This window comes from Dromaius novaehollandiae, chromosome 16 (genome assembly GCF_036370855.1).
Source record: "Dromaius novaehollandiae isolate bDroNov1 chromosome 16, bDroNov1.hap1, whole genome shotgun sequence".
Lineage (NCBI taxonomy): Eukaryota > Metazoa > Chordata > Aves > Casuariiformes > Dromaiidae > Dromaius > Dromaius novaehollandiae.
The window spans coordinates 14,798,651-14,918,580 of NC_088113.1; the positions used below are offsets into that span (position 1 = coordinate 14,798,651).

The following is a 119,930-nucleotide window of genomic DNA, read 5'->3' on the forward strand; positions in this document are numbered from 1 at the left end:
TGATTCCTAATTTGGTCTTCTGATTGTTGTAGAGGACAAAGGGTTAATAAGCTTTACAGATGAATCTGGAAACGAAGAGCTGAATCACTTCCTTAGAGAAGACAAATGCTGTTTGTTGGACTGGGGAGTTTTCTGGCACTCAGCTTCATTCACTGTTCGCTACCATATGAAGCCCTTATCCACATGAGTGGGGAGAGGATATGAACTAGCAGGAGTGCCTTGTTAGCCCTGCCTTTTCTGTGGCAAGAGCTTAGCACTGAGAGCTCTAGGTAATTCTGAAAGAACTTCTGCAATCTTTCCCATTATTTAGGAAATGGCCTAGCGAATATGTCAGGTGCCTCCTTCAAGAGAGACAGCGGTTACCAACTAGCAGAACATCAGTCTCAGAAAACAACACATATAATGGAAAATAAAAATCCTGGGAAAAGAATTTTTCCAGACTCAGTAAGGACCTCAGGGAAGAGGCAACTAATCAGAGCAATTGTTAGCAAAAGCAAGCTCAAGTCTGCTAGCTCAACCCATTTATTGGGCTTCTGGATGCAAAGCTGAACTGATTTGCATTGATTTGCAATAGCTTAAAGTTCTCAGGTAATTCCCCAAGTTCCCTCAGGAGTTCAGTCCTATGACTTAGATTAGCTTGTCCCGTTCCCTTCATTCTCCGAATTTCTGATAATTCTGCTCTCATGAGGAATAGCACCGTATTGCTTGAACCTCGGTGGCAGGCTTCTCAACATGGGACAGCTACACACACTTTAAATGCTTCTGAATGAAATACATCGGAATGATAGCGATAAGTGGAGCTAAATGAGAACAAACTGATCAGCTTAATCAAAATAATAATTTAACCACATTACAATCCAGACAGAAATAACACCCAATATGTGATGCAGTATATAATTAGGCCTGCTTTCAAATAATATTGATGTTTCTAACAGTCCAGTTAACATAACTGCTTAGTCATCGATGTATGCAAATTTAATGGTTCTATTCTTTTTAATGAATTTTGAAATGAAATGACAAAATATGTTAAAATTAATAATATGCAAGCTAAAACATACAGTGTCAACTGCACTTTTATCAGCCTAAATCAGAGCAAATATATTGGAGTCAATTACACAGACTCATGCATGAGCAGTCAGCCCTGCACATCTTGAGAGGAAATCTTCAGGACTCCTGCATAACTTAGGAAAAATGGATGCAGTTTGGCTCTCAGTTGCACTGAGTGTAGTCTGAACTATCTGTTAACAGTGCCAGATTCCTGCGGACTCCTGTATATGGCCAGGATTTCACATCAGATACCTGTTCCTGGCCTGGTTTCATTGTCTTCAGTGAGGATGGCATTAGATCTACAGAATATGATGTTTACAAAGTGTCCTCTAAAAAGTAGTAAAAAATATCCCGCATATTTTTAAAGAGCAAGGGAGAACACAGCATAAAAAATTTCATCAGACCTGATATGAATTTACCATATATATAAAATAAATTTCACAATCTATTCATCACATAAGAATCATCAGAATGGGAAAAAACTACAAATAATTAAGCCAATGCACATAACAGATTCTGAATCAAGCAATTTTGCTGGACTCAGCCTAGAATTGAAATGATCTTGTCTGTGTATGACCAGAGGTTACTGCTTTCATAATTCAAATGGAAAAACACATTCATCAAAAACATGTCTATTAGCTTCATAACAGCAAGCACTCTGTGAATCCAAAGGAGTTTCTTAGGAATAAGTAATACTGAAGGTTTACCTAGAAACTAGATAGCTGACAATTTTCAGAGACAATTACTTAATTTGCTAGCAAACATTCCTTCCTTTGATGCTTTGGAAGGAGAGGCTTGGTTATACTCACTAATTTCTATGACAGCAGCACTATATACGTAGGTATTTTTAAATTTCTGGTAACTTGTCTTAACAAAATTTTAGAGAATCTATTAACTCTTTCATATAGCACTCCATTGTAAACAGATTGCTAACATAATACACTATTATTTCACATACATATTTTTATTCAGCCCAAAAGCATTTAAACAAAGCTTTAAGAGTACTGGCACTGACAGACAATACACTGCATTGTGCATCACCATGGTAATGCTTTAGAAAATAGCTTTGATTTGGGGTCAGAAAGATCAAACATTATAATAGATTGAAAGCACCAAATTCATCTTGATACAGCCTAAAACTACCATGCTCTAACTAACATGTTCTTGAGATTTGTGCAGAAGGCAGTATTTAGACAAAAAGCATGCTGATACATGCTAAAAGGATTCAGGCCTTCAACAGACAGGATACATTCATGAAGCCTGCAAGCAGGGTAAAGGTCCAGTTTCCCAGAGCTTGGTTTTTGAAGTTTGAGCCAACCTATATCAAAAGGCAGGATTATACTTAAAAAAAAAAAAAAAAAAAAAAAACCTTCTGGAATATCTGTTGCTTTATGTATCACTTAAACTATCCAGGTGAAATGCTGTAAGTGGTTACAGTAAAATCTACCCTACACTTTAGTAAACTGAGATAACTGAGGTCAAGTATTTCTCTGGGGTCAAACAGAACAGAACTCCAACTCATAAACCCGTTCCCTCACTCTGGAGTGCACTGCCCGGAGCCCTGAGAATCCGGCGTACTGCAAAGGGATCGCTTCAGAGATGCTCTATCCCCAGAGCCACCCCAGCGCTCTTGCAGCTTGATGCACTAGCTTCACGCTGTGTTTTACCTAGTAAGCCCTGAACCTGGGCTAGGAGAGCTAGACTACTTAGCACTTGGGCAGTGTGTGTCCTGCCAGCTCAGGAGAGCCAGATGCTGAGGATCCTGAGTTTGCCTGTGGAGGGTTAACATAATTAGAGGTACCTCAAGTCTGCTTTCTCCTGCCAACGTTGATATGTCTTCACTCTGTCATCTACAATTCCACACTCCTACATGCAGACTAGCTTTGGAGTAGGATCTTTTGTTAAGGCTGCTCTGCTCAAAACTTAATTTCAACAACAAAGCCAAATCTTCATCCTTTAATTTCAGTAAGCCTCCAGCCTCCACCTGGTTTATCAGAGAGCATGGTAAAGATTTTGAAGGAGGTTCCTTTGGTGGGTGCAATCTATACCCATGATTCAAACTGCAAGAGTGAATAGTGTACTGTCACCTGACTGGGGGATTAGGCAGCTTAGTTTGAGAAGAGCTCATGAACTGCACTTTCATTTACTGTAATTCTGAGCTGAATTATTATTTTGCCAGAGTTTTCTTATGCTACTGTTTCTAGTCTTGTTAACTGGAACTAGAGGCTGGGTGATTCACTGTCTCTACTACACCTTTGTCTGCTTCTCCATCTACAGAAGAGAGTTAATGACTTTACCTAGCTTTGAAAAGTACTTTCAAAATTAGAGATGGGAAAGGCTACTAAGTGTTGGTTATAAGCAATGCTATTATGGGAGGTGGTTGTGAAATGGTGCTTGCTTTGGACATGAAAGCCATCTTCCTCCCTTAGAAGATAACACATTGTATTTGAAACTGTTGTAGGTCAGCTCAGTTTCCTAAGAAAAATAGGCATATGTTTAAATTCATAATAAAACAAAGGATTTCTTAATCTGGAACAGTCTTGTTTTACAGTTTTCCTAGTATTTCCCTTCCTTTCATTGAGACTGGTGAATTTCTCCACCTGCTGAAACAGAACAGAGTAGTGACCATTTCTAGCTACGGCACAAGAGAGCTGGGCTTTCTCTATCTGAGGTTCAAGATTTGCCAGAGAATAATTACACCATTATCATCACAAGTTGCTTACAAAAGTTGTTTACAGGCTACCTGGCAGCTTAACTGAGGGAAATACAATGTGGAAGACTAGTGTAACTTGCAGACCACTTACATTAAGGTATTAACTTATTCTTGCTGTCAAATTAGCTATGCAATTATATGACAATACATCATGTCATCAGAAGACTGCAGAGTTATTTGTATGGCTGAAATAAAAGGATGCTCAATGTCCTGTGCATATACAGAATGCAGCAACTAATTCAAACATTTACCATCTGTATTTTCATTCTCTTTGCCCACTCTTGTCACCTCTTTGCTCAGTTCTCTTCTCTGGATAGCCCCGGCCTTTGTGAAGAGTCCTAGGGTGGCCTGGGCAGAGTCTGGACATGATCTCTGGTCCATCCGGTAAACTCTCCCAAGCAGACTCCTGTCTGGATGCTTCTGCAGTTCAGCCTTCCTAACTGCCAAGTTCACACAGAGCTCCGCCAAGCCTTCAGCTGCACTGCTAGCTTAAGCCCTAGAAAGGCACACCAGCAAGAAAGTAGGTGGTGGTTAGATGAGAAGTTTGGTGTGTTGTTTTTTCTTTTTTAAATCACAGATATTTTCCAAAGAGGAAAGTAGAAAAAACCTGCTGATGGGGTCAGGTGGGTGGAAGAAGTCTAGAGGTTATCCCTTTCCTCCTTCCTCCTCATCACGTAGTGTGACTTCCCCTCTTGAAACAAAGGAACAATCATCACTTCAAGTTCAGTGAGATTCCTTCCCACCGTCTCTCCATGGTTGTGGACTTGCCTCTCTTCATAGGAATGGTCCCTCTTTAAATAGTTCTTCTGATTCTTCTCTGCAACATCCATCCAGAGCACCGAACTTCTATGTCCCCCAGCATCAAGAGGCTGTTGCTCTGTGCAGACAGGCTGGTAATCAAGGACTCCATGGCATAAATTCCTCTCTAGTCAGTCAGGCAACGGACTGTGAAGCACTCTTCCAGAGCTGGCAACCTGCTGAGGTCAGTTTGTTTTGTCATCACAGGGTATGAAAGTATAGGCAGCACATACAATGAAAAATGGTAGGAATAATGGTACAAAAAATGGATGTGGGGGAGGCAGGGAGTCATCATCTGGCAGTTATATCCCACTCCTGAGTTCTTTTGTGGCTGCTTAAAGAAAAAGCAGGAAATACATGAAGTGAGAAAAATCCTCTCCTTATGTTAATTTGATACTGGGATAACCATAATTAAAAAGAGCTCCTACAGGTTTTCATTGATGCAATAAGAAAATTAACCCAGCAGACAAAGAAACAACTGATCCACAAGCAACGGAAAGGAGAATTCATGAATAATATTCAGCCTGAGATTGAGAGTGTTTCAGATCCAGAATATGTAAAAGATAGACATGAAGTTAGTGGAAAAAAGTACCACATTAAAATCATCACTAGTTCTTCCAAAAGCATATTCTCATCAATACATAACTTTTTAAATACAAAAATAACAAGATAGTGAGCACTAACTTCAGCAACAAGATAGTAAGAACTAACCTCAGCAATGTGTAAAACTACAAAATAGAAGTAGTTTTAAGAGCACTTTCCAGACAAAATTCTTATACAGATATATCAAGTGAGACATCAAACTTCTCATTCACTAATGTCAGCTCTGTAAGAGGAAGAGATGATTTATTTATTAACATTCTGCAAGACTGTGGCATCTTCATGGAAAACTTAGGACTTAATATGAGTTTTTCAATAAAGAGAGTTGCAAGATCAGACAGTTAACTTGTTTTTTTTCCTCAAGATATTTTAGGTGTGCAGAATATCAATACATAAACCACTTCTTCACTTTACTGATTCCATTATAAACGAGTGGCTGTATCTGATTTCTGACAGGATGGGAAAGTTGACAAATCCATTAAATAAAACAGCCTTATCTAAAGCCAAAAGGGAAAGCAAGAAAAAACTTATAGTAAGAAATCCTTGAAAATAAATGTCAGGGTCCCAGGCCCCTTAAAGCCTATTTATTTCCAATTAAAGCTGTTGCACTGGTCCACAGATTTTGCTACCTGCTCTCAGCACTCAAGCTGCTAGCTCTCTCTACTTCATGTTTTACTTAATTTTACATTCCAATAGATTTTACAAAATTTAAGTTCTAACATCACACACCAGATGATGCTCTATGCCATTTTATTCAGGATACAACTGATGAAACAGAAACAACATTTAAAATCAACAGATGTCAAGCCACATAAGCTAAGTATCTTTCCATTTTAAACATGTCAAAACAAATACAAGAAATGTTCATTCCACAATTGCGGGGTAGGGAGGGAAAATATAAGAAAAATCAGGCTAAAAAGAGCAGTCAGATTTATCAGTCTCAGCCTGCTGCTTTCCACCCCATTGACAAAAAAGCTGGAAACCCCATTTCAATGTATGGTAAGCCAGATTTCCTGCTGCTTTGCTTACAAAGGGCAGCCCAAAGCAGCCAGATTTCACCAAGAAATTTGGCACAGCATTTCCTTAGGATAAATTCTACACAAACCTACCTGTCACATTAACAAGACAAGGCATTACAGAAACTGCAGTAGTTGAAGGGTGCTCCAAAATGTCCACACAATCCCTACTGTGATGATGTATTCTTAGGATTACCTACAGTAGATTCGTTTTTCTAAATCAACTTTTACAAATCACTTCAAAGTAGTGTGAGACACATGTATTCCCCAAAGGCAAAATTTTAGCAGAATTCAATCTATATTAGAGTAGCCAAAATACTACTATTTAACAATGTGTCCGAACAATTCAAAATATTCAGTGTCATTTGTTTCTCGGAAACTGAAGCAATACTGTTCTCCATCTTTATGTGGAAAAAAGGTCAAAAGTTTTCAATTAACTTAAAATATTTTGTTCATTTCTAAGTGAATTCTCTCTGTTCTGGGAGATTTTTTTTGTTTTCAAATGACTGTATTTAAATTTAGCTGAAGGCAGATTATCTGATAATGGATGACTCGCCTTAAGTCCTTCCTTAGCAACTACATCTCCTATCCAGAAGTTTGCATTGAACTCTAAGCAAGTATTAAAGGACACAGACATTTTTCTACTGCACCCACTGGGCTTAGCAGTAACAAGAGAGTGTGCATACCAGGCCAGGACCTCAACAGATATATGTTCATAAAATGCAGTGTGAAAGTGGCAGCTGTCTTCCATACTGGGATAACTCAAAAGCCTGACAGTACAGTCAGACTTCTAAGGCTCAAGCATTATTAGAGGAGGCCTAATTAGTCTTTAATGAAAGTTCAGGATCTCCATATTGAACTAATTCTCTGAAGCTAGCTAGCAAGAAGCTATGCCACCTTCCCATGTTAAAGCAGCAGGTTGAAAGTAACCCAGAATCATAAAACAGCCTAGAGTACACATTACAAAGCCAACTTGATTTTTTAAATAATAATAATATTTTATATGAATGAAGAAGCAACCAAGTTCAAAATATTTTACAACAGTGCACAAGTATTGTTTCCTTTTTACAGACGGAGTCCCAAATGCTGCTATAAGAGAACAAATTTTCTGCTTGTCCACATAATTCTTTTTATTTAAATGCTTTAAGAAATGTGCAAGAAGACACCAAATTCCTCTCAGGTACAATGAAATAGCTGCCTGAGAGCACACAGTAACTTTATACTACAGTTTCTGAAAGATAGTGAAGAATTCTGAATCCTTTTGAACTCAGAAGGGGATAAATCTGTTAATCAGACTTTTTCCCACAGTCACACACACACACACAAAAGTATTCATTAGAGACTATTCATTTAATTTTGTTTTCAAGTTGCCAGGTTTCACACTGAAGCATCTTAACCTTTGAGCATGGAAATCTGCAACTATCAGGTCCTTTCATATCAAGGCAGATTTGTGGATGGTAATGTTACAAATTCTGTAATATTTATTATATGTAAAACCACACTTCATGTTTAGAAGATTAGAAAAATTTTGGCATGTTCCGTGATCTTCAGCAAATTCCTGGAAAGCAGAATGTTTTCCCTGCAAGACATTCTTATATCTTTAATATACAAATGCTCCAACTACAGAAGAAAAATATAAAACTGGTAGCTGGTAGTCTACAGCAGGAAATAACAAGATGGTTGTTTTTTAGTTATTATTAAGCATTTTCTTAATTACAAAGGCTTCTTCCTTCATTTGGAGCATTTTTAACTAGAGAAATACAAGCATGAAATGTAAGTCCTAATTTGTGAGCACATACATTTGCTGCCTCAGAAATGCAATTCAGATGTTGATAACAAGTTAAACATCATGTAGGTTCTTGAGGAAATTATTCCAATTTTCATCTTTAGTCAATTCCATTTAGAAGATTTCCTGAAGTGATTTTTAAGCTTCTTTTTAGCTCCAGCAGCTGATGCAAGAGTACCTATTGTGAAATCTAGATGGAAACCATTTTTCTAGCTAGCATTTTACATCATTTAAAAAAATCTATTGCAGAGCATGAATATACTGCATAGAATTTCATTTTGATACGTACTGTCCACTGAAGTACCTCCTGTGGTCCTCTAAATAAAGATATGAAAAGTCCCAAGGTTTTTTAAGCATCTCTTGCAGGACATGCTCAGCTTGCCACAAGGTCAGGCCCTAATTGCCCTGTCTGGCAGCCTATACCGAGGAAATGTTAGCATGTGCTTTAAGCATCACAATTTTATATCTTTCCATAATAAAAGGAAAAGTTTCTGAAATGCGTGATTTTTCACTGGCCCGCTTCCAGCCTGATGGTGCTCAGTACAGCACAGTGCAAATGAGCAGGCATCAGACACTACACCCGTGGCTGGGCACGGGGAAGATGGTGCAGCCAAAGCTGCACCTGCAAAGAGGTGACCAAAGAAATGCATCCCCTAAATGTGAGGACCCTATTCCATGAGAAATAGCTGTAAAAGAATAGAATATCATAAACTCCAGACTATTTCCTTCCAATCTCACATGTGTAAAGTTGCTTGTAGGTGGCTCAAAAAATTTATTACCTAAACTATTGATTTAGGTTCTAACAGCTCCTAAAAATTAATGCCTGCCAATGACATGTGAGAAAGTCTATTCAGCTATCACAGCTGGATGGCACTGTCACTAGTAGCAAAAGACAGCTGACCTGGGTTGTAATTAATGTTCCTAGTTCCTGTTAGTTTCATCATATCCCTAGTCATGATATTCCAGCACTGGAGTGACCGTGGCTTAATTTAAAATGATATTGACAGGGCATTTTCCAGATCTTGTTGAATTCACCATTTATATTCTCTGTTAGTAACTATTCCCTGGCAGCCTGTAATTAGATTCTGTTTCTTGAATTGATTCTGCCCCCCGATCTCATCCTCTTCTTTCCCTTCTTTGCACTTCACAGTTACTCCTTGTAAATGCAGAGCTACTCAGAAGGACTGCACTGACTGTTTTGACTCGTTTTGTTCACCATCAGATTACTTGCTAGTTTATTAATGTAGGATATTTGTAAATGCTGAATGCCTGATTTGTTAGTCTAAGGATACACCCTCTCCTCAACTGCAAAAAAAGACCAAAGGGTTTATCTTTTCTTTTCCTCCTAAATTCCTGACTTTATTCTGATACAAAAAAAAGGAGGAAAGAATCTGTTTGAGAGATTCAGCTTCAAAATGATGGAGAGGACAGTGGGCCTCAGAATACCTTTGTTTCTGAGAAAAGATCAGAAACTCATGGCCATCCTGTAGAGGCCAAAGACAAAGAGAACCCAGCCACAGAGAATACGAGAGTGTTTTTCAGAGAAGCTGCCTGATACAGAGACCCTTTCTCTTCTTAAGTTCCCCAGATGACTTGAAGAGAGTCTGTGCTACGTAGTGTCCCTTTCTCTCTGCCCTCAGAACTCATCCTAGTAATCAAAGAAAGGGCTGCTGATAATGTTGCCACTCTAGAGATCAAGCCCTTCTGAGAGCTTATGTAACTCGCAATATGTAAAAATTGCATCTGGGAAATATCAGTCATCGGTGAGATAATCACTGAGAAGCACAGAGCAGGGCTGTGCATTTTAGCCCAGCTGCCAGCAGAAAAGGAAAATAAAATTATCAGCTCGATCTGAAATGAAAATAAATACGATTCCTTTGTTATTATCAAAAATTCAGGCCAAATGCAGTGGGCTCTGACTCCTGCTCTGCCGTGTGCTAGGTGCAGAAATCCAGGCCTACAGTGCTTACCTAGAACCTGCTTATTAAAGACCTGCATGCATTTTGCAAGACTTATATAAGGAAAAAAGAAGAAATAGAGAAACTTGTTTGCCACTCTTGCTCACAAGGCTCCACGTCCTAACCTAGCTGTTTCTGGACAGGAGGGCCTCAACACCATTATTGACTCCACACTCCTGAGGGCCTATGCAGATCCAGCAAAACTGATCTTTGCTCATCTTAGTGTCTGCCAGCTCCTTGCTACTGGTTGATCCCTTCTTCTTCCGCCTGTACCATTGTATGCTGTGGAAATGTCTTTCCCCTGAGCATACTTACTTGGTTGCTCTAGAAAATCCCACCTAAGACACTCTGTTCTCAAAAAACGATGGCATAACATCACAAGCCACGTTAAACAAACAGAATCTGCCGTAGCCAAGCTATGTCATAGCCAAACTATTTCCCTATATCATTTGTAAGCTTGATTTCTAATGTCCTTCCATTTTCTATAAAACAAAACCAAAAAGACTCCATCCACACACAACATACCCAAGAAATATAATAATACACCATTCTAAATGTCACTAAAACAATCAGCAGAAGAGAGTGACTAACGATGAACTATAAACTCTGATGAATTCTCTAAAAGACTTTCAGATTTGGTAGGGAATATTAAAGAGTAGACCAATATAGGCTGCTCCTTCTTTTCCCCATTAGGATATCCCAAAATGTTGCTTCCTTAACATCCTATTCAGGTGATAAAAATGAGAGCTGTGTTTTTGACTTCATTGGGAGTAAGAGTGAGTTGATGGCAATATTTTTGTAAAGCTCCTTTTGACTTCTATACATATTTTGCAGAAAGGGCTTATACAAACTTTTGGTTAATAACTGAACAAAAAATGAAATGTGTTAATGCAATCAGGTACATTTGAAGCTATTTTAACTTCAACATGAAGGTGAAAGATGAAAAAATTGAATCAAATATAATAAATTCTGTCCTTTTAAGGAATTCTAGTGTTTCTTAGTAAAAGGACAATAATACCCACAACTGCATTTAGAAATTTTAGGAGGAGAAGCAGCAATACTTCAGGATGAAAGGGCTTCAGTTCCCTCTGAACTAAGCCTGAGATTTTTCTGTTCATTCAAAGTTAAATGCTAATATTAATTATTGGCTTAGGAAAAACTGATGTGTTCACCAGTACAGTTCATCTGTACATTAAGTGAAGACAGAACAGAGTTACAAATGTTCATATAACTTCTCTCTGCAAAGTGTTTGCCTATCGTAAGTACTTAAAAGTATTTCATCCCTAAGAAAAGCAGAATTAAATACATCTATGCATCATCATGTCAGAATGTGAACTGCTTCACACTAGCTTTTAACATCAATTATTTTGGCATAAAAATCTACAAAAGATGTGTTTATTTTTCTTTGATTCTCTAAATAGCTTTTAATGCTATTCCCATGGAAACTGTGCTTACAACCACATGCATAATGTTTGTGGGTTCAAGCATTATCCAGCGACTTTTTCAAACCCCAAAGGCTGCATCTAAAAGCTGAATTCACATGACCATTACCAGCAATTGATAAACACTAATGTTGTTTACTTGCTTCATGAGTTAGTACAGAATAGAAATGCTTAACCTAGTGAAGTTTATAGAAAACAATATATATTGTTAGATCTTTTAAAATAACATCTCTTTTTCTGGAAATCCAAGCAGGAAGCAGCCTGTGTTTTAGCAAGTCACTGTTTTGTCATTGGCAAAATCTCTGATGCAGTGCTACAGTACTGCAAGAAAGCAGTAGAACTAATAGCCTCATGTTTGAAAACAACTGAAGATCCCACGCTAACATGCCAAAACCCTGGAGAATATCCCTTTGTGGAGCAAATATGCCCCAGATAGCACATTTACAATTTCATAATTAGAAGCAGAAGTTTGACAGCCTTGTTGAAAAAAGGCTCTGCCAGTTCAAGCAGATGCAATTGATTCAGAACAGTGGTAAGGAGTCTAGGACCCCAAAAGACAAAAAAAAGCAGCCCGAAAGGAGAAATGCAGCATGCAATATAGATGGGATCCTGAATCCCGTTGCACAACTTTCTTTTTCAAAACAAAAGCAGTTCAGGGCCCTGATATTCAACCATGGCTAAAGATTCTGAGTGTTGAACTTAGGACATTTTTAGTAACAGGTCCATGTCTGTGCCATCAGCTTCGAAGTTTTCAGTCTCTCAGTGAGCAAGATCATTCTTTTGAGACAATTTATGCTGAATAAGCCAACTATGGAACTAGCATCACCTCCTGTGTCTTCCATTGTAAAAAAAAGTATAGGTTACATTATGTTAAAGAGAGAAGCACATATAGCCCAGCAGGAAGTCAGGATATGAGGTGCACTGTTTGCTAGAAAGTATGTTGTTCTCTATGGGAAGGAGAGTGTTGGGAGGACACTTACTGAAAGTTGGCACTGCGTACGCTTTCAAAGGGCCACATTTTGCCCACTTTTTCCTCAGTACAATTCTTTTGCCTGCAGTGCTGTCAGAGACAGCTGAAGGCTTTCCAATAATGCAGGCAAAATTGGATTTTGTAACCCCAAAGATGAGAACAAAATATCTTACTTTTAGGGCAGCAAAATTCAATTTGCTTTGGCAGCAGAGCAACTTCCATCCTCTCAGCAGCTCCCTAAATGGTATCTCAAAGGGTCAATGGGATTTCAGGAGGGAGGAAATGAATGTGGGAGTCCCAATGATCCTGCAGGATTTTTAGAAGGCTGTGAGTAGGGAGAAAGGGTAATGAATCTCTCTGCTCTCTTAGCTGCCCCCATTCCTTGCTAAGGAGTACATATACCCATACTTCCATCCAGAAAATCTGCAGGCTAATTTTTAACAAAGGTTGCAACAGAGCCAGTTATCCTTGGAGGTACTGAAAGGGTACTTTTATTCCAGATTCTGGTCTTCTGCAATGGAGCTGATCTGCCTCTGACGACTCTTGTACCAGGCCAATATTTGTAAAGTTTGGTTATCTGTGGTGTATGCTGTATTCATGAAAATATGATACTTCACATATGTGAGTGCAAAACAACTACAAACAAAGCAGGTAGCAGTGTAGAATGCTGATTGTTCACTACTATTAGCAAAACCCTCAGATTTTGAAGGGTTCAATACCTTAACTCCTGAGCTCCAGATAGAAATAAAATGGACTACCAATTTATTATTCATCTTAATTATTTTGAAAGCATTTCCATAAGGCAAGTGACCAGTCAGTATGTTGGGGATGATGCACCATGGAACCACTCAGGGTTTCCATAGGACTGAATCTGCTGTTATGGCAGACTGGCACAGATTATGGCGCAGATTTATGCCAGTTTTATATTATTGCAACACCATTAACGTCACTTAACTGCATCTAGATAGGAGAGTGTTATCAGGGCAAGTTTCTTTAGGAGCTTTTGGAATCAGGATGTTTTTTAAAACACATCCAGGCTGCTAGAATAAGATGATCTGTTCATAGACAGCTTTTCTTATTTTTTTCTGTTTGTTTCATCTTTTCTTCGAACACTTAATGACCTTTGTACAAAATCCAAGATCCTTATTGTTTTATATTTTGGTCAGTTCTCCTTTCTGATTCCCCGTTTAAAGTCAAATTGCTAGACCTCCTTGTTCTTCTCTCCCATTTAACAGACTAACTCTGGGTTTTGGACAGCATAATTGACTTCAGTTCAGTGAGCTCAGGAGAGGTGCACTCAGTAAAAAACAGGTAAACTTGCTAAATCCATGAATAACAAGTGATTTCTCATGTATTATCTCATAGGACAACAGATAATGAAGAAAGTGGGAAATAGGGCAGCAGAATGGCTTTCCTCCCTCTTTCCCTCACGCCGAGGATGTCTTCTGAGCCCTCCTTCCTCCAAACTTGCTACTGTAGCAGATTTTTTATAGTGGTTCTTGAAAGTGGATTTTGGCAACTGGCAACTGAAGGACAGGGAAAGAACCTTCTTTAGCAGCAAAAAACTTTCAACAAGTTAGTTGGTATCTGTCCATATTGCCAGCAGATATGATCATATTTGGCAGCTGTTCCAAGTTTTATTAGAAGCCAGGTAACCACATTAGCACGGCATCAGGCCTGAAATAATACAGCTTTTTCTCAGCAGACCTCATTAGCTCAGGCTTAGTCCAGCAAAGAACAGTTACATTACCTCTGGTTATCTCAGAGCCTACGCAGGTTGCGCTCTTATCAGTAGAATGCGCCATCGGCCTTCTCGATAAAAACAACCTCACTCCATTTTCTGTACCCCACACAAAATGTGGCACAGGCAGCCTTTTTACTAATGAGAACTAGGGAGCGATGCATGAGGACTGGTTGGGGGCTCAGTTATGTTTCGCTAATAGAGGTCCTCAATGGCCTCACAGCACCTACTCCCTCTTTGTTCCAGGGGAGCTGGCTGCCTAACTACTATTGAAATAAATACTTTGCAATAGCAAGTTTTCAGATGTGGTTTAAATTGAACAATGAATCATAAAGGCATTGCACAAGACAGCTCCTAAAACTAGCTCAGCTGTGAAAAGTCAGCAGTGCCATCCATTGACTAAACTTTGTAAAGCATGTGCTTGACAGGGGAGAAATCGTCAGACCACAAGCAACGTTCCTCCATTCTGCCTTCTTACTATGGCAGATAATTAATCTAAGAAAGCCTTTATATGTTGGGCTCTAACCCCAAACAAGTTCCTACAGCACCTGCTCTCAAGCAATAGCTGCCAGCCACATTACAAGATTTCAGTCACACAGGCAGAGTATCTGCGTTCACACTTGTTGACTCATGATGGATGGGTGTTTGTGCCAGCTAACTGGTGTCACAAGAAGAGCAGGACAAGTAGCAGGGTGATCACATGCTTGGAGCCACAGAACAGGCTCTTTTCTTTTCTGACATCATATAATTGGCAGCACCATAAGACATGATCAGAACCAGACACAGTAACATGGCTCTAGTAATACAGCTACCAGCAGGGCAATCACATGCCCTGGGCCAAAGAAGAGGCTCCTTATTTTACAAGATCTTACAGCTGACAGCCCTATACAGAATGATTCTATTAATAGTGGTCCCACTATACCAAGCCACATTCGTAAACATGACATAAATCTTTTATAAGTGATATGTTACATGCTTCAAAAAAAATATTCCATGTTGTTAGGGATTGTTAAAAAGCCCAGCAGGCCAAAAAGGTGCTCATAACTGCGGTTTATAATAATCTATAATGCTCTCTAGCCATGGGCTCATCTCCTAAGCTACCCATATCTATTAAATGCATGCATCAATGCACCTATGTTTATATTAATTCTTATTTAGGATTTGATCTTTAAATGCAGTTACAAGTTTGGGTGTATCTCAAATTCTGGCTGAAAAAAAAAAAGAGCGCAAGAAGATGCCAGATGAAGGCACACTCTCTTCTTCCTTATGGTCTCAGGAAATGTATTGATGCAATTCTGCTGAAGCGAGAGTGGATGAGATACAGATACAAACACAGAGGTCCACCCTTCCACCAAAGGCTCTGATATTGTACTACTCCTTAGTGCCGGTTCTGCAGAGCAGGCAGGAGTTAGAGACCTTGCCTTCTTTAACCATTCCTTTGAGGCAGCTCATGGGAGGTTCTTTCCTTATGGCCAGCCATATCAGAACCTCTTTAGCAAACTAAAGGTGTATATTCAAAAGCTACAAGGTACACTCACTTGCAGAGTACAGACTGGTTGCGTCACTCACTTTGAAAGGATGTGTCTCAGGCAGCAGTATCACCTACTGAAATTGTGGGAACAGTTTCCAGTAACCTCATAGAGACAGGGGCTAACAACTGCATTTAGCAAGTCACATAAGCCTTTTCTGAGTACATTGCAGATTGAATATTGCATTGCAGTGAGTTGTTTGGCCAGAATCCCACTATGCTATTACACAGTGAGAGGCAGAAAAGAGGAAATCTGGCCTTGACTGTTACTTGATTCGTCTACATAAGCTGACAATTTGCTTTATAGCAATATTGGTAAGGAGCAAAGGGCAGGAAATCTGCACTTGAGAATCTGAGTCACAGGCTGCAACAAAAGGATGTTATCAACCATTTACATAGCTTTTAAGCCTGATGGAGAAGAGGATTTTTGTATTTATGAAAATAATTTGAAATTGCTGGACACTTATAAAAACAAACACAAAACATGTCTCTTGCCTAATTTTTCCTAAATTCTCATGAAGTTAAGTTATGATCAGTAGAGTGGTGAGTCAAACCCAAAAAGGAAGCTAGAGGAGTCTGTGCAGATTTGAGTGTCCAGAGAACCACCAGATTCAGCAGAGGTGTAAAACAGAGCTTCAGGAGGCCTGAAATAGATAATGTAGCCATTCTGCCTCCAAATTTGGCCTTGTGCTTTTTGATTTCACAATATACTATTTATATCATTCTAATAGCAACAGACATTCAAAACCTCCACTAAACAGTATCACTTCGTATCCCTTTCTGTGAATATCCCTATTCGTCAACACAAGACACTGCACTTTTGCTGGGCTGGCTGACTTCATTTGCTTTAAAAGTTTGATAACTATTTTCCAGAGCTATGATTCACTATAGATGCCTCTCTTCAGAGGAGTGGGTTGAGCTGAATGATAAATCAAATAGCCTGCTGAAATCTTATCCAAATGCCAAACTACAGCCACATGAATGAATTGTTTGCATTTCACTACAAACATCCAGCTGTGAGTAGAAGATGGTACCTTCTTCACAGATGTCAGGAGCAGAAACTTCGCTGAAAACCACAAAAGGTGACTGGAAGCAAATGTAAAAGCCTGTTTCCCAAACCATGAATGGTATATGATAACAGGTCTCAGGGAACTAGCACTAGATGTAGCAACTATTGTTGCTTCAGATGTAACCCAGGTTAACATCTACTGAAGGGTGAGACCAGCAGGTGACTTCTATAAAATAAGTTTTGTGTGTCTTTAGTAACAGCATTATTACACAGAGAAGGGGCAAAAAGGCCAAGAGCTGTTAGGACGTGAAGACTGAGTTACTCTCCATGTTGCGGTGAAACACATTAGTTGGGTGCCAGGGAGCTGGTTGTGCTGCCACTCCCTGTACTCTGTTCTGGGAACAAACAACCTGCTTCCATTGCTGGGGCTATCAATCCCACACCCAGCAGGAACCACTGAATGTGATTTTCACTCATACACATCCAAATGACTATACATCACACCATCCAAATGAAAAAGCATCTCATCAGAAGATTACTGGACAGGACTCTTGTGGAGAGTAGAATTAACGCTGCTGACCTATCGTATCAACTAAAGTACAAATATCTTGAAAGGACTACACTTCCTCCGTAGGGGACCTCACTGCTCAACTGCAACAGTCTCTGCTCACCCACCTGCATGACAAGGAGGGCATATGAAATCATCAACGGGTCACATAAATATATACAATTTCAATACTTACACCTCTATTTTCATCTTATGTTAAACCTGTTTTTCCCCAACAAGATGGGGGGGTCATTGGGCAAGGAAGAAGCTCTCCTTAGAAGGTGAAATTCATCTTTGTGCAGAGGCTGCCACAAAAGTCATCCCTTACATCCTCAGAATAGCTTTTAGAGGGATTTAGGTTGAAGTCATAAGCCACAGCTCCTCTAGCATGGATAATCAGTGGTCTGCCCTGTAGGGCCTCATATATTTCTAGGATTCAGAAATGAAACAGGACCCCACAGCCCCATTCTTCAAGGATTTGTAGGTGACTAAAGTAAACCATTCCCTAGTCGCACTTACAATTTACTATCATCACTTAGGAATATGTGATAAAGCACAAACCAGATAGATACACGTGCTTTACATATATTTACTTTACTTTCCTCATCACTGACGTAAGCCTTCTTTGAGCTTGGGTCAGAGTTGTTTAAAAAATTAAGATTTTCCCTTCCAGCACACAGCTCTTGCTTTCTTTTCTTTCTTTCTTTTTCTTTTTCTTTCTCTTTCTCTCTCTCCCTTCCTTTCCTTTCTTTCTCTTTTTTCTTCTTCTTTCTCACTCTTTCCTGTTCATCCAAGTTCATTCCTGTTCAGCCAGTTCTACAGATAAATCTCCCCATTTGCTACAAAAGCATGCCAATGTCTTCCCCTACTTCCTCATTTTTCTCCGACATACCCTCTATTCTGGGTACCAAAGTCTTGCAAGGTACTATATTAACATCTAAGTTCTTTGTTTTCCTGTCTGGAAATCTATCTCACTCCAAATCCCTTTCTCATAGACAAACATACCTGTACTGGCTTCCTTTGGCTTAAGGTATCCTAGTGTTCTCCCATTTGAATACAGAATATCAGCTTTTAAGGATTTTGCACTGTTTTTGTTTTAGAAGGAAGATGAGCCATCCCTGAAAATTAACCATATGCACTGAGGAATTCATGACACAGAAATTTCCTACCAAATACATTTATAAACTGTACACAGCTTCCTCGAATAATACTCATGCACTGTCATACACTGAACAGATATAAATTCTAATTTCAAAGAGCTAATAAAAGCTTTACTGATATTTAAATTTCTGTTCTTCCTATCAGCTACCCATATTATCTCATCTTCATAACCTCAGTAGCTTTGGAACATAATGTGAAAAAGCCAATGTATTAAAGAACTGGGTCACTTAAAACTACTTCACATGCCATGCCCTTAGTTTATTATAATATAAAAATATATATATCTTAGCTTCTTTTCTGAATGAGATTCATGATCAGGTCCCAACTTTTCTCATTATATTTATGGTACAGAGCATTTTTACATTTGTAATAATATTAAATGATACAGCTTCCATCATGCATAAGCAATTGCCTCTCACTCATACACAGAAACTAACTCTCAGTTGCCCATTGGAGGGCATTATATTTTGGAACTATCACAGTCACAATCTCTGATAATTTGTAGATGAGAAGATTTGTCAAATGTGTAATGAATTTGCTCTTGTGCAATGTATAAAACTTAAAAAACTTCTAAGATTTCTTCATCCTCAAAACATCACTATAGTCTGACTGAGACATTATTAAAACTAAGCTGTTACTGGATTACTAATTATGTTCATTGTTATAAATGAACTTAACTTCTGAACGAGCTTATTGCAGTCTCCTAAGAGCATGAACAGCATTACTTAGCTGCATTGTTGGCAGACAACAGATTGATTTGAAAAGGAACATGGATTTCTAGTTATAGCAATTGCAAATCATAGAATAGTTCTGTCATTGCTCCTACAGCACTTTAATGGCAACAAAGATTTTGACTTTAAAAAGTTAAATTATGTGAGGAAAAGTGTTATGTAAGTGTTTTAACACAGATATCTTGCTTAGATATCCCTATGTTACTTCATGATAAATTTTCTGATAAAAGCATGACAATTATGAGAATAGTCATTATGGAGAAAGCCTTGCCAGTGAAATCCAAATGCATTTTCCGGTGACATTGTATTTGGCAATCTCTTAATTCCTGCCTTTACTCCTACTGATGATAAACAATAATGATGTAATAGTAACAGGAATAACACAAAACCAGAGCAACACTCTCCGGCTGCTGGAAAATTACAAAAGGAAAATTACAGTAAAGCTACATAGCAACGATCTGAGAGAACAAGCAGTTGTGCAGACAGAAGATGAGTGCAGTAGATCAAATGTATAGTAAATCTACAAAGTCAGTTTTAAAATAATGGATTCCTATGCCAGCTTGATTTGAGGTTCACATCTTGGCACACTGTGGGCTTGTTCAGAACTACCAAACAGAATTTGGAGATCTATAAATATTTTAGCACATAGGAATTTTGTAGCAACTATTTCTTTCAGTTTATCTTACATTTAGTATAAATCAAACATTTGGATATATATGTACTTATAGAAAAACAAATGGTAGAGAAAGAAGCACATTTAAATAATAATGTACCTGCTTGAAAAACTGACAGATTATGAAGGCTGATATTCTAATTATCAAAGAGCAGTAAAACAATCTGAATTAATTTTAAAAAGTGAAAATTACTGTGGTCAGTCCTGATCTTCACCAAAGCCAATAGTGGTAACCTTTATTTACATGAAAGATAAACATGCTGTATGAGTGTAACAGGGAAATCCAGTAACCAAAAAGCGGATTTCTTCACATTCAATTGTTATTGCACCCACTGTGATGGATATAATGTCAAGTGCTCTCACAGTGTCTATCAGGTTAGCAGGTAGTAAATACAAGTCCAAGGCAACCTAATGAAGGTGGCCCTTCTTTAGAACAAAGGCACTGAGAAGGCTGAAGAGGTCCTGTTCTCCCACTGGCCCCACAAATTTCAGGTGAGTTGTGGGACTCACTAGCCTTCCCTTGAGCTTTTTATCTGCCAAGCTGCCTTTCAATTGCACCATCAGGATTACCTGCACTTCCAGGTTTACAGGTTAGATCCTAGGTGTCCTGGTGAATGCCCAAAGATTTCAGGCAGGTGATAATAACTTGGTGGAACCTGCAAATAGGAGATGGCTACAAGCCTTACTATTGCAGGTGAAAAGAGGTGAATATAGTGACACGCAAGGAGTAAATGGTTGATGTACATATTACAGAGGGACCTTCACATCCAGCATGAGGCAAATGTGTGTCTGTGGGGAAGCATATTTTGGGCTGTCTTTGAAAGCTGTATCTCCTCCCCTTTGTCTTAGTCAGTTACAGTGAGCAGGATGGAGCTAATGTCTCTTTTTCTCTGCACTTTTATGCCTCATTAACTAACCTATTGCTCCTTTCTCCACTTGCCCAGGATTTCTAGATGGCCAGCATCTCTGTGCTCTCTATGATGCAACTCTATGGGTTGCTCTAATGGGTCTGCAAGACCACCACAGGGAAGTGAGCACTGTACATGTGCAGATCACCTCTACATCACACACATGGCCAACGCACGTCCAGAATGCACCAGACCTACTGCACCTGCATTTTGTTGCATCTGCCCACGTATTTCTTTCAGGGAAATCTCAGACAGAAACATGACTCCCAGCACCTCCTTCATATCAAATGCTTGCAGCTATGATTCCAACTGATACTCTGCAGGGCTGCTAGAATTGATATGGCTTTAAAGAAACAGAAAGTTATCAAACCAAAAGCCCAGTTGTGATCTACACCAGCAGAACTCAACTGACATCTCCTTTACTGAGTGAGACCACAATTAGCCCATGGGATTTTTTTTATAATTCAGACCAAAACTGTAATGTGCTATGATTAGGGCATTGCCATGTTAATATCATTGTCTACTCAGATGGTAAGTGCTACTGTATAAATAAGCACAGAAAACACATTAGCAAATTGCTTGGGAACAATATAGAAGAATGTAACAAATATGTGAAATTGTGTTCTGGGAAACTGCTCCTCAAAAAAGCATTTGGAGAGACACTAGATTTATGAGGCAAGAATTAAAAAAAGCATAAAACCCTAGAAATCGGAGCAATGTTCTCCCCGAACAGACTCTTATTTCAATGCATGCAAAGCTGTTACGCGCTTCCTGCAAGGCACTCCTCGACACAAACCCGCCTGCTCTGCGGGGCACCCTACTTAACAAGAAGGCTGGTTCAGCATTGACTCACTCGGCGCTGTCCGTGCACGTGCTCCCGGCGGCGAGCTCTTCCGCAGCGGAAACCTCCCATTTGTCAGACACAGTTCTCCTACTGAACCGAGCTCTGCGCGCTTACTTCACTGTAAGACCAACAGCGCGCTTGACAAGGAAAGGCCTAGTAATTAGGAAAAGAGAGGTATTGCACAGCCGGAGCTTAACATTTACACGCGTTACGTATTCCGGCACAGCAATGCCGTCACCCGGCATCTGCCCTCCTCCGCGGCGAGCGGCCTTGTCCGCGGGGGCAGGCAGCCCCCACTCCGGAAAGCCGCGGTTACGGAGAGCCGAGGCGTCGTGCGGAGGAGCCGCCAACCTGCGGCCACCAAACCGTGACCGGCGGCATCAGCCCCAACGGCCGAAACCCCAGGGGAGGCCTGGAGACGGCGGCTGTTACCCGCTGATCCTGAAAACCACCCTGCGTGGACAGGTCCTGCCCTTCAGTCTGAGCTCCCCGGCACGAACAGCTGCCGGGACGCAGCGCTTCCATGGGGCTTTTTACGCCCTGGTTCCACGCGGTGACTTTGGCACACGATACCCAACCGCCCTCACGGCGGCAGCGCCCCCTCACGGCGGCAGCGCCCCCTCCTTAAAGGGCCAGCGCCCCGCAGCGCCGCCCTCCACGCTGTCCCTTTAAGGAGGCGGGCGCCGCTGCCAGGCCTGGGCGGGGCCGGCGCTCGGCTGGTCGGGTCTGCCCGCCCGCCCGCCCCGCAGAGCCGCGTCGTTGCTATGCTGCGGCTGCTGCGCGCGGGCCCCCCGCGCCTGGCGGCCCTCGCCGCCCTGCCGCTGCCCTGCGGGGGCGCCGCCCGGCCGCGCCTCGGCCCAACGCCGCCGCCCCTCCTACCGCCGCGGCGCGCGGCCGGCAGCGCCGCCAAGGTAGGTGAGCGGGGTGCGGGGTCCTGCCCCGGGTCCCCGGCCCGAGCCGCCGCCGCCCGGCAGCGCTGTGGACGTTGAGGCGCCCGGCCCTGCGGCGGGGGGGGCCTCGCGTTTCGGCTGGGGCGGAGAAGCGCAGGCCCGGCGCGGCGCCGCGCTCCTCGCACTGCCCGGGCCCGCGGGCCGCGCTGTCGCGGCGCTGCCCCGTCGCAGGCGGAGGCCGCGGTTACTGCCCCGCGCTTGTGCGCGGAGGCCGGTGCGAGCTGCGCCGGTGCCGCCTCGCCTGCGGGGCTTCCGAACCTTAATTCCCGGGATAACTTTTAGAGCCCCACTGCACAGCATAAAAATTGCTGCTTTAGGTTTGTTTTCATTCCTTAGTTCTTCCTAACGCTGAAATTTTTCAGAATGGTAGGAATAAAACTGGCTCCCCAGAAGAAATATTATAGCAGAGTTATACTGAAAACAGCGTGGCTTGCTTTATTACTCTCCCTACATTGTTCATGGCATGACCCTACTGAACAGGCAATACCTACTGCAGTGGTGCATGTTTAACGTCTCGCTCCAATATCCCTTCAGGTGTTGCCCGGCATGTGAGCCGGAGAGCACGAGTGGATTAAAAGCTCTTTGGGTGATGCGAACGAGCTGTAACGGCTCCATCCTGCAAGCTGCCTCTGAGGCTCGGGTATGGCTGCAGAGCGCCTGCAGCTCTCTGAAGAAGCTCCTCGTATTTGGCTCCTTGAATATTTGTAATGACTTTTCATCCAAAGATGATCACAATCTATTAAACTTTAAAGTACCATTCAAACCTCACTTGATTTGTGAGAAAATCATACTGTTGAATAAACAAACATTCTTGACTAAGCATGTGGAAACCATGCTGGCTGAATTGTTAGGACAGCTTTTTGCAGAAGTCAGTGAGAAAATTTTGTTCAGTTTATGCAGCTGGTTCTATTCAATCACTTGATCATTTAAATTTTAAAGAAGAGAGAAATATTTTAACTCCCATTCTTTTTCTCCTTCTCTGCAATAAAACTGAAGAGTGAGAGAATGAGCTCTGTAGTACATGGTGACTTGGAGTAATCTAACTATGAATCCTTCCTTTGGCATAAGGACTTTGCTTTAAAATACATTTTAACCTTTTCTTTATTTACCTTCTAGTATTAACACTGGTTTAAGCAATAAAGGATAATTATTTTCTTTTCTACTGAACATTTTTTCTTTTTTAATCAGGTTTCAGTTTCTGTCCAAATGTTGCATGGTACAAATCATGAGCCCCCCAAAATCATCTAGCATTCTTCATTATGTTTAACCATTTTTTTAAAATGCAAGTCAGAATAAATACATGTTAAGCTCCACAGTTCCATAAATACACAGTTCCATAAATACATTTTTATGCATCAGTATTCTCTCAGTAAGAAGAAATACAAACTAATGCAAATTACAATTAAAAAGAAAGAAGCAGTAGCAAACTTCTTTTTTTTTTGGTATGGTTAAAATCAGTGACTGAACAAATTTATCCTACTAGGAGCATCATAAGAAGAGCCAGCTTGCATTCTAATGGGCAAGTCCGAGGATGAATCAGAAGTATTTTTCTTCTGTGGATCACAGTTCCAAGACACAGAAACTAGCAGGACGAAGTGGTGCCAGGCACTCAGTCGCTGTACCTGTCCAGTGGGCAACAGTGGCCTTTAGTCCAGCCGCCACATTGTCACAGCTGCTACTGAATTTGGCTGAAAAGAAAGAACACTTCTAATCTTTCCTAATGACTTTTCACTAATTGGGGAAAGATCTGTGTGGAAACTTTTTCTTTTTCCAGCTAGTGTTTCCTCTGTGGCAAGTCCAAGAATGTATCCAAGGGCTGTGTTAGTACTGCGGGCACATGTGCCCTTGTTTGTCTGCATTGCAAGATCAGATTGCTTTGCATGTACGTTAGTATAAAATTCTGCACTTTAAATTTACACAGATAAGGAAGTGTCAATAAATTCTGCTATGACAACGTTTTTTTAAGTGAGATTAGGCTGTTTAAACCAGCACTGGCATGTCTGTGTAGCCACAGTCTATGCTGTGGCAATAGTTTGCTTGTTGCTGTCAACAGTAGCAGTTCCCTGGTTCTTCCTGTTCCCAGCTGATCCCCAGTGTGTGATTTGTAGGAATTGATGTGTAGGACCTCTTCTGTCAGTAAGTTGTTAGTAAGCGCACTCCTATCTGATATCACACAGGCTTCCAGTGCCATCAGTTGCTTAGCACTTGAGCAAGAAGTCACATTTTAAGAATAATACTGTATAAAGCTGAGGAAGTACGAGTGAAAACCCCTTTGGCATCTCAAGGCCATGTTTCAAGCAACTGTGTGTGTGCCATGGCACCCATTTGGGTCAGACACAGGATTGTCACCATAATAACTTGGATTGTATAAGAACTTGCACAAAGCTCAGTGCATCCCTCCAATGTGATTAGGTGGAAAAGGGGAGCTTGCATGGGCTTTGGCACAGGGAAAATGCTATTCTAATGTGAAAAAAGCATGTTATTATCTTTACCAAAGCATTTCAAACTGCACACGACCCACTTTTTTCATTCTTCTGAACTGGTTCAACTGACTGGAATACGATACTATGCTCATAATAAATACTTCAAACTGTTTTCTTTTTAGAATGCAGGTGGACCCCCTGAAAAGGCAGCCACAGATCCCAGTGGTGGAAACAAGAAACCCAACAAATCCCAACAGCTCAAACAAGTTTTCAAAGAATATGGCGCTGTAGGGGTTTCATTCCATGTTGGAATTTCATTAGTATCTCTAGGAATCTTCTACCTGGCTGTGTCAAGGTGCGGTTTGTACAGTTGTCTGTAGCCTCTAGATGACAGTTTAGCCAAGAAAAAAAGTCTTACCATTGTGCGTACTTCTGGAAGGAGACATGGGCTCTGTGTCTGTTTGATCTATAAACAGAAATCTTTTGAATTTTGAGTATAGAGCTGTTGATAAGTAGAAGCAGATTTAATCTCATATCAGGCATGAGTAAAAGTGGATGCACTTTGTCCTTCCACATAGCTTCATGGCCCATGGGTGGGCTGGGGAAGAACAGAATAGAGACTGCACTGGAGTACTAGCCATATGAGAAAATTTATTCTTGTTCTGTGGAGATATCTTTTGTCATCAAACAGCAGTATGGCCTGTAGAGATAAAGCTATACAAAAGTGCTGGAGCTTACAGATGAACTTATCTTTCTGGGTGTGAACTCAGTTCGAACTGCAGGAGCAACAGATGCTAAAACAAAGGTTTGGGTTAAAAAGGAAAATACCAGATAACCTTAGAGGAGACAAGTGGGAAATTGCTTACGTGGCTTCTGGTGGAGTTGCATTAGTTGTAGAAATATCTGTTGAGCACAAGATATTTCCACTGAGGAGACAGCGGCAGAGAATGTTTTGAGAAACTATGTTTCTGCCTAACTCTTGACTTCAGTGGGAATATGCAAACACTTGATTTCTGTCATTTACACATCAGGGCTCATGGTGGCAGTGAAAACTTTTTCCTTCAGGTACTATTTAAATCCCAGTTACAAAATATTGCACTGGCAAGTGAAGGGGAGGAAAATTGCAGTAACAACTTCTTTTGGAAAATTACCCTGAATATGGGGACTATGATGAAAAGTGCTGTATCTGTAGACAGTGAAAATGTTTATGGACTTTATGGAAAAAAATAATATCTGTAATACTTCCTTCGCTTACTAGATTTTAGATAAGATACTTGGCATTCAAACAGCATTGTACTCTTCTGTTAGAAAACTAAAATAACAGCAGGTATCTTGATTTGGATCAAGTATGTTTAACTGATAAAGTTTATCAAGAAACAAGACTAGACTTTATTTTAAATATTGAGAAAGTGAATTTCTAACAAATTCACAAATTTCTAACTTTTTAAAACTCAAAAGTAGAGAAATAGGTTTTTTGTTTGTTTTTTGAGGAAGTTGAGCATGTGTCTGAGAGTTCTCCACGCATGCGCAGCAGCTATACAGTTGCAAAACAAAGAAAATACTTGACTTAATAGGGACTTTGTCAATTTAAGAAAAAAATGCTCTTCTGCAAGTATTTTATATGTTGTTATTAGAGAAGCAACTTGGGTGATTACTATTGCATTAATTTGTTGAGTTTACTCCTTATGTATTTAGCACTTAGATTCAAACCGAATTTCTAGAGTTGGAAGGGTAGTTGCTTTCTGTTAAATTACCTGAACAAATAACATTTTTAATTCATGTTCTTTAGTGTGTAATTTCAAAATAAACTAAAAAGTCTTGTTTTCTTCTTCCACAGTGGTGTGGATATGACTGCAGTTCTCTTCAAACTTGGTTTCAGCGAATCATCATTGCAATCTAAAATGGCTGCTGGTACAAGCACTTTTGTGTTGGCATATGCTGTTCACAAACTGTTTGCTCCAGTACGAATCAGCATTACTGTAGTTTCTGTGCCATTTATTGTCCGATACTTCCGGAAGATTGGTTTCTTCAAACCTCCTGCCCCAAAGTCATGATGATTTCCAGTTCGTTTTTGCTCAGTTTTTAAATGCTGTATATCCATGTAGCTTCTCAGTTTGCCAGATTTCTTTAGAAAATTTACTTGGATCATGTTAATGCTGACCTCCTCTTGCATTTCTTACTCATTCTTTCAGGTATATGTGACACTGTGAGAAGTGCTGTCCTTATCTGCTGCCCCTTTTGCTACCTATTCATTAGAAAAACCTGTTAAAAATAGTATCAGGTATTCCCTGTAAGTGATAATATAAATACTTGACAATGAGCAGTCTCTTTAGAACACGTAGTTCTGTGTCTTTGTAATCTAGATTTTTGGGCCTTAACTTTTCTCTTGTTGAAACACAGTTGCTACAGTTCAGCACTTATTTATTATTGTATAGTCAGGAATTAAAATAAGGTTAAGTTTCTCCTTAATAGTCCTGTGGAACAAACAGTATCTTACTATATGAATAGTTCTTTGGGTAAATATAAATATTAGGATCCAAATTTGTATATAGGTATTCCTTTGTTATAAAAGGCACATGCTACGCCCCAGTCCTGCAATATTAACACACATGCCTTGTTTTTGCCATAGGTGATGCAGTGCTCTGAAACTGTAGCTCATTCATGGTGCTTCCATATTTTAAGATTTTGGTGTTTGAAAATGTGCTTTCTTTATAGCTTAGTAACTGGTCTTACTGAAGTCTTTTTATTTTCTCTTTTTATTTTTCTTTTTAATATGTGTATGCATAGACTCTGAAGAAATCCTGAGTCTATTGAAATCAGTGTAACCAGAATTACCTCCTATGCGAACATATTCCAAAGATCATCAAGTCAGAGGCAAGGTATCTATGGGCTTTAATGTGTTGAGATCTGACTTCATACTGGGGACACATTTTGATATGAAAACTAACCATAGCAGCTTTCTGCTCCTGTGGCAGAAACTCAGACCTGCACTTGAAGTCCAGACATTACAATTCATAGCTTCTCAAGAACAATTCCTATGCTTTTGTCTGTCAGTGTTGAATGTACCAGTTAGAGATGCTTTTCATTTTTGTACTTGGATAGTACTGCTATCAGTGTAGTTGTGCATGCATGTATTCTCATACTGTTTTTCAGCTGACACACAAATTGGATCCCAAAACTGGGTAGTCTGCTTCACGTCGTCTAGTAAATGTGGCTTTCAGACTTAGGGCTGTGCTTCTGCGAGATGACTCAAGCCTGATCTAACAGTCTTTTGGATCCATGCCTCCCTCCAGCTCTGTTGTTTTTAACCTATCTTTGTCTGTCTTCATGCTTCTGTCACCTATCCCAAGGTGGCTGCGACACAGGTCTGTTCAGACAAGAACCTGATTCAACTATAATTGCAGAAATTTACCCTGGTGGTCAAAATAACTTTTTTGCCAGGTTAGTGAATGGAGGGAGTCGTGTGGTTGGGATCAGAGCTGGCTGTGGGAAGGAATTCACTTCTTTTTGCTATCAGCAAGCTATTAATTCAGCTCTGCGTTGATGTTAAACTGCATCCTAACTCCTCTCCCATTCACAACTAGTCCAAACCATGGACAGGTTTGAAGCTCTGCAAATCCTTAGGATCACAAGTGAACAAACTTCGTTTGTGCTCTAGGAAGACAAGTCATAGCCACATCTCTCCTTGGACCTCTCTTTTATTGCTACTGCTTGGTTAACCAGAGTTTTATCTATAGGACAAAAGGGGTAAAAGTGAAGAGACATCTGGTTTCCTTCCTCTCTCCTTTGCAAGCAAGCTGCTATGTGAGCCTGCCTCCTAAAAACACAGAGCCCCTTGATGATGGCTTCATCTTAGTTGGGCTGTGCTGCTAGCCCAGATGAGACTTTAATCTTAGGATGGAAACAATTGCAGCAGTGAGCAGGTACATAGGCTAGAGGCTGATGTACAGTGTAAAGGTAGCCATATGTGACATATCTAGAGATACATTATATAGCTTAAACATCTTTCAAAGTACCAGCCTTAGGAGTAGGACAGGAACCACACTGAGATTCAGCATTACAGTCTGGTCTGCTTGCATGAGAACAGTAAGCTGTGTCATTCCTTTAACAGAGCTTATGTTGTGCACAGCTGTTTGGCTTGCTCGCAAGAGTGTGAAACTAATGCTCTGCTGTTTTGTGTGCCAATGTGTACTGAAGGAGTAGCTGTCAAGTTCATTTAAAATAGCTTGTTTTCAAAAAAACCAAATAAACAAACTGGAATTGTCCTATTTAGGGCCAGCTTTGCATTATGGTTGCTGAAGCTGGCTGCTTCTCCAGAATGCTAGTGGTCCTTGCTGCTATCTGAGCCTGCTCATAATTTGAGCCTTTTGTCCCTTGAGAAAAAAGCTTTCTGAAATCAGCTTGCTTGTCAGGGAAGCTCTGCCTTTTAGCCTTGATTTAGCTGCAAGACTATTATGTCTGTTACTCGGATGGAAGTTTTTTGCTCTCTGATGATAATGGAGTGTTTATTAGGTAAAAGTAGCAGTGTGTATGTACACAGCTGTTGAAGTGTATGCTGTGATAACATGCAACAAAATTCTGTAGTATACCACTTTCTAGAGTAGTCAGGTTTTTTTAAAGCTTCAGCTGAGCTGTCAGTTTTTCTCAAGAGTGAATTTTACTTTGGCTTTTTTTTTTTCCTCTGTTCACAAACTTTCTGTGCTCTTCTCTACACGTTTTCTGTCTTCTCTCTGTGTTACGGGCACATTCTGTTGCCTAAGAATAACAAATCAATTTCAGAATAATCAGATAACAGCATCCTTATTTTCCTTATTTGACCAATCATTTCTAGTAATAAACATGCTTGTTAAAGCTGGTAAAATAGCATTCCTTCTCACTTCTTTCAAAAGTAACTTTCTGTAAAGCAGACATAATTTAAAGCAAATACATCTAGAAGTTATTAAAAGTCATCAGCACTAACCAGAGATTTTCTTGTAATAAACTGAATTTCATGTAAGTTATGATCAGACTTCAGATTACCTGTTAATTAGGTAAATTTGGTTGTATAAACTACTGGCTGTGTTTATCTAAACTTTTTGAAAAGTATATTTTAAATTAATGTGAGAATATATTTTGAATTTCAGAATCCTCAAATGTAAAGGATCACTTTTTAAAATTATTTGTAAAATAATGGAAGAGGCCTTAAAAGTCCTATGATAATGAAAATACAATAAATGGCTTTCCCTTGCAATGTATTTGCTTGAAGTGTTTTACTGGAAAATATTTGATTTGCATGTTTTATATCTTGAAAACTTTTTCTCCTGTAAATGGGGGGCAAGGGGTTACTGTATGAGAACTTACAAACAAGTTACATTTATGCCAGTCTATTTTTAAGCAGTGAACTTTGAATATGCTTTCTAAAAACTGAAGTGATCCTTGTGGGTAAGAGCTGTAGCAGTAGCAATACCAGAACAAAATTTCTCTTCATGCTGTGGTGTTTATTGCCACACAGCCTGGATTATACATGAAAACAAAATAACCTACCCTGTTTCTTTTCCTCCCAGTTTAATTAGCTGGTTCTACTTTGATAAATGGATGTGTCCAGACCACAATAACAATGTAAGTCTTGCCCTTAGAGAGGCTGAGCCCTTGCTATATTTTAAGGGGTAACTTCTTTGCAACTTGTATGACCAGACCAAGAGCCTTAAGACACCAGGTATGATTATTAGTTCTAGCTGCATAAAATGGTTGATTTGATAACACTTTCCCAACCTTTTTCTTTAAAGTGCTTCCAAACCCTGCATGGTAGCTCTTTCACTTGAGTAACTGCATGAAAAGCTAATGGAAGAACTGAGCCAGTGAAGTAGCCATGGCTGTGGTACTTCCCTTGATACCCATTTCAGTTGAATTCACCTTTGGAATAGAGAGTGACCAGAGCTACTTCAGCAATACCCACACCCAGGGAGAACATTGTTGGCTTACTTCTCAGAGGAAGGTGAAACAAACTGTTACTTTGTGATCATAGATGAGTCTCAGAGGGTACTGCAGTCTGAGTGTAAAGGTAAGTGCTTAGAAGCAGGCAGATGAACTGATACAAGTACACTAGTAACTCTTACAGTACTAGTGACAGTATGTAAGTCTTTATTTAAGGAGTCAAGTGCTCACATATAAGACAAAGGAGTAATAGAGACAAAACGCACGCATCATTTTAAATCTCTTAGAAATGCATTCACCTCACTCAGTTTCAGATTACACCACAGTTGTGATACCCTTAGCAGTCCAATAAGTTAGGAGGCAGGTATCTCTGGGATTTGTTATTGCACAGTTCAGTAAGCTAGAACCACAACTGCCTCTTACTATTGGAAGAAGGAACCAATAATTAAGACAGACCACATAAGGGCCTTCAACAGCTTAATATTTAGCTTTACCCTTTATCAACATACCTGGCCCACATGTAATTGTATTTCAAGTATATTAAGTATTCCACAACCTCCAGCTAAAAATTCAGACAATTTTACATTGCTATTGGAGTTTAAAATGACAACCAGCTCAAAGACTTACTCTCCTTCAACCACCCTTGGATTCCAAGGCCTGCTCTCTCCCTTGTAAGCTTTACAGTAGTCACATTACAAGACTTCCCTCTTGTTGATCCAATACAGTTACCCCTGTTAAGACTATGTTCTCGATGTGGCAGCAACATCACTCTTTCTGCTGTTGGGCATCTTTGTAGAGTTTGCTGTAAGCCAGGAATGAACAAGTACATCCTTCAGGGGCAGCCGATGGAATGGGTTATGCTTTAGAAGCTTTGAAATTAAGTCTCTTGCACCTTCTGTTACAAATGGAGGAAATTTGAATTCCACCTAAGAAAAGGAAATGACACTAAAGATGCAGCATTTCTTTGGTAAAGACTAGAGAACTGAAGGGCTATACCATCCCAAGTACAACTAGGAAGAAAAAGTTCCATCTGTCTTGTGGACTATGCACTTTAAACCTACTGAGATAAGGTAACTTTGGCATTAATCTTGAGAAAGCTTAACTTCCACAAGCACCAGAAAGCTTGCTAGTGTGCATGTACTTTTAAACACAAGACTAGTTTGCTGGAGCCTTTCTATAATATGGAACAAGAGAATTAAAGCTTGCATTTTTTAGTAACAGCCCAAGTATTAAATATTCATTTTATAAACCAAAAAAGGAAAGAGGTAGAAAGCCTACATGGAGAAGACTAACTGCTTTATGAAAGAGATAGGAGTTCTGATGCAGGTAGAAACAAAGTGGAACCAGGGAAGTCAGCAAGGTAACTTGAGGTCTTTTACAGTCATTCCATAGAGCAACTAAAGACAGTTTTAGGGATTTAGTCTTGTCATTATCTCATTAAGGCATGCTACAATTCTAGTTAAATGACCATTTGTTAAGCTTGAATAATGCAAGAGTGCTGAAGGGCCACAAAACTCAGCCAGTTCAAGTAAGTGATGGCACATACCTTGGAAATAGCTCTGTAGGTTTCCTGGTATGTGTCTGCTTCAAAAGGTGGTTTCCCTACTAGGAATTCATAGCATAGAACCCCCAAGCTCCAAATATCCACCTTTTCATCATGCGTTCTTCCCTCGATCATTTCAGGAGGCAGATAGTCAAGCGTCCCACAGAGAGTTGTTCTCCTGAAGAAGAATGTATGTTTCAGCTTGTCATCATTTATTCTTTATGGCAACTAGGATCTGTTTCAAGAGCCAGATAGAAGCTAATGCTGGCAGCCACCTGTACTTCTGTGCAGTACACTCTGAATAGATGCAGCACCACCATAATATCTGATAAAGAAATCCCAGCAGTAACTTCTCCTTTAAACAAACAGCCACATCCCAGGCACTGCAGTCACACGCCTACACTTCTCTTTTCATCTCACTGGCTAGGTGAGATACAGTCTTCCTTTATGTCAGATGCAGTTCAGACTATCTTTGAGGAATAATCCTAGATATATTGCTAGGGTCCAAGTTCTTTACTGCAGTGGCCCTGTTTTAGAAATTAAAGGATGGGAGTTTTCCAGTAGTTATAGAAGTTCACATTTACCTCTCTTCCACAAAGATAGATGTGACAAGAAAGCTGGTGTTTTCACCACAGAAATATTTCACTGTATAAGGTTTTTGTGCATTACATTCTTACCTAGAAGATGGAGCATGCACTGACCATCCAAAGTCAGCAATTTTTAATTCTCCATTTGAGCCAAGCAGCAAGTTTTCTGGTTTGATGTCTCTGTGAATCACATTCTTTGAATGACAGTATGATAGGGCATCTGCTAGTTCTGTGATGTACTGTATTTAAAAAGAAAGCAAATTTTCAAGTACAAAGGCACTGTTACTCTAGCTATGCTGTAGCCAACAAAGCATTTTCTACATATTATATAATTGGTACTATTAATTTAAGTTAGAGTAATTATCTTAGGCCCTTGAAGTCTAACAAGACAGCATCCACTTGAAGTGACCAAGCACTTGAAGCACTAGGCAACACTGAACATTTAGTTATGTTAGTGCTGCACAGTAATTTGTCTTTCCAATTTGTTCCTAAATATTAATTTGCTCATGCACTTGTAATATATCTAGGGAATCTCAGCTTCATACAACTAAGGACAGAATTCCATCCAAAGAGCTAGCCTATGCTGCAGGTATTCCAAACACAAAGAGCAGATGTTCAAGAAGCTAGAACAACCTACAGTAGCAGTTCTTTGCTCATCAAACTTGGTAAGCTTCTGAAGCTCTTTGTAGACTTCTCCACGAGGAGCATACTCTAGAATAAGGTAGACTCTTGTAACATCATGGAAGTAGCCGTATAGTCTGAGAATGTTGGGATGCCTGCAAGAAGATACAAATATTCCTCTGAACAAAGTATGTTTATTACTTGATTCTTAGTTATAGGAGACAGTAAAGTGTTTTTTCTTTAAGTTTCACTGTGAGAAATAATTCACATTAGTGCGTACGCTCAGCAGTTTTGCTGTGCATACTGTGAGCTGGCAAGCTAGTGAACTTGCCCTTTCCTGCTTCCCCCACTTTGAAGGAAGGTCAGCATTGGTCTTCAGTATCTTGCAAGTATTCCTCAGCAATCTAGGGCTTTTTGCCACGCTCTATGGTCAGGTGTTTATGCTTTACTCTACTGCTAAACATGGGAAACAGACCCAGCACTGTGGGGGCCCTAGCATCTGTGTTCAGTGGAAGCATGAATTATTTCAGCTCACATATCTGTTATGAGAGCTTTAATAGCAGGTAAATGCTATTTATCATAGGAACAGTTTAGGCTCCCACATGGCAAGAGGCTGACCAAGAGTTAAGCTAATTCATATCTTGAGCATATCTTTCTACATCACCTGGAAAAGTAGATTACCACTTAGGAAGTGCCTATTCCCATTGTTTTTGAATTTAAGTTAAAAAGCTTTAAATGATTTTTGTTCACAAATTGGAACACTCAATTTGTTCAGCAAATTAGGCTTATTTTCTAGGAAGCCAAATACTAGAATTAAGCTTGACTCCTGAGAAGTTGCAGGGTTACCCATATAAATGCAACAGGAATAGCAATAAGGAAGATTTTATTACTATGGTTGCTTCATAGCAAACTAGACAAGGTAGGATTTACATGCTTGTGCAGAAAGGCAAGAATCTGAACTAGCAATTTAAAGGTTTGTTTTTGTTAAATAGCCCTTTTCATAGCAAACTAGACAAGGTAGGATTTACATGCTTGTGCAGAAAGGCAAGAATCTGAACTAGCAATTTAAAGGTTTGTTTTTGTTAAATAGCCCTTGTCTTCAAAAGGTCCCTGTTACTAGAAACAAACTTATTTGATGTTTTTTCTTTGGGCATAAGCTAGGCAAACAATGTTATTGTTTAGTAAACTTTACCTAAGATGAGACTGTATTTCAACTTCTCTTCGTAGCTGATGTTCTACTCCAGCTTCCTCCAATTGTGTTTTAAATAGCACTTTCAGTGCAAGAATAAATTTACTCTGCTTTTCACGTGCCAGGTATACATTTCCAAATTTTCCTTTCCCCAGAGGTCGACCAATTTCAAAGTCATCAAGAGACCACTGCCTTCTGCAAAGAGATATACCATTAGAGTATCAAAAGCCACACAAAGTATCCAGCTGTATTCTGAGTTTACATTAATAGCATTCCTGTTCAATAGGATACTTCCTGACCTGAGCTAGATTTTAGTCTTTAAGAGAACACCACCAAGAGGACAAAACATGCATTGAGACTTTGGAAGAGAAGCCTGAAAGCTGATCTCTTCCTTTCCAAAGCTTACATGTGGAGATGCTAACATCAGCCACCTACTGCAAAAATGCAGGACTGCATGTACCAGACCAGACACAGTTAATACACATGCACTTACTAGTGCATGTCAGAACTGTGTTTTACAGCTAGCCATACTCAGAGTCTAATTCATCTCTAATCAGATTCCAACCTCTTGCACATATGAAGGAGGCATTTTTTTCAAACGTACATCTTGTGACTAGAATAGTGTTTATCAGAGTTCTCTCATGGGAAGAGCCATTACTTACTTAGCAAAAAGCCTAAGTTGCAGAAAGTTCCAGCTCCTGAGGATTTTCAGGTCAAAGTAAGCTTTCTGCAAGTTTCATTAAGCAAGCTTTGAAGTGTTGGAACACTGTTCTCAACAATCAAAGGACTTAACTACAACTTAACTACAGCTAACTTGCTTAGTTGCAGCATGTAGTCCTAGAAGTTAAGAGAAAGCCTAATTCAATGGGGCTCTGTTAGCTAGAACACTTAGATACACAGCAACTTACTTTTTTGTCTCTTCATTTTTCTTTTTAGTAGTCTCTTCATTTTTCTGTTTAGATGTGCTTTCTGCTTCAGGATTTTTTGCTATATATAAATAAGGGGAAACTTATGAACCAAATCCATGAGCACAGTACTCATGCATGTGGGGAACAAGTATCATCTCAGTGTAGTATCAGCACCAATTCTTAGATGGCATCCAGTGTTATTAAAAAAATTAAATTTACTATTGCAAGACAGCACAGCAGTTGAGTTATCACTGCTATCAAGATGCAATTCCAAGAAAGCTTTTTTTAAATTAAGAGAAACATTTAGAAGCTTCCCCCCTCCCCACCACCATCAATATAGCACTCTAGTATTCATGCTAATCTCTTTGGTACACAGGATTATGATGAACTCACACTAATTTCTTTAATTCATAATTGACTAATAAGTATCTGGAAGACTTTCAAGAGAAAGAAACACCCATATTGGCTCTAAACACACAATCCTGGCAACAGAAGGAAAGTGCAGTAACATCCAAGATCAACCGTTACAATTCTGTTTCTGGATGCAGCCAGATATTTCTGTACAGAACTCCCACATATCATTAAGATCAACTTCAGAATTTTTGCACTGTATTCCACTTCATAGACTAGAAGAATCCCAAGTGTCGCAACTATTTAAAAACCATATACATCTTCATAATTACCAGATACTGGAGCCTGCTGAGGTTTTTCATTGTTCTTGCTTGGAACCTGAGGCCTTGCAGTTGGTTGGACCAGAGATTTTGGTCGAGGCTGCTGCACTATCTGGTTGTTAGACAGTTTTTGGTTTGACAGTGCAGATTTTTGTGGCTGTACAGGAACTCGCTGGGCCAAGTTTGAAGGACACAGAACACGTTGTGCTTGAACTCCACTGCTTAGTAACCGGCTCTGAGCAGAATGCTGAGGCACAGGGACACGTTTCGGGCCATCCCCAATGGGATTTACAGCCTTCAAAAAGAAAACATGATGTTTTAATTATAGAATAGCACACTGCAACCTTTATGGCCCCAATCAATAGACATTGATATGGATTGAGTGTGGGAAGAAGGGAATATAGCACGCTAATGAGAAGTGCTAGGAGATTCTGATCTCATGCTTTAAGGATGAAGTTGATTCATAGAATACTCCGCTGACACTTTCTTGTTGACAGCTCATTCACTTATAGCTAGTGGAAAATCTTGAAATAAATCTGAAGAGAATCAGTTAACAGTAATAAGACTGACAGACCCCTGCTTCAAAATCTTATCACTTGCCTACCCTGCTTTCTTTTGAGTCATTGCTTCCTTGAATGCTATGCATCTTAATTTGCCTTGCTCAACATAAGAGGAGTTCAGCAGAACAAAGTGAATTTATTTTGTAACTTTTAGTTAACTGCTTTTAATCTTTTGTTTCTAATCAGTGAAAGCTAGAGGCAGTTAAGGCTTTCATACTTAAGTTCTCTGCTGTTCTAGGATACATTGCCTAAAATTCAGTTCAAACATTGATAATTAGCATCTCACATTTATTTTGACCTTCTAATGATACCTATGTAGTAGCTTATACTTCTTCCTTCCCCTATGCATTACTTAGTATTCCAGTTCAATTCACTGAAAATGTATTGACAGCTTGGTTTAAAAAACACATATATATACATACATGTGTGTATATATATATATATATTAGTTTTACTTATGCTAATTCTAAAGCCTTATCAAGAATTTTTTTTGTTTCTAAATTAAAAGAATGGGAAAGTATTTGTGCATCTGTAAGCAAGAATTATTCAGTCAGGGTTATCTTGAGCACTCTTCACATAGATATACCAGTAGCAACATTGACACAGTACTTGCTTTTGGAAGCCGTATCTGGAATAAGTTACCCGCATACACTTGCTGTCCAATTAAAGGCTATTAGATTATATGCAAGATACAAGAAGGATTTCTGAATTAGAGAATGACATATCAATACTAACAAGAAGGCAAACAAGCCTTGGGCAACGTTCTCTCCAAAAGAAAGACTGAAAGATAAGGTTGGGAATTGTTTCCTGTGAGCAGGAAACACTACTTCAAGATGAGTTTCCCATTTTTGCTATTTAGAACAGTTACCAATAATCACTGTGAACAGTTTTAAGTCTATAGCTCTTGTACAATCACAGAAAATAAGACAATCAACCTGGCAAGCTATTTACCTTGGTAGCATGGTTATGGTGTCCAGAATGGTTCTCTTTGGTCTTCTTGTCCATAATGTCTGAGGAGAAGGGCACATATAGATCAGCTTATACGTGAGGCACAGTTAACACAAGTCAGCTCCTCAGACAACACTGCGTCTCGGATCTTCCCCTCCGAGGCTCGCCGCCTGCACCCCTCCGCGCAGGCCGGGCCTGCGCTCCCACACAGCAGCACCCTTGCCCCCAGCTCCCAGCCTGCCTCCCGCCGGCCGGGCCGGGTCCTGGAAGTATGTCCCGCAGGCGCGGCCCTCCATGACACAGCCCCAGGCCCCATCCCCGCCGCAGCGCCCGGGCGCCCGCTCACCCCCGGCCTCAGCTCCCTCCGGCCGCCAACGCTGTTTGAATTCAAACCGCCCTCCCTTAAATACCCTTTAAACTACCGCCTCTTTCCATTGGCCCGTCTCCCGCCGTCCGCGCCCGCTGATTGGCTCCTTTTCAACCGACCCGCCCGTCCATTGGCTCGCTAAACTCTCCGCTCGTTGCGAGGCTGCGCCTCGTTGTGGTGAGCCCCTGGGGCGCATGCGCAACGGCGGCCTGCTGCGTATCCCGCGTACGGCCAATGCGCCCGCCCCCAGGGCGGTGTTTGCGCTACATGCGTACTTTACGTACCGTCTCTCCGCCGCTGCCTCCTTCCGTACTCCAACTGCGTGGATCGACGCCCCGTTTACACACTTTTCTCCGCAAAGTCTCTGCTTGGCCGGGTCTTCCGTTACGCAAATCGCGTATGTCCAGACCACCCACCTGTGGCAACGCTACAACTACCATCCCTTCCTCACAGCCATTGAGGCCTCAGAGCGTGCAGCCGGCTGTGGGGGGAAGGGCTTCAGGTTAGTCCTGCATCCTGTGAGGCACGAACCCGCTTCCCTCGCCTCCTCCACACACACCCTCCGCCTCGGGCTGAGGGAGAGGCTGTACTGCCACCTCGCGTGAAGCCGAGCGCGAGTGGGGCTCGGGGCCATTGTGTCCTGCCAGCGAGGTAGGTGCCACGGGTGGCAGCTCCCCAGCCCGGAGGACCCGCAGGACAGGCAGAGGGGCGAAGCAGGCCTCTGCCTCACGCTGCCCGGACGTGCAGCCCAGGGCAGCGCTCCACGTGCCGTGAGCCCTTAAGCGCGAAGGGGACACCCGCCGCCACACAGCCCGCAAGGGGACGCCTGGCCAGAGGTACTTTCACCAGCCCGCGGACACGTGTGAGGGGGACAAGCAGACCGCCGCGTTACACCTGTGGTGCCGTGCAGTTGCTGGCAGCTTCCAAAGCCTGACAGGTATTTGAAGAGACACAGAGTGGCAGTGGAGGATCTGTGCAGTCTGTGAGGACAAGCGTAACAGGAGCTCGGGGCGGTTGTGTTGTCTCAGAGGCCAGCTGCCTAAGTGGTCCCACTCACACCTGTGAGGAGGACCCAGGCCACTGAGTGGCAAGCGACAGCCAAAACTAGGTTGAGTACTTTGAGCCTCTGAAGAAGTGTGATTGAAGGCAATTCTTACTGGCTCTGCAGTGTTGAAAACAAGTGCAAAAGCAAGTCTGGTGTGTCGGCTTTTACAAGTGATACAGGATAGGTAAAAAGAAGATGTCAGGTCGTCGTGTCGCTGCAGCATGTGATAGACGACAGCTCCCGCGGGGCATGGGTAGCATGGCATCCCCCCTCCTTGACCCGCGTCCACTTCGACTACCGTTTCTTGAGGCTGACGTGAGTAGGACTTTTGGGAGGGTGGTGTTTGTACTCTTGGGACAGGCTCTGAGCCTGCTCAGAGCCCGTGAAGTGCGACAGTGTGAGGTGCTTGTTACTGTGCTGCCTAAGTTGTCAGACTCATCAGAGAGGCCTGCAGCACAGAGCAGCAATGCCAGGAACTTTGTTATTTTAGCCCCTGTGAATGTCCCCGTGCTTGGGATACTGGTGTCCCAGCAGAAGCAGCGTTTCAAAGCGCTATAGCTGAGACACTAAAGAATCCTGGCCCCGGGTCTGCCGAGATGAGTCACCCTCCTGCTAAGACCGCGCTGAGCTCCCGTGGGCTCCCCCACGCAGGTCACCTGGGCTGCCCGGTCACCTAGGCCTGCCTCCCGCATCCCACCCCGGAACGCCGCCGCGCCTTCTCCAGCCGGGGCGCTGCCCTCCCCGGGGCGGGTCGCGCTCGACGCCGCGGAGGGGTCCGGCCGCTCGCCCGGCCAAGCCGTGCCCCCCGCCCGCCTTATCGCTGCCCCCCATTTCCCCCCCCCCGCCACCCCCCCCCCTCCGGGCGGTCGGGGCGCGCTTGGCGCGTCACCGCTCACGTGACGGAGGGACCTGCCAGTGCCCGGGCGCGCGCGTGGTGTCACTGTCATGTGATGCTGCAATTCTCTCCTTCAAGAGTCGCCTCCAATCGATTTGCGGGCGCTCGATGCAGCAGCCTTCGCGGAGGAGCATTCTTCGGTCTCGGCCGCCGCCGCCACCTCCTCCCCTGCCGCCGCCGCCAATCGATGCGCTCAGGGCTCCGGTCGCCATTTTAGGGGGAGAGCGAGGGAGGCAGAAGGAAGGGTCGGTAGGTACCGGCGCTGCGGTGAGCGCTCCCTTGCTCTCGTCTCCGCTGCCTTGGCGAGTTCCGCCCTCTGCAGCTCCCGCCCGAAGCTGCTTGTCCGCCCCCGGTGTCGGAAGTCTGCTCTCTGTGACCGCTGTGCTCCGGCTGAGCACTTTCCCCGCCCTCATTCAGTCCCTTTCCCCCACGCCCCCTCCCTGTCTGGTTATTGGTCCCCGAAACTGGTTATTGGTCTTATTACTCGGGGCTGGGAGAGGGTGTAGGGGACGAAGAGGAGCATGTGCTGGGTGGGAAGAGGTGTGGAGAGGACTTGAGAGCTTCGGATGAAAGGGAGGGAACGGTCTGGGGCTGTGGGAGGGTGGTTAGCGTTTTGACTTCCCTGCACGTTTTCTGTTAATCGCCTTCCTGGCTCTGCGTGCCCGGGTCCACCTGTCTGCTGGCACTAGCATGGCTAAATGAAAGATACTGACGGAATAATTTTGCTAAGTAATTCTGCCTTTTTTCACTGCATAGTTTTCTTTATTGCTCCTTAATATGGTTCTCATTCTATTTAATGGCAGTATTTTCATTTCTGTAGCAAACAAGTGCAACAGGTTTCTCTCATTTTATAGTGTTTTTCGTTTCTCTGTTGAATACTGATAGTATTAACTATGGTCTTATACTCTGAAGTTCAGCAGAAGGTGCTTTATTACAGTTGTTATATGTAACTCTCTTGTATGTGTTTTTTCGTGTTCATTTGTTTATTTCAGGCCCCTCCAAGGCATTCCTTGCTCACAATGTATAGAACAAAAGTCAGCTTGAAAGATCGTCAGCAACTTTATAAACTAATCATTAGTCAGCTGCTATATGATGGGTATATAAATATTGCAAATGGTTTGATAAATGAGATAAAACCACAATCAGTCTGTGCACCATCTGAGCAACTGCTGCACCTAATTAAATTAGGTAAGCTGGAATAAAAAAATAACGTAAGTCAAGTTTCTAAATCCATAGTTTAAATCCATGTGAATTAAGACTTTAATGTTAATGAAAATACAACGCTCATGTTTAGTGGTACTATAACATTTTTATGTGTTTAGATACAGCCTTTGCCTCCATGTTTTTCTGAGGTGCATTTCAATTCTATGTTTATTCTCTTAATATGCATTAAAAGCAAAACAGATAAGTGAATATTGTCAAAGTCTGTCTGTTTGAAGTTCTGTAGCATGTAAGATTACCTGTCCAGGGTCCTGCATGGCTGACAACCTTCTAAACATACGCTTCAGTAAACATTGAGTCTACAGATGTAATAGAAATAGGTTGATCCACACAGTTCCCTGTCAACAATAGAATTTTTTTCAATATTATTCTCACTGAAAGTGTTCAAAAGGGAGTAAGCCCTTCCGTAGGCCATCTTCATTAGCCTGTATATACTGGTCTCACAAAAACAAGCTTCACAGTCTAGGGCCTCAGCAAGGGTACAGTCTATTCCCTCTCTGAGAGGATATCTGTGCCATAGTATGTAGTCAAAATACCTGAGCTGCTGTTAAAACAAGCTAAGTTATTGGAAGAGGCCTAGGCATAGCAGCATGTGTTCTGTGTATTGTAACTGAACTGGTTCTGCTGCCTGAACTAGTTGAGTTCCAAGGGTATAAATATATGAAGCTTTGTGACTGTGTGAAATAAGAATACTAGACTCAATTTGTAGATGAAAGCAATGAAAACTTTTCTCTCACCTGTAATAGGTTGATGAGCACAGTTAGGCACATAGCTGAAAATTCTTGCATCCTGCCTTATTACAAGTTCCAGTGCTGAACTGTCTTCATCCTCTAGGGGCATGCTGGAAATCAAAAAGTTAAATCTGTAGAGTGGGTGTGGACAGGAGTAATGATTTCTATTAGCAATGCTGGGGTAGTTTGTGGGATGGGATTTTTTTCCTCAATGCAGTGAAACAAAAATTAAAAGAATTGGTAAATGCTTCCATTTATAACTTTAAATCTCATGTATTAATAGCGTTGAGGTTTGTTTCTCCCTTCTGTAAAAAGCTTGTTATAGTTCTGTCCATGGCTTCCCAAAGTGATTGTTAGTGCATTTATCAGTATTTAGTATAATACAATATTTGCAGGTTGTATGTCCAAGGTTAAAATTGCAAAGCTCTAGTATAGAGCTCTACCTTCTGCTCTAATATAGCCAAACTACCTCTCATTTCTCATGAGAAGTGTTGCTGTATAACTTAATATGTTCTGCTAGCTCCGCTTTGAATAGGAGGGCTCATCTCTCTTAACATCTGACTCATATAGCTGTTAGAGAAATCTGTAGCACAGATCTGGCTACAGCCTATGCATGTATGGGGAAAGTTAGCATACTTTAAGTACATTAACTTTTCTTTTCAGGAATGGAGAACGATGACAGTGCTGTTCAATATGCAATTGGACGGTCAGATACGGTAGCTCCAGGCACAGGAATTGACTTAGAATTTGATGCAGATGTACAAACCATGTCTCCTGAGGCTTCTGAATATGAAACTTGTTATGTCACGTCTCATAAAGGACCATGTCGTGTAGCTACGTATAGCAGAGATGGACAGTTAATAGCTACAGGATCTGCTGATGCCTCGATAAAAATTCTTGATACGGAGAGAATGCTGGCCAAAAGTGCTATGCCTATTGAGGTAAAATATCACTTGAATCATAGCTGCTTGGTGAAGTTTTGAAATACTGTCTCTGTTTCATTCTGTGTCTGTGCCTTATGGTTGGCCCAGTGGGATGGACCAAATGTCTGCCTTGCTTTATTTTCTATTCCAACTGGCTCATAAAGTATCCTGGAAGAAAAGGAACAAGAAATAGGGCAAGTATACCTAGGTATAGGTTATACTTGGCCACGTAACTTCTGGCAGCTGTCTAAAGAATTGAGCCAAATATTCCTTCTGGACACTTACTTCTAATAGTCGTTGATAACTGCTATCTTGTGTAAGCACAGTTTATTTTTGAACCCACTTACATTTTTGATCTTTACAGCCTCCAGTGCCTGAGTGTTTCACAACTTACTGTTTCACAGAACTCATTTATTCATGTTCATTTTTCTGTAATAAAGTTATCAGGCAGCAATTTCTAAGTTTTTTTTGCTTAGACACATACCAAATTCTCAGGAGTATGCCATGTGAATAAAAGTTGCAGTTTTCCTGGTTGGTACAGCTTCCCTTAATTCTCACGGCAATACAGTGCTTTGATTTGGACTGTTGAGGATGAAGGTGATGTTTAGTGCCCTTGGACTGTGTTTTCTTGTGTCAGTTCTCTGGTATTGATACTAGTTTGGACAAGTTAGTCTTTGTAAAGATACAGGGATGTTATTTGTTAACGATGCATCATGGGCCTTCAAATAATTAAGACAATCAGTATTGATTGTATGCCTAGTTATATGTCAGAAAGATAGCTGGTTTTTGGCTGCTCAGGCATATACTAAACCTACATCTCCTGTCAGAAATATGTTCTGCCTTCTAGGATTCTAACTTGTTGAATGTTCTTTGTAGGTCATGATGAATGAGACAGCACAGCAGAACATGGAAAATCACCCTGTTATTCGGACTCTGTATGATCATGTGGATGAAGTTACATGTTTAGCTTTTCATCCAACAGAACAGATTCTAGCATCTGGTTCAAGGGACTACACACTTAAATTGTTTGACTATTCAAAACCTTCTGCCAAAAGAGCCTTCAAATATATACAGGTTAGATACAGCAGTCCCATTCAGAGCAACCAAAGCTTGAGTCTATAAGCACTGAGGTATCAGTGACTGAATTGTGTCTGATTTTTATATATGGCTAGGTAGGCAGGAGTATGCAATTACACAACTTACAGGCATTCTGGTGACTATGTGTTAAGAGTTTGTGCGTAATAGATACCTAATAGTCTTTAAAAATCTAGTACCTGTTTAGTTTTTGTTACTCTAGGCCTATTGTAATATTGATAGCTTTGAAGTCAATTATTTTATCTTGGTTTTGGAGGAGAGTTTAGAATTATGTGGTGGGAGGGGTTGGGGTATGTGACTGGCTGATAAAACCTCCTCTCACTGTTATGTCATCCCTAAAATGAGTGGGCGCTGCAAGCTGCTCAAGGACAAAAACTATAATGCACTTAAATGTTTTCTCTCATTTTGATACTATGTGAAGCATTTTCTATTTTGTGAAAACATAATGCATTATGCTAATGGGTAATTTAACTCATTTTTTTTAGTGCTTTAACATCATTAGAACTGACATTTCCTTGCAGACTTTTTTTTCTTACTGATACTGATTATGTGTTTTTTTGACCAAACAGGAGGCAGAGATGTTACGCTCAATCTCTTTTCATCCTTCTGGAGATTTCATACTTGTTGGTACCCAACACCCTACCTTACGCCTTTATGATATCAATACTTTTCAGTGTTTTGTGTCTTGCAATCCTCAAGATCAGCATACTGATGCTATATGTTCAGTAAATTACAATGCAAGTGCAAACATGTACGTAACAGGAAGTAAGGATGGATGCATCAAACTGTGGGATGGTGTTTCAAATCGCTGTATCACTACTTTTGAGAAGGCACATGATGGAGCTGAAGTCTGTTCTGCTATTTTTTCCAAAAACTCAAAGTATATCTTGTCAAGTGGAAAAGACTCTGTAGCTAAACTATGGGAGATATCCACTGGTCGAACACTGGTCAAATATACAGGTATGTGGCAGGTGACCTTCCAAGTATCATCTTTTTCAGATTCTGATCAATGAGAGGATGGTATTGTCAGAAGAATGAAGTCTGTTACTGCTGAAAAATAAATTATGTCTGGAAGAGAAGCTCTGACTGTTGCATATCAGTCAGCATCATAAACTGTTTAGTCTAGGTGGTTTACTTCATTGTTTTCAAAGGAAACTTATCTTTTAAAAATAGGGAAAATAAAAAAGGAACACGAATAGCCTGTAATCATTAGGGCATCTGTGCAAAGGGATTTGTTCTCTAGGTTTTCTTCCAGAGTGTTTTAGAAACAGTGATTATTAAAGCAAAGCAGTATCGTGGCTTTCTTGCTTGTGATCATTTTGATTTTTGTCATTGTATTCATGGCTAGGCTAGGGGCACAGCTTCAACTGGAAGGATCAAAAGTGGCCTCAACCACTTCTGGCTAGAGTGGGCCACTTGCCCGAAGAGTACCCCAGACTGAGGGGGAACTGAACATGCCTTCAAATACTTGTTTTAACCATTAGACTGTAGTGTAAAAGATGGGTCTGGTTAAGCCATGGAAATATTCTGAAAAATGGCTACACTGGTAATTTTTTGAAGGATGCATTTGTGTGCAAGGTAAGCATACTCGGAGCATGCTGCCAATATGATGCTTTGATCTCAGCAGGACTTAAGAACGAGTGAAGGATATGAAAACTTTGCACGTAATAACAGCTGTATGAATGAAGAAGCTATTGGGTTGAACAGTAATGTGCTTAAATATTACTAGACATACTGGTAGCAGATAAGAGTATGTCGAAAATTTGTATCTCAGCGTTTGGGACCAGTGTGTACTTTATGTATACTAGCAGTGTTTTGCTCTCAGCCAGCAGGGTGCAGCACCTCCTTAATAAACCTTGCAAAATGTCAGCTAGGACGGTTCCCTGCAAAAGAAACATCTGCATACGTAACACATGCCAAAATTTGAAGGGTGGAGAGTGGAGGTATGACCAAGTTAGGTCATACAATGTGATGCACGCGCGCGCACACATAGAATAAACAAAAGTTGCCACTGATGATGAGAATCTGTATGTTCTACTAACAGTGGTCTTTCAAGTTAGTTATGGTTACAAGCTTCGTACAAAAAAAGTGTAAAATTGCTCTTTAAGCTAAGCATTTGTACCCAAACTGTGAATGGTGTGCCTTGATCTGCGCAGTTGGAGTAGTTAAATCCCTTCTGTCCTCTATCTCTAAGAAATTCTAGAGTATACTGTGTATATAACTACAAAACAATACGCACAATTGACTCAGCTGTTCTATGCACAGTTTGTATACTAACTGAGCAAATAAGTCTCTTTGGACTGTAGCAGTTGGTATCTATAGGAGGTTTACTTTTAGGTCTTTGAAAATTTCCTAAAACTGATCCTATTTGGGTTCATGTTTTACTGCATATATTTAGTGAATCTTTGCATTATTTTCACAGGAGCTGGTTTGAGTGGACGACAAGTACACAGGACACAGGCTGTCTTCAACCATACAGAGGACTATGTGCTGCTTCCAGATGAAAGGACCATAAGTCTCTGCTGCTGGGATTCAAGAACTGCTGAACGGAGAAATCTTCTTTCTCTTGGGCATAACAGCATTGTCCGCTGTATTGTTCATTCTCCTACCAATCCTGGTTTCATGACTTGCAGTGATGACTACAGAGCTAGATTTTGGTACAGAAGGTCAACCACAGACTAAAGACAGCTTTATAAAACAGTGATTATCCAGACTCATATCATCTTGTATTGATTGTACTGCCAACAGATGCCTAGATGAGAGCCATGCTGTGTCTGTTTTTTAATTCTGTCAAATGTGGCAGAAAAATACCAGAATACTGAGACTAAGTTTTTGCCCCATGCTAATTTTTTTTATTAGTGTGTGAGGCATTAATTTTTGTAAGTCATCTCTAATTGTACTCAAGGGAGAGGAGGGGAGAATAAAATGATCCTTGCAAGAAGGATTAAACTTGTTCTTCTGTCTCTAAATCCTGCGAAAGATAATGTGACTAAATCTTGCTCAAACTGGGCAGAATGAGCCAGTTTTGATCTGCATTGTATCTGTGCAATCCCACTGAAGTCTGTTTAAAGAATGGATTACACAAGTAACAGCAGAACTTGGCAAATACTTTAATGAAGCCTTAAGCTGCCTTCAGTTCTGATTCATGCTTTGTAAAGCTCCATTTTGTATCCTTTTAGTCTGTTTTTTGTGAGTTTTTTTGTTTTTGTTTTTTTAATTGGCCAAGTGGACCTTCAATTCTAAGCCAGTCTTGTGCCATAAGAATTTGAAACACAATTTTAAATTGTTTAGATGAACTCAAGAAATGGTGTTCTAGTTCTGATATTAAAGTTCAGACTTGAAATCTTGTCTTTCATGTGAATTTATCTTAACAAGTATGACTTGAAAGGAAGCTTGTGGTATTTTCAAGGAATATCCACGCTGCAATTGTAGAAAGTTTATGCGGCAGTGCTGCACCGGCTAAAGATGAGGAGAATAATTTTGCCATAGAAACCTATAGTATCCCCTCAAATAAATTGTTGTGCCTATTGATTTTTGTGTATGTACCTCAGAAATGTCATTTCATTTTATTTAGAAATTTTTATTCTGTAGTTGCAATGTTACACAGCACTTGAATGACGTTCTTTTTTAATTCAAAAAAAAGAAAACATTTCTAATTATAATTTCTAATAGTGCAAGTTTCCCAGACATCATATTCAACAGATTTACAGATTATTAAGATACTATATGCTTAAACCTTCTGTAAATTTGAAAATTCACTACTTCTTACAGACTGTCTGGCCTGTGCAAGGCTTTAAGTATGTTCTTTCAAGCATTCTATCTGCAGCTCCACTGATACAGTACTCTTGGGCTTCACAGTTGGGAGGCTTTCTTCAGTCATAATCTCAGCACTTGCTTTCATTCGGATTTCCAAATATTAGATTGTTCTTACTGCTGAATTAACTTTCCATTGCCACTGATGAAGTATCTTGTCAAGGACTGAAGAGGGTACAGGTTTGTCTGTATTTAAATAAAAATTACCTTTTAAAAAGTTATTTAATATGTAAAGAAGGAAATGCCCTTTGTTATATAGAAAACTAATACAAGTGAATTAAATATCAGAAGGATCTGTTTTGGGAATGTGTTATAGCCTGCTAAGTTGGTCTGTTGCATTGTGTATGAACATGTGAACCTGACATAACTTTAGACTTATGATTTGGAACATAGGTTGTTGAGGTGTTTTTGGTTTTTTAACAGAGAATGCAATTTTTTTCTTTCTCTCTTAATTTCTTTTGCATAGCAATAACTTTTTCTTAGGCTTAGCCATCTCCTTCCCTCCCTCCTTTCCCCTGCTGTTCCCCTGCCCCCTCAATTTTTAGAAATGTGGGAAGCAACAGATAGTGGTTTAGGTGGCTTTTTTGGTGGAGGAGCAGGGAGAACTAGGGCTTTGTGGGAGGGAGAAGGGAAGTCCTGCCGCGCAGTTACTAGTGCATGGTGAATTAGCTCAGTAACACCAGCCATCTGGTAGAGTCAGCTCGCTAAATTGATAGCAGCGGTAATTTTTGCTAGGCTGTTTTTTTGTTTGTTTGTTTGTTTAATTCTGCTACAGAAGTTGCCTGTAGGTAACTCTTCTGCTGTTGGTGAATGTTGTCTGTTTTAAAAATATAATTTGGGGGGTTTACTTACTAAGCCACTGCTGTAGTTCATAAGGTAGCAGCCTGCTAGCTTTCACCTCATGCTTCCTTAGGTCTGTGGTCCCTTAGCTTGTAACATAAAAACAGAGGTTTGTTCCTTAAGGCAAAAACATACTGAAGCGAACCCTTTTCTTTCTTTCATGTTGTGTATCATTTTGGCTGAGGCCAGGGGTTTGGGTTTGGGATGGGGGGAAGGGGATTGCTCAGGAAAATAAAGACAGGAAAAAGCTTACTCGTTCTATATAAATAGATAATGTAATCACAGAGTAAAATACTTTTGGAGTACAAAATCCCAGTGACATTATGTGATGGCGGGAGGTGATTGATTGGGGATGAGAATGAGAAGGCAAGTTTGCTATATAAAAAGGCAGTGTTTAGAGCAAGCATGCTTTGGAAGTACTGTAAGAGGAGCTACAGCTGCATCTCGAATACACCTGATCTTCCTCTTAGATCTGCACTTGATTGAAGGGGAATGCTATCTTTCCACTGTACAAATTTAGAGGAATCTACATAGATGTTCTTTGTGCGGTCAGACTTACTGATCAGAGAGGCTTCACACCTGAAGCTGTGTTTGATGCCCTTGGTATGTAGATGGCTACAGGTGTCACCAGTGGTTAGGGGAGAGTGGGATGCAGAAATCTGAGAGGAATGGGAGCAAGAAGGAGCTGCTGTTTTCCTTCTATCTTATCTCCTGGCTATAATGAAACTAGAAGACTGAAGTCATGCATGAAGTCAAGAGAAAGAGTATGCAGTTGTTCATTATTTTTTAGTGGTTAATGTCCTTTTTCTTACCCTTGATGCTTTTGTAATAGCTAGGTAGAATGTGATTTTATACTTCCAATTCAGACTAGAAAGCCTAAGGTTTGGTATAGGTTATTCTTGTCAAGATACCTCTTTCCGTGGGATTTTACTTATTTTGCTTACAGTAAAAAGTTACACTTCTACAATCCTTAGCATAGGTATGATTCTGTCTTTAAGCAATACTATTTTAAATGGTTTTGTTGCTGCAGAGGAAAAATGAAGTGCATGTAGCTGCAGGACATTTGTATTGATCAATTAAAATGTAGATAGTTGCATTAAGACGCTTTGCTTTTCACAGAAGAATAAGAGATTTGCCAGGCTTGTTACCTTGCTCCGTAGCTTAGGCAGGTAGTTCAAAAAATACTTCCCATCCTGCCTTTGAGCAGACACACTCAGAGGTAAAATCCAGACAAACTAACCTGCATCTTCTCAGAAACACTATTTTTTGTTACCCCTGTGCTATAAGCATCTGTTAAAATAGCCCCCCCTCCCCCCCCAAAAAAAAAAAATCTACTCCAAAATTTGGGTTGGTGTTAGGGCGAGTTTTGGAAAGGTCAAACAATCACTGTTTCTAGTGCTCTTTCTAGTCTTAGTATCAGTCTCTGCTGAACTCATCACTGCTATGAGGCAGCTTTGATAGTGTCTTTGGATCATGGAACTTACTAACAGCCTCAGAACAGCTCTGTTTATCCTAAGAAAAATGAGAACAACCCAACCTTGCAACTACAGTTGCTGCAGTTGACCTTTCGGGTGGTCTGTATTGGAATTGCTCTTCCTTGAAATATTCAGACTCGTGTTAAGCAAGCCTCAACCTTCTGGACTAATACAGCTGGTGGAGAGAGCATCTTTGCCATTGACTTGTCTGTGATAATAGAGAGCAAGCCTGGTAAACCTCTTCAGAGGAAGCATCTTCTTCTGGGCATTTTAGAAGCATGCTCTGTTCCCAAACCTGCATTTCCTCCCTGCACAGTTCAGTGGGATTCTAAAGACGATTCTGTGAGATAGCGGAGGCAGGGATTTGGGGGTTGTGGGAAAGCTTTATCCTGTTGCTAGTAAGTGTTCCTCAGTACTCTTCAGAGAGTGAAGAGCCTTATAACATGGAGACAGCTGTCTCCTCAAGCTATGAGATGTGTGTGTATACTAAGTATACTTAGTCACTAGCCCTGTACCTTTGGTTTTCAGATGTTGTTAGTATGCCCTTCTAGAGTTTTTCATTTGAGGCTAATAACTTTGCAATTCTACTGTTTCAAGCTCTTTGTTCCTCAAAGCTTAAGGTCAGCTCTGCTTCCAGCTGAAAGAGGAAGCAAATGTGTAAACAAGCCTTTGTAAAAACAGAATCTTGCCCAAGACCATTAGCTGTCAAGGGCTTTGAACATCTGGCAGAGAGACGGCAGTAACCCACTACCCTTCTGTGAAAGAGTGGTGTTTCAGTAGAGAGCAGCTTTGACTCCACCATGACGATGCTAGTTGAACAACAGACATCTCTCTTCTGTCTTAATCTTAGTTTTGACAAGCCTTCATTTTACAAAGGAACATCTTACCACCCATTCGGGGTCTCATCTCTAGTCCTTCTGCACTATGGAAGGCAATTGTTAATTAGTAATTGTAGCCATCTAGCTGAGGAAACTAGAAGCAAAGCTTGCCTGTATTCAGACAATGGACTTTTTCAAGTGTGAAGACCTCAGGAAGGGGGAACTTAAAAATGCCTGTCCCTCTGCCTTCTTGGACCACTGGCTTGAAAGTAGTCAGGGAAACATCCCTAGATTTTGCCTGTTCTTTGCACAGGGGTGGTTTGAAATTAGTATCAGTTTCTACTGATCAGATAAATTCCAGTGCACCCACTTGCCCTCCATCAGTTTTGCCATCTGTACCTCTTGGCAGCTGTACCTTAGCAAACTTCAGGATTTGTCATCTGCTCAGGAATGTTTCCCTCATCTGGCCAGAGGTCAGATGTATCCATCCAGCATGTAAACTCTCCTTGCCGCTACTCAAAAGAAACTATCATGAAAATGTGGTGAGGTAATTTGACAGCTAAAGCATTAGCCCAACAAACCATGCCTATCTAAAAGCAAAACAACCTTGGAGATAAATCATAGTTACTGTTTTGTATCCTTTTGGCCTTTGGGATTTTTTGACATACTGACTTGGCAGCCTTGTAACTGGTGCACAGATCTAGGGAAGGCCTTTCCTAAATGGGCACTTGTGGAATTAGACTTGTTTGCCACCAGCTGAAACAAACTCCAAACGTTCTACTTAAGGGTACTGGTCTGGGACATAGGTTTTTCTCATTCCCTGGACACAGATGTCATCTTTCCCCCAGAGCTGCCCTGAGATACTGTAAATCCTGGGGAAAAAATGCAATAAAGGAGAAAATAAGATAATTGTAGTCCAAGTTAATAAGTTCTGGCATGTGGCTATGATGGACCCTCCAAGTGAGCTGCATCACAATTGCTCCACTGAAGAGCCTAATCTTGCAAGCAACATTTACAACCGACATCTAGTTTGTGTGTGTTTTCAAGCGCTGATGGAGCTTGAATGAACCTTTCGTAAAGAATTCAGCCCCAGATAATATGTAAGATTTCTGTTATTTCACAAAACCCCTTCTTTGCTTAACAAAAAATTTTATAGGGTGTTTTAATTTATGAGGCAGCTTTGAAAGACATCAAAAATTTTGGCTTAGAAATCTTCAAGTAATGTGAGTGTGGCACTTCTTTCTGTCAAGCATTGTGCAGCCTCTTGTGGTACATAGTATTCTTGTAGTCATTACATTTCTAAAATAGGAAATACAGGAACACGTAGCAAAACAGGAGGGTGAGACTTCTGACTGGTTAATTGCGACAAGTTGGTGACAGAGAGATCAAGGAAAATTCCACTTGCAGACAGACTTTCTTCTCAGTGCTGGATGCTATTAGGGTTTTTCTGGTTTGTTTTATTTTCTTTTTAATCTTATCTGTTGTCACAGAAACTGTCTTTCATGAGAATCTTTGGTACAACTTCCTAAATGCTTTTAAGGGTATAGCTGTCAGATGTGTTTCCTTGAGAAGCAGTTCCTGACACACTGTGACTGTACAAAACTGAAGTCTCTTTACCCGGTGGTAGCTATCTGCATTGCTTAAGGCAACGCTGCTGGTGAAAGACAACCATGGATAAAACCAGAAGAATCGACAGAACTGCAAAGGTATGTCTAGTTTTTGAGTACAGCGTATAAACGATTAAAAAAAAAGTCCTAGTGTAGGTTTGATGTTTTGAATTCAAAATGATGCTTGGTGACACTGGAAATGTGTCGTGTTCTAATCCTGAGGTTGAAGGAGGGTTCTTTAGGATGCTAACGCGCCTCAGGTACCTCTGTGCTTTTTGTTGTGGCAAAATCATTACCTGGAGGAAATGCCTTTTGGGGGATGACTCTGAACAAAGCAAGATTCACAAAGAGTAAACACCTGTGAATAAACAAACTTGTGAAATAATAAACATATACTTTCAAGGTTCCACCTGTCTTACTGCCATCCTGTAATAACATTTGATACATGATTATATTGTCACAGGCTTGCAGCGCTAGTCCAGGTGAGCTATTTGCACAATAGAGAATTTTCCTACATTAGAAGTAAAACAGCAGAACTTTTAAAGTGCTATTTTGTTTGTTTTGAAAGACTGAAACTAGTTTAGAAGAGTTTTTTATTTTATTCATTTATTCATTTTGCATCTAATATAATTTTATATACTATATATAGAAATTAACTTGGTGAAGCTATAAGGGTCAGAAAATGCTGAGTCTTGTCTTCTAATTCAGTGCTTTGTTTGTCCTACTGTCTGCAAGCTTCATAAGCAGCATAATAGAATTATTCTTTTCATCTTGGATTATCATCTCAATGTTTACTGTAAATAAACTGCTAGGTGGAAATTTGAAAAAAAATATAGTGGAAAAAAAGTTTGGTCCCAGCTTGATGAGCCATTTGTTGCACTCAAATTTAAGAGGACAATTTCACATGTTAAGTCATCAGAAACTGATGGAAAGCATTTTTCACCTCTCTTCCAAAGACAGGAGTTTCTATTTCCAGGTATGATATTTTCAGTTTTAAGTGGCTTGCTGATGGCTAAATAAATTTAATGGTAGCAAGCTGATCTCCAGTTCTGCTCTGAGGTCCTTAGGCACAGCCACAGCACCCCCAAAGTCAGGGGAAATAACAACTGAAAAAGTCAAGTTTCTTTCTACTATATCATTCATGAACAGTTTATAAGGTTCCCACTATCCCAGCATCAGTATATTGCTGTTTATTATGATAGCTGAACACTGTACTTAGTACACAAACACTAAGCATGTGTTTTTTTATAGTATCTGGACTTCTTGAAGCACCATGTACCAAGCATCAGTAGCTTTACTATGACAGGTGACACTGCAATTCTTGCTGTGCTCCAACTATTCCATCTTTGCAAGGTGAACTGTTTCTGAAAAGGAATTCAGTGTATGACTGCACCCAGAGAAATGATGTTATTTCTTTGTTGTTGTGTATGTACCAGTGACAACGTCTGCACAGGAAATGTTACATGCCTGGGTGCAATTTAGAGCACAGTTACAGAACATGCACGGGAAACAGTTCTCTTACTGTTTGACAACACTTACTGTGCTGTTGCCAGAAGAAAAATAGGATCATGTCTTAAGTACACATTAAGTTGATCTGAAGTTTGTCTCTTTTTCCCAAATGCCCAGCTTACATGTTCTGGTCTTGTCCACAAACAAGTGCATGAACAATGACATGAGGTTTGTTTCTGTGAGCCCTGTCTGCCCTTGGTAATACTGGTGCTAAGATGCCTACAGCCGTGCACCCAGACTCATCTCGAATACCTGGGAGCAGTGTGTCTAAGAATAGGATTTGCAACAGTTAATATATTGAGCAAGGAGTTACTTAAATAGCCAACAGGAAATGCCAGAGAGAATAGTGAAGTCTCGGTCTTTCTGGGGCCCAAATGCTTAATTTGGGGATATTCCCAGGGAAGCCCTCAGCTGGAAGTGAACTCGGTGCCCATCTTTCCCCGGGGAAATCTTAGAGGTAAAACTTTAGCTCTGTCATGGGCAAAACAGACTTGACTCAGGGAATTTTTTCTGATTTTAATTTATTGTCAGTTGACACAAACTTGTAATCACCAATTCAGGTATAGAGAAAAAAGAAAACATAAACAACTGAGGAAACGCTTAAGTAAACACCTTTCCTCCCCCTTGCCCAGGCTCAGCTTAAGGCAAACACTTCTCCTCCCCCAGCCCTAGTCTCAACTTGCCTTATTTTCACCACATTACACTCAGTCCCTCCCAATTCCTCCAAGGAGGTGATGGGGAGTGCAGGAGGTCGGAGTCAGCACCTAATGGTCTCTGTCTGCCGCTCTGCTGGGATTCATCCTGGTTTTCCTACCCTCCCTCATGCTTCTTACTGTCACTGCTCCAGCATGGTTCCTCCACGGCCTGCAGTCTTGCTACTGGTGTCCCCATCCTGATGAGGGTCATCCACAGTCCCTTGGGGTGTCCTCATCCCAGCGAGGGTCATCCACAGTCCCTCGGGGTGTCCTCATCCCAGCGAGGGTTGCCCACAGTCCCTCGGGGTGTCCCCATCCTGGCGAGGGTCACCTGCAGGCTGCGGTCCCTCTGGGACCACGGCATCCCTTGGGCATGGAGCACCTCCCGGCATGAGCATGTCTGCAGCCACGCGTCCCCCACCATCTCTCCCTCTGCGCGTCTCCTTCAGTGTCTCCCCACGTGTCTCCTCCCCCTGCGGCTGCCGCTCGTTCCTCAGCACCTCGGAGCAGAGGTGCCCCGTGCTCCCCTGCCTGGCTGACGTTTTGGCGTGCGGTGGGGTGTGACACGGGTCTCAGAGCTGGCTGGGCCCGGCCCGTGGCACCTCGCGGCCTGCCCCGCGCAGGCACCGCTGAGCCCTGCCGCGTGTGCCCAGCTCTGCACCCGTGCGGGTGCCGCTTGGGTGCTCATGCTTAAATTCATTGGGTGCTCAGCATGAACTAATGGGGCACGCATGCATGCACGCCGTAAGCCCTGCGATTTATACCCAATACGGGCTCCAAAGACTTTAAGGGTTATGCTCTCGGACTAGGTGCCTAAACTCTGCCTAAATTTAGGGTGGGGGCAGTAGGGGTTGGACCGTTGTACTTCGAATTGGGGCTGGTAGCTGCTCACCTTCATCTCCTAGGCGCGCCATAGGCCGCTGCTCTCCAGCTTCGGCGGTGCGACATGGCTGAGCCGTGGCCGTGGTGCCCCAGCGGGGCTGGCAGCGGGGCCGGGGGGCTCCACGGCTGCGAGGACGGGTGCTGCAGCTCCGAGCGCCGGGCCGAGCGAGGCGGCGGGGCGGCCGCTTCCCCACGCTGCAACGCCTAGCAGCCGTCAGTTCTGCAGGTCGCCCAAAAGCAGCTCCGTGGCCTCTAGTCGCAGCCTTGTTCCTTGTGTTTCTAGCGCGCTACAAATGCCGGTAGTACCCTGCAAAGTTCAGGGTAGTAAATTAATGGTTGTTCCTTATCCGTTGCATGATGTGGAGCGTTCACGCTAGTAAAAGTGCCGGTTGTAATCATAAAAAAAAGAAAACAAACAAAACCAGAAGGCATCCAAATGGATTGCTTCGTGCCAGGTAGTTTTCTGCATTTGGACGATGGTATGTTTTGGCTGTTCCTAGCTCCTGTCCAGTTGTGCAGATTTTGTTGAGAAAGCATTTTCAATTCAACATTTTCTATTCAAGATACACTTCTTCTCTGCTTACTTGATTGTGGGTTTGGGAGTGAGTGCCTAATTTCATCTTGAGGCTACTATAGAAAGAGGAAGGAAAACACTGTAGCTAGAAAAAAAGCAGAATGTATAAGGGCAAAACCAGTGACAGCATGCAAAACTAAAGATATTAAAAAGTAAAGAAATAGTATAACCTGCTCACTTGCATAAGCATAACCTTGGCAGAGCTGTTCTTGAGCAGATAGCAACAACAATAGCGATAATATTAAACAATATTATTGTTTGATGGTACTAAACAATTTTTAAAAATTACGTAATTTAGAAACAAAACCCGTGACCTGCAGTTAATGTTTAGCTCTCCTCTCAAGTTCTGTGCTTTTAAATAAGGGGATTATTTTGCAGTGATTGACAAAAGTACAAAGGAGATGTGCTATTTTCTAGAGAACTGAACACAAACATTTCAAAGCACAAGACCAAACCGCTTTTAGGTACGAAAAATGAGGAGCAAAAAAATGATGCTGCAAAGGATGTGAATATGCCTCAAAATCGAAGAAAATCATATGCTTGGCCCTGTATTTTCCATGTTGAGATGTAGCTGCAAAACGCAAACGGCATCCCCCGTGGTCTCAGCACCGGGGACATCTGTGTGTCCCCGTGCCAGGCCCTCGTTTGCATCGGCAGCTGCAGGCCAATTGCACCGCAGAGATGATTTTACTACGTAATTAGCTCCATTCAGTCCCAATAGCTGCTCTGCTTTGGGGCTCCCTGCAAACGCGGCGTAGGTGGAAGGAGGCTGGACATCTGCTCTGCAGGCGTCCCGCCAGACCCTCGAGCGTTTCTGCCTGATCTGAAGAGCTGGGCTGGGAGAGACGGGGCTGGGGGAGATCGCGTTCGCCTCGCTTAGGGGATGGAGTAACAGGGAGGTGGAAGGCAGCAAGATGAAGGTCAATGTAAGTATGAGATCATTTTATTTCTCTTCCAATTAACTGCATTGTTTATCTCACTTCTAATGAAAGCTTATATAGGGTAAATATCTGTATCTGTCAGGATTGCTTTTCAAAGGCTGCTGTTGATGCTTTTTACAGGTTACTAACAGAACACATGGTCTTAATTTTTAAAACACAATCCATACTTAGCTGAAAAAATGTTTTATCAGGAAGAACAATAGTCTGGCTAAGAAGGGTGAGGTTTTATACCATTCATATCAGGCAATGGGTTTATACATCACCCTAAAGAGGAGTCAGACACATGTGTACCTTTGCTATTGATTACTAGGAAATAGCTAATGCAAATATGTTAAGAGCAGGAGTCACTCTGATATAGAAATGTCAAGTAATTTGAAAATGAGTTATGTGAGGCTGGGAAAGCTTTTGCACTCTAGGATAATGATTGACCCCATCCTATAGTGAATGCTCTTCTGCAAAGAGAACTGAAGCTCAAAAGAGGAAAGCACCGGTGATAGTGTTCATTTTTAGAAAATATTGTGCTGTTCTGGAAGGAGAGGGGTGCCTTTATGTGGTGGACCAAATCCATTTTGTAATTATTTGTTAATACTTGGCTTCCAGACTTCGAGGACAGTGCACACGCAGATGCCTAGCATTAGTTTGCTCTGCGGTAGTAGAAGACAGACTTTCTCTGGCTGTGAAAGCAAGTGGGTCTTTCAGGCTAACATCGCAGCTGACCTCCGGCAGCTGTAACGCGGAGCAGGGAGCTCTGTGGTTCCCCTGTGTGGTATATTAATGACGGCGGAGCAGCTGTGTACATTAGTGATTAGGGTAGGTGAAAAACCATCGACTTCTTTTCACAGAAAAAAAGCTGAAATTTCAGATAAATGAAGCCTTGCCCTAACAGATTGCCTTAAAAAAACAATGTCTTGGGGCAGATAATGGGAGACGGGGGGAGCTGGTGCATTTGGGAATTGCAGTGTTGCCACCGATTCATTATGAATCAGAGGGAGCAGCCTCTCTTGACCATCTGCCCCTTCAGTTACTGGGCAATTATTGTTCAGTTATTTGGTTATTTCTACAACATTCGTGAAGTCCGTAGCATCTCTACTGCAAGTAATATGAGATCGAGGGACAGCGTCCTGTCACACCTACGCACCGAGGTGGAAGAGTATACAGCAGCCACTGCAAACAAAAAATTTGTAGTTAGGGACATGACCACATGCTATTTATTCTTGGAACGGTGATTTCAGCAGTCACGAGCAAAGTCCATTTTCTCGTCTGCTGCAGAAGTACAGCAGACAGAATTAGAGTGTGATGGACTGGTTCTGTTCTCTGCTAAATTTCTCTGTAATTGGGACTTTTCAGATGGAGGGGGAACCTAGAAAATGGATTGCTTCAAAGAAAAACCTATTGCGTGAGCCAGGGCAAGATGGTCAGTTTATCTGTTTTGCTTTCCTGACCTATTCTAGGAATTTCTTGCCAAATCCCTGGGCAGGCAGAGGAAGATGGGCAAGGACCCAGTTCTGAAGAATCTGTGTTAAGCCTCTCCTGCTTAGAAGCCAGAAAGACAAAATTAACACTCATCAGAACGTTCTTTCTACATTTTTAAATCCTTGTTTGGGTATAAATTTTGTGGTAAAATACAATGAAGATACTAAAAAGGTTCAGAAAAGTCAGAAAAGTAAATTAATTTGAAGTATGTGCGTAAAGAACTGTGGTATGGCAGGAGGAGCCCAAACCCAGAAATACATATATATGTATTTTTAACATATCAAGAAATAGCAGATTGTTTTTCCTGGAACTGAGGCACGAAACAGCACATGTGTAAATATGTGGGAACAAAAGCTGGGTGGCACTGAAAACAGTGGGATTTTTCTGTTGGTTTTAGTACAGCTTTGACTAACTCCATTTATGGAGAACATGGAACTGAGGAAAATTAATAAAACTATTTATAATCCTCATCACTGTATCTGGCTAAATGTGATTCCACACATTTAGCCATCTAAGCCATCTAAGTGGCTCTACCTGAACTTTCAAACTAGTTGTTCTTTATTTTATCCAAGACTGATTTGACCTTTCAGAACTTAAAACCTGATGATTAGAACCTGGTTCCATCCTCCAAAAATTAATTCAGCCTTTGAATAGGAAATACATGCAAGTCCTGACATTCAATCCTTGTCTAAACTCAGCTCTTTAAAATGTCCATAAAAAAAGATATGGAACTTTTGTCTAACCAGAAAAAAATGCACCAGCAAAGCAATAAATACAGTGTAAGGAGCTTCTGCAAGTCACAGAAAACGTAGCACAGCGAGTGGAACGTACAAGAGCGCACAGCTAGAAGGAGGTCACACACATGTGGAGAAAGATCAGAGCATTTAAGGTAAATTCTTCTTTCTTCTGCATGTGTAGAAAGATGTCAGCTCTGTCTACAGTTAATTGAATTGGGCAAAAGGTAAATTGACCGAATTTGGGCTTCTATTTGAAAGTGACTTTTCTGGGAAACTTGTTCCCAGATGATAGGGTAATGGAGAATGTTTATGTCTTCAGCTTTGTTCAGAGGTGAAGGGATTAACTGGAAACAGTTATGTAAACATGTCAAAGGGTATCACTGATGTATCAGCATAACTGCAGACACAGCCCACTGCCCTTAATTGTATCTTTTCCTTCTCAAATATTTTAAGTCTCATGTTCCTGCAGTAAAAGTGCTTCATGCACAAAAGAAACCCCCACGATTAAAACTATGTCATTTAGGTTATTTCAATAGCTTTTTAAAGAAGCAAAGATAAGGCAATAGAAGACAAAATATTTGCTTTTTTAGTTTGGAAATGAAGATGCTGTGAAGTATTAGCACACCTACAGATCAGATGAAATAGTCCATAATAGCGATTTGGAGTTTCCAAACACAAATCGCGGGAGTACGAAAATGATTTTGGCAGGCTTGCAGGGAAGCTACCCAAATTATCATTACATGGATAAGTTTTCTAGAGACATTTGCATATATTTTAGATGAGATTTTATTTTCTGTGAATAGTATTATAGGCACAGGATAAGGATCGGAATAGGAAAGGGATCAGGAGTTCCTAGTAATATTAAATACCATATGAAGTTGTGAGGTATTTTTTGTTTTGCATCAGCATAAATATGTACATACAGCACAGACGTCAGTCTATGTGGGTATTCCTATTTTGAGGTTATAGAACTGTATTTTATAGAATTGTACGAAAAGGTACAATTTTCAGCCTTATTGACTCGTAACTAAAATTTTTCGTCTCTTCGTTAATACACACGAGTTAGCAGCTTTCATTCTGAAGACTCCCAAGTGCTGCTTATGTTTTGCAGTGGATGTGCTGCCGGATAAGGATATACAAACAATAAAGATGTAAAAAAAAGCAGATTCATAGGCAGAGTTATTATCTTGTATTAGATCAACTGATCCAAAAAAAGTCCAAAAAAAGGACACCCACTTCCAGGCACACACGGACTTCTCTTCAGCCCTGAGTTAACTGAACCCACGCTACCAGAGCTCCAACATTGTAAGCTATTGCATACGGTTGGCTCAACATATGCAAACTTATCTGCATGGCTGAAACGAGGTCACGGACCCCAGCGTGGGGCAGAATAACGTCTTGAAGAGAGGCCGCAGAGGACACAGGCTCTGCCTTCTGGCTCTGTGCTCTGTCATCGTCTTGTCAAAATCTGCCTGGTGAGAGAGAAGAGCAACGTGCTGCCTGCCGAGGTGCTTTCTCACACGCCAGCAAACTGGCTTTAAGATGTTCTTCGTCTTAGAAAATTTTTTCAGGGCTGCCAAAGGGCTGACAGGGAAGAAGCAACAAATGTCAAAGCAGAAAAACACTTTGATCTCTTCTACGTTGCTTTAGTACTTATGTTGGTTATTGTAAGGACACATTAAAAAGATCTCATAAAATAACAAAGAACTACACACAGCTGGCCTAGATGGCATTTTGCGGATGATAGTGTTAGACAGCCAGTTTCCGCTTCTCTGGTAATAAAGAAAAAATGCAGATCCCATTGGCCCAAAGCACAGCTTCCTCCTATCCGAGCATCCCCTAAGGTCTCTGCGACCCTGGGAATGCAGGACTTGTTTATACTGAATGGCAGGTCAGAGATGCTTCTGCTTACATGATAGAGAGGGCTGCCACAGTGATTCCTTACATATGTCCTAGGCAGCTGAAAGTGTAGATAGGGCCTGATTTCTGACTAATAGCTTCGAATTAGACAAGCCAGATCCTATACTGCAGCGAAGCTCACTCCACATAACTGCAGACATACTTGGTAGACCTTGGCTATCTCTCTGTTTTGTCAGACCCAGCACTCACCTGCCATAAACATCCTGTAATTTTTACCCACAAAACTGCTCCCAATGTCACCGTGATCGCGAAATCAAGTGGCCAGGGGGAGTTCTTCTAAAAATGCCTCAGAAAACGAGATTTCTTTGGAAAGCAAGTTGGAGCAGTTTTGGCATCCAGTGGCTTCTCAGTAATTAACTTCTCAGTGTGAGCGACAGACGGAGAACATCTGCAGAGCGGGAGCGGGCCGGGTGCTGGCAGCGAGGCCGGGCACGGCCAAGGGAACGGCGGTCCCTCGCTCAGCCTCTCTGCACTTCACTTTACTCGGCATGACTGTACTCCCTTCCTGAAAGTATCGCTAAGGGTTGGAGAGTGAGAAAGTAACCACAACACTCAGAAAGGAAGTAAGAGAAGAAAGGGGGCTGCTAGTCCTCTAAATAGGGTAAAAAGGAGGATAAAAAACAAACACAAAGGCAGAGTTGCTCAACCTCTTATTCCTTATGCCTTGTGAAAATGTTCCTCCTTCTGTGTTTTGGGGAGGGATCAGCATCCAGCAGAAGGTAAGTTACTTGAGTTGCTTGTATTGGTTTTACAACATATTGATGCAACTTTCTGGCAGGTTGTGGGCACTGAAAATATATATACAAGTGTCTGTTCAAGGGGAGAAGTTGAGGTTTAGCTTTTTTCTTTGGTGGTGGTGAGGTTTCTTTGTTTGTGGGTTTTTTTTTCATCCTCATCTCTTGCTGCAACGTGTCTCAGAACAGATGACTGACATGGGTGTTGTGAGGCTAAAAAGGCACAAGAATAACTGAAACAATGAATAAACTCTGAGGCCTGTGTAAATAGTCTTGCAGCATATCCTAGAAGAGTTGCCATACACAGCTTTGTATTTGTGCCAGTTTGCCCTATAGTAAAACAATCCATTTTAAGAGGTATCTTTTAAAAGAGCTTTGCCTGGCACCTTCCTGTAGTTTGGTGGCTACAAATTACTAATATATTCTGTGTTACAGGTATTCCTACCTTGTTATAAAACTCCTTCAGAGACCAGTTCCAAGGCAAATGGATAAGAAATTTTCATCAAAATACTTCCCTAAGAATCTCTGCCCTTTTCAAAATGCACTGAAAAATTTCACCAAGGGGCTTCAAGGGCAAAGCAGGCTGCAGGGCCTGAAATTCAGGATTTCTCAGCCAGTAAGATCAGTAATGCCTTTCTCTCACTATTGTCTGGAAACATATTGCTAGATGGGAGATGATCTATGAGAACAACGGATTTGTTGTTCCAGCAAGGTCAGATTCTCCAAAGTGCCCAACGATTTTGAACACTTGAGTATTCGTCTTGCCTCCTGATGTGTGCCCAAATGCCCTAATTTGAGCTCCACAAATTAGAGACCACCTTTAAAAATCTGAACCACTGTGATATGCTTTGAATTGGTATCTCACTGTGGGCTACTTGCCCTTGGATGCTTGCGCAGCTTTTACTGACAAAACCACAGGGATAGGTGCTGTGCTTCGTGCAAAGGAGACCTCTGTACTGAAAAAGCTTGTGACTTTCATGTTGTAAGCTTAAAATTTAACTTTTTGTTCACTGTGGGCACCACTGAATATACTCATCTGACATTACCAAAGGAAATACTGGCCATCTGAGCTTTGACAACATCTTTGTGGAATACCTTTGCTGTTGAATGCAGTATAGACTTCACACTGACCTGGCTGTTCTCTCACTTTATTTGCTTTGCAATGGAAGCAGATCTAATCTGTCTAGGAAAAGAGATGAGAGAATAGCTGAAATGTTTTCTCCTCCTAATATTTGCTGCAGTCACATTTGAATGTTGCTGAAGTGTTGCTGACGGGAAGAGGACCTCCTCACTTCGTATAACTCAGGCTGTAGTGTAGAGTTACCATTTGCAGAAATTCTCACTGATGTATACAGGCCAAATTTTGTCTTAGCAAAAGTCAGCATATTTATTCAAAAACAACTGAGATGTGAAATTAGACTTGTGTAGTTTTATACATTGATTAACTAAAAAATTTGGCCCTATAATGTGTTCAGTTTGCTATTTCCATAGGAAAGAATTAGCCGCAAAAATGTTGACAACTAGATGTCTTTTAAAACTATACTGTGAACCAAATTTTCCCCTTACTTGTGTTGGTACAACTAGGAAGGACGGTCTTGTTGTCTGAGGCACTAGACAGCACCCCAGTTCCTCTGCGTTCGGACTTCCTGGCTCTGCCACTGGTTTCCTGTGCGAGCCTGGATAAGGCTCTTAATATTTTAGTTGCCTGTTTGCAAAAGGGGGAGAGCACCCCTCCCTTCGCCTGCCCATCCTCTTCAGATCTTAAGAAGAGGGACCATCTTTTAGTGTCTTTTTTACAGTGCTCAATAAAAAGGTCTCGAATTGTAAACCAGATCTAGAAGTGTCACTGATTAATAATAGGAAAAGTTGTCCCTCTCTCTCTTTTATTTTAATTACAGTTAATTAATTGAATTACAATTGCAACAATGTATGAAGCCCAGACCCACCCTGGGCTGCACTCTGTGATGAGATCCCTGAAGGCCTGACTTAAACACAGGTGGTTCAGAGCATTTGCCATTGTCCAAATAGAGAGTGGGCTAGCATGTCCAAGGCAAGAAGACTGTTTTAACCACGCTATGACATTAGGAAAATGGGACTGTTGTTGTCCATCTCGGACAGCTGCTGATGGACAAACCCATGTATCATAAAAAGGCCGTTGTTCATGGTCTCCTTACGAAGAAATGTATGCTGCCAACAACAGGCCACTTTCATCAGCTGAGCTAACAAATTGATTTTCTTCTGCTGTTACTTCAGACCAGCTGTTGCTTTACAGCAAATGCTCTGGACAAAAATACAAGGCGTCACGTTTCCTATTTGGGCACTATCTCTTTGGACATTACTTGCTCTTTCTGATAAGAAATTAATGCTAGAACACATCCAGTGGGGAGCAGCCAGCCTCATTTTAAAGCTGAAGGCAAATGCAATGTTGTTGTACTGAAAAACACTAAGTCCACAGTTCTTTCTACAAAGCTACCTTCTGCTACTACTTTTCATTAACTGTCATCTTGCAATGATTAAGCAAATACCAAGATCCTAAATATGCTAAAAATAAACATGGTTATCCACACACTTACAATTGCCACAAATTTATAGGATTCAACTGAGGCAGCTAGAGCTGCTCTGTGGTCAAAGAGCTCATTAGGTCCCTGGGAAATATGAATATTTGTTATCTCACAGATTTTCTGTGATGTTAGGAGAGTCACTTACTCTTTTCTTCCTTGGTTTCCTGTCTAAAAAATGACAATAAGAGTGCTGCATGAGGATGCTGAAAGATGTAATAAAGATTGAAGTATTTGGATATTGGTGATGTCTGTGTTGCAGAGAGAAACACAGACACTGCTTCAGGTGTGCTTGCTGGAAGATAAGGCGGTGAATGCACTGCCATGCCATGAAGATTACCGAGCTAATTTGTTTGGCATCACAATGCACAAACATATTTAGATTTGTCCCCAAGCTGATGTGTCACGTAAGAGAATCCCATTAGCGCAGGATTCCCTGTGTTAGGTAGTATCCAGCTTTCTCGTCCGGGGCTGCATGGGCACAGCTAGCTGAAGCCTGTGTCTTCACAAGTCCTGCGGCAACTCAAAGATGCCTTGTGTGGACACCATCAATCACGGGCACTTTGCCTGTGTCATTTGCAGAATGTGACGCTACAGCAAGGATGTTAGGAAAATAAATACCACTTTTTTGTGTGAGCTCTATTAGTCTCCCAGTGCTAGGAATAATGGAAATGCTTCTGTACGTAATTCAAAACATATTCTCCTTATAATGGCTTCTAGTGCTTCAGGGTTAGAAGATGGAGCATGCAACACACCAAATGCTGCTCTTTGCTAGTATTTATGCCCCTGGAATTACCACTGGACACTTATTAAAATCTTTAGGGCTGGCATTACTGAGAGGTCTGTCTTCATGAGGTTTTGAGAAAAGAAAAAAGGTTAAAGGAAAATAAGCAATTTTTTTTTCAGGTAAGAAACAATTAGCCTTGTTTATGTGCAGCTGAAGTCTCAGACAAGTTAGCAGTCAGGAAGGTGTGAGTTTTATTTCTGGTTTGGTGATACATTTCCTGTGTGACTTCTGACAAAGAATTTTTAGAATACCATTGGAAAAAAGTACCTATTTTTCATGTAGGGATTTTCATAAGGTCAAAGTAATGAGTGTTAGCAGTGTTCTTCAAGAATCTCAGGGGGAAAGATGATGATGAAACATATAACAGTAATATGTCATTTATTCCTGTACCTCACTGAACATAGTGGATGCATGCTGAAAACGCTTAGCACTATGAAACCAATGCTCTGAGAGATGTTCTTCAGTATAAAAACTGTTGGATTTGAATTAGATTGAAATTAAGGTGGAGATAAATGCTAAACGGGCAACTAGTGTAACATTTCTATTGATATAAACAACGCAAAGCCCACATTTTGTTTTTTCTCTCCAGAATACTCTGGCGAAAGCACTATATGACAACAAAGCCGAGTGCTCAGATGAGCTGGCCTTCCGCAAAGGAGACATCCTGACAGTTCTTGACCAAAATGTCATTGGCAGTGAGGGCTGGTGGAAATGTTCCCTCCATGGGAGACAGGGCCTGGCTCCTGCTAATCGCCTCCAGCTCCTTGCTGGCTCTCAGGCAGACCTGCCACCTCCTTCCACCCAGAGCGACACCACCGAACTGCCAGCTGGCCAGCAAAACATTTACCAGGTTCCCTCCGTTCCCAAGTCTACCACATTGTCGTCTACATATGAAAAGATGGACGGGTGGGTTAAATCACCAGCTAGGATCTCTACTCTACCTGCCCAAGGAATATATCAGGTACCAGCCTTGGCTGCACAGCTGCTCAGTGAAAGGACCCAAAGCTCAACAAATCAGGTAAGAATATGAACAGATAATATAGTAAAAAATGTTATAATTAAAACAATTATTGGGAGATGGAAAATAATAACGGCTATAGGTCTGAACATTTCAGCTGAATTTGCAGCAAAGTTATTCAAGTAAATGTTTAGGAAACTCCTATAAATTCTATTACAGTGTATAGTGTTATGCAAGAAGTGCTGTTCTGGGCAAAACATGATATTCTCCATTATTCTGTAGTCCCTCACTTTTTTTGACAGTTTAGGGCAGCTGTACAATAGCACAGTAAGTAAAGAATATAACATTTGTTTGGGGGGATCTAGAAATGATTTACAAGCCCATTCCCAAATTTAAATTAGCAAGATACAGAACTTTCTCCTCTGATGGTCTACAGCATGCACCTATAGAGAGTCCTCTGGGCATGGGGTCTTTGCAGTCATCTGCGCAGGAAGATGGTCTGTAATAAATAAACCACCCTCTGCTGAGATGGCTGTCTTTGATCTAGTTTCTCCTGTTCCCAGCTCCTCAGCAAGCTTACAGAGCTGCTGCTGTCTATCTCTTCTGCTATTCAAGGTTGTCATTAGACTTGCATAAAATAGACAGCTACCTGCTTTAGACATGCTGGAGGAGACAGTGATTCATTGCTCAATAGCAAGTGCAAGTTGCTCTGCCAGTCTGTGTTTGCATGGGATGAGAGCAGCCACCAGCAGTCACCAGTAGTCACCAGCCTCTGCAGCTGCAGGGGAGGTTGCAAGCCCTGTTCTCCAGGGTTTCATTACACCTTCCTGGCCTGGCCCTTTTTTTCTCCCTGTTCTCTGTGTTTGGCATTCAAATGAAATATGTAAGTGGAAAATATAATTTGGTTAAATGGAGCATCAAGTAAATTAACATTAAAAACTTGTGCTTTCGTCAGCAAAAAATTCATGGGGAATCTTTTACAATAAAAGAATAATATGGCAGGTGGAGAGGGAGTCCCACGTTCAGTCCCATGAGCTCTTCAGCCCTTGGTAACTCTTTTAAACTAACTATTCCCTGTATGAAAATCACATTATAAATACTAGTTGACAGTAGGGCAAAGAAAAAAAAATCAGCCCTGAACTATAGCCTTTGGGGCTGATTTAATGATCATTGCATTTATGGAACTCATTTAGCCAGCTTTCCTTCCACAGTGTCAAAAGGCAAGTTACAGCAACTAAAGTGCTGGTTCCAGGTTGAAGTGGCAAATGGGTGCTAGAAAACAGAGAAACATAGTGTGTCTATGGTGACTGAAAGCTACACTTCCCGCGTTTCACTTGCATCTCCATGTGCAGTTACCATAACTGCAAACTCAGACTGGGTAACATCTGCAAAAAAAGCCTTTTGCACTTGCTGTGATCTGATTTGTCCTCATTCCTAACCCTAAGAAGGCATTTACAAATAGCATGTGATATTGATACACATTTTCCATGTTATGTCAGCAAATTAAGCCCTGAAATTGTCAGCTATTTATTTTTTATTTGAATGAGTGGCACAAGGCAAGAGTTAATTGGCTTTTTGTCTGTTATATCATGAGCTTATACTGATGCCCTCTGATACCCAAGCCTTGTTTTCTTTAACAAAGAACAAAAAATAATATCCTAGCCTGCTTTTACTATTTAGAAGTTCAGATTTGCCTGAGCTGCTCCTTGCACAACATCACAGCTGTTACTACAACTGTACTGGTGTGGTCCCCAGCCACACACAGATGCAGGCGAAGGCGTAAGAGGCGAACAGCCTAGGCGAGTGCAGGACACAAACCGAGGCGCTCTGGATCGCCCCGTGCAGATCCTATGGGACAACTGGCAAAGCTCCTGACATACTCAGCTGTTCTCTGAGCAGCTGCGTAAAGCCCCTGCAAGTCTTTGAGGGAGCTGATTGAAAGCAATAAAACAAATCAAAATCCCCCAGCGCCCGTGTGCTTTCAGCCTACATAAAAGCATTGTCACTTCTTTATTTGTTGCCTAATACGTAGAGCAGTTTCTTGCTCTACTGTGACTGCAAGTACTTTAAAATAATTTATTCTCCCCAGACATGATATTTAGCAAGTTTCCTTTTTGTTACATACTGAATAAGACTTGCCCATTTGAAAACAGGCTCGGATTAAGGATACCGTTTATCTTTTATCCTGTCTTCTCAGGAAATTGTCTTTTATGCCTCTGTTAGTGCTGTTTTGCAAACAGGATCGCTCTTACTGCAGAGCACAACGGGGATTTGTGTTAATTTTTCATTTCCTTCCTTCAGAGGAAAGCTAAGTGCTTTCACAAATAAGAAGCAAGCAGATGTATGCCAGAGTCCTGTTCCTCTACCACATTTCCCCTAAATTTAGTGGCTACAACTCTTATGTGATGGAGAACGCTATCTCCAATTTTTAAATAACTTACTGTAACATCTTGCCTCCCATGGTGTTTCCATGGGTCAGCAGTTTGGTGTTGCTACAGTCCATTTATAAACCAGCTGTGGAGAGCCAGGCTGAACCCATGGTGAATGAACAAAACTCATAATGGTTTGGGGGCCAATAAAAAGTCCTTTTCCAGCACTTGGCATCTTAACTAATTGTCCTACGATCTGACTGTAGCTCTTAAAATGATGTATAAAGCAAACAAGAAAATTAATCTGTAACTGACCTAGATAACGGAATTTCTGTATCAGGCTTCTCTGTTTATGGAGCTGGACAGGACATTGAAGTAACTAGGTTTATTCCTTCTGAGAGAGTAAATCTTTCATTACTACAAAATAATGCATCTCAGCCTGGACCTTCTTGCTGCTCTTGCTCCCACTAAATGTGGCTTGACCTAATGGCTCTGTGAGACTGGAGAAGTAGAAATTCCCCTGATTTCTTTTTTTGGTGGTTCTGCTTTTGGGTAGTCAAAAGACTTAGATGATATCTAAAGCTGTATTCTCTCCCAATCTTTTCCCTCCTTTGGTTAATAAGGCAGATTAGATTGTCTTTAATTTGTATGTGTCGATTCCTATCTGAAATAAAGTAGAAATGTTGGCAAAGGAGAATTACAATTACAAGAAAAAATACCAGGCCTGCTTTTAAAGTTAGTTCTCGTCTACTAGCAACAGTGAATATTTGAAAGGTTTTTAATCACTTAGGAGTGTTTTCTCTATATGGCCTATTTAACTGATCAAGTTTTAAAAGAGGTCCTGAGCTCGCTGCAGCTTTCTCATGGTTTTTTTTCCCCCCCTCTAAGCACCTGCTTACTCTTCCGAGAGCATGCCGGGCTTCAGTCCCAAATATCAGACATGAGGTATATGATGTTCCCTCAACGCTGCGCCGAGAGTCCTTGTTCACGCAGGTGAGTCCCGTCCTGGTGCCCCTAGTGCAGCGGGAACCCCGTTCCACATCGCTCACAGGAGACCTTAGAATACAGTTCAAAGGAAATTTTACCATTTTCCTGTTTGTTTTGAATTCTTCTGTAAAACCTGGCAGAAACTCATGCTTTTTTAGGGAAGTTCAAAACCTAAAGCAGTTCTCTTTTGAATTTGTTAGATATTTAGAGAAATAAATCTGGTTATGTTTCTAATGAACACTTTTAGTTTTACCTTGACTTAATTATAAGGCACTTTTTCACAGATAAATTCCCAGTGTCAGACAGAGCGGTCAATCTCTCAGTTTACCTGTCAGGAAATGAGATTTGTCTCTTTATCTCCTTTGTTGACTGGGAAGATTAGAGTGTTTTCTATAAACTGAAATGAAATGTTTACAGAAGAGGCATTAGTGCATGTACAAATGGAAACAAAAAGGTCACCCACACCACCCTCCCTCCGGCCAACAAAATGCAAGGGATTAGATCATGTAACCCTGATACACCCAGTGTAAGAGGTGCATGCCTTTTGGATCTTCCTCTTGAAGCAACCTGTCATATGATCTTTTTCTTGACACCGTGATTCCCGGGGCAGACTGAATGTCACCACATTTCCCCCATGTCCTCTCTGCAGTGTGTCAGGGTCACCAGGCTGGGAGAGGAGCCAGGCTCTCCTGCCCACGATGGAAAGATGGGCGTGCAGCAGCGGAGCAAGTCCACAGAGCCTCCCGGGACACCTTACGCTCCTTGACAGCAACTGGCAGCGCAGGATGCAGACCAGTTTAATTGACTTATGGTCAAGTCATCAACAAATGTCTTGTTTTGCCCACTTTATATAAATGGGGTGATCCCTGTTCAGACCGAAAGCCAGGAGTGTTGGCGACAGCTTCCTTGCACCACCTAGCGCCCGCCTCCCTCCCATACAGAGGTGTGCCAAAGCACCCCAGCCGCCCTCCGGCAGACTGTGTCCTGACCCAGGCTGTAGGAACCAGCAGCTATGCAGCATATGACCTGAAGGCCTTCAATATAACTGAAGTCTTCAGTGGGCTCTAAAAGGAATTGAAGCCAACCTATGTATTTTCCTTTGACTAGAGCGGTGCCACTCCACCCACAAGAAGAAAGGGGTCTGCGCTCTTTGGATCCACTCAGTGTTTCCGGGAAGAGCCGAACCAGCTTTACGACATCCCGTCCAGCCCAGAAAAGGCAGGGACTATTATCCAGAAAGACTCCCCAGTGAGCAATGTAAGTAAGAATCACTGGACATAAGAGAGTAATATCTCTTTACTACTGTGATGTTGCTCATATATGTTGAACTTCCCTTGAGGTGTATTCGTGGGTGAGGATGACAGTGATAGTACCAGCACATCTTCAGCACAGTACTTTATACTTCATATTAAAGGAACAAATACTATCTGGCTTGTGGTAGTCAGGGTACCTACCAGGATTTGTATTTGCTTTTTTGGAAAAAAAATTGCCTTACTGTTTTTTAGGACAACGTGAAAAGTAAATTCAATGCCCTACATTCTTGAATGTCTGACTGTTTGTCATATTTAAGCAGACAGAAACGAACTGTTCACATTCTAATGGTGAGATACAACTCAAGTATACCATGATCTGCCACTGAGTCACTGCAACAATTTGGACAAGAAACTCAGTTCCAGTTTATCTGCTTAAAATAGCAATATTATTATTATAACCATAGAACAAAAAACGTGTACTGAACATACAGCTTGGCTGAAAACAGTTCTCCCATCTCATTAATCCTTTTGAATATTTGAAATGTGTTGCTGTTCCATATCAGGATATAAAAAAGCAAAGACTCACACTAGAATACCTGGAAGATACATGATTTGGGCTTAAATCCTTGCTTTGCTTGCTTCAATTTGCCATCCTCCACGCCACAGTAGTTTCCCAGACACTGAGGTATTAGCTTTCCTGACCTTCCCCATTAATATTTGTGAAAGTGCATTTGGATTTGTGAAGCATTGTCAGAGCAGCAAAGGCTCACAGATCCAGAAGTACAATGTGAAGCTGCACCATGCCAGCATAAAGCCTAAGGGGAGGAAGAGGGTCTCTCTCTTCATCGCTTTGTGCAGGCAGTCTCCTGCCGCCTCCTTTGGAAATGCAGCATACCTGGCTCTGGGCAACAACCATGAGGGGGGAATCAGCCTTCCCAACTCATTCCCACTGTGTGAGAAGCACCATCCTTGGAGAAAGGGCGGGTCTGAAATTTCATGACAAAGCAAATGTCTGGGTGGAAACTCTTGATTAGCTAAGTGTGAAATATCTCAGCTTTCCTGAACAGTTTTAGGATCCAAGAGGATTTTGACAGACTCCTTCGCAGGTGGGGGTCCTTGATCCCAGAGCTGACCATCCTGCACAGGGAGCCTGATGCCTCCTGGTTTTGTGGCTTCGAAGAGAACTGCCACAGGTTCACAGCTGCCCCATGACCGGAGAAGCCATTCGTGCAGAGTGTGTGGCTTCAGAGGCACCGGTAGCATTGACTCTGCCCCCAGCCTGGGACCTGGCATATTAGGCAATAGCTCATTGAAGCTGGCATTCCTGGCAGCTTCATGGTTGTTAATAATTTTACTGACCAGCTGCAACAGTCTGGGAGCAGATTTGCTGTCGGAGACATGGTCTGTCATTGCTTCCAAAGTCAAATTTTCTTGGAATTCTTTGTTTGTGGGAAATTCGGAAAATTCTGGCTGTGGTCTGAAACAGTCTTGTCTGCACTCCCCTTCTCAGTCACATTTTCTGCAAATTGTGAAGCCTGACTTTACTGGTAGGTAGCAGGCTCTTCAATAGTTTCTTGTGGCTGCACACTCCTATAGCTCCTTGCACTCCCTCCTGCTCACGCTTGTGAGGCGTCCAGGTGTGATCTGTCCCAAAGTGCCTATTATTATTACTCTAGTTTTTCTTATACAAAAAGTATTCTTGCATGCACATTTTCCAGCTTACAGATCTCAGCTGTGCACAAGCATTTATTATAAGGCACTAAATAAGATCTGTATCCATGCAAACCTCTGTCAAGTAAAAATGTAAACTCATTGCAGCTATTTGAGAATGGTCTGTTGTGCCTTTTTGTGATTTATTTCTGTGAGTGTATGCATATGAATGTGGCAGGGGAGGGATACTGGAAAATGGAGTGTTTTCCTCTTATTGAGAGACTGATAAAATCTTACTTGCTTCATTCTGTAAAACTGAGGATTTAACATTATCTGGTAATAAACTGGCATTCCACTTTTTTGGGGGTAGTCATTTCAGACAATTATGACTGTTTCCCACCCCAAAGGAGCCAGAGAAGATCCTATGGATTTCACTGATTGGGAACAATGCTGTCTGATTTAATTACCTGTGCTCAAACTATTTTATTCTTCATATGTGCAGTTTGTACATTTTATAAAGAAAATAAATAAAATAAGAATTACGGGCTATACTTTTCAGTGGTGCAGTTCCATTGATATTACTGGAGTTGCATACATTTACACTCTCTGAGAACTCGGTCTTGCCTCTTATTTCTTTTGTTTATAAACACTGCTTATAAATCCTGTGTGCTCTCTTGCAGTTATATGATGTCCCTCCCAAAAGAGAACCTGATGTTTCAGAAAATGGATCTCAGAAAAAGTACTGGGGCCATTACAATACCTTGCCAAATCCTCGTAAGTCAGAATGGATTTATGATATTCCAGTATCACCAGAAAAAAAAGGATTAAAACAAAGCCCTCCTGGCCATTCCTTGGAGAACCAGGTGCTGTATGATACACCACCAGCCAGGTACAGGGCACCGACATCAAATACGGAAGCCAAAGTTGTAAATCCACAATTATATGATATTCCACCAACACAAAACAAAGCAGTGCTTCCAGATCTCCCTCTTTATGATGTTCCGTCTTCACGGGACACGTTTGTTTTGCGACAAAATGGTAGCCATGATGTACCCCCAAGTCTCCTGGCTCCAAAGGCTGAGAATCAGATTTCTGAAGTGAATGTTTATGATATTCCAAAAGCTATGCCTACTGCTTTGCAGTGCAGGAAGGAGATGGGAAAAAGCAACAACAGTTCTGGAGACGAAGCATACCATGTTCCTCCACAGCTCTCGAGAGATGTAAAATTAGAACAGGACAGAGTATCTCTTTCTAGTGTGGATAGTAGAAACAGCACTACCTCTACATCCTCAGACTCTTCTGCTGAGTCCTTTTCTGTGTCATCATCAGAAGAGCCTGTCAAGGAAATCAAAGTGGACCTTGAGGTAGCCATAGAGACATTGACTAGATTGCAACACAGTGTATCTAGCTCAGTTGCAAGTTTAATGATCTTTGTGAGCAGTAAATGGAGATTACAAGAACACCTAGAGAAAAACATTGAAGAAATCCATAGAGCAGTCGATCACATAAAAGTATCGATGGGAGAATTCCTGGCCTTTGCTCAGGCCATAAAGGTAAATGCCTCTTACCTTACTGATAATAACCTTCAGACCAGAATTAAAAAACAGCTAGAAATTCTTGCGAACTCATTCCAAATCTTAACAGAAACAAGAGAAGCATTAAACAACTGCAACTGGTTGCTTGAGGTGTTGGTTATCAAGAAACCTCAGAACAACCCAGATGATCTTGATCGCTTTGTTATGGTAGCTCGCACAATTCCAGATGATATTAAGAGATTTGTATCCATCATCATTGCCAATGGAAAGCTTCTCTTCAGAAAGAAGGACAAGGAACAAGAAATGAAACAATCAAAAATGAACACAGAATATAAAATGGCAAAACTAGTCACATTGCCCAAAAGAATAGAATTAGATTCACCTCAAAGAAATGCTCCTGATAAACCAAACCAAAGTCAAGTCTCTTCTGACAAAACAAAAGAAAATGCCATTGAGGACTGTGATTATGTTCAGCTACAGGTTAGTATAACATGATTGTACTACCTATATTCTTGATTGTTTGCAGATATTAAGCTATTATCATTGTTTTAACTTTGCATTAGTACCAACTTCTTTTTCCAGACTCCATATGAATTCAGGATTTTATCAGAGTGCTAGGGGGTGCAGGTACAATGATCAGTAATTACAGAGAGAACTGGAGTCAAAGAATTTACCCAGGCAGCCAGAGAGCACTGAGAAAACATTTTAGCTTAACCATTTAAATTTATTTGATACGTAGCTTTCAGCTGAGGTTTAAGCAATGTATTTCCTCTCTTTAGACTACTGATTCTTTTCTTGCCAGTATATTTTGTGTGTTGACTCTGTCTCCATGATATAGGAAATGTTAACTTTCTAACTTGGGATGTATTAGAAAACCAGTTTTGCAGAAAAAAAATATAAACAAACTAAACTCTTACTGTGAATTATCAAATTTATTTGTTAGAAAGTTTCTGAAAGATTGTTAGAGGAATGGTTCTCCTTAGAAGTACCAAAATGCCTGCTAAGAGTCTAACTCTCTTAATTGATTTCACAAAGAAATGACGGCTTGTCCTTAGAATTTAGGATAAGTTACGTTTTGTTGATGTTGGTTTCAGTCTTACATCTTGCAGGATCAGACACTACATTTTTAGTAGAAAAAAATTACAGTCACTTTTAATAAATGTATCATTGTAGTCCATGTAGGCTGCATACCATCGTAGCAGGTAAGGCTGCAAAGCAAGCTGACATTTTCCCTGAAATAAGGGAAAACCAAATCTATGTTGAAATATTTTATGTAAACCATTTCAACTTTGCTTTCATTTTGATTTATAACAGGCACAGAAAATCCGTTCAGATACAGAGGTAGCGAAGAAGAATACAGATTCAAAAACAAAGGTATTCTTGATTTTGAAAACTATTACTTATAAGGACTTCTTGTCCCTGATTTCTGTGCTTGCTAAAATTCAAAATAACTTGGGTTTGGACACGTATATTGATAGATGGAGAACTATTTGTTTTCTCTTTGATCATTCTCCCAGGACTAGTTCTTAGAACTACTCCTGAAAAACTGCAAAACATTTATTTTCCTCACATGTAATGAACATAAGGATGTGAGTTAATATTTCAAAATATCTTATAATGCACTGGTTTAAGGATTGACTATCTTGTTTTTCTACATTTTTAATCATTCATAACCCTCATGAAGTCAGTACCATGAAAAAGTCAAGTCTACATGTTTTATATTATCTGCAAGTTGGAAGTCCAGACTGTATAAAGGATTGATGTTTAACTACAGCACTTTGTGTGCTATCCATTATTAAAATTGTTATCAGTGAAACCTGTTTGGGGAAAAGGTAATTGGGAGAAAATACTATTTTGAAGTCGAGTACTTTAAGGAAAGAGAAACAATTGCAAAACACCTCTGGGCTGTGACACTTTGGAGTTTCCTAATTAACAAAACTCCATGGAAGTGAAGAAACTTGAAGAATACAGGGTAGAGCAAATAAAGAAATAATGTGTGCTGCCAAGCTCAGTCTTTTTTTGTAACCTTTTTCTAGGTCCTGCCATCTGCAAAAAGGAATATAATTCAAAGCACGCAGGACTCTGCAAAGAAAATAGCTCTTTCAGAACACTGTAGGCTGTGTTTTGGAGCACTTCACAAGGCAATTGGTGTCTTTACAAATAGTCTCAGCAATAACCAGCCGCCTGAAATCTTCATATCACACAGCAAACTGATCATTATGGTGGGACAGAAGTTAGTGGATTCTCTCTGCCAGGAAACTCAAGAAAAAGATGTTCGTAATGACATTCTCCATGGCAGCAGCCGATTTTGTGGCCTACTGAAGAATCTGGCTCTTGCCACCAAAAATGCTGCAATACAATATCCAAATGCAGATGCAATGAGGGGACTTCAGAACCAAACTGATGAGCTGTCTAAATACATGCAGCAGTTCAGAGCAACAATGGAATGAAAGAAACTTCACTATTTTTAGAAATATTTGTGAAAACTTGAATTTCTCCGTTGTTACAATTCTCTCTTCAGTCTTTTGGTATTTGGCAGTCAAGGAGGGCCAAAGCAGCTCCAGGAGGCCAACTTCCAGTCAGCGCTGAGAAATCCTGCTGGGCAGCTCCCTCGGGTACTGATGCACTTTCAGCAGATGAAGACCCCACAACAGCAGACTCTGTGCCCCAGAAGAGGATTTGTAGAATTAAAGCTATACTTTCTTCTCCACCGGTCAAACTCTGCCTGGAAACCAATTCTTCTTACTGTCCTGACAAGAATGTTTGCTGCATATTGGAGCAAAATTATTATAGTATCTGAGTCTTTAACATTTCCAAAAACAGCAGATAAATATATTTTTCTATTTTTTTTTTCTATTTGGGTATATAAGGTCTCTTTAAATTTTGCGGCATATTGATCCATAAATTATGACACATTGCTATGCGAAACTATCATCAACTGTTTCTAGAAGACTGTACTCAAATTTTGTAATTACATTTTTTTTATTAAATCCACTTTGCAGTTGTTTAATGTATAAATGCAATGACTGTGTTACAGGACAAAATCTGGCAGGTACTAGGCAAAGCAGAGATATCAATCAGAAATGCTCCAGCTGAGCACAGGAGGAAAAGGGACTTGAAGGAGTTCTGCCTCTCAATAAATCCAGGGGGAAACAGCCTCAGTGGTCTTCATTCACAGGCTGAAGCATTTCAACGTAGTGCTTCAACTGAAAAAAAATAAACTAACTGCAGTCACTAAAAATAGAGAGGCTTTGGAAAAGTTATTCCTACAAACTGGAAATATGACATTATTTCTCCCTTGACACCTATAGCAACAGCACTGGCGAGGGTAGGCAGACGCTGCTCCTGCGGGGTTCGTAAGCACGTATTTAGCTGGCTAATCTTCGTAGTTCATTAATTTTATCCTGAAATTTGCTGGATCTGAGCTGCAACAATGATGAAGGGCCGGTAAACATTGGGATAGGTGGTATGGTATGCGTGCATTACTTGTATTTTTCTCATTAATTTATTTAAAAGTTGTAACCGAAATTTTAAAGTCGGGCCTTTCTTGGCAAAGTTGTACCTGTTTTTTGTTTTTCTCTCCAAAAATGGACAATTAGTTCTGCTAGTATCTGCAGCTACAGCTGAAGTGTCACGCAAATGCGTCACACGCAGCTGGTGGCGGGGGGAACTGGATTAATTTTATCCTCGTATCAGCTTTATTTTCATTTTGCAGTCACCATGTCATATATATTTAAATGCAGACACATGTAAATACTACTGCGGTTGAACAGTTCAATGCAGTCCGTGCGTTTTTCGCTGTCTTGGTACGTTTTACATTAAACTCACTCACGACCGTTACTGACTTTTCTCACCCGAACTGCGGCGGCGGCAGCCCGGGGTGGGGGGGGGGGAAGGTCCCACTCCAGCGCCTTTCTCTGGGGGGAGCTCGGACAACTCAGATGCCCAAAACTGCGGTTTCTCTGGGTGGTTTCTCACAGAAAAAGGGTAAATATGTCCCAAAGAGGAGAAATCGTCGCTCGACAGTGATCCGAGGGGTAGGGGGGCTGAGAACTCCGCTGGGCACCTTGGTACGTCCCACCCCGCTCCCCCCCGACCCCTCCCGGATGGACTCTCCCGTCGGGCCCGCAGCACCGCCCCTCCGCCCATCGCTTTGCTGCTAACCCCGCCCCCAGCCGGGCGGTTGCTATGGCACGGCGATGACGCCATCAGGGTCCGCCGGAAGTATTGCTCCCTGCCGCGCAAGTGCGTTGCCTGTGGGAGGGCGAACCCGGAAGCGCGGGGGGGGAGCGGCGGCAGCAGCGATGGGTTGCGATGGCGGCACCATCCCCAAGCGGCACGAGCTGGTGAAGGGGCCGCGGAAGGCCGAGAAGGTCGGAGGGGGCCGCAGGAGGGTGGCGGGGCCGCGCTGGGGCTGGGAGGCCGGGTCCTGCCGGTGCTGGGAGGCCGGGTCCTGCCGGTGCTGTCCGGCGCGGGGCCTGCCCGCCCCCGGCGGAGCTCCCTGGAGGAAGTGAGAATCAGGGAAAAACTCACTGAGCAAACGAGAAAAACTCGTGCGAGTTGGTGTTTCCCGGTGTAAAATAAATAAAATCTGCATCATCCGCACACCACTCTGTGGCTATACTGCCACACACGACAATTCAAGTTGCTTTTAATTTTTGCTTTTCATTTATGGGCTAATGTGCCATAAAGTTCACATTTTCGAGCTGGAACTTCAGGCAGCGGTCTGATATCCCCAGAACTGTTGGACCAGTTATATTTATTCCTTACTGTGAGTGGTACCGGTAGCTAGCAGATAGGCCTAGCAGATAGTAGAAGCAGAATTAAGAGTAAGAGAAAAGAGAGGTAGAAAACATATAAAGGGCAAAAAGGAAAAGAGAAGAGAACAGATGCAGATGGCAAAGAGTAAGAAAACTGAGTTAGAGTTAGGAAGATAGGTCCCGAGTCAGATGCAGAATCGTGTTTGGTAGAGCGATATATAGAGATCGATCCCTGAAACTGAACATGACCTTTAGTGAAAGGTTTTTGGTAAATATTTCATGGAATAGCTTTGAATGCGGAAAGTAGAATTGGTAAGATGCCTGGGGATTTGATTTGGATTTATATTAAAATAATTTTCATATTGAAAAATTATTTCAAAATCAAAAGTCTTATTTTCTTTCTTTCAGGTTGACAAAAATGCTGAATTGGTGGCACAATGGTATTACTGTACTCTGAGCCAAGAGAAATTATGTCGACCAATTGTAGCCTGTGAGCTAGGCAGGTATGAATGTTTCCGCATAGAATTCCTTATTAAAAAGTACTAATTTCTAAATAAAAGAATGTTACAAGAATCAAGTATTATTTCTACAAATCTGTTGTTGTAGGTTGTATAATAAAGATGCTGTCATTGAATTTTTGTTGGACAAGTCATCTGATAAAGCTCTTGTGGAAGCTGCATCACATATCAGGAGCATTAAGGTAAAAAGGTTGTGTCTAATTTTAAAGAGCTCCATAAAAGTTAAATATCCTGTGATAACTCAGTTTGCTAATGTGCTCACTTTGTACTAAAATTTTAAAAATACAATTGTAAATACATATTAAATCCAGTATCTCTTTTTTAGGTTAATGTGCAGGGTGTGTTTGCTTTCCAGTGCTAGAGTGGCAAATGTGATAGTAGTCTGTGCTAGTAGATTTTAGTCATTTGGTTTTGCTCTGAAGACACAAGTATGGAAAATACACCATGTCATGGACATAAGGAGAGTTTTTTTGAGTAACAAAAAAAAAAAAAAAAAAAAGTGAGGTACTGATGGTTTGAATCAGGAAAGACACTAATTAATGTTGACCAAACTTGTAAATTTTCTTCCTAAATGCTTCAAGCTTATCATTTACCATGGTGGCAGTCAGAAGTAGAACTCCAACATGCATTTTCAAATGTCTTTCAAACATGCAATTATGTATTTATAAATATACAAAAATTCTCTGTTGTTGAACTTGTGTTAAAAAAATCTCTAACAAAACAGAAAGAAAAAACCTTCTCAGTAACTAGAAACAACATTGTTATAAGTCTGCTATCAAAAAAAAGCTGTAATATAGTAAACCACCAAGAAAAAAATATGTTCAGGAATGTTGCTATAGTTGAAAAATCATCAGTAAACAACTTAAGGCTTGCATTTGTATCTTTCAGAGTGTTACAGAACTAAACCTTGCAGATAATCCAGCTTGGAGTGGTGATAAAGAGAGTATAAAAGGTGATAAATATGATGACATCCAATGTGGGCGCTTTATATGCCCTGTGGTGGGCTTGGAAATGAACGGAAGGCATAGGTCAGTATTTATGTTTCTGCATTTGGTTTTCAAAAATGAGTTATTCAAAACTGAATATAGAGCAGGTAGAGTAGTTTAAATCAATAATGTAGAACTCATATACTTACCCCAGGTCTTCCAGTTAGAAGGGGGTTCCAGAGATCAAGAAAAGGTGTTTGTCCTTTTTTCACTTCCAGTTCAAGAGGAGACGTGAAATGTACTCCCTTTCCCAAATCAAATTGTATGTATAAATGAAAGGGGCAGAGGGCAATGTCTGCAGAGAAAAGTGTACAATTGTTTGAAGGTCAGGTCATAGTAGATATACGTGAACAAGGTCAGAGGAGACCATCCTTTGCATCAGATGAAGCATTCTCACCTCTCCTTATGTCAAGATCAGAATGGAGATGCACCGTGTATTTATTATAACATTGTGCTAGTATCTGTTTTTTATGGGGCTAAGGAAGGATGCTTCCCTTGCATCCTGGTTTGGGCGAATAAGCAATTTTTCTGTGTTAAGCCCTAATGGGTGAGGGAGGTCAGGTTTATAGCTTGATAGTGGACAAGTGTTTCTTTCTTCAGTGGTAAATTAGTCTGCAGATATTCAAATGGAATTAAAGAGACACCCTGAAGACTAAAACCACTTTCATTAGAGCCGCCTTATTTTTTTTTAATCAGATGAGGGTGACAGACTGAAATGATGTAGGAGAGGAGTAACAGTAGCTCTCATCGAAGAATTTGGTGTGAAAAGGAAAGGAGGATGATACACATCCTTAATTGCTTAATTCCACATTAATTAAATCTACATGCTTAATTGCTTTAGATTGTCTTGAATGAATCTTTTATGTAGACAGGACAGACCTGGGAGAGCAGATCCTTGGCTAGGGTCACTTGTTACAGCTTTGCTAGAGGGCTGGAGTCTGAGAGGAAGTGAAAGCAACAGGTTTAGAGTATTGCAGAATGCGCTGGGAGTGGTGCCTGGCAGTGTGACTTATTCCAGGGAAGTAGGGTGTTGGCAAATTTGTGAACCAACACTTGACATGTTCCAGCTCGGGCATGAAGTCTCCTCATCCATGTACTCAAAGGGGATGAACATTTTAATTTTCAAAATTATGAGACAAGAATGCTTAAGTGCTTAGCTTTCCTCTGGCAGCTTTTTTTTTTTTAATGTTGGCAAATGTTGTACTAAAGGGGGATGAAGGTAAATGCTTGAAAACTCTGGAAGAATATTTTGCCGAATTCTGTACTTCAAGAGCTAGTTGTATCCCCTAGCCTGTAGGTGGTACTTGGAATTGTGAATTGTTTCACCATGTACTTCTTTTTCCTTTTTCCCTTTCTTTTCTTGGGATGTTTAATTTATTGTCCCGATCTAGACATAAGGATGTACGCCACCACTTACGCCACCACAACTGTGTTAAAAAGATAGCTCCCTTCCTATATCTTGCTCATTTAGTAATTAGTAGTATCTGCAGTTATGCTATATATTTAAATGGTGGGACCATTTAAATGGTAGAAATTTATAGAAGACAAAACATTTATCACCTACTTATTTTTATATCAAGTAGGTTATTGGTTTATACAGAATTAGTTCTAGTTGAATCTCTAGATTCGATATTTTGATTTTTTAAGGCAGTTTTTAATCTACTTATCAATTATCAACTTCCAAAAATGAATATTTAATGAAGTTCAATGATCAGACACAGTAAGAGCCACTGTGGAGAGGGTCTGTCACTCATTAGGAGAGTAAGCAGTAGTTAACTGTGCTATGATGAATCGAGGGAAACCTACATAGTTCAGTAGCAATTCTCTCGAGATGTTTTTGTACCTTTCATTTTTCTAAGATCCCTTTGAGAGATTGTCATATATAGAGAATGAAATAACAAAATACATATTGTGATTTAATGTTTAAGCTGCTGATATCTTGGTTAGCTGTAAGAATGTGTGAAGTGAAAGTTAGCTGTTTACCAGTAGCCTGTTGTAATGATAGCTTCATGTTAAATCAGCACTGCAGATCCATGTTTTAGATGCACAGAATTTCTTAGGATGACTGTATGACTTGTCTTCTTTTCTTTAAAGGTTTTGCTTCCTGCGAAACTGTGGCTGTGTGTTCTCTGAACGTGCTCTCAAAGAAATCAAAACAGAAGTTTGCCACAGGGTGAGTTTCTCTTCAGATTGAATAACAGTAGGGTCATACATGACCCTAAGCAATATATACATACAATTGCATTCATATCTACTATTTTAAAGTGTTTGGGGTTTTTTTTTCCTCTTTAATCTGAATATCCAGATTGAAGTAGAATTGGTAAAGTTCTATTTTCTGGTGACCTGAAATAATTCTGTATGGCCTTTTATAATGGAAATGTGTTTCTAAGTAATTCATAATAATGATAATCAATGAATAAATAATGAGTAATTGTCACAATAAGTATTTTTGTTCTCAAGAGAGTTTGGTTTTACTGTAACTACTTTCAAATTAACATTTTTTATTTTTCAAAGATTTGATCATTAATTTCAGTTTAAAAGGGTTGGGGGGATTGTTTTTATTACTGAATACTTCTGGTTTGTGCTGATCACTATCTGCTTTATGTGTTTGAACTGATTACATTTTCAAGATACATTTTGGTCCATATATTTCTAAGGGAAGTTTGCCATTGCCTTTTTGGGGGCAGCTCTTCATATTTTTGGCAGTTATATGGATTACTGTAGAAAATATTGACTGCATTTTATTTTATAGTGCTAGTTGGATCTCATATAGATTCCGCAAATATTATTCTTTTTCATATCACTGCTTTTGTAATCAGTGATATTTGTGGTGAATACAGCTGCCACTTTTAAGGAGAGTTGCTTTTCAGCAAACACCATATTTGATACAATGTACAGTGTACTTGTACTAAACAAGAAAGAGCTGTGAACAAAATGCTTTCTTGGTAAATTGTTGCCAATGGTGTGGAATATTGTTAATTAAGTTTAGTCTGGTATTACTATTCAGAGCTGGTTTAATCTTGGTAACAGCTCTCTGCTTTCCTGTTGTCGGTATCACTTTATTTTTAGTGAGGTTTTTGTTTGTTTCTAAATTTGCTATCGATAGATGGATGTTGTATGATTAGTAAATACAGAAATGAGATATTTTAGCCACAGTTTGTCCAGTGTAGTAATCTTTAAAAAAGAAAATTAATCCTTCTTGTTTTCTGTTTTTCTTTTAATAATCAGAACTAATGATCACTATCTCATACATGAATGCAAGCATTTGTATAAGCGTATGAATTCTCCACAATATTCAGAGATGCTTCTAGAAATATTTAAATGTGGCTCATAGCTATTCTGCCTTGTATTATTGGACTTTACACAAAGAAGAACATTCTTTCTGGAATATTGCTTCCAGCAACAGATAATTTTCTATGTGCAACAGGATTTCAGGGACCCGTCCTAGAAAATAAACTCTTGTGGGGGTTTTCACACTGCCTTTGTTAGTGCACAGAAATACCTGTATCTTAAGATCTTGCTGGGCTACAGTAAAGTGAGGCTGGGACTTCATACTCTCTTTAGGGTAGAAGTATGAGGAAACGAAGTGTGACAGCTGTTAGTTATTCCTGTTAGTGCAGCACCTAAGTCACCCAGCTACTTCAGCAGTGTCAGCAGTATACCTTGTGGCCTCAAGAGGAGTTCTGTCCGTTTCAGTATCATGCTGAGTATCCTTATGACTATGTTTTAACTTCTGTCAGCAGTTAATAATTTTTCTGTGTGTTCTGTTCGAAGTCAGCACTAGTTAGACAAGTCTGAGACAAAATCTTGATTCCCTGTTCTTTGCACTTTTCCCCTTAGTTAAAACATAACAGTTATGGTTGTCAGCACAGAGAGCAATATTGTGCTTTACTATGTTTTTTGTTACTTTTTCTTCTTTTTTTTTTTTATTCAGAGAGTTATGTGGCTTCCTAGATTTCCTAGACATCACTGTTTTTATACACATTCTGTGTAGTGGATACATTAAGGTTTTTGAAGCATTTTCAATGTCTGGAATTATACGTTCTACAGTACAATGTTTGGCAATATCAATGATATGCAATATAGATGTCTCTAGCCAAGATTTCAAAAACTCAAGATTAGGAAAGAGATTATATTAGCTAGCTCTACTGAATCAAACTTTTTAAAAAGTGTTATTTTTCAGTGTCTTGTAAATAACATGTATTTCTAATTTTCAAGAAAACTTGTGCTGATGACCTGAGCATATTGGAGATTATTGCTCTGTGAGCATATATGTTTTAGTCTGCATTTCCTTTGATTAAGATTGAAGAGTGATTCAGTAGACTTTTGAATATATGCTGATAAAGTTCTCATTTTATATTCATAACCGAGAAGGGGAATAGAAATTTTCTAAACAGAATCATGCGGAACTGGTTTCTGTCTTTTCTAGTAGCTAATTTTTTTATCCAAAGCACTACTTAGCCGTGTTTCCCCAGCACATTCTGTCTTTATGCAAGAAAATGAAATTTTGTGTATTATATATATTCTGTGATTAGAAATTTCTTATTAACAAATAAATTCCTTTTTCTGGTACATGTTCTTTCAAAGTGCACAAGTCTTCTGAAGTGCTGAATGTTTGCATGTTATATATTGTCATATACATAATCTGGGCTTGTGCTAACTGCTATATTTTAAGAGTGATGATATGCTTTCTGAACCAAAATCCAACCTATGGAATCCATGTGGGCCACAGCTTTTTCTTTCATGGCCTTGCTGCCTTTTGGTCTGCCTGTATTCACCCAAATGCCGTGCTTTGTAAGCCACTGCCACCTCTGTGTGTGGGAAGGATTCGTCATGATGTAGCTTTGGAGAATGATTCATGAAAGTAGTTCAAGAAGAGTCTTGTTTTCACTTGTGTATTCTTAGTATCCAATATCTCTTTTTTGGTTAGTCGAATCTGTGTTATCTCTTTATCCCAGGGGACAAGGTATGTAGCATGGATAGAAACCGGAGGAGAGTCAGTCTGGGAACTGTATGGCAATTTTTTTCCCCACTACTGTAAAATCCAAAAAAATGCATTCAAAACAAACTGTTCTGTGCATTAATCTATGAGCCTACAGAGCAAAGCAGTGCTGGTAGTCTGCTAATTTGTAAACAGGGACGATTTCCCAAAGGACTTTGTCGAGCGGATGCTCTAATGATGCAGTAAAAACATTCACCACAGACCATCGATATTCAGCAGCCCAAACAATAATTCTGTAGTCCTTACCTTCATACTCATATACTTTGAACTAGATCATCTGCAGTAAGTAATCAGCATATATTTACATGCTACAAAATACACACCACAAGGCACTGTGCGTCATGAAACTATAGGAAATGATTTTCCTCTGGGAAAGAGCAAGAGAGGGTTACCTCTTTTCCAGGCCTCCTGGCTTGGCTCGTAGGAGTCCTCACCACTTTGTGTAAAGTCCCACAGACAGTTTTCTCACTACTTATTTTTCTTCTTTTCTTGTTTTCCTTGAGCAGCTCATAAAAGGAATAGAGCAATCAGTTTGCCTAGTGAAATAAGTGTTCAGAATAATGGAATACATATGCAGATTCTGACTAACTCAAGCAACTGGGAAAAACCTGACATAAGAATTCAGCCTCCCTCAACTTAATCTCAGTCACGCTTACTGTTGTGCTAGATTTGAAAAGCTTTATAGGGTCTTTGTATGTGGAAGATGTAGCAGTTTCGCTGAGTTCTCTGAAAAAAAGACATTTCTTTTTCCTCAAGAGAAAGCTTACATGAAGAGCTGGCAATATTAAATGTATGCATTTATCTGCTTTTACTGGAAATGTTAAAAAGACTGTTATTGGTGTAAGGCAAAGATATGAAAAGGTAGGATGAAGTTGCCATGCTTGGAGGACTTCTAGTGAAGAAACTTTAACTGTTGTGTGAGGATTTCACATCTAAGTAGCAATATACTGGAGCATTCAAATTAAAAATAGTATAAAAAAGTGAAAACTCTAGGGCAAACGATTAGTCAGAATCTGAATGTTGACAGAGAATGAGATTGTGTTTTATCACCTCAGTAATAAATGCTTTGAACTATCTCGATTAAAATATAACTCTTCTTGGCCAAAAATTTTTGAAAAAGCAATGAACATTTATTTGTTGTGTAAGCATGTATATAGTGAGGAGAGAGCTCACTAGATGAAGAGTTGGGTGAAAATTTTGAAGATTCTAGCTGTTTCAACTAAAAAGTGTTGAAAAGGGGCTTCATCTAAAGCAGAGCAACTTAGGAATACAAATAAAATTTACAGTATCCTTGTACATGGAAGTGTGTTTTGTTTGAACTATATATTTGAGTTTTGTACAGCAAAGGGAGAAAATTTAAAGTATCCGTAGGAAGCCACAAGCTAAAATGTGCAGGATAGGTCTGTGGTAGTCAGGAAGAGACATGGCTTTGCTTTGTGTCACGAGATAATTCCGTAGCCAGAAGCCCTGAAGAGCAGCCGGCTTTCTGCCGTCCCCTGCTTCTTGTTCGCTGATCTTCGGGAAGAATTATGTGTGAAATGGAGACTATCTTTTTAAAATTTGCACTTTTAAATGGAAAGTTTTTACCTACTGTTGTTTTTAATTTTCCAGTAGACTACTAACAGTAAAAAGGACAACAAGAAAGTTTCTAATCTCTTTTGAGTGATTGATGGTATCTTGACCAAGATTGTCAGCTAGCGCTAGTCTGTCTTGGTCTGTAGGTAGAACCAAAGTGATTGAATGTTCTGGCACATCCGTTTTCTACCTGGCTTCTTGATTCCCTCGTGGCCGTCAGTCTTTGCAACCTTTTTGTTTGCAAGTCTGTTATTTGACAATAGGGGAATTTTTAGAGAAGGTGGAATAAAAGAATTATGTTTAACAATGTCTAGTATCTGATATATTTAACCTGATTTTGGGGGGGACCGAAAAAGGAGTTGTTACCAATTTTTATGTTGACTCTCTTGTCTAAGAAGTTACTGTTAGTGTAGTAGTACTATACTAGAGGTAGTTTTTTGTCAGGATCGTGGTTACTGTATTTATGGTGGAAGCCCTTCTGGGAGCTCAGGTGGTCGCTCCAGAATTTAAATGATACCTGTACAATACTGTGTAGATGAGGTGATACAACTATTCTGAGTGTCTTGATAAGGGAGCTTGTGAAGATGTGTCATTTGGAAGCCCATCTTAGAAACAAGGGCAGGCAGTATGTAATCAGGTTGCCAAACACCTGTTTTACAGCATTCTGAACAGGCTCTTCGTGGTGTTCCTGATGGAGCAACTACCAGACTGTTCATTAAGACTGCATGTTGCTATCTGTGGTGTCATTTAATGATTAGGCTGAAGACTCAATAAATGAAAAAGAACTTTCTTACTGTATGCTCAGTGTTGGCAAACAGCGTGGATCTGGCATAATCTAAAAGGCTGTCCGGTTTCTGAGTTTTATTACATTCTCTGTATGCGGGGGCGGAAGGTGGGAGGAGAAGCATGAATGCAGCGTTTCTAGCAGGGAATCTTGTTCAGTGGAAAATTTCAGCCTGTTCAGATTGGCCATGCTGTTCAAATGCAGTTTGGGGGTGGAGGGGGTGTTTGTTTTGCTTTTTTTCCTCTAGCTACAAATGCTTAGAGTCTACAATCACAGGATGCAGCTGAGTATTACCAAGAAACATAATAAAATACACTTGTGATGTTGCTGTGGTAATTCATATATCCATTAGACAGTGCTCTTTGGTTTCGTTGAATCAGTGCTTTAAACAGTAGTGATTTGCAGATTTCATTTCCAAGCCAGTTCTGGTTCTTTTCTAATCCAAATATAATACTCCCTGTAGTTCATATAATTAACACCTTGCTTACGATCATCATAGAAACCTGCCTTTTTTTTTTTTTTTACCTACTCTTGAAAATGTGATCTCTGGCGTGTCTTTAAAATTTTATTTTAAATTTTATTTTAGAAATGCTTTCAGATTCAACAGACTAATATGCATACCCAAATGTTTAACTTATAGAACTGTTGTACATGTGCCTTGTTTTTTGTTTTTTTTTGAAACAGAAACTATGCATACATCTTTCAGATACAGAGCTTGTGTGTTTGCAAATCGTTATAGGGCAGGCATACTGTTCCCTTGAACAAGGTCACATTGACAGTATATGCTCTTAGATCAACAGTTATCAAAAGTTAGTAAACGTGTTGCTAAGATCTAAGAGCTTTGAATGATCTGCTTGTTAAAAACATGTTTGAAGTTCTGTAAGTGTTATTAAGTGCTCTGGTCAGCTATCGCAGTTGCATTATGACTTTCAAACTGCTGTTAGAAGGAAATAATACTTTAAGAATTTAATGAGATTATGACAATTAGATTAATGAGTGAAATATTGTTTCTTAATGTTTGAGAAAAAGGTGGTTTAATTAGGATTTTTTGGAGTTTTTACATAGGTGGAATTTTCTGTTAATATATAAAAATTATTTAAGGAAGTAGTATCACACTCCAATGAATTTTCTGGATTGCAGGTTTAGAGTCATACCTAAATTATATGTCAAAAAGGGTTTTTTCTAGTTTGACTAGTCTGATTCTGCAAACCAAGCCCATGTTTTATTGTGTGTTATTATCAAATTTATCCTTTTGATTCAATTCAGAAGGAAGGCATGCAACAATTGTTCTGTATGATAGTGGCAAAAGGTGTAAGCTAGATACTGGGTTTGCTACAGAGACAAGATGAACGTAAAAACAACATAGAGTGGAAGCTGGCAGTGCCTTACGGTGGACTGAATGTGGTTTAGTGAGAGATTCATTACTAATATTGCCATGATTAGTGCCTGCTAGAAACACATTAGCTTCAGTAATGGTTTTCAGAGGAACTCTCAACAAGCCCAGGGTGAACATGCTGCATGGTTTGTTTTTTCTCTGTGGAAAAAGCGTATTCAGCAATAATTGGCCACCAAATAAGCTGTGGGATATACATGAGACTGAGTACAGGCCTTTGGACTGGGTTTGTGAATTTCTGTAAATAAATAGGGACCAGATGGTCTTTCCTTAAGTGGAAGTTCATCTAAAAGAAACTATGCTTCTAAGAAACTTGTGTGGGAAAATATGCACTACAGTTTGAAGAACCTGGGAATAAGTTTGGAATAAAAAACTAGGCTTTTTGTGTTCTGCTGCTGGCTCATTCATTGATTTGTTTTGATTTTTGGAAAGATGCTTAATCTCCAAGTCAGTTTTCCTGTAGGAAGTGAGTAATTGGTACATATTGAAGTTTACATCTAAACCACTCATAGACATTTCTTTATAATTCCTAGTTTCTAATCATGTAACAACATGCATTTTGTTAAGTCCCATCAAAGGTCATCCCCAAAATGGGAGCTTGTGTGGATTTAGTGGAATAAAATTTTTGCCTGTGGTCCTGCCAAAAAGTTAGTAAAGGAAGACCAACAACTTGAAATGACTTCTCAAAATTCAGGTTTCTCCTAGTCCTTTTCCATCAGCAGCATGTAACTAAGGACGTTTGAGGAAAGGGTGTTGGAGTGGTCTTGTAAGATTTTTAATCCAATGACAGTGGAAGAGTTGCCATGCTACATAAAATGCCACTGCCTACATCCTCTTTGTTTACCCGTGTTGCCCCAGTCTTTTCAGTACTACAACTGAAGCAATTAATTGATGAGTGCTGAAGAGGAAAGACCAACTCTTCCCTAGAAGAGAGCTGGAGCCTAGTTCTTTTTTTATTGCTCTTCCCTGTTTTTGCTTATGTACTGTGTGGAAAGCCACTTGCTTACTGCAGACTAGTGCTGCATTTGGTCTACAAGGCTCTGGAAACTGAGATCCTTATTCTGGCTACTGCTAGGTGTTCACTCCAATCTGTGCAAATCGTTACAAGGTTCAGGAAAGTTTCGTTTCCCTCAGGCCAGGTACACGGGGGTTGAAAGGTGGCTTTTCATGCAGTTTCCATTTGTTCCCCAGCTCCAGATTTCCTATGTTTTCTTGTACTAAACTTACGCAGAGACCCAGAAAATGGGGGTCTTGACTAAAATTGCATAGCAGGATCTCTATTACTGTTACTGATACAAATGCCCTTTTCATCAGGAGCAAAGCATATGTAGTGCAAGAGTGATGTTACCATGCTACACAATGAAATTAGAGCTGCAACTGGCCATGAGCAAAACAGTGAAATGGACTGTGTCTGAAACTGGCTGTCGCTTGCTTCCCTACCAGCTCTGAAGTTTTAGTGTAAATTTCATTATTCAAAATAAGCTACTTCATAAGGCATACAGGAGACACCACTTTAACTCGTGCTCTTAATATTTCATCTTTGTCTAGTCTGTACTTTGGCTTTATTACTCTCATACCAGTTAGTCCTTTCTGCAGCTGCAGACATAAGGAACGTGTTTTTTTTCCAGTTAAGTAACTCGCTTAAAGGAGGAGTAAGAACTCCCTCCTTGTCTTTGGTAGGTTATAGACCTGATGGACTATTGACAAATAGACTCTGTCATTTTTCTTTTTATTTTTAGAATTAACCCATTAGCAGTTGTTGTTCTCTATTTTATTATGATAAGTAAAACTAACTGCTTATTTCACTGGTGAACAGTAGTACAGTATTGTGCATATCCTTATGATGTAATGCACAGAGTGAAGACTATGGCTAAAAATCTTGATGGTTTCTTTCAATATTTTGAGCACTGTTTAAATGTTACATAAGCTCAAACATGCAGTTTCATGTTAAAGTAGCTATTTTCCTGAAAACGCCAGTGATCTTCAATTGGGACTTCTGCTTGCCGCAGTACTTTAAGTCTGTAGCGTCTCTCTAGGCAGTCCATAACAAGCGGATATGTTGCAGGTTCAAATTTGTTGGCAAATAAATGAGGTGATTCAATGATCCACTGTAAATCCCCTAGTCCATAGACACAAATGTCTCTGATGTAATGACCTGCAGAGACAAATTGAGGATATATGAAAGCAGCAGAAAGCTGAACTGAATCATTTAAAAATAGACCTAAGTATCTGACAAACATGCTCGTCAAGTAAACCCCCTGCTCTTCACTGAAATTGGGCTAGTCAAGTTAATGCATTGGTTAATGTAATAGAGGAAAGTAAGCAAATGTACAGAAGCTTGCAAAAGCTAAAGTCCTTGAAAATACAAAATGTATGCAGCCCTGTCATTAAGATGTTAAATTACAGAAGCATCATAACTGGAAGTTGAAAGAACAGTTGTCAGTATGTGGATACTGTGATGATCTTTGCATGATTTTTGGAGTAATTTAGTAGAGTTGCTTGCTGTTTTATGTCATAATTTCAAAATAAAATATGCATGACTTCTGAGGCACACTTAATGGGTTGTTTAAAGCATAATATGTAATTTGCAATGAATGCTAGTCAGTTAATCAAATTCTAGTTGCATGATCAAAATTCATCTTACCTTTGCAGCCTTTGTGTGTGGTTCCTTCCTGATCTTTCCACTTAATGGCTCGTATGTTTCCTTCCCAGTCTGCATTTGGTGTAGCACCTGGAGCATCTTTAAAAACATAAGGTTCTGATAAGATTTGTTTCTATTTATTATAGGGATAATATTCAGTGCTGAAGATAATTTTTTTAAGTGTAGCCATGTTAAGTATTTATTCAGATATTTAAATCATAAGAACAGACATAGTTCTCAGTTTTGTTGCTTTTTATTATTATTTTTGAGAGCATGAGCTTTTATGTAGCTAAGCCTTTACTCTGTTCAATCAACATTTTTGTAGCCTCTTAGCTAATTGCCTGCACTATAATATTACTTCTCTGGAGTCAAGCCTTGTTTCTCAAACCATCAGGAGATGTGGCTATCGAAGGGTCGGCATCAAGGCTGAAGAAATAACCGTATCTATGCAATGCATCCTTTTAAGGGTGTGGTTAGGCTCTAGAACAGAAGCCACTAGATCTCTGTATCATAGACCTTACAATATTGTTGTTCTGGGGGATTATTCATAGTATAAATAAGATAAATCTTACCATTTAAGCGATTCAGTGTGACCCAGTAGTGTTCATCCGGACTGTACGTGTCTCTTGACCATTCAAGCAATTCTTTTGCACGTGCATCAGTCAGTGTAAACTCCACAAATTCTTTAGTGAGTATGTAATAGGCACTACCAAAATATATTGTCAAATTATATGGAGGTTTAGCTTTTATATTCTTTGTTGGATACACGTACGACATTCCAGAATGTACATATTCTCTGTAACTAACTTGTGTCCTGTGTTTCATATGAAGTGGTTGGACTACCCCAGGTGTCATATTTTTACCATTCCATTTGCTTTTGATGTATCGTATAATGTCTTTGTTTGTTTTGAGGGGATAATCTTGACCACATAAATTAATAACATAATTCCACTGAACTTTGGAATGGACTAGATCTCTCATGCAGTTAATATCAGCTTGTAATCTTGAAAATCCTGCATAAACAACGTTTTCTCTTTTTGAGGAAATAAAAATATTTTCAAAGCAGTTAACCATGTTTTGTACAGCAGTTTTATAATCTTTTGGTGACTTTTCATCAACATGTATGCAGTAAATATTCTGAGGCATATAAATAGCTCTTAGTAGCTTTACAAACATTTGCAGCTCCTTGTGAATTGTGATAATATATGCCAATGAGAAATTTCCTTCTTCTTCAGACAGTGGTCTTGTTATAAAACGCAGACTCTTCAAAACCATGGAGCAGTTGCAAGAAGTCTGAATGCAGTTGAGTGTTTCCGGTTGGTAGGTGTTCTGACAAAAGTTTCCGATTTGAGAGGCAACGCTTTTCCCCACAAAAAGAGCTGAACAAAGTTCATCCGGGTAAAAACCACACTCTGCTGTATCTGTAGTAAATTTTTGTTCGTTTGGCTCTTCAGAAAGTGTGTTCTTTAGGTAGATAAAAGTGTAAATGAACATGCAGATAGCAATGCACACTAAAAATCCTGATTTTGTTGCATCAAGTGGGTTCATTTTTTATTTTCCAGATGCTGTCTTATGGTCATAGTTTAATTAAGAATTCAGAATATCTGAAAGGAAAAGCGAGATAAAGAGAGGGAGAGAGACTTCCTGACATCTAAAAAAGAAAAAAAGATCATGCGATAGTGATTCATTTATAAATGTTGCAGTTATCCTCTTTCCAGTTACTGGGAGTGGCTGTGTGTATGCCCATATGCACGCACAGTATACTCAGCTACTGGAAATGGTACTTTCAGGACAATGAAGCAATCTTTGTAAGATGAACTAATTAGCCAAATAACCAGGCATGGCCTTGTCCACTTCATTGCTTGAGCAAGTGAAGCGTAGCCCATTGGATAAAAGCTTATTCTATCTTGAGTCAATAGGTAAGTCCTGTGTAGTAGGTTGGCCAAGGTTCAGCCCTCGGAATAGGGAAGATGCGTGAGCAGTGCACAGCTAAAGGACAGCCATTGCTGAGACTTGTTTGAGGCCTGGAAAACATAAGATTCTGCTAGAGAAGGAAATTTTAGTACACTAGAGCTCCCTTTTTGGTGTACTTATCTGAAGAATGTAGTTGGACCCGTACGTTCCACAGTCCTTGAGTTGGACTGTGGGGTATATCCGGTTTCTGGATATGTGAAGTATATACATATGTATATCTATATGTTCAAGTATATTGTATATCTATCTGTACATTAAAAAAAAAAAAAAAGTATTTTGGTTTGCTGTGTTAGCCATGTACTGAGTGCATGTGTCATGCTCTATCTGTATTCAGAGCCAGTGTACTTCCCATGCTGCTCGCAAGCACAGAGGTTCCACAGAGGTAGATACTTGGGGGAGGAACCAATTCCAATGATGTTCCCAAATAAGGGTTATTTTTACTAGTCTCAACCTTACTGCTGTCAGCTGCAACTATAGCATCCACGGGTTCGGAAGATTACGTGCATATTATTTTTTTCCTTCCTCTCTAGTGTTGGTTCAGGAATGGTAAATATTTGCATAGTTTGTGGTTTTTCTGGTGTTATTGCAAGATATTCTGAAATGTGCGCTGCTTTGTCGTGAATCAAGGAGACTTGCCAGTTCTGTTTGGCAACATTATGTTCCAGTTCACTATGACCAGCTGGTACTCAGCAGCAGAAAAAATATTAAATAAACAAAGTGAAAAGTCTAAATTATAATTCACAAAATACATCCTTTGTTCTCCTTATAAAGTCAGCAAGACTTTCTAACTCACTTCAGAGCTCTTTTTGTCTCCAACATCTATATTAGTGATTTTGAAAACAAACCATGTGGAGAACACTCATGCCTTATTTTTAGCAGACTTGCATATCCTGAGATAAAGTATACTACTGCCAGTATTAACATTCATAGAGAAGTGTGTAAGTTATATCGGTATCAGCATAGGAGGTTTTCACTGTGTATTTTCATGATTATCTTTTTCTTACAAATACCTTCCTTGTTGAAAAGTCAGAAGCATGACAACACAAGTCCTGAGTCCTGCAGCTATTACATGAAGTCTTTTCCTTGAAGCATGTGGTACAGAACTTCCTAGACAAAATTCCTGGAAAGGGGGAACAAAGATTCCATCAGCCGTCAGTATACTTAATAGTTATATTAAGAAAGCTTTTATTTGCAACTTTAGAGAGTATTCCTGTTCTCTTGTACTTTATTCAAGTTAATTGTTTGTAGAAAAAATTGTATTTCACCTGTAAATATTTTATGCTTTGCAGCTAGCAGCATCACAATGTATTTGTTATTAGCTAGGAACAGAAAAGAAGCAGATTTTTATAAAGGTTGTTTCTTTATATGAATGCTGTTGTGGTTTGAAGGCTAGAAAGAAGCAAAGATGCTTTTTTTCTTTCTTTCTTTTAATGAAAAATCAGTATATGCCTGTTTTAGAAGCTTGAAAATAAAGAAGGCATTGCAGTTAAAGTAGAAATGAGACACAGAAGCTTTAAAAAGCTTTAAAAGTAGAAAATTTGAACCAGCAAACCAGATACTCTATAATACTGAAATTTTAAGAACTTACTAGGCTGTTGGAAAAGAATGTATTTATCTTATTGTCCTTACTGGTATGCACTGGATTTCATGCTGGAAGAACGCCTCTTTTCCACTCCGCATTCCAGAAGGTGGATTTGTGTGTTAGGTGGAGGATTCATCCATTTTGCTTCTATGTCCTGTCAACAGTGCTCCTCAGTCCGCCTTGGATGCGCAGGCCGGAGAAAAACATTATGAAATCAGGTCCCAGAAGAATAGTTTTTTCTTAGCAGCTCCTAAGGGATACATTTACTTTGTAAACAACTTGATTGCGAGTCTTTCAACCGTTTAGAGTAAAAACTTAAGCACTCATGTCCACATCAACCTTTCAAAAAGCAAGTAGGGAAGAAAAAATGCCTTCGAAAGGCGGAAGCAAGGATTTGCACAGTAAAAATGAAAGACGCCAGTGCTATAGCCTGCTACCAGCTGACGACCAAAGCCAAGGAGAGATTAGCATAATGGCTGTGAGGTGCCCAATAGTGGAGGTGAGGGAGAGGGAGTGTCCGTGAGGGCAGCGCTGCTTTCTGCGGCGCTGGAGCCAGAGGAACTATTTTACTGTGAGTGAATAATTACAGGAGAGGCATTGAGGTCACTCAGAATTAGTGAATGCGATGAGATCTTTATGATCCATGTCACATGGAAAGTTCATTCTTGGCATATGAATTGCACTGAAGACAGTGGGCAGTTATAAAATATATATATATATTTGGGGCTTTAGACTGCTTACAAAATCCTGCACCTGTGCATGATGAGTGCTGTCTCTTTTTTCATTAAATACACCTCTGTGGATAGCTTGCAAAGGATAGTTCCCGAGGGAACCTGGCTATAACCTGTTTGTGTCTTACAGTTGCATTTTTATTATCCGTCAAATAATAGCTTCCAGGGATGTTTCAGGTTAGGTATTTGCTGTGGATTTTTCCTCTTGAACTCCACAGCATCTAGATGGTGTGTCCTGTACAGCAGTGTGAATGTACACACGCACTCCACTGTCAGGTAAGAAGAAACAAGTCCCTCCCCAGTGTTAAAATATTTTGGGGGAATGACTGAATGCTGAAGACGTGCCTTCAAGAACAGAATTACACATCTTTTAATTTGAGGGTATATAACAGAATGAAAATGTTGGCTTTCCGCTAGTGTTTTCTCAGATTTAGAGCTAGAATTGTAGCTGCCATTCCCACTGGGCATGCAATTTGTGTTGAAACTCAAAGAACCTTTTTTATGGTATGGATAGCTGTTCTAAATCTGGAGTGGGAAGTTGACTTAATTTACAGAAGTGCCAAGATTAGTGTGCCACGTTCTTCAGAAAATAGCCCACTTGTAGGGATTTTCAAGCATCTCAGTAGCAGCTTTTGTGGATATTACTTTATGGAAAATTGTTGGCTTAAACCTAAGCTGCTCCACCTCAGTTAAAAAGGTGAACTCAAAAGAAAAGTGGAATTATGTTTGTGCCTGAAAATATGCCTGTGAAATACTGTAGTTCATCAAGACCCCATTAGCTTGCAGTGCATTTCGTAATTTGCAATTCACTGTTTGTTCCTACCATAGAGTTTTGTACTGCATCATTGCATCTCTGAATCTTGTTTTGTCTATACTCTTTGTATTTGCTTAATATTAATGTTTAGATAAACCTCAGTTCAAATGACTTCATAATTCAGTGAAACAAATGGCTTAAGGATACTTCATCTTCTAATAATTAAAGGGCTAAAAGGTATTAGCTCCTGTATTTCCAGATCTTTTTACAAGTCCATTTTTTATCTGAAGGATGAAAAAGTATTCATGCAGGTCTTAGTGTAGACATTTTATAAGTAAGTGAACGCTAATTCAGTCCCCTAAAAACTGAAGCGTTAAAACCAGGGCTTTTTGCTGCTTTTTATTTTGATATGCTTTTTCCTTTTGCCTGGGTAAGTCTGCTGAGTTGCCTTCTGTGTTATGACAACCATCAAGTAAAAGAAAAAAATTTCTTCATCAAACCCAATTAATACTGCCTTAGAAATTTGAAATCATTCTTGCTTTAAAATACTGGATCAGCATTGACTCATAAATGTGAAACAGATTTATGAAGGTATGCCTTTTCCTGTGCTTTCTCCTTTTTTTTTTTGTTTCTGTTTGCGTTTTTTTCTTTGCTGTATAGTATATTGACCTCATAACAATTTAAAACAAATAAACTGTGATAGCTATTTAAACAGTTAAGTTGTATAAGTTATATTAAGTTATAGCTTTGTAAAAAATTAAGTTCTTTGCAAAAGAGCGTAACGGGTATTTGTAAGTACTATGATTTTTCTAATACTAATAACACTTGTAGTAATGACTACTGTAGATCTGCAAAATAAAAAAAAAAATATTAGCCTTATTACAGATTCACATATTTTCAAAATGGAAAAGTGAAAATATTTGAAATGAAAATATTTGTTCCTCTACAAAAGTAAAAAACATACTGGGCTTTAATAAAGAAAAAGCAAACCCCTTAAATTTGAAGTCGTAAAATCAAATTTATTCAATCTTACCTTGCACAAAATTAGCCAGGAGAAGGCAGCATAATTTAATAAATAAAAAGCCCCATTGTCCTTCAGCAAAATTCAGATGGCATTCTTCATTCTGTTGCTTGTGTAGAGATCTCGCATAAGTGAAAGGGGTTAAATATTAACATGAATGTTTTCATTTAAGGCTTCATCTGGCTTCCCGCAATGCTTAGCATATTTATTCTGCAGTAATGATGTTTTGCCTCAGAAGAAATGTCCTCTGCTTCACAATAATGAGAGAAAACTTGATCTCCAAATTTTTGTTGCCACTGTTCTGAGACAGCCTTTAAAGGACAGAAATCAGTCTTTCAAATATGTAGAGAGTACATTGCTGATGATTATAAATAGTATTGCTCTACCTCAGAGGCTTTAACCTCTGCGCTGGTAACGGAGCATGCTAGATGATGGGAACTGGAAAGGAAACCAGCCCTCTCTCCTCCTCCTTCCCCCCCCCCCCCCCCCAATTTTCTTAACTCCTTACATGCCAAAATTTTCCAACTTGCAGCAAATGAGTTTAGCAAGGAATTGCCTCAGGTCCTTTCTAGTATCTGGAAGCTAAAAAGACAATAGATGAGCTGCCTTCTTAGACCAACCATTTACTGCGTTACTACTTTTATAAAAGTGGGGGGGGGTTAGTAAGTGAAAAGTTAACAGTTTAAATGTATGGGACTTATGAACCTCTGGCGTGCTAGAAATGAGTAAGAAAGTTGGTATGTTTTATACTTATATAGGAAGTTAGTCAGAAATAAATACAGAGAAAACCTGGAAGTGAATTAAGGAACAACTGCAGGTATTGCAGATGCAAAATTGTCATTGACTTTAGAGGGAGTTCTGTAAATCATTCTTCATCTTTAACAGTGTTTTTCTATAGATGCTATAGCTTTTGCTTGAAAGTTTAACGTTCTGTGAGCTAATATGTAGAAGGCTTTTTCTGCTCTTTTCAAGTTATCATTTCCCCTTTGCCCCACTGCCACACTTCTCAGACACAGTAAATGGTGCCCATCAAAGCTTGCACTACTGAACCTCTAATGAACAAACTTCTGGAAAAGCATCTCTCCCAGAACATGTTTTTAGTTAAAGATTATTGTGTTTTGTAACTCCCTGTTAATATATTGGCTTGTGGTGGTTGGGCTGCCAAGCAAACGGCGATTTGGTCCGATTGAATAGGGCATCTGTTTGGTCCGCCTTTCTAAATACTGCCCTGTCTATAGAGGGACAGTCAGTTTGTTGTGATATATGTTCTGTAATCTGGTGGGAATTGTTTTGGAGAAGTGTTCATGTTTTTATGCATTTCCTCCTAGTGCTCATATTTAGGAGGACTGGAGGAATTAGCTTACTATTTATGATTTGGAAATAGGATTTCAGGTTTCTCGCAGGACGTTAAACAGTAAGGGATGTAAAAATTTAGATATGAAAGCATAATTTACCTGCTATTTATTTGTGTTAGAAGTGGAGAAGTCATGGATGGGACTACATCATCTTAGACACTGTACAAACATTTGTCTGTCAAAAGCAATTTGCAGTAAGAAATAAGGTACAAACTTTTTCTTATGTTGCAGAAATTTAGAGTAGAAGAAAGTTTTAGAATCAGGAGAAATCTTTATAAAGCAAAATTTCATTATTACTAAAAAGCCCTTGTATTTTATCCTCTAAGAAAGACAAAAACCCTTCCCCACATTAAAATGACATGAAATTTAAAAATTTTAATTATTCTAGAAAGTAGTTCCTCTATTACTTTTACTAGTTTAAGTGCAAAAGATGTCATTTGTGCCTAAGCTAATATGCCTTTTACAGCTCTTAAAATAATTAGAACAGTAAAGATAGTAAGTTTTCAAGGTACTTTGTTTGTAAAGTAGATATGTGTATGTAGGATACATAAACATATGATTATTAGATTTTGAAGACTTTGATTAATCCTCCTGTACCTGCACATCCTTTAATTCCTTGATGCAAGTCTGTTAAGCCATTTCAAATATGCTTTTATAATTGGATCCTGAAAAGGCATTTGCACAAAAATTATGCAGCTTATCTGTTGCCTGCTTCAGTCAGCATCCTCTCTTCCACAATTACAGCTTGAATCTTGCATAAAGATTTGCCAGCTGCTGTTCTAGTGCTTTTATCTGTTGCAAATAGTGTTCAAATTTAATCTGATATAAGGATGTCTTCTGGTCAGGATGCTGTGAAGACCAGAACTATGGCACAATATAAACAAGGTGCAGAAAAGGAGACCTTGTGATATCTTAAGACAAACATCTGCCCTAGAAAAACTTAATCTGAAAAAGCAATCTTTCTGAGTTTTCAAAACTTAAATTACTTTTTGCTTTTTATCTCAGCATTCCAAAACATTGAGATAAAATCCCTTTTTTGTATAAACGGAAAGTTGATTTTTTTTTTAAATCAGAATTAAAACTTTGCATTCAACAGTACTGACAATTAAAAAATGTTTGATGTTCATCCAAATAATAAATAGTACCTACTGCAGTAGTGAAATATGGGAAACTGGAGTGAGTTCTGTGTGTATAACTTCCTGTAATTAAAATATGTTTGGAAGGGTTTGGTCACTCACTGTAACATAATTTGGCTGTTGTCATGGCAAGAAATTGTCTGTTCCAGTGAATGAAAACAGGACACTGTCTTCATTTCCCCCTTTCTTGTAAATACTTTTAATTTCAGAACTGTTCCACCTGTGTTTTCCAGATGGCAACCCTGGGTTGTTTTGATCTAAAAGCGTAAATTAAGACAGGTTGTTTGTTTGTTTGTTTTATATGTAATATTTGTTCAAGTCATTTTACATAAACCTTTAACTGCAGAAAAGGTCCACTTATTTTTGTGTGCCTAACAGCATATGTTTTAAAAAATTATTGCAAATATTAACTTTAAATCAGTAGCCCCTACGAGGATGCCTGTGTTTGAATGTGTATTCAGAAAACATCCAACTAGAAATGAAAGCTTAGGGCTTCTTTAGCATCAAGATGACTGCCACTTAGTCCTGCCTCTGCACGAAGACTAATTGTCTAGATTTTCTAGACTTCTTGCTCACAAGTGTCTGAGATCCTACCAAGCTGATATTTCTAACAGTAGCCTATTGAGTAGTAATGGAATAAATTTGGTCTCCTCACCTGTTTTGTGTGTGTGAGACTTATTATTCTGCCTGATTTATTTAGTATTAATGTCTATAACCATTGCTTTTCCTTCACAGCATCTCTGACCACTTGTATTCAGATTCATTCTGTAACTGGGTTTGTTACTTGAGCAGACTGTAATCAAAGTACTATACGCGTGTTCTTTTATTTGTTTAATTCCTACTATAAATAAATGTACAAAAAAACTACAACCTTTCTAAACCGTTGTTTAGAAAATGGAAGAGTAGCAACATAGGCGCGATAATCTCATTCTGCAGATTGACTGAAAGCTTTGGGATTTACTAAAAGGACTAGAAAAAAGGAAGTTGAGATCTTAGACAAGAAAACATCACACTCAGTTTGCTGGATTCACTAGATGACTGAAAATGTAGGTAGTGAAGCCTCAGTCTATTCAACCAAACAACAAATATGAAATTACATGAAGAGAGTACATATATAATTCAGATTCATTAATGAATATACTTTGACATTGTAAAATTTTGTATAGGGTTTAATAAATCAGATGAAGGAGAGTGAGATGGTGAGGCTACATTTAGGCTCTCTGAATACTACTTTTATGACCTGTTTTTATTCCCATAGTAATATTCTAAAAAAATTATGTGTGGCTGTTTAACTGTTGAGGGTAAAAAAATTCCCTAGTGCTGTCTGTTTTACACTTAGAAGAATGCCACCTTTAGTCTTGTTCCTAGTCAATGTAAAGGAGTTGCTGCTCCCGGGTGTTGCTTCTTGTATGACTGTTACCAAGCTGAAAGACAAATTCTAGAGCAGAGTGGCGTAATGTTTGCATTTTATTCAAGTGCATTCATGAATTAAAAAAAAAGAAAAAGAAAAAAAGAAAGAAGATACTTTGTTTAGTTTTCTAGTTTCAGTTTTCAGCCTATGGAGTTCAGAAACTTGAGTAGTTCCTGGTTAGGACTACTTCGTTTGATCTAGCCACTGTGCTTCTTATGCTAGAAGTATGAAGAACCCCTGAGCAGAAAATATACTATGGAACCTGAAGAACCTAAAGAAAAAAAGTGTCAGTTAAGGATATTGTTCACAAAAGTGTGTGTGAAATAAATATGCAATTTCTATAGCCCTTTTGCATGGAATACTTCTGAACTTCTTTTAGAATTTGCTATGCAGATTGATACATGAGCTGCTTGTAAATGTGATTACCAAAAGTTCGCAATTCACTGCTAAGATAACTGTTTATCCTCTCCAGGAAGAAGAATGCTATCGTTTGGTATTATTGTGCTCAATGATAAAAACTACTGAGATTTTCCCTCTGATGTTTTAAGTGAGCAGTGGTATTAGACTGTATTAAAAGAGAAGAATACTGGAAAAGACAAACAAAAGGGCAAAGTGAAGGGATGGAGAGTTCCTTGCAGACTTTAAACATAGGATTACTTTTAACAAAGATTCACCAATATAAAGATCTTGAAAAATTACTGGTTTTGTCCTTTTTTTCCTTGAAGTGTGGTGTTCCCTTTCAAGAGGAAGATGTGATTATCCTTAATGGTAATAAAGAAGATGTGGAAATATTGAAGAAAAGGATGGAGGATAGAAGACTTAAAAGTAAACTAGAAAAGGTAATCTTTTTATATTGTTTAAAAAAAATTGAGGTAGTTCTTGTCTGTAATGAGATCTTCTATTAGATCGCATAGCTTTTTTCTGCTAACTTTATATGGACTGCAGGATTTACTCAGTAACCTGCACTATATTTTGGTGCTAGTTTTAAAAGTAAAACTCACTCTCATAAAATTGTCTGTATATGTGTTCCACTGATAGCATGTTTAAGCTCAGTGCACCAAAACTTTTCACTAGCAGGCAGTGCACAGTGCTCTGAAGATCAGAATTCAATGCTGAGGGTATAAAGGACAGTGTGCCAGTTATTCTTTAGGTTTTTCTTGAAACAAATAGCTTGTATTAGCCAACTCCAATAATGAGTAAAATTTTTTTCTTTATTTCATTTCTCTATTTCTGTTTTATTGTGATAGCAGATTACTAGTTTTTGATCTCCAAGTATCCTCTGCTGGCCGCTGGCAGAAATAGGATGTTGGGGTATGTGAGTTCCTGGTCAGATTCTCGAAGAGCACTGTTGGGAAATTTTTTCATGTTTTGCGCTTTTTATAGTTCTGCGTGATTACTGATAATGCTAATTTCCAGCACGCTGTTGCAGTCTTTGTTTTTTTTCCCAATCTAACCAGGCAAAATGCCACTGAAAATTAGTTTTTGATAAAGCAGTAGTACCTCAGCTCTGTGGTACTGTACTGTCAATTGACTGTTTGGCACATGGGGCCTTTTTCAGCATTGCTGTTTTTTCTAAACTAGCACTGCTATTCTGGAAGATGACAAAGCAAGCAAAAACTGTAGCGTTGACTCAGTTCAGAGTGCAGACAGATTAGTTGGGTCTCAAGAGCATGAATCATCATTGTCTGAGACTTTCAGCAGCTGAGACTGTAGATGGAGGTTGATCATCTCACCCCTGTTTCTGTAGCCAATTTTGTCTGCCTCTAGGATTAGATATACAACATTTTCCTAGATTCTTTAGAAACAAATACTTGCTAATTTCCCAGCAAGTATGTCGTTCCTTTTTGTCACAGGGTCCTTTTTCATCTGCACCAATACAGCTTCAGTGGGCCTTGGCAGTATGACCAAAGGATGGTTACCCAGAGAAATCCTAGTGTTCCCATTCCTCTCTGTTAATAGCCTCTGCACTTAGTGCCCTGTAACTTCTGGCCTAAGAATGGGAGGACAGTACTGTAAGTCTTAGGCTGTCTTTTCAGATCATTTTCTCATTGTTCTTTTCAGTGCTTTGTAATTGAATGTTTAAAAGGGCTTTAAAGATGATTTGAAGACAGAATACTGCAGATCCCTGTAGATGAGTAATCAGCCCCAAAATCATGGTCACTGCACTCCATTTTCGTTAGGAAGGTAGCCATTTCTGTAAATGAGGTACCTATGGCTTTGGCTGGAATGGTCTGGATTAAACTGAAAGCTGATGCTCTCCCCAACTCCTGCAAGATGGAGAAGTACCACCAAAGATTGTTGGGTGCTTCTGTGTCTTGCTGTGACAGCACAGTTGCTTGTGATGGCAGACAAGAGGAAACTATGCTTTCGCCATTGGACTCTATCTGGCTTTACTGGGGGGGCGGGGGGACTTTTTTGTGTTTGGTGGAGACTTACATCACTGGCGGGTACATTATTTGCAAATCTCTTAGCAGACCTTGTGTGTTTTGTCCTCAAGTTCTTGGTGCCTTTTGCAATACTGCCTTCCCTTGCTGCACCAAGTGATCTTTGTGCAACTAGGACCAGTCTTCACTACTATTATTGGCATGATTTATTCTACTCTGAGATCTGTCAGCTCCAGCACCAGAGGACACGTGTCTTGTTTTGACTCTGTTGGTGCTGCTGTTTAGACCTCTTCTTCATCTTCCCCTTTCAACTAGGGGAGCAGTCTAAATAGATCTACTGTAGTTAGAGCAGGAAATGCAAATTCCTTTTCTTTATGACCATGAGACAAAGCCTAAGGATAATATAGCTACCACTAGCATAAAAAATGATTCAAGCTCAAGTGTGTTATAAGTTCCATGTAATTAAATATATATAATATATACATACATATATATATATATATGTCTGCAAATGCCTCATAATTCAGATCCTAGACACTAAAAGGTGACTTTTTTTAATAAACCTGTCTGTAATACTGAGAGGTTTTTCATATGCTCTTAAGAACACCAGGAGAGCCAAGTCTGCTTTTGGCGTTGTAACCCTCTACCACCACCTTCTGGCTAAGCTCTGCAGTAACGTGATATGGCGTATGTTTCCTCAAGGATTAGTCATACTCTTGACAGCATGGGTTCTCCTACTTCATATAACATATTTAAAATATTTATTTTCATTGAATCTGTGCAGCCTTTTTGAAACATCTACACCATTCTACATGTGTACTGAATCAGCTTTTGTGATAATAATGCCAGGGACTGTTTTAATAAATCTCTCTTCTCAATATAGCATTTTATATAATCAAGGACAGTAATGGGATTCCTGTTGTTGCTGCTGGTTTTTTTCTTTCTCAATTTGGGCACACATAAATGGACTTGGAAAATCTGCTCCGCAGATGATTTTTAAAAATCCATATTAACTATTCTGTGCACCTTTTCTTCCCAAGCAATTGAGCAACAAAAAAACGGTTATTGAAGTATCCCCAGGAGGGATATTCTATTAACTGCGTAAAATGAAGTGGATATGAGATGCATGATTTTTCCGAAATTTTTATTTTAAACTGTCTTTATTGGTTACAGGTAACTGTGTCCTGTTTAATGTCTTACAGTTTCGTGTCTTGCCACATGGGTTCAGAATATCAGATTCTCTTAATGATAAAAAACGTGCACAAACCAAAATGTCGCATTCAGACAGCTTAATTTTGGCCTGTGTGCTTGTCCTTAAGGTGCCCTTGTGGATTCCAAGATTATTATCTTTCCATATGGAAATAATTTCAAAAGTGTGGAGCAATATTATGAAAGGAACAATTCCATTGCATAAAAAACAAGAAGTAGCAGATGTATTTGATAGACACACAGCTCCAATTTTGGCATTGTATATCTTTTCAATATATTATTAGATTTCTGCTTGTATTGTTTCAGAAATCAAAGAAATGCAAGTCAGCAGAATCAGCTTCTCAGGAGGATACCAATGAAGGTAATGTCACAGCTACCAGTTATGTGTACCCTTCTGAGTCATGAAACAGATTCATGATTTCACTTTTTTTCTTCCATAGATTCTGCAGGTCCGTCAAAGGTTAAGAATGGAAAAGATTGTTTCAATTCCACTTCTAGAGAAAAGAGGCAGATTATATTCACCAAAAGTTCAGGTTGGTGTTTTTGCTTTGATCTAACTGTGAAAAAGTGAACAAAAGGTTCTGCTTTGAAAAATATTGTAGGAGAGATCCTTTTCTGGCTATTTTATACCAGAATTTTCGTAAGCTACCCTATCACTCCCTTTCTTTTTGACCAAAATTTTGTCATGGTACCACAATTTGTATGAAGAACTTCTCAGGCTAGAACTATACAAATGTGTAGGTATGTTTTGTGTGTAATCTCTGTACACCTGAGCACAGGTGTGAGAACACAGGAGAAATTTTCTTTTTGATTCTTCTCTACTGACTTACATAACTTCATTCTGAAACTGATTAAGGACCATGAATTGGAACTTGGGAAGACAAACATTTAACAATTTTTTTAATTATTTGCTTTTAGAAGTTAAAGACTGTCATTTTAAACACATTACCATTCCTTGTATATTCTTTTGCTTTTAATGTATTTTTTCAGCTTTAACTTTCTCTTAAAACAGACCTTTGCTTTAATATTTGCAAAATCTATGAAACTGACAATGCTGAAAGTGTGCAAGGACTACTTTTTGTCATATTTTCCTTATTCTGCCCCCGTTGCTGTGTCTCGTCTGTTATCCTTTATCCTATGCTTCGATTAAATGCTCCATAGAGTAGGGATGGTCTTTTTGTTTTCCTTTCATAAAACACCTAAAATGGGATCTTTGCTCATGTTTATAACTTGCAAATGCTGCAGTATCAGAGATAACTAATAGAATAATAGCCACTTCTCAACACGCAGCATTTTCTTCCACTGTGAGACAAGGCAAACATGTTTGTTTGTTGTTCCAATATTTCTGTGCTTTAAGTTGGTGGGGAAAGAGATTCTCACTGGAACAGGTCGGGGGCTGCTGTGTTTGTTTTATTGGAAAGGAGATAGTGTGAGGAGAATTAGTAGTTGTTTCCCTTAAGTACAAGTGAGGACGGACAAAAAATCTTTTTTGGCAGTCCATTTTGATGAAGTACATTAAAATGTCCCAAGCTAATGACTGTATTTTTAGTCCACCATTGTAGCTATTAGTCTGCTATGTGTAACTGTTAGCAGTGGAATATAACTGCAGGATGTACTGATATATCTACAGTAATCTCGCAGCTGTGATTAAACTTGGCTGTCCTTTAGTCTGACAATGGTGCCATCTCTTTAGGTAATATGTATTACATAATGTGTATGTGTCTCTAATCTTGCTGACGCTTTCATCCAGAGCAGTAAGAATGGGCACATTTTTAAGGTCAGTCAGAGTTTCACGGTGAAGTATTCTGTTGTGTGTGTTACAAGCACAGAAAAAGACTATGTAATTTGTTTGAAGAGTCTAAGAATAGTTAAATGATGAGCTTCAGATAAACTATCTGAGAAGCTGAGAGAATTTCCATTAGAAATGTCTTACCTGCCACCTACTGTTGGTTTTTATTAAGGATAGACTTTTAAACAATACTTAATTCCAGATTATTATTACTTATAGGTGCTTAAAAGCATAGTAATTCTAGTAATGCTTGACATATTTTTCTTTTCCAAGAGTGTTATGTAAAGAAAAAATATCTCTTTTGAAATGTCAGGTCATTGGTTTATGTTTCTGACAGCAGTTGTATTGCTAAACTGGCAGGGGAACAGGAGGAGAGAGGGGAAACAGAGAAAAATCCATGGAGTGAGGAGATGGGCAATGGAATACCAGTAGCATAGGAATTAATTTGTGAACGTGGCATCCTAAGGTTTCTGGACTTCCAGCATACATATTTATTCTTTCTAATCCAGTGTTTGGTAGTTCTTTCCAGCTAGCTATTAGTGGTATTAAGAGCAGTGTTCTCCAAAGATTTAAAAAAAAAAAAAAAAAAAAAAGTTATGATCCATGACGATTTATGATTATACATGTAATTCCCATGACTACATGCACAAATTGGTTAAATGCATTTTCAGACAGGCCTCCTACTAGCTATTTCCACGCAATTGTGCTTAAATTATACTAAATGTATGCAGTTTCTGCTCTCTTTGCTCAAGAGACATCGTATGCACTTTTTAAAATACTGTAGTACTTTGGAGAAGATTAAATAGTTGGTAAGAAACAGGGTTGCTTATAGCAGTAGGCAAAAACGCCGAGAGAAACAGCATCAGAAACAGTGGGATGGACGTTTTCCTGTCCCAAATATAAAATGATGCAGACCATTGTTGTTGCTTATAAATGACTTTGCAAAGAATAAAAGGAGTAGATAGATTCCCTGGGGATAGTATGTCACAAGTTTAGCTTTTGTCATTTGATAGCTAATTTTCAAACAATAGTTCAGAGTGGTGGAATATTTTCATGTTTTTTTCTTAAGACTGGAGTCAGAGCCATTTCTCACATAGAGGAATAAACATTGTCAGTACTGAATTACAGTGCAAGGAGTTTCCACAAGCAGGAAAGAATTACCCTCTCTCCAAGTTTTCTAAATGTATTTTGAGAATTAATTCTATAAGCTAGGAACCTGTTTTCTTTTTAGTTCAATTATAAGATAGGTTTGTGAGAGTCAGTCTTGAATAAATTTATATACTTCATTTCTGTACACATTTTTTAAATATTTTGATTTATCAATTTTAATTTAAATGCTTTTGTCAATTGTGGGTTGTTATGCATGCCTCTTTTTATTGTTTTTTCTCTAGCAGATAATGGAAGTTCATCTGTACCAGGAAAAGTCAATAAAGGTTCTTCCAGTACTACGAAAAGATCCATCGCAGACAGTGAGGAGAAATCTGAGGCATACAAATCTATTTTTACATCACACAGCTCAGCAAAACGCTCAAAGGAAGAGTGTTCCAATTGGATTACTCACACAGCATACTATTTCTGAAACAATGATGTGCCTGATTGTAACATTCATTACCACTTTCCTTCCCTAAGGCTTTTTCTATACAACTCTGATAAAGAACATTTGTTGTAATCTGATGTTATCTGGAATTATTCAGTTTGCAAGTTGTTTATAAACTTGTGAATAGCTAATGAATTTGTGTTAGTTTTAACTTCTATTAAATAAGAAATAGATGAACAAAAACCGTGTTCTATCAGCAGACCTCATTTTAAAATGAGGGATTATTTACACAAAATAGATTTTTTTTTTTTCCTGGGTGGATGCCATCATTCTTAGTCACACTAGATCGTGTCCTCAGTAGTGGGGACAGAGGATAGGAGGATCTGCCTAATGTTCCCTGCTATTGATATTTACTGAAGCTGTAATTGCAGTTTTCATTGTAGTAGTCCAGAAGTCTAAACTTTTTGAAACTTTTTGATAGTAATTAGAGCAATAATACTTTGTTTTACTAGCTATCTGGGCCCTCAATACAACAAATATACATTTCTTAAAGTTTCCGTAGGTATTTTCAAGTAATGTACATTTTGATGGAATATATGAAAGCATAGCCATCTTGAAAATATTTGCAAAATATTCTTATTGTACATATTATTGTAGTCTGCTTTTAAAAGCAGGATATATACTCATAAATCATTATATATAAATATGGACCTGTAATTGCATGGTATTTTTTCACAAAAAATCTTAGGGATTTTGTTGTTAGTAGTATTTGTTTTAAAGTTTGAAGCATCAAGTCTAAGTTTCCCTCCTTTTGTTAGAGGCTTATAATAGAGTGGAAGAAAAGTGTGAGCTTCCTTCCTCTTCCGCTGAAACAGTGAGGCTCTGTGTACATCTCTGAGAGGAATTTGCCATTCTGACCTGAATTCAGGCTTTCAGCTTAAATGAAGAATATGAGCATTTGCACAGGGGGAGAGAAAATTGTCTTGAAACAGAGTAGAGGGGCAGGCAGATCCGAACTGGCTTCTAAGGAGAAAGGATTTGGCATGAGTATCACACGAGTCAGAAACCCATTGGCAGTTGTTGGAGGGAACCCTTGAAGGCTGAAGTTAGCTTCTTTGACCATTTCTCTCCTTCTGCAGGCCACTGAAATGTGCTGCTTTCAGAACATCTGTGGTACACATTGTTTTATTTTCTGACCTAAAATTCTTAACAGCGAACAACTATTTGACTTAATTTCTTGTTATACAAAGATGCAAAGTATATTATGTTTTGCTATAGTACAAGTTTTGCTTCTATATTGATGCATATTATCCCTGTGACTTTGATTTAAATAAAATTTGCGGCTCTCACATGACCATAACACTTTATGTTAAGCTGAACAGATAAACAGATGTTCATTTTGCCAGCATTAGAACAGAATAACTTACTAATTTTAGTTATCATGTATTATCATGGGCTTTTTGGGAGCCTTTTTATTCTTAGAATTTTTCAAACATACTTTTAAAGTGTCCATTGCAATGATTTTGTGACTGAATGATGCTTGAATCCAATAATATCTGCATGGCATGATCAGAGGGAAGGCTGGAAGCTTTTCACCTTCCTTTCTTCCTCTTTTTGAATTAAAATCTGCTTTTATAATTGTGGTTCAAACTAACCAGAATAGAAGTGTTAAAAAAAAAAAAAAAAAAAAAAAAGAAAGAAAGAAAGAAAAGGAGGCTTTTAAAACCACTGCATGATATTGCATTGTTACTTTTTTGTGTGAAAATGATTAATTATCCTCATAATTTATTTTTAAAAGTGTCCCCCTTTATAATTGGCAATAGTTAACTGGAAATTGAAATGTTGTGTTTATACCTGCGTAGGTGGTCTTCATGGTTCAAGTGTGTTGAATGAAACTGCTCAGATTTTATTATTATTTTGATAGGTATAATTAAAAACTGGCTTGTTGTAGCATTTATATAGTGGTAAGCGTTTTTGTTTTCCAAAGATGTGAACGTATCTATACATCACATCAAACAGTTTGAGGTTTACTTGAGCTTCCAGGAAGCACTTAGCCATATTTTATATGCATGTCTAGTAATCAGTTTTGTTCTCCCTGTCTTGTATTTCTTTTCTTCTTTGCTATTATCCTTTGTTATTTGTTAGTTACAGATAGTGAAATTACTGCGCTAAAAGATACACAGTGGCAGTCCCTTTATTTGCAATGTAATTCTGTTTTGACAATACATGTTAAATTCCTATTAGTATTTTGTAGGAGTGCATTTTTCTTTTATTTAGATCAGTTATAAATCTTAAGGGGAATTAATGCTTTTGACTTAGTTATTACTTTGCTAAAGAATATGAGAAAATATAATATACAATGTTGCTTCTTTTTCCTTGATAATATGTTAGGTAAAATCCTGTTTGCTCACATGGTAGCAGGTTTTCCTGGTCATTGGGGCACTGTAGTGACTTTTCTTTTTGACCTTCTCAGAACACCTATTCAAATAAGTTCATGACTGTCATGATTTTGTTAGCGAACTGATTCTTCGTATACATGTAATGTTTTTGTCTGGAATTGATAGTTTGTGCTATGCCACTTTGTTAGGAAAGCTTTTGTTTGGTAATTAACCATCGTGACTTTCTGGATGGATTTCTTAAAACGTTTATGGTTTATAGAAGTGTTGTCAGTGACAGATGAGATCTCCTTCCCTTTACAAAAAATAGCGTGAAGGAATGTGATATATTGTTGGCATGTGATGCAATTCATCACCACAATTGGCTTTTGTTAGTGTAAAATAGAAGAGCAAAAAAATTGACACTTCTGCTGTTGACAGGCCAGGCTAGGCAGTTGAGATGGGAACGTTGACTTGGCAAAAATTAATAGATTCAAGCAAATAGTTTGCTTGAGGATGTTTGCTTTGTTGTGGTTTTCTTTTTGTGGGGGAGGGCAATTTAATTTTCTCTTAGCGTAGGTGAATTTGAATGTTGGTGAAAGTTGAAGACTGCAGAAGTTTTAGAATCTGAAATCTTCTGTATTTTTGAGATGCCACACAAAGCTCCGCAGCATTGTGTCCATGTGTCTGTTCGGAGGAGTTCACAGAACAGTTCGTTTTGTATCCATGAAGTTCAAGCCCTGGCCTCTCTTCTGAAGAATTTAAAAAGGATCCAGTTAATGTCAGTTGTATAATGGATTTTTTTGTGATGTGGAACCTGCCCATTGGGAACTGGACTGAAATTCAAAAACTTCTTTCGCATAGCCCAATAATCAGACGTTGGTCATGAAACCTGGCCCAGATATGCACCAGTGAAAAGGGATTGTAAAGCTATATACTTCATTTTACAGTCCTGCAGGTTATCTTTTTGCACACTTACACAGCTTTCAGTGCTTTCAATATTTGTACCTGTAAAACTGAAATATTGAGGGTGTCTGTACATTAAAACTCAGTGGACATGAGCCTGGTATTGGTCGCCAGTACTATAGTTTTACTCTCTGATCACACCAAAACAGACAAGCAGTATTTCCTGCAACCTCACAGGAGATCCTGAAAGCTGTTGCTTTCTCCTTGTCCCTCCTGGTGATGCATGGGGCCTGGTGAGGCTGCAGCCTCTGGCCTTGTGGAGCAGCCGTGATGCACTGCTGCAGCTGATAAGCCAAGCTGTGGTAGCCTGTGCCGTGCGGTGACCTGGGAAGATGCCTGGAGGTGCTGACACTGTGTGGCTTTTCCCTTCCTGGAGGACAACACACCTTGCACCCCGAACATCTGGGAGTCCTGGAGCCCACGAAGGTGAGCTTGGGGTGGATTTCTCTCTTAATTTCCACACACTGCAGCAAAGGTGACCCTCTCTCCTTTACTTAGTCCCTCCCAGGGTCTCCCTTCCTTACACATCTCCTGACTCACCACATTCCCAGTACTGTCAGCTCCTTCCCAAGTCTTTTAACTAGGAGTTGAGTTGCAAGGTATGCGCTGATTGGCCAGCTGGCAGGTCGCTGCAGAGCTCAGGAACGAACATATCCTGTAATAGCATTGCTGTTGGAGGTCTTATCTCTAGCCATTTTTTTTCCCACAAATTCTTCAAAAGACTTTTACATCTATGTGAATCTTAGTTGAAATTAGGCAATGGCTTGTAATGCTGCTGAGACAAGTGGGGGTGTAGCAGCCCTGATTTTTTAGCATATGAGAGTCAAATCCTCCAGAGAAGACAAAACATTCCCACCATCCAGGGGGAAGGCAGAGGTGAAGAGGAGGAACCAATCTCTCTTTTGGAGAGATTAGAATTTAGCAACATCCTGCTCCTAAAACTCTGTAGTTAGTGAATAATAAACTCCAAGGGACACAGTTCATTCTGTAAGGGTATTTTGGGTTTTATTTCCCACAGCCTTTTCAGCACTGATCATAGAATTAACTTCTCTCTAATGGGAATAAAGTTTGAGAGGCATACAGTGGGGAAATACATCTGGTTTGCTAAAGAGGTTGGGAGATTTTATTGGAAATTCCCAACTTTTGTGCTTCAGTCTCCCACTTCCATGCCATGAGATCATCACATGCCTATGAAATTGACCAAAAAAGCTTAAAGTGTTTTTCCCTTTAAAAAATGATGTTTGTTAGATTAAAATATTTCTTAATGTGCTATTAGCAAAACTGAACGAACACAATTGTCTTCAAGTGTCCTGTCTTGTCCTGCTTGCTTTGCAGCCTAGACGCCAGTTGCAGTTGGTATATTTTGCTCAAGATTCAGAACTGTGGTGACCCTGCCAAATAGTTTTAGTTGCATTTAAAAATAAAAGGGCTGTTTATACATTACAATCCACAGAGGGTCTGAAATCAGTATGTCCTAAGATGAATACAAATCATAGACAAAAAGTGTTTTGTTGGAAGGCTTCACAAATATGGGACTGATTACTGCTAGACAGCGCCGATTTCCTTCTCTAAGAGGGAACTGATATAATTCCTTCCTGACAGCTAGAAATTAGAATTGGGTTGGGTTTTGGCTGTTTTAGACTTGACCAACCTTCAAAATGAGCAAAAAGGACAGAGTTCTCATCCATCTGTAGTTGATGGGAATTTTGTCTGTAAGCCACGTTTTTAGTCTAAATACCCATCCAACTGCCCCGTTACTGTGGAGGTACTGCTAACAACTTCATAGCTGTGGTTTTGTCAAGCATTTAACTTTGTGGTTTAAAATCTCTCTGACAGGTCAGTGACAGAATTCAGTTTGCAAATTGACACATCAGATTTTTTTTCAGGGAAGAACTGATTTCACCATGACATTGCATAAAATGAAATTCTCTTTTTAAAGTTTTGCCCTAGCATTTCTGTTCAGCTCTTAATAGCAGATCCAGCATCCGTTCAACCTTTGCATAGCGTTTGTCAGCGTCACCTCTCTAAGGGGGTTTTCTCAAAAACTCTTGTTTAATTCAGTGAAATAAGTGCATGAGTTAGTGAAAAACAGCCCCTTTCCATGTTGAAGCATTTATCTATCAGATTTCACCACTACTTTTTTTTTCACCCAATTTTTCTTTATTCCCTCTCATTTGCCTCCTTCATTTCTGCTGCTTACAGAAATCTGTCAGTATGTTCCCCAACCATTACCAGGACAACAGAGAGTACTGAAAGATCAGGATGACTGATGCTCTGGTTTTGCAGTCCTGCTCGCTCGGTGCCATTTTTGAGCTGATCTGCATGGGTTATGTCCGGCCGGCTCGCCTGCCCGACCCTTCCTCGTCTTGGAGGCCAAGTCCTGGATCTGGTGGCACCATGAGTCAGGATGGACTCGGGAGCCTCAGCTCATCAGTGGATGGACTGCTATTTCACTACCTATAGGGCAGTTTTTAAAGAGAGGAGCTGTATCCACGGCGGAGCTTATAAGGCACTCAAGCTCTATGTTTCTTTTCCATGTTACTGGTAAGAACGTCTTTCCTTCTTCCTTCTGTGGCCTTGCACAGATGGCTCAGTCTCTGGGTCCATTCTCTCCAAAGTAGATATTTCCCCACTGCATGAGGATGTCTGAAGAGTTAATTATAATGTTTGGTGGACACAAGATGACCGTATTACTGTACAGGATAATGTGTAAACAGAAGACACGAGGAGGAATGTTTTTCCGTGGGCTGTTGAAGGATGACTTGATTCTGGAAAGGAATGTGTTGTTAGATTAAGCCTAAAATAGAAACAATTTAACAGTGTAAGTTTTCCTAATAATCATAAACGTCACATTTTTATGCTATGAGTTTCCTTTTTTTAATTAAAAGTAGCTCTGTGGAATCACTTAATACCAGTTTGCAGTGATAAGTGGTTTTTGTCCTTAGCTTTGAAAGGGCTGCATTGAACAGGATGGGTGTAGCTTTCTTCAACTTGCCTACAAAGCTAAAGAAATGCAAAGCAGCTTATTGCTCAATTATGCTGACTTTAGCAAACTCGTAGGACAAATTAAAAAAAGAAAAAGAATATCTAGTCTCAACCTGGATATTTAATGGTCCCAAAATGTGCTGAACTCTGTAGTCTAAATGGGCTCTTTAGTGTGGTGTCAAATAAGCTAAAAAGCAAGGGAGCTTTATAAAGCTCGCTTCATTGTTTAAACTTGTTTAACTCATGTTAAGGCTAATGTACATTTATTCAGACTGACAAAGTGCTGAATTTACACAACAGGGATAGTAATAATTAGGTCAGATACTTTTTAAATGGCAGTGGGGGGGTGGGAATACTTGACTCTTATGCTTATGAATGGAAATGATTATTAGCACTGACTGAGGCCAACCGCAGCAATACATGCACAGGCTCTTCTCACCCACCCCCCTCAACAGCTCCCCTTTTACATCCAGGTGCGAGTGCCACGTCCTCGCTGCCCTCCTGCTGCTTCGAGCCCTGTAGTCTTGCATGAGCAGCAGCTGTCAGTCAGGCTTTGCTTTAGACGTTTCTTATGAGAACGTGGTGTTCCTAATATGATTACGTGTAGTTTTAGCATGCCTGTAAATGTACTTTGAAGCTGGCCCTCCTATTCCCTGCTGGGATCTGATCGAGACCAATAAATCGTATTAACAAAGATGAAAACCAAGTCATTAAACTGCATTGTCTGTTCAAGCTTATAAAGTTGAGCTCCAATCTTTCATAGTGTCTACCTGAATATATAAGAGCTAGGTAGCTTTATTGCTAATGTTTTCCTAAACATCTCTCACTCAGAGATGAGGATGAGGTGAGAGATCTGTACCTTGCACCTTTCTTTGAGATATTTGATGTGATTCCTGAGACAGTCCCAGATTAGTTAGTCCATGGAACTGATCCAGCACAGCAGGATTTGTTTCTCCAAGGACATTTTTTCTCTGCTTTCCTCACGTTGAACAAGCGCTCCTGCTTGCTTCAGTGAAATCGAATCTGCTTGCCTTGGAATTGTGGTCAGCGGCCTGCATGCTGGGCTGGTTGGATCTCTTAAGTTGTAGCCATTTACTTTCCCATTGAGATTTCTGCTACTCATAGCTCATTTGGTTTGCATGTTTCCATTCTTTAAGGAATCATTAAACAGTTTCGAGCATACTTGTTGGACTAGCTGCAGCGTCTGCAGCCAGCTGCAAAGAGCAAGGTCGATAGTCAGAGCCGTCTTAGCATTCCCGTGTTTAAAAACCGCAAACGAGAATTGGAATTTGACTGAATGGGTGAAGATTTAGCCACACACACCAAGTATGTTAGATCTAGTATGCGAAAATGTGCACGAAGGTGTGCTCCCAGTGTGCGAAGTTTCCAAAGCAGCGACTGGGCAGAGATGCATCTGTAACGTCCCTACGTGGGAGATCCGGTGCTGTAGCAGGCGTCTGCTGCAAACTGAGATATGACTTGCTGAGTCAGAAACTCGGTACTTTGAGTCACTAAAGCGTATCTGTTCCTTAGGACTTTTTTTTTCCTCCTCTCTGGTTTCGTAACAAAATATTGCAGTGAATGCACACGAGCCGCGCTTGGAGGCATTATCCACGTGGTGGCACCAAAAGCACAGCGCAGAGAAAGGCTGCGGCCGAAGCCAGTAATTGTTAAGTTACAGGAGAAGGAGAGAAGCATGTAAAAACAGAGGGAACCCTTCCATAGTCGGGGAGCGAAGGATTTGAGCGAAACGTCAGGACGCGCTCAAAGCGTGTGCTCGCGGAGCAGATGTGTCCTGCGCTATGGATGCTGCCAGTTGAATGGTGACTATATGTAAAGCAGTGACTGCGTTGTCCCCGTCCCTGCTGCTTTGCACGTCCCAGTGAGACATCTTCGCAGATCCAAAGCTGAACTTCTTCCCTTTTAAACCTTCTTGTTTGCTTTCACTGCTGCCCAAAGTTTCTGAAACTCCCTAACTGTGCTGTAAGTCATTTCAATTTTTCAAGCTTAATAATTGGCTCTAGATAATAATAGCATTGCTAAAGCTTTCCCTTCTGTCACCTGCAAAAATGTGAATTAATTTCCTGTAGCTCTATATAATAATAAATAGATGTTGTTATAGCGTTACACAGGGGTCCAGAATGCAGACAGTGCTCCTGCATGCAAGCCGGGTAGCACACAAGCTTGCTGTGATGCCTGCCCTGAAGATTGCTCGCAGGATAGATCTACTATCTGTTGTTCTTTCCCTCTTTTTCAGTTGTTTTCGTGTGTATGTGGTTGGTAAACTCTTAACATCAGGGAATGCAGCTTAATTATAAGGGGAGAAATAGCAGTAATAATAAAGAGATGGACTGCAAAAAGGGAGAAAACATCTCCGGTGGGAGAAGACAGTGGAGAAACAGTGCCTGTCTTTTACTAGGATGACTTTCAAGTGAAAGCAGCAGGATTTATTTGATTGTTTAATATACTCATTTTTCAAAGTGAGTTGGCCAGAAAATAGAATATTTCTTCTACAGAAAATTCCAGTGCTTCAGAACTTCTTTCTATTTCAAATCAGAAAGAAAAGCACAAACTACGCCCTGAAGTAACGTTCTGTAAAATGCTAATTTGGAATAGTTGAGCCGGGCCTGTTGCTTGTGTCATTCTGACTATATTCAAAAATTCTCTCATAAAAATGAGCTACTGATGCAATTAGCTTTTTAGTGCATCTCAAAGTCAAAATGAAATAAAATATTTTGTCCCCTCACCACCTAAAACCACTGTAAACAGCAGTGCATTCAGGATTTAAATCCTATTTTCTGCCACTTCTATTTCATTAAAAAGTTTTCAGCAACTCTGTTTGCAATGTTTAGTACTTCATGTTTGATTTAGAGAGATCCCCAAGTCAAGTTGCCTGTAGTTAGAATTTTAAAAACCAAAGAGGAAAAGAAAAATTCATCTTCTATTTTAGGGTCTTGCAGTACTGGAAATGCAAACACTGCAGAGTGAACATTTAACTAGTGCATGAGAATCTAAAAAAAGTGTAAAGCAAATGCAGTGCAACAAGTCTATTTGCCTTGTTCAACTACAGCAGCATTAAGACATTAAAAATACATTTACGGATTTCATAATGTGATTGCAACATTCACACAGGTTGGGATTTTTAATTTAACTTTGAACTGGATAGTGCGGATTGCATGGAGACCAGAATGGACTATATTCTAATGGGAGAATTTGCCTTATACAGAATTAACATATCAAAGGCATAGAACAATTTTTTTAAGAAGATGGCACAACGCTTGCAAGGTTGCCATCCTGCTAGAACTGTTGGCATCGGAGTAGGATTTCAGACCATTCCAGGCAGTAGGGTGTTAGGGAGGTGCTTGGACTGTCTTTTTTCATGCTCCTTCATGCCGAGTGCATGAAACACAGCTGGTCATGGTGCAGCCTGGTAAACTTTGGTCCTGTCTTCTGCTGGCGTCAGAGGTCCGAACGAGCAGCCTTCTGGCGGGCACCAGCTGCCTAGGGCAGCGCTGGCAGGTCAGTTGTTTCTAGCAAACCATCCTGGTGGAAGTCACGTTGCCATTGGAAGCAGAACTGTAGTTTGGCCAGGACTACCTCTATTCACGGCACTGCAGGTTAATTTGTGTTCTTTGAAGACATTTGTATCTGCAAGCGGTACATTTTGTGAACTCCCTGGTATTTCAATGTGTGCTATTCAGCCTGTTTTGGAAATGGCTTCAGCTGGTGACTTGGCAGTAAAACAGGAATGCGTGTCTATCTTAGAGCTGAAGAGCGCCTGCAGATCCCTTCCCGTGCTGGTTCTGCCCCAGCTCGCTGGAGGGTCCGGGTGTGCTCTGTGCACCTGCCCCTGTGCTGAGGTGGTCCTGAGGCGATGCCGCTGCTCCAGGCAGAGGTGCTGCACAGTCAGATGCAGGTCTTTACAGTTTCTGGTCAAATCTTGGGGAAGTTTGCAAAATTTGCAGTTAGCAGGAGAATTTGGGCTGTGGCTGTGAAGTATTCCAGCACTCAGCACTGGGTTACTATTCGTGATTTTTTTTGAGGAAAAATATTCAAAAACTAAGACAAGACAGTGTTTTGTCGCTATTGGCAGGGCCAGTGTGTAGATGTCATCCTCTTGTATTTGTTCCCTAACAGCTGCCATAGTGCTCTCACTCAGGTGTAGTCAATGCTGTTGGTTTGAATGCCCATCCAATCAATATTGCTACAAAAGGGAAGGAGGGATGTAGCCAAAGAAATTGTCTGCACCACTAACAAGGATAGATAGTTGCAGTAAATATTGTGGAAATACAGCTGAAGAGGAGAGCAGCAGAAAGGGTGCAGTGACAGTCAGGCCCTTAGGTGTGACCGCCTGGTATAGTGGAGTGTCAACCCACGGTGCTGTTAGTTTTAGCTCTGCAGGGGATACCGCTTCGCTTTGGGATGTGCTCCTCATTACAGCTGTGCCTGAGATGGATTTTTTCCTTGCTGTGGAACAATCAGAATAGGAAAATCCAGGCTATTCCCTTCACCCTTTCACTCCAGGATCAGAGTCTGCCACCATCTAGGCCTTGAAAGGCAGAAAACAATTTGGACCTTCCTGCACATGCAGGTGTGTAACCTTGAAAGTACTGTGTCCATTGCACTGTACTTTGCACCCTTGCACACATACGTCAGATAGGATTGCACCACATGCGTTAATTCCTTCAAAGAAAGCATGTTCTTTGGCCCTACGTGTAGTTGTACATCTCATTGTGAAAAGCCCCCTCCAAGTCTCTAAGTATCTTGGCATCGTGGACTCGCTTCTGCTTCCCATGTTACTGCTGATGTATCCTGTCCCATGGTTAGCTAGACCTTCTGTGACCAAACAAGACTGTTCCTCACACGTGATGAATGGTGACAGCTG

The 119,930-nt window shown here is 40.1% G+C and overlaps 6 protein-coding genes across 12 annotated transcripts; 4 read left to right on the forward strand and 2 right to left on the reverse strand.

Annotated features, from left to right (window-relative positions):
- The first annotated feature begins 22,206 nt into the window (after positions 1–22,206).
- On the forward strand, positions 22,207–30,079 carry FAM210B (family with sequence similarity 210 member B). Its single transcript, XM_064521545.1, has 3 exons — positions 22,207–22,383; positions 25,028–25,200; positions 26,683–30,079. Exons 1-3 carry the CDS (start codon positions 22,237–22,239, stop codon positions 26,897–26,899), a joined length of 537 nt encoding a protein of 178 aa, XP_064377615.1. The 5' UTR covers positions 22,207–22,236; the 3' UTR covers positions 26,900–30,079.
- An 869-nt stretch (positions 30,080–30,948) lies between these two features.
- AURKA (aurora kinase A) lies at positions 30,949–38,575 on the reverse strand. Of its 2 annotated transcripts, none has more exons than XM_026101882.2 (9): positions 38,437–38,575; positions 37,789–37,847; positions 36,290–36,572; positions 35,607–35,685; positions 34,702–34,893; positions 33,526–33,664; positions 32,979–33,127; positions 32,305–32,479; positions 30,949–31,684 (listed from the first exon to the last, which is right to left on the reverse strand). In XM_026101882.2, exons 2-9 carry the CDS (start codon positions 37,840–37,842, stop codon positions 31,499–31,501), a joined length of 1,257 nt encoding a protein of 418 aa, XP_025957667.2. In that variant the 5' UTR covers positions 37,843–37,847; positions 38,437–38,575; the 3' UTR covers positions 30,949–31,498. The 2 variants fall into 2 exon arrangements, with proteins under 2 accessions (XP_025957667.2, XP_025957665.2); XM_026101880.2 differs by lacking the exon at positions 38,437–38,575 and adding an exon at positions 38,132–38,207.
- An 804-nt stretch (positions 38,576–39,379) lies between these two features.
- On the forward strand, positions 39,380–47,405 carry CSTF1 (cleavage stimulation factor subunit 1). Its single transcript, XM_026101879.2, has 7 exons — positions 39,380–39,512; positions 40,171–40,341; positions 41,085–41,280; positions 42,708–42,985; positions 43,844–44,041; positions 44,632–45,022; positions 46,485–47,405. Exons 1-7 carry the CDS (start codon positions 39,393–39,395, stop codon positions 46,742–46,744), a joined length of 1,614 nt encoding a protein of 537 aa, XP_025957664.1. The 5' UTR covers positions 39,380–39,392; the 3' UTR covers positions 46,745–47,405.
- A 773-nt stretch (positions 47,406–48,178) lies between these two features.
- Positions 48,179–77,418, forward strand: CASS4 (Cas scaffold protein family member 4). Of its 4 annotated transcripts, none has more exons than XM_026101921.2 (7): positions 48,179–52,714; positions 66,015–66,443; positions 69,641–69,745; positions 70,847–70,996; positions 73,323–74,657; positions 75,492–75,551; positions 76,214–77,418. In XM_026101921.2, the coding sequence occupies exons 1-7, from the start codon at positions 52,679–52,681 to the stop codon at positions 76,625–76,627; spliced, it is 2,529 nt and encodes an 842-aa protein (XP_025957706.2). In that variant the 5' UTR covers positions 48,179–52,678; the 3' UTR covers positions 76,628–77,418. The 4 variants fall into 4 exon arrangements, with proteins under 4 accessions (XP_025957706.2, XP_025957708.2, XP_025957707.2 ...); XM_026101922.2 differs by lacking the exon at positions 48,179–52,714 and adding an exon at positions 57,041–57,201; XM_026101923.2 differs by lacking the exon at positions 75,492–75,551.
- A 920-nt stretch (positions 77,419–78,338) lies between these two features.
- RTF2 (replication termination factor 2) lies at positions 78,339–110,676 on the forward strand. Of its 2 annotated transcripts, none has more exons than XM_026101891.2 (9): positions 78,339–78,550; positions 79,346–79,440; positions 79,544–79,637; positions 80,344–80,483; positions 82,536–82,614; positions 102,526–102,639; positions 105,700–105,754; positions 105,834–105,926; positions 108,574–110,676. In XM_026101891.2, the coding sequence occupies exons 1-9, from the start codon at positions 78,377–78,379 to the stop codon at positions 108,759–108,761; spliced, it is 1,032 nt and encodes a 343-aa protein (XP_025957676.2). In that variant the 5' UTR covers positions 78,339–78,376; the 3' UTR covers positions 108,762–110,676. The 2 variants fall into 2 exon arrangements, with proteins under 2 accessions (XP_025957676.2, XP_025957677.2); XM_026101892.2 differs by having other exon boundaries at positions 108,577–110,676.
- LOC112984212 (beta-1,3-galactosyl-O-glycosyl-glycoprotein beta-1,6-N-acetylglucosaminyltransferase 7) lies at positions 90,908–98,357 on the reverse strand. Of its 2 annotated transcripts, none has more exons than XM_026101890.2 (6): positions 97,911–98,357; positions 95,440–95,642; positions 94,821–94,930; positions 92,409–93,440; positions 91,840–91,935; positions 90,908–91,350 (listed from the first exon to the last, which is right to left on the reverse strand). In XM_026101890.2, exons 4-6 carry the CDS (start codon positions 93,382–93,384, stop codon positions 91,124–91,126), a joined length of 1,299 nt encoding a protein of 432 aa, XP_025957675.1. In that variant the 5' UTR covers positions 93,385–93,440; positions 94,821–94,930; positions 95,440–95,642; positions 97,911–98,357; the 3' UTR covers positions 90,908–91,123. The 2 variants fall into 2 exon arrangements, with proteins under 2 accessions (XP_025957675.1, XP_064377616.1); XM_064521546.1 differs by having other exon boundaries at positions 92,409–93,487.
- Positions 110,677–119,930: the final 9,254 nt, after the last annotated feature.

What these genes read in the sequence shown, in the direction of transcription:
- FAM210B (XM_064521545.1), top strand. Translation starts at nt 22,237, where the DNA reads ATGCTGCGGCTGCTGCGCGCGGGCCCCCCGCGCCTGGCGGCCCTCGCC. An exon ending in CGGCCGGCAGCGCCGCCAAG is followed by an intron (nt 22,384 to 25,027) that starts GTAGGTGAGCGG and finishes TTTTCTTTTTAG; the next exon opens with AATGCAGGTGGACCCCCTGA. An exon ending in TTCTACCTGGCTGTGTCAAG is followed by an intron (nt 25,201 to 26,682) that starts GTGCGGTTTGTA and finishes CTTCTTCCACAG; the next exon opens with TGGTGTGGATATGACTGCAG.
- AURKA (XM_026101882.2), bottom strand. Translation starts at nt 37,842, where the DNA reads ATGGACAAGAAGACCAAAGAGAACCATTCTGGACACCATAACCATGCT. An exon ending in AAAAATGAAGAGACAAAAAA is followed by an intron (nt 34,894 to 35,606) that starts GTAAGTTGCTGT and finishes ATCTCTTTGCAG; the next exon opens with AAGGCAGTGGTCTCTTGATG. An exon ending in CCTACAGAGCTATTTCCAAG is followed by an intron (nt 31,685 to 32,304) that starts GTATGTGCCATC and finishes TCCTTTTCTTAG; the next exon opens with GTGGAATTCAAATTTCCTCC.
- CSTF1 (XM_026101879.2), top strand. Translation starts at nt 39,393, where the DNA reads ATGTCAGGTCGTCGTGTCGCTGCAGCATGTGATAGACGACAGCTCCCG. An exon ending in TACCGTTTCTTGAGGCTGAC is followed by an intron (nt 39,513 to 40,170) that starts GTGAGTAGGACT and finishes CTCTCCTTCAAG; the next exon opens with AGTCGCCTCCAATCGATTTG. An exon ending in AACACTGGTCAAATATACAG is followed by an intron (nt 45,023 to 46,484) that starts GTATGTGGCAGG and finishes TTATTTTCACAG; the next exon opens with GAGCTGGTTTGAGTGGACGA.
- CASS4 (XM_026101921.2), top strand. Translation starts at nt 52,679, where the DNA reads ATGGATAAAACCAGAAGAATCGACAGAACTGCAAAG. An exon ending in GAATCGACAGAACTGCAAAG is followed by an intron (nt 52,715 to 66,014) that starts GTATGTCTAGTT and finishes TTTTCTCTCCAG; the next exon opens with AATACTCTGGCGAAAGCACT. An exon ending in AAGACTCCCCAGTGAGCAAT is followed by an intron (nt 70,997 to 73,322) that starts GTAAGTAAGAAT and finishes GCTCTCTTGCAG; the next exon opens with TTATATGATGTCCCTCCCAA.
- RTF2 (XM_026101891.2), top strand. Translation starts at nt 78,377, where the DNA reads ATGACGCCATCAGGGTCCGCCGGAAGTATTGCTCCCTGCCGCGCAAGT. An exon ending in GGCCGCGGAAGGCCGAGAAG is followed by an intron (nt 78,551 to 79,345) that starts GTCGGAGGGGGC and finishes TCTTTCTTTCAG; the next exon opens with GTTGACAAAAATGCTGAATT. An exon ending in TTAAAAGTAAACTAGAAAAG is followed by an intron (nt 102,640 to 105,699) that starts GTAATCTTTTTA and finishes GTATTGTTTCAG; the next exon opens with AAATCAAAGAAATGCAAGTC.
- LOC112984212 (XM_026101890.2), bottom strand. Translation starts at nt 93,384, where the DNA reads ATGAACCCACTTGATGCAACAAAATCAGGATTTTTAGTGTGCATTGCT. An exon ending in CACACTGAATCGCTTAAATG is followed by an intron (nt 91,936 to 92,408) that starts GTAAGATTTATC and finishes ATGTTTTTAAAG; the next exon opens with ATGCTCCAGGTGCTACACCA. An exon ending in CACACACAAAGGCTGCAAAG is followed by an intron (nt 91,351 to 91,839) that starts GTAAGATGAATT and finishes TTGTCTCTGCAG; the next exon opens with GTCATTACATCAGAGACATT.